Below are 125018 nucleotides of genomic sequence, written 5' to 3' on the forward strand. Positions count from 1 at the left end.
CTCAGCGCAGCCAGAGTGGAGATATCATCAAACTGAATAACAGAGGTTGCTCTGGCCCGAAGATCCCCTGAAACTCCGCCTCTCCCATCTCGGGCCCCAGCCAAACCACATCCTGGAGTATCTTCGGCGAATCATGTGCTCCTTGCTGAGTAGCGCCTAGACTCACACTGGTGGCGGCTGGCCTTGGTTCTGCTGTGACCTTTTGAGACAATGCTACGCACAGCATCTGTGGATTGCTTGCTGAATCTTCCCAAGTGGCCCCACAGGGGCACAAGCTTGGCTAAATTTCGCCTGCAGCTGAACCCCTCTCAGGACTGTGCCACACCTACTTCACAAATCCACACTGATAGGATCGGGAGACTTTGGAACTTTGCTTAGTACATAGAAACAGACACAGAAAGGCAGCCAGAATGGGAAGACAAAGAAGCAGAAACTCTATGAGACAACAGAGCAGAGATCCAGAAATAATGGAGTCAAGCACTCTAAACGACGCAAAGTTCAAAACACTGGTTGTTAAGATGCTCAGTGAACTTATGGGAAGTGTAGATGAATTCAGTGAGAACTTCAACTAAGAGATAAAAAACAAAAATGGAAATGGAAATTATAAAAGGAATCCAGTTAGAAATGAAGAACACATTATCTGACATGAGAAGTGTATTAATTGGAATAAAGAAAGTGAATAAAGAAGAGGATCAAATGACCTACAGAGAAGATGGGGGAAGCCAAGGACACTCAATCAGACTGGCAAGAAAAAAGAAGCCAAGACTCTAATAGTCATTTGAGGGGCCTATGGGGCACTATCGAAGGTACAAATATTCGTGTCATAGGGGTACCTGAAGGAAAACAAGACTTTGCAGAGCTATTTGAAGAAATAAAGGTGGAAAACTTCTCTAACCTGGTGAAGGAGAGAGACATAAAACCCCGGGAAGCTCAGAGAATCCCCAAAACCAGGAACCCAAAGAGGCCCACATCAAGACATGTCATAATTAAAATGCCAATGGTTAGATACAAAGAAAGAATCTTAAAAGCAGTAAGAGAAAAACAATTAGTTAACCACAAGGGAGTAGCATTAAGACTCGTAGCTGATTTCTCAAAAGAGACTATGCAAGACAGAAGGGCTTGACACAAAATATTCGACATGATGAAAACCCAGGATCTACAACCAAGAATACTTTATCCAGCAAAGCTATCATTTAGAGTTGAAGGACAGATTAAGAGCTTCCAAGACAAACATAACCGAGAGGAATTTATCATCACCGAGCCAGCATTACAGTAAATACTGGAGGGACTTCACTAAGAAGAAAAATCATGTATCAAGAACAGGAATAAAGAATGGTAAAACTACATTCCTATCAAAGTATCTCAAATGGAAAAGAGTTAAATGCACCAACCAAAAGATAGAGTGGCTGAATGGATAAGAAAACAAGACCTCTACATATGCTGCCTACAAGAGATTCACTTCAGATTAAAAGACACACACAGACTACAAGAAAGGGGATGGAAAGATATTCCATTGATGGACATAGAGGGTATTGCGCTGAATGAAATGAGTCGAAAGAGAAAGAGAAACGTCACGTGATTTCATGTACATGTGGACTCTAAACAATGAAATCATCAACAATAACAAGAACAAAACTGGAAATAAACCCAGAGAATATTTAAAGAGATACTAGAAAAGAAGGAGGTTAGGGTACCAAAGAAAAAAAGGCAAAAGGATTAAGAGGTACAATGTTTAGTTACACAATAGACATAGAGATGTAAGGTGTAGCCTGGAGAAGGTGGTTACTAATGTAGTAAAAAATATATTAGGGAGCAGAGGAGTAGAGATTTACTGGGGTGATCGATTGCAAGTTATGTGGATATCTGATCATTATGCAATACAGCTGAAACTGGTATATAGTTGTATGCCAGAAGAGGGAAAAGAACTCATTGAGTTGTACAATGTAAATAGAAGCAACTAATAATATATTATATTTCAATAAAGACAAAAAGGAAAAAAAAACAGAAACAAAAGCGAATCCTATGGAAACTACACAGGATTTAACAACCAAGAATACACAAGGCCATGAAAGAGAAAAATTTTAAACTCTAAGGAAGAATGTAGAAGACGATCTGAATAAATTGACAGACACCAAGCTCACTTGCTTTTGGCCCGCTGAGCCCCGGGTCCAATTTCCAACCTCCAAAATGATAGTGTAATAACTCGAGCTGTTAATCCAATAAGTTTGTGGTGATCGTTCCAGCACAACCAGGCAACTAATATGCAATTATGCTGGCCATTGAATGCCAAGAATGGAGCTTCCTCTCTGTACTTCTGATAGACAAGCAGACATTTCTTGGATATCTTGTTAACTCTTGGAAGAAGGTGTGACATGCAGGATCTACTGAGAATCCAAATTCACACTTGCCGGCATGAGGAATATCACGCTGCAGTGCTCTTTGCAAAAGATTTATTTCCTTTCCTTTGACCAACTCAATTTGTGATCAGATCCTAAGTTTCTGTTCGTGGACAGTGTGGTGGTAGTAGGCTGATAAGGGACTAATGAAAAACTACTTAGTAAATGTCATGAACAAAATCCCAAGTGAGACTGGCTGTAGCTTGGTCCCCAGTCCTTGAGCCAAGTGTACCCAGATGCAGTCACACGGCTCCCCGTGATGGTTGATTCCACCCTAACTTTCATTTGACCCCTGATTTTTTGAGGTATTCCAGAAAGTGAAAACTCAGTGTCTCTCTCTCTCCCTCTCTGTGTGTCTTTCAGGTGAAATGATAGCTGATCTGGTTTGACATTAACATGATGGTGGAAGAAGGAGTGTCACCCTCGTTTTTACCAGCTATTCATGGTTGAGAACACTTGTGTAGGAGTTGGGAAGCACAATTGAGAGATTCCAGTACCCAGGTGGAGCAAAATGACCCAAGTCCTTGATGCATTGAAGAAGGTAAGGAGAATTTCACTCTCCTGTGTCATGCCTCTCTCAAAGGGGCACAGCACTGGCATGTCTGGGATCTTGTAGAAGCAGAATCTCAGGTCCCACCTCCGATGCGCTAAGTTGAAAGCTGCAGGTTATCAAGATCCCAGGAGCTTCAAGCACACATCATGAGAATCACTGCATCAACAGACATATAGGAACCATGAATAATACATTGCTTTGTTCGGTGAGTTATTTTAAGCTAATACTAATGGTGGCACACTGCACATATCATCCAACAACTACTTTCTTCATTGGACTTTTGGTATTTAATCTAACGATTATAAAGAAATCATCGATATCTCAAAATTCCCTTGGACTCGGTCAAGAAACTTTCCATTTATGTTTTCTGATAAGAAATCGGTTATGGAATCAATCTGTTAGCGATATTGATTTAGTACCATCAGGAACAAATGGACATGGCCACACAGGTATACTGTTCTCCTATTTTAAATATGTGCCCATTTATTTCCTGGGGACATCACAGCTCCAGAGTGATTGCTCACCTCAATGAAAAGCAATTACTGTTTACGGCGTCAAGACTCAAAATTGTAGTACACATCCAGGAAAAAATAAGGTGTTTTTAAAGTCCAGATGTGTCACTGTCAATGAGAACATTCAAAACAAATTAGACTGACAAGATACTTGTGCATTAATGTGGCAGCTATACGGAATATGAAGGGTCATCACCCCAACTGGAAATGTGGTTATATCTGAATGACCTTTAGAGAAATCAGAGGTAAACATCCTCAGATATGATCATTAAAGACGTGGATTGATCTACACTTCAGAAGCCCTTGAATGAACCTAGAGCTCCAGGAACAAGAGCAATGGCTTTATCATGATTTTCATTAGCTATGGCTACTTAGGCGAAAATATGAGGTATGGTAGAGACTTACTAACTGAGGTGATCGAGAAAACCTGAAATATGTGGCCAACTGACTGGAGAAAGGCTGAGGTTGGGCACCAAGGGGTCGCCTGTGAGAGCCTGGAAAGCTGATGAATCTCCTCACATGCTGGGAAAGCTTTTGGTCAGATGGATGCCTGCTGGGGCTTGGAAGAGAGACCATGTGCTGATGCAGGCTGTGCAGCCAGGAGATGTAGTAAGAGTCAGGTGTTGGAATATTGGTTTTATATCCATGACTTTCAGCTGCTTTCTGCAAAGCTTTGAGAGGGAGGGACCTAGACAGAGCCATGAGGAAATTCTTATAGTTTGTCCAATCAGGTCACTAAGAAATAAACAAATCAAAGAGAAAGCAGCACTCGCTGGGACAGAGATTTGCTGCACGGGAGGGAGAATCCCAAAACTCGAGGAAGTTCCTGAGAAGCTAGAGGACAATGATACACTCAAGTCCGAGGAAGTCCTCTCATTCGCTTGTTCTCAGCCCCACATCTCTCACATACACAAAGACAACCACATGACTGCAAGGGTGCATTTATTGCGCAGGTAAAGGATGTCCTTACTCAGGGTAGAGGTGTCCTGAGTAGGACACACAGAGTCAAAAATTTGCAGAACACTTTCAAATCCAGGTGAGCCATGAATATTAGAAGACAGTTATGGAAATTCCTGATGATGCAGAGGACATGCCTTCACTGCCATCGTGATAGCCATCAGGTTACAGAACTTGTCATAAGATGATGGGGAGAGACGATGGAAGGGTAGGTCCTGGAGCCCAGGTGAGGAAGTATTCACTTAGCACTAAATAAGCAGACGAGAAGAGAATATAGAAAGAAGCTCATTAAGCACTTCCTGGATGGAATTGAGGACACAGGCATTTCTATGACGTAGAAAAATTGTGAAGAGATCGATATCAATGTGCATTCCAACCCTTGTTCCTTGCCAGCATAGGCGAAAGAGGGCATTGAGTCAATGGCTGTTTTGCTCTTTTGCTGTTCCCACCTTAACCTGCCCTCAACTGAGTCTATACAAACGAGAGAGGAATCAATGAAGGGCCATAGGCTTCATTCTGCCATCTTCAGCATGAGAAGTCCTGAAGTATTTTTCCTCTATGGACGAAGACTGGCAAAAGCCCTATATGGCTATCTTTTATTAAATGCTGACTTTACGTAAGCCATGGTTGCTAAGTCCTTCCCACACATTTTCTGAATGAAACTCCACAATAAATCTGACGTAGACAACAGATGAGGAGACTGAGACTATTTTCCAAGCTTGAAGATACCAAAAGGTCAGACAGCTCTATTCCCAGATCAGAAGTTGAGGATATGCAGAGATCGGAGGAAGACACTTTCGCCAAAGGATAAAGGGTGAGATGGCCTCGGGGCCTGCAAGACGGACCACCAACGGAAACGTACTGGAGCATCACACTCTCATCCTCTTATTACTCTTTTCCTATTTCAAATGTGAAGTCTTAATGATTTTTAGCATGTTAATGACTGAGCCCTTTTCACCAGAATGCCATTTATATGGTACCTCTGTGAGGTAAACATCATTCTTCCCTGTCATTGCTTAGGTCATTTGCTCTGAAGCTCCTGGAAAAAGTGGGTCCTGAATCCAGGAGGTCCAACTACGATTTCAAGTTGAACCCACATGCATCCTTCACAAAAGATTATTGTAGGCCTTAGACATGAACCCCTAATGTACCAGAAGGCAGTGATCCCTGGGCCAGCCCCTCTCCATCAGAAATGACTGACCTGGTGTCTTGGGCCACTTGGTTCTCTTGGGTCTGGAGACAGCGATCTGCAGAGGCAGAGCAGAACAAATTCAAACACCAACTCCCCCTGATTTCCCAGACAGAACCAAATGAGTTTTCAGGTGAGCAAAAGGAGACTGAATGGAGGTGTTCCATTCCCTCGGATTTTTCCTTGTAGGAACATGAAAATTTTGGAAGAGAAGATGAGAGATAGCAAAACTTACCTGTTTTGGTTAGGTCAAGTATGTTTTTCTTTGGAATTCCAAATTTTCTTGCAATTCTCTTAAACTTTTTCTTGATTTCTGGACTCGCATCTGGTGTTTGGGCTGTGGGAAAAGGGACAGTAACTGTTGTGTCTTGTGCATCAGTCACTGATGTTCCTATCAGTGGGGTGGAGTCTCCACAGGGTTGGAGAAATGGATGGCACTGATGGGTGCTTAGGCAGAAGTCTTGGTGATGGGAGTTCTCTGTGTCGAATTTGACATTTTGTGGATGAGACATTTCATCATCATCCCATCACCAAGCCAGAGACATTGCCCACGGCGAGCATCTCTCTCCAGAGGAGGAGAGACCACCCAGAATAAGAGTGAGAGAATCACTTTGTCTCCAGCCTTCCTTTTTTCTCCTCTCTCCCCACCCTCTAGGTGAGTGCCAGCATGAAAACACTTTACCAAAGAGTCCAACAACAAAGAATGGTTTCTTGGAGTCATCACTGATGAGATGAACAACAATATAGTCATCATATACCACTTCAATTAAGCGAAGCCTATCCACTCCAGGGTCTGCGGAAGAGATAGAAAACAGCTCAGAAATCCTTCATCCATGGAAACCAAGTTATACTATGTACCGTGGGCTACATGTGGGGATTTCAAACAGTCAGCTTGACTAATGCAAGGATTTCTACCACGGGAATTGAATAATAATGGTAGATGATTTCAGTCACAGTGACACCTTACCCTCTATCACCGTCCATGAGACTCAACAATCTCCATTGGCTATCTCTGCCAACTATGCGTCTTCTGTTTAAGCTCCACTGGCACTTATACCCAGCAATGTGCTCTGGCAACAGCTGCCAGAAAGCATCGCAGTGGACAGAGATGGGCTGCTGTCCTGAAAATTTACTTTTTTTTTTTTTTTGCCACTTTACTTTAGTTGCGAGAGGTACATTATCCAACAGCCATCTTGATCTGGTGTCATTCTGCATCAGGCATTAGCTGTTACACACACACAGTTCTCACAGATTGAGTGTACTGGCTATTAGATGGCCCCATTTATATTATCTAAATAAGCATTTATCAGGAATCGATCCTAAAGATATTAGGGTTTAGCAAATCCCTTGCCATTGGGAGTAGAATCGAGAAAGATTTTTTGTTTACTTACAACTTATATTATATACACCATTCTCTGATGTTTTGTTAGCAGGCAAAGAAAATGTAACACACTTTCCATTTCTCCTGTAAAACAGAAGGAACAGATGCCCGAGAGAAATTGATGGAACTGGATCCTTCAGTCTCTAGGAATCTTGATTTCACTTGGGTATCGAAATATTTTTGGTACCAATTTGAAATAGCTTCATTTTCATTATTTCACTATATTTGACACATTAAGAATGAGTCAACTACCGATATTACTATTATTCTACTATGACTTCCTACTATTACTATTACTACAGCTACTTGTGTAGATAATTAGCTGAGTGTTCAGATGTGCTACCCTCTCAGATGAGTGCTCTATAGACACTGCCTCACTAGGACTTCACATAAAAAATGAGAGAAAAATATTATCATCCTTTTTAACTCAAAGAAGAATTGGGGTGGAAAGAGATGAATTTTCGTGGTCACACAACTAGTAAGAAATAGTGTCTAGAGATTAATAGGCTTTGGTACCACAAGCCTAGGTTTCTAACCAAGCTATATTGCCAGAGTGTGAATGAATCGGATACCCCTCTCCGCCTTATCTCCTCTGCTCCCATTTTAATTTAATCCTGTCAGCAATTTTACCTCTGGATTTAGAAAAGGTTCATAATCAGTGCAAATGAGGAGCTATAATTTTGGATACAAGGCCACAATTAATGAGCACAGGTACGTGTCTTTGTGAATGTGTGTGTGTGTGTGTGTGTGTGTATTTAGAGGCCACAATCAAACTCATGCTTCTCTTATTTCTTCTCCCAACCCCCTGCACCACAAAATAGACCAAACTTACTTTACATGAAATTTTAATTCCAGAGAAGAGTTATCCATGACTTCGACGGAGTCCAAAATACCCCCAAAGACACCATTTTCTTTGATCGCTTCTTTGACATTTGACGTCAAGAGAATGGTATACCACACCCCTGATAACTTCAATGAGACAGTAAAATGATTGGGTAAGGAAAACAACATGAGAACAGCACACAACCACTTGACTCCTTCAACTCTGGTCTGTGGGCCAGGACACCTAAAGCTGATGTGAACAGCGAATTGAAACTCAGGGCGAGCGACAACACACGGAGAACTTTTTCCACTGTTCCTTCAGGGGGAATGGAGGTCCCTGTGGGTTTCCATCTTTTCATATGGTACAATTGCTCTTAGTCCAAAGTCTGGAACCACCCCCTTTGTCTACTATACCAAAAGCACTCCTGCCTTCCAGTAAAACCACCTTGCCTGAGAATCCTCCACACCACTCCCCAAAGTCCAAAGTCACTATTATCCATCGATTCTACCTTTGGAACATCGAAGTTCTTTGTCACAACTTCGCGGTATATTTTCGGATGCGCGCAGACGAGAGTGAGCCCCAGACACAGCAACAGCACCTTCATCATGGCAGCCGACAGGAACGACTGGCTCCACTCCCCAGCTCCTCTGTCTTTATATTCTTTCTGGGTCCAGTTTTTTTGTCTGTTAGACACTACGTTTCCTCCTCCCACTCCAGGTGATGGTCTGTATTCACTGGTGTCAGGCCAAGATTGTTCCTGCCCTTTTGATACTTGTCAACCTCAACTCTATCAGATCTAATTAGTGACCTTAAAGTCCTCAAAATACATACTCAAGACAAATAGTGGATGCCATAAAGGGCCACCTGCCTTTCAATCAGAAAGCCAACTCTGTGTGGCAGAAATGGAGTCGAACTGGGAAGTAGAATACGTAGGGCACCTAATTTTCACACTTTACACGGCATGGGCAATTAGGTGACTGACTCCGTGATAACTACCCTTAGAACAAAGAAACTTTCCCTACCGAAGATGTTAGTGCCTATCACAAAGCATTCAAGTAGATGAAGGTACTGTCAATAAACTAATGTCCCGAAAGTATGGTGTCTGGTATGGAGCACATTTTACTTTCTTGGACTTATTCTCTTAATTCAACCACTGCTGCCTTTTCTTGTTCTTCGATGAATGAACAAATCTTTAGTCATTATGTGTACCTAGCTATACACCAAACACACACAAAAGACATGGAGAAGTAGAAGATGTCATTCCTTCCTTCAAGTAACTTTCAAAGAAGGTAGGGAAATGCTCTCTGTACACCCAATGAAAGTTTGATTCACCAAGCATGTGGAGCACCCTAACAGAGTGGGACCAAGTCCAGACCACTGTGGGTCACAGGGCATGATGCTGGGGAGCTGGCATCAGGTAAGAGAGCTTAAGATCTCAAGCTTTCGAGTCAAGTAGACATTACCTTTATGCCTGCGCCTGCCACTTTAAAGCCAAGGGGACAGATTTTGTTTCTTGTAGCCTTTTGGTCCTCTCTATGGGATTATTGGACCTCCCTCTAGCCTGCTGTAGGGATTCATGGGAAGAGGTGTGCGTAAACCTCAGTTAACCTCTGTTCCGTGTTGGGTTGGTTGGTATGCAGAATTATGTCTGGGGAAAGTGGAACATGGGGGAGGTCTTGAATGTTAGGCGGCTGTGGAAATGTGCAGAGCATGTGGGAAGAGGATTCCTGGTGAGAAGAATGTCGTGAATTAGGCTCCTGTGTTCCCATTTTGGGCTGTTTAAAAGCTACATCTTTATTTCACCTTCTACTATTGGTCTTGTTATGCATCCCACAAAACAAAGAGCCCAGTGTCCAGAGAGGAACTGTGCATGAGAAAGTGAACCGAAGCATTGTGGCATCTATGTGTAGCCTGCATTATAAACTCATTTCAGTCCCTTGTGTGATCATTTCTAGTTAATGCTCAAGCGATATTCAGTCACAAGTATATCTAGGTCTATATTACTTTAGACATCATGGGCTGGCTGTATGTTGTCCTTTGCCTGAGACAGAGGAATTGAGCCTTATAAATAGTGGCAAAGACTGTGTACTTTATTTTCTCTGTTTGATTCTCTCGAAGAATGTATGGCAGTCTATAAGCAAACAAGTTTGCAAGATGAATCCCATTCTTCCTGGTTATGATGCTGGAGAGTCAAGTATACTGCCCTGAACTCCATCTCTATCTCATTCCACCAGCACTCGTAACTCTGCACTCATGCAGAACGCCATATTGTAACTTCCTACTTCTGAGCACTGCTTTGGTGTGCAAAAAGAGAAAACCAGAAATGAAGACATTTTCCCAGAATGTTTTTACTGTCTTTCTGTTTTCAATACCTAAACTTTATGGATATATGTGTCGCTCGATGTAAGGTTTGGGGCATGCCACCTCCATGTAGTTTTTTTACTTCCCGTCTTTATTTCAAACACATAGGAGAGGCTGCGAAACTGTTATCTTTCAGGACATTGGAGTTCTCCTCCCTGGCGTATGATGTCTGTTTTGCTCAAGGAAACTGTGGAAGAATTCTCTCCAGGTTTGGATGTTTCCTACGTTGACAGATATGACTGAGCCATTCCACTACCACTTGTAACCGAGAGAAAGGTAAACTTGTCCATTCGGGAGTACTCCACAAATGATCACAGAAACTTTATTTGTAATAGACAAGAACTAGGACCAGGCAAAATGTCCTTCAACAGAAAGGAGTAAACAGTTGGTGGTATATCTGTGCATCAGAAGGTAAGGAACTGTAAAAATGAGCAGAGTATTGGTAAACACAACATGAATGAATCTCAAAAGAATTATGCTGAGTGAAAATAGCCTGAACAACAAGAAACCCCAGAACATACTGATGACTGAGTTCACATAAATCTCTCCAAAATGCACACTCTACAGACAGGAAGTGGATCAGATGTGGCCTAGGGCTTGGGTTGCACTGTGGGAGGGAGGATTCATATGCACGGGGAGAGCTGTCGGGATGATGGCTAAACACTACCCCGACTGGGGCGATGGTTTCCCGGAAATGTCCCTGTAACAACTCATTAAATTTTATACTTTCAGATGTGCACTGAACATCAATTATACTTCAAAAAGCTATTATGAAAAAGAGGAAATAACTTTCCCGTTAGTATGTTCACTCGGAACCTCTAATTTTCATGAACATCATTTTTCATTTCAGATGTTAAGGCTCATTTGACAGAACTAATGAATTCCTCTCCCTTCACTGACACGCGGGCCTGTGTGAGGAGGCTGGGATGAGACCCGGGGCATCCTGGGAAAGATGCCTCCTTAGGTACTAAGGCACTGAGTGGTATGGGTGTAAGTGAAGACTCTGAAATAAGCCACTCACTTCCAGCCCAATGCAGCCTCCCCAGCAAACCCTGCATCTCAGGTTCAGGTTCAGACAAACCTACATGGGCCCGGAGCTCTGATGAGCTCACATTTGAGGGTGGCTTCTTCCTACAAAGCCCGCACTGGCTTTGCTGCTTCTGCCAACACAGGCTCATCACGTCCTAATCCTAAATTCAGAAACTACTACAGGTCTCCAGAGACCAGAGTTTCCTGGGATTTTCCAATGCCCAAGTTCTAAAAGCATCTGTACAGGCCTCCCCTGAGAGGCTAACTGTTTCCTCAAACCACCCCTTTTCCCACAACTTCCTTGGTCTGCCTTATCCTCCATTCTCCGGGCAAACCAGGCTTATCTGGCCTGTACTGTACCTGGGGAATCCAGCCTGATCCCAGGCCTTCTGTAAGAATCCTCCCAAAGTGGCCTGTGGCCTCCTGGTGCCCAAGTTAACCCAGGCCTGAGGACTCCCAACTCTTTCTGAGCTGTGCTCTGGGGCAGCTCCGGCTGCGATGTGTGTAGCAGCCATCGCGGGATGACAGGTTTCATACAGATTTTCAGTTAGCTCTGTTCCAGATTCTTGGCACTGGACAGCGTGAGGTGCCAGACCTCCTGCAGAGAAGATATGCCTGAGCCTGGGCCTTTCGACCGGCCGCCTGTGAGGGGAACTAAGCCACACTCTGGAGCTCCTCTGAGTACTGGGGTGAGTCTTCGACACACCCTCTATGCCCTCTTCAGAGTGTTGTTTGGGGCAGTCCCCCACACCTCTTCCCGGTGACGCCAGTTCTGAGGATTCTCCTGCAGAGATACGTGGCAAATCCAACTCATTCCATCCTTACATGAAAGATTTTCAACTTTGACTGTACTTTTGAATCATCTGGGGAACTTTTACAAATACTGGCACAGAGGACACGTACCACTTTCCCCTGCTCTTTTGTCAGTGATGGAAGCAAGTCTCAAGGCTTTCCTGAGCAGGGCAGGGACATCCTCTGATGAAGCGACAGACACGCAGGGCCTGCCTGAGGCTCAGCACTGTTTCGAGTGTGGGATATTGCCCGGAAGAGAATTAGCTCCTTGACGTCATTGCACTTACCTTGTAGGAAATGGCAGTAAACATGGAGATATGAGAGGCCAATCAAAAAGGCGAGGAAAGAATACTACCTTATACTTGCATAGTCTTTTGTGTAAAGTGACACACAGGGACCAGAACATCACATAGGGTAAGCCATGCAGTATTGAGGGACAAGTATTTCACACAAAGGGGGCCAGAAGGACAAGGGTCCAGTGATGTGAGTGCTCATGGTGTGTTTGAGGAAAACTGTGTGCATAACAGTTCACTTTTAACAGAAACATGGGAAACGTAAAGCGGATGAGGAATCCTGGAAGCTGCTAATCACTGTCTACGCTGCTGACCAGGTCCTCTTTCCCGGCCATGCACTTGTGATCAAACCGGCACTCCAGTTCTCTGTGTCCTTATACCAAGGGAGCAGCCAGGAATTGTCCATTGTTCTTAGAAGCAAGCAGAGCCATGTAAATTTTTTGTAGGCAACAGAACAATGTTTCAGAAATGCTATCTTTTAAAAATAGCAGGTGGCATCTTGATGGGCTTGCTTCCAGGAGCAGACACTTTCAACTAAAGTCTTTCCTGAGACGAGAGACTCAAAGGGAAAGTTCTCTAAGTCGGGAAGAGAAATGTAGAGTCTTCATTGTTCTCTGGATGGCGCAAATAACCTCAAGGTGTCCTGGTCTGACATTTATTATGGAAGTTTATTTTGCACTTATCTACATTTCTTCATTCAGGTTGAAGTCATTCATGAGATCGAAAGACGGACAGTTGAAGGACAACTTAAAATGTTTCTTTAACCCACAATCAGATAATATAATGCCCATTTTACTGGAGACAATTTGAAGGGTTCAATTAGTCAAACTCCTATATTTGGGGGACAGTGAAGCACCAATTACTATAGTAAATGGCAATTAGGGTAAGGTCATCGTAGAGAAAAGGGGGCCGGTAACCTTTTCCTCTAAAGGGCTGGAGAGGACATATTTAAGGTCTTGCGGGCCAAGAAGTAAAATCAAAGATACTACATAGGTCCTAATAAAATAGAGAAAACACATTACCACATTTTGTGATGATATGCAAAATAGAACATTGAGTTATGAAATTTTTTTTAAAAACACAATCTATTAGTAAGTGGATTGGAATATATATATATATATTTAGCATTTCATTAGTTTCAAATCTAAAGCACTGCAATTCTTTTGAGAATAAAATTTTGGGAATTTTGTTAACTGGGGTTGAAAATTAGTGTTCTTAATATCGCACTGATGCAAATATTCTTAGCTCAAGGCAAATACAAAAATATGCACTTGGCTGGATTTATATTTTGGGCCGAAGTTTGCCAACCTCTGATAAAATTGTGTTTCAATCTTTAAAGGATTCCTGGAGGTTCTGGCTAAAGTTGTCAGAAGAGGAGATAAAGAAAGAGAAGCATCAGTATTGGAAGAGATACATCGATATGATTATTTGTTGATAGTATGACCATATGCTTATGAAATCAACAGAATCCACAAAGAATTAGAAGTAATGTCATTTTATCTAATAAAAAATTTCAACAAGGTAGCTAGAGAGATCAACTTAAAAAATAGTTAACTTTTCTCTATACCTGCAGAATTCATGATAATCACTAATGATAAAAACAAAAATAAAAAGTGAAGCCTATGAATAGTGTATAGGAAATAACAACCAAGAATACAGAAGAACACTACCAAAATGAGAATTCAAAACTCTAGGAAAACACATAGTTGATGATCTGAATAAACTGACAGACTCTGAACTTGCTTGCTTTTGCCTAGTGAGCCCCATGTCAGAATTGCAACTTACGATTGCAGTGGAATAAATTCGACCTGTTAAGCCAGTAAGTTTGTAGTGATTATTCCAGGACAAGCAGGAAACTAATACAGAACCCATTGGTCCTGTCCCAGTGAATGCCAAGAATGGAGCTTCTGATAAAATTTCTTGGATATAGCGTTAAATCTTGGAAGGAAGTGTGACACGCAGGATCTACCGATGAATCATAATTCACACTTGCCACCATAAGGAATATCATGCCGCAGTGCTCTTTGCATCAGATTAATTTCCATTCCTTTGACCAACTCAATTTGTGATCAGACCCTAAGACTCTGTTCGTGGACAATGAGGTGATAGTAGGATGAAAAGGAACTAATGAAGAAAGCTCAGAAATTAAATATCATGGGAAGAAATTCCCAATGAGCCTAGCTCTGAGCCCCAATGAGCCTTCCTGTGGCTCCAAGTCCCTGAGCAAAGTTTACCACACAGCTGTAAGAGAGCTCCCCATGATGGTTGATTCCATCTTAACTTTCATTTGATCCCTGATACTTTTAGACATTCCAGAAAACTAACACTCAATATTTTTCTCTCTATCTATCTTTTTTGGTGAAATAATAACTGATCTGCTCTGATGTCAGCACAATAGTGGAAGGAGAGTCAGCCCTCATTTCCCCACAGAAACACCCATTTTTACAACTACTAATGGATAAGAATAACTTTATGGGAGATCAATAGTACAACGGAGTGGTTCCAGCACCCAGGTAGAGAAAAAGAATCCAAGACATTGATGCATTGAAGAAAGTACGAAGAATTTTACTCTCGAGCGTCACTCTCTCTCAAAGGGGCACAGCACTGGTATCTCTGGGATCTTGCCGGAAGCAGAATCTCAGGTCCCACCCCCGATGTGCTCAGTCAGAGCCTGCAGGTCATCAAGATCCCCAGGCGATTTAAACACACATCATGAGAAGTACTGCATCGACAGACATATGGGAACCATGAATTATATACTACATTTTTCGGTGTGTGTTTTTTTTAAATTAATATGAATGATGTCACACCGCACATATCATCCAACATCTACGTTCTTCAGTCACCAATTGGTATTTATGATTGAACCATAATAATTAGATAATACATATCTAGTAAATTCCCTTTAACTCAGTCAAGAAAATTTACATTTATGTTTGCCGATAATTAAATCTGTTATGATATCAATATGTTAGTGACATTGATTTAGTACAATCAGGTACACATGGACATGGCTAGACCATCGTGAAGCTCTCTAATTTGAAAAATGCAGCCAGCTCATTCCTGGACACATCACAGCCATGGGGTCACAGTCCTTCCCAATGAAAAGCAATTACTTTTCATGGCTTAAAGACTCAATGGCTCATGTCCAGGAAACAATAAAGAGTTTTTAAAGTCCAGCTCTGTCTATGTCAATGAGGACATTTAAAGCAAGTTAGACTAGCAGGATACTTTTGCACTAATGGGGCTGCTATGTGGAATATGAAGGGTCATTCGCCCAACCTGAAATGAGATTATATTCTGACCGTCCTTAGCGAAATCAGAGGTAAACATCCCCAGATTTGATCTTTAAAAGACGTGAATCGATCCACACTTCAGAGGCCCTTTAACGAACTCAGATCTTCATGAACAAGAGCAATGTCTGGCTTTATCATGATTTTCATTAGCCAAGGCTAGTTAAGACAATTTGCGAATGACAGGAACTCACTAGCCGAGGTGATCGAGAGAACCTGAAATATGTGGCCATTTCCCTGGAGGAAGTCTGAAGATGGGCATCGAGGATTTAGCTATCACAGCCTGGGAACTGGTAAGTCTCCTCACATGCTGGCAAAACACTGGATTAGATGGATGCCTGCTGGGCCTTGTAAAAGAGACCATGTGCCGACACAGGCTCTACAGCTAGGATAAGAATAGAAAGATTCAGGGTCGGAATACTGGAAATGTGTCCATGACTTCTTGCTGCTTTCAGCAAAGCTTACGAGAGGGATGAACTCAGATGAGAGCCAGCCAAACAATTCTTATAGTTTGTCTTATCCCGTCACTAAGAAATAGCTAAATCAATGGGCAAGGAGCACTTACAATAACAGAGAATTACTGCACGGCAGGGAGAATCCTGAAAGTCAAGGAAGTTTCTGAGAAACTAGAGGAGGACGACAAGTGCAGGGCCATGGAAGTCCCCTCATTCTTTTGCTGTCAGTCCCCCATCGCTCACATACACAAGGACAACCACGTGACTGCAAGGGTAATCCTTTATTGATTTGGTATTGGAAGTTCTTATTCATGGTAGAGTTCTCCTGGGTTTGGCACAGAGAGTCTGAAATTTGAAGAAAATCTTTGATTCCGGGTTAGTGGTTGAGTCTTTCTAGACAATTACAGAAGATACAGAGATAATGCCTCCATTGAGATCATGATAGCAATGAAGTCATAGAACTTGTCAGAAGTTGATGGGGAGACCATGGAAGGGAAAATCCTGGACCCCAGGTGAGGAAGTTTTCACTCAGCACTAAATGAGCAGATGAAACTCATTTAGTGCTGGGAAAATTCATTCACAGAAGCTCATGAAACACTTCCTGGATTGCATTGAGGACAAAGAGAATTTCTATTCCATAGAAAAATGCTGAAGAGATCGATAACATGTATTCCAACCTCCGTTCCGTGCCAGAACAGGGGGAAGAAGGGCATTGAGTCAATGACTGTTTTGTTCTTTTGCTGTTTCCACCTTAATCTTCCCTTAACTGGGTCTATGCAAAAGAGAGAGAAATTGATGAATGGTCGTAGACTTCTTTCTGCCATCCACAACATGAGAAGTTTTGAAGAATTTTCGATAAATCGAGGAAAACTGGCCAAAGCCATAGCTACCTTTTATTAAATACTTACCTTATGTAAGCTACAGTTGCTAGAACCTTCCAACACATTGTTTGAATGAAGCCCCACGACAAATGTGAGGGAGAAAACTGAGTCTATTTTTTTAATTTGGAAGACACCAAAAGGTCAGACAGCTCTAATCCCAGATCAAAAGTTCAGGATGTGCAGAGATCAAAGACATTTTTACCAAAAATTGGAGGGTGAGATGGCCTTCTGGGCTTGGCAGATTAATCACAAACAGAGATGTATTTGAGTTTCATACACACATTTACTCTTTTCCCATTTCAAATATTAAGTCTTAATAATTTTTGGCACATTAACCGTCACTGAGCCTTTTTTTTCACTAAGATTACATCCTTACAGTAACTGTAAAGTCGACATCATTCTTTTCCTTTTAATTACTTCGTTCATTTGCACTAAAGATCGTGGAAGGAGTGGGTCCTCAAACCAGAAGGTCAAACTCTACATTTCAAAATGCCCTCACAAATTTTTACCAAATTATTTATAATATTTAAAAAATAGATGTAAATACCTAATGTATTACAAAGCAGTGATCCCTGAGCCATCCTGTCTCCATGAGACATCACCAACCTGGAGTCCTGGGCCACTTGGCTGCCTCTGGCCTGGAGACAGTGATCTGCAGAGGCAGAGAACAGAGCACATTCAAACACCAACCCTTGCTGATTTCCCAGAGAGAAATCAAATGTTTTTTGGTGTTGGGACAAAGGGGACTGATTGGAGGCATTACCTTCTCTTGGATTTCTCACATCAACAACATGAACATTTAGAAAGACAAATCCAGAGATAGCTCAACTTACCAGCTTTGGTAAGGTTGAGTATGTTTTTGGGGGGGAATTCCATTTTTTTTTTCTAAAATTTCTCAAAGTGTTTCTTGAGTTCTAGAAGTACATCTGGTTTTCGAGCTGTAGGAAGAGTGACGGTAACTGTTGTATCTTGTGATCAGACACTGGCAGCAGGGTGGGGTCTTCAGATGGGTGGAGAAGTGGATGGCACTGATGGGTGCTCAGGCAGAAGTCTTGGGGATGGGTATGATTGTCTTGAATTTGACATCTTGAGAATAAGAGATTTCATCATCATCCCGTCACTGAGCCTGAGGGGTTGCCCATGGTGAGCATCTCTCTCCAGGAGAGACCAATCAGAATAAGACTGGGAGGATCGCATTGTCTCAGCCTTCTTTCTCCTCCTTCCCCAGCTTCCCCACTCTCTAGGTGACGGTCAGCGTTGAAATACCCTACCATAAAGTTCGATCACTTGGATTTCTTATTCATTGTTGATATTCACATTATGAAGAATAACGTAGTCTTTATAAACTGCTTTAGCTACGTGAAATTTATTGACTCCATGATCTGTGAAGGAGACAGAATGCATCTCCGAACTTCTTTGCTCCATGGGAAGGAAATGAAACTGTTCACCTATTCTCTCACGAAATATAATCAAGCACATCTCCTGGAAGAGATAAAGAATGTTATTTAAGACCTTCCATTTGCATATCCGTAGACTTCATCTGGTGACTTTGAGAGAGAAATGACAACTAGTGGTACATTGATTACCAGGTGTAGAAAAATTCAGCCCAGCAGCAACTTATCCTGTATCATTCTCCCTGAAACTTACCTACCTTCCTTAGCCATCTCTATCAACTATGTGTCTCTGTCCTGTCTTTCAGCTTCACTGGCGTTATATATCCAGCAATCTATTTGAGCAATGTACTGTGGGATTGGCAACCAGACATCATCGGAATGTAGGCAGAGAATGAGCAGCCATCCTCAAATTTAACTTTCTTTTTTTTGGCAAATTTTCTTTTGTTGCAGGTGATACATATGACCAAGTTGCCATCATTATCTGATGGTTTTATGTGCCAGGCATTGGCTTTTACACACAAGGAATTCCTGAATTGAGTGTATTGGCTATTAGAGGGCCCCATTTATATTACCTAAATAAACGTTGATCAGGAATTGACCAAGATCCTAAAGATATAAATAAATTATTTGTGGTTAGGAGTAGAAGTCTGAAAGACTTTTGTAATGTATACTTACAGACAGTACTATATTCACCATCCTTTTCTGTTTTGTCACAAATCAAAGAACATTCAATACACTCTCCATTTGCTCTGTAAAACAGAATAAGCTGATGCCCAAGAGATATTGATGAGTCTGATTCTTCACACTCTAACTGTCACTTGAGTGTCAGATTCCACTTCACTGCTGAACATTTTTGGCAGAAATTTGAAAGAACTTTTATTCACTCATTTCATTTAATTTGACACTTCAAGAATGATTCAGCTACTGATACCACTATTACTCTACCACTATGTCCCACAATCACTATTACAACTGCTAATTGTCTAGATAATTAGCCGAGTGTTCACATATGCCTACCTCTCACATAGCGGCTTTACAGACATTGCCTCACTGGCCCTCCCAACCATCATGAGAGAGACTTATCATCATCCTCATTTACCCAGGGAAAAATTAAGGTACAAAGAGATGAATTTTCTTGGTCACACAGTTAGGAAGAGATATATTCAAGAGATAGATAGGCTGTGGATCCCCAATCCTATGCTCTTAATTTATGCTGTATTGCTACATTACTTATGATTCTGAAAACTCTCACCCCCTTGCCTCCTCTACTCCCATTTCATTTTATTCCTGTCAGCAACTCTTACCTCTGAATCTTGAAAAGCCTCAGGACCATCAAGTCCTGGATCAGTGCTAGATGAGTGACTCTGATTTTGGATACAGACCCACAATAATTGTGCAGAAGTGCATATGCATGTCTGTGTGTGTGTGTGTGTACGCATGTGTGTGTGTGTGTGCGCGCGTGTGTAGGTCTAGACCATACTCTGGCTTCTGTTATTTTTTTTCCTGTAAGGGCACACTTACTTTACAAGAAATGTAGCTGACAGAGAAGAGTTGTTCAAGAGTTTGATGTATTCCACCGAAAGCCTCATTTTACCATTTTCTTCTATACTTTCCTTCTTACCTGAGGCAATGTGAATGGAATACCACTCACAAATCTATAAATGATTGAGTAAGAAAAGTAGAAGAAACATCACATGAATAGTTTTCTCCTTCAAGTCTGGTTTATGGGCCAGAACACCTACCGATGATGTGAACATGGAATTGAAACTCAGGTTGAGTGATAACACATAGAAAACTCATTCCACAATGGATTTACATATTTTCACATGGTACAACTGCTCTTAGTCCAAAGTCTGGAACCATACCCTTAGTGTATTCTACCAAAATAACTCTTGCCTTCAGTAAACCACCTTGCCCAAGAATCTGCCAAATCACCCCTCAAAGTTTGAGGTCACTATATTCCACAAATCTACCATTGACATATCAGTGTTCCTTGTCAAATATCATGGTTTCCTTCCACATGGGCACAGACTAGAGTCAGCTCCAGACACAGCAACAGCAGCTTCATCATGGCAGCAGACGGGAGTGACTCAGCTATAGTCACTGAAGTAAGACTTTCCCTGATGGTGGCTCCAATCCCCAGTTCCTCTGTCTTTATATTGATTCTGGGTTCAGATTTTTCATCTGGGGAGTGGTACGTTTCTTCCTCTTACTCCATGAGGTGGTCTGTAATCACTGGTGTCAGGCCAAGATTATTCCTGTCCTTTTGATACTTGCCAATCTCAACTCCATCAGATTTAATTAATGACCTTAAAGTCATCAAAACACATGCTCAAGAAAAATAGTGGATGCCATAAAGGGCCGCCTGCCTTTCAATCAGAAAGCCAATTATGTGTGGCAGAAATGGAGTCGAACTGGGAAGTAGAATACGTAGGGCACCTACATGTCACCCCTTACATGGCGTGGGCAATTAGGTGAGTGACTCCGTGATAACTACCCTTAGAACAAAGAAACTGTCTCTACCGAAGATGTTAGCACCTATCGCAAAGCATTCAAGTAGATGAAGATACGGTCAATAAATTACTGTCCTGAAAGTATGGTGTCTGGTATGGAGCACATTTTACTTTTTTGGACTTATTCACTGAATTTGATCATTGCTGCCTTTTCTTATTCCTCAATGAATGAACAAACCTTTAGTCATTATGCGTATCTCGCTATATACCAAAGACCCCTCAGACTGATGTATGGCCCATGACGGGCTGGTGCATTCACAGAATTATCCCTCCCAAAGTGTCCACTCGTCACTAGGGAGGCTCTTTAGACATTGCCTCACTAGACCTGAGGATCCAGGCTCTTTCTGAGCAGAGCTCTGGGGCAGCAGCAGCGGCTGCGATGTGCGCGGTGACCACCAGGCGGCGAGAGGATTCCCACGTACTTTCCATTAGCTCCTTTCCGGGTTCCTGGCAATGGCCACACGGAGGTTCCAGACCTGCAGGGGAGATAAGCCTAAACGTGGGCCTTTCGACTGGCCGCCTGTGAGGGGACCTAATCCACTCTCTGGAGCTCTCTGAACACTGCGGCGAGTCTTTGACCAGCCCCTTCCCTCTCTGCAGAGCATTGTAAGGGGCAGTGCCCGCATTCCTCCAACCCCCAGCACCACCCTCCCCAAACCCCACTCCCCACCCTCGTCGCTCCAGTTGTCAGAATTCTCCTGTAGAGATACAGGAGTGGCAAATCCAACTCATTCCATCCTTATGTGAAAGTTTTTCCACTTTGACTGCACTTTTGAATCATCTGGGGTGTTTTACAAATCCTGGAGCAGAGGACACGTGGAACTGCCCTCCGCTCTCTGTCGGTGATGGAAGCAAGTCTCAAAGCTATCCTGTGCAGGTCAAGGACACCCTCTGATGAAGCAACCGACATGCGCGACCTGCGACAGGCTCAGCACTGTTTCGGGTGCGGGATATTGCCGGGAAGAGAATCAGCTCCTTGACGTCATTGCACTTACCATAATTTATAGGCAGTAAACAAAGAAATATGACAGGCCACTCAAGAAAGGTGGCGATATAATACTACTTTATACTTGCAGTGTTAAGGAGTCCTCTGTGTAAAGTGACACATAAGGATCAGAACCTCAAATGGGGACGGGAAATGCAGATCTGACAGCAAGTATTTCACACAAAAGGAGCAGGAAGGGCAAGGATCCAGAGTTGCGAGTGTTCATGGGGTATTTGAAGAAAATTGTGTCATAACAATTGAGATTTAACAACACCACGGGAAACCTAAGGCACATGTGGAAACCTGGCAACTGCTAATCACTGTCTGTGCCGCTGACCAGATCCTCTTTCCCACCAGGCTCTTGTGAACAAGCTCCAGTTCTCTGTGTCCCTATAACAAGGGGGCAGGCAGTAATTGTCCATTGTGCTAAGAAGCAAGCAGAGCCATCGTAAAATTTTTGTAGGCAACAGAACAAGGTTTCAGAAATGCTATGTTTTAAGAATAACAGCTGGTACCTTGAGGGGCCTCCTTCCAGGAGCAAACAATCTCAAGTGCAGTCTGTCCTGGGACCAGCGACTCAAATGGCAAAGTCCTCAGAGCCAGGAACAGAGATGTGCAGTCTTCCTTGTTGCTCTGGAAACACAAATAACCTCAGGGGGTGTCCTGATTTTGCATTTACTCTGGAAGTTTATTTGACATTTGTCTACATGTGCTCCAATGAGGTTCAAGTCATTCACGACCTAAAGCGGAGCAGCAACAGGACCAGTAAAATATCTCCTTCCTCCCACAATCGTGTTATCCAGTGACCTTTTTACTGAAGGCACTCGGAGGGTCTCCATGTCACAGACTTGTTTATTTGGAGGACAGTGCAGCACCAATTACTATAGTAAATGGCAGTCAGGGGAAAGGTCATGGTATGAAAAAGGGGCTGGTAACATTTTTTTCTAAAGGGTCATGTAGGAAACATTTATGATCTTGCTGGCCAAGAGGTAAAATCTAAGATACTACATAGGTCCTAATCTAATAGAGAAAAAATATTTACATTTTTTCATGAAATTCAAGGTAGAATACAGAGTTTAATGTTTTTATTTGGAAACATAGTCTACTACTGAGTGTGAATGGAATTCTTATGGGAAATGCAATTTTTGGAATTTTCCTTAACAGGCGCGAAAAATGAGTTTTCCTAAGATCACATTGGTTGCAAATGTCCTTAGCTCGGGGCACATGGAAAAATATGCACTTGGCTGGATTTAGAGATAATAAGCCATACTTTGCCAACCTCTGATAGAAAATTGAGTTTAAAGAATTCCTGGAGGTTCTGGCTGAATTTACAAGGAGGGGAGACAAAAAAAAGAGAGAGAGAGAAGTGTAAGTCCTGGAAGACATCACCAACAACGTTATTTGCAGATAATGTGATCATATACCTTAAACCTACAGAATCCACAAAGTATGGCAAGTAATGTCACGATAACTGATAAAAAGTTTTATCGAGGTAGCTAGAGAGCTCGCCTTACAAAGTCAATAACGTTTCTCCATACCAGCAGAAACTCACAATAATCACTATGGTTAAAAAAACAAAACAGGTGGAAAGGAAATGACATAGATGGTAGACGATCTGTCCATCCCTCTGGAGCCTAAATCAAAGTTGTGACAGAAACAAGGAGCAAACACGAAGGTAAATCTCCTGAGATCTAGATGAACAAGCCATTCAGCTGGGAGAAATCTAAGAAATCACCCGGCAATGACAGAAGGTAGGACGGGGTGAGGACGCGAGTCTCCCAGTCTCCGGCAGCTGAGTGGGACAGAAGCTGCGGCAGCAACTGCAGACTCCTCTTAAAGGGACCATGTCCCCGAGCAGACTTGCATGGTGACGGACCTGCTCGCTCTGAGCACCAGTGCCGGTTTGGCTGAGCAAGGACTTACAGGGGGACACTGAGCTGTGGGAGTGAAGGCCGAGGTGAGACTCGCTCTGTACAGAACTGCTCCCCGCATTCATTGTTCCCTGTTGAGCTCTCTCCGCTCTCAGTGCTCAGTCTCAGCACAGCCAGAGCAGAGATGTTATCAAACTGAATAACAGAGTTGCTCTGGCCTGAAGATCCCTGAAACTCCGCCTCCCCCATCTCGGGCCCACCGAAACCACATCCAGGTGTAACTTCGGCGAATCAGGTGCTCCTTGCTGAGTACCGCTAGATTCTCACTGGTGGCAGCTGGCCTCGGTTCTACTGTGGACTTTTGAGACAATGCTACGCACAGCATCTGTGGATTGCTTGCTGAATCTTCCCAAGTGGCCCCTGAGAGGCACAAGCTTGGGCTAAATTTGACCTGCAGCTGAACCCCACTCAGGACTGTGCCACTGGACACCTACTAAACAAATCCACTCTCATAAGATCGGGAGACTTCGGAACTTTGCTTAGTACATAGAAACAGACACAGCAAGGCAGCCAGAATGGGAAGACAAAGAAGCAGAAACTCTATGAGACAACAGAGCAGAGATCCAGAAATAATGGAGTCAAGCACTCTAAACGACGCAAAGTTCAAAACGCTGATTGTTAAGATGCTCAGTGAACTTACGGGAAGTGTAGATGAATTCAGTGAGAACTTCAACTAAGAGATAAAAAACAAAAATGGAAATGGAAATTATAAAAGGGATCCAGTTAGAAATGACAAACACATTATCTGACATGAGAAGTGTATTAATTGGAATAAAGAAAGTGAATTAAAGAAGAGGATCAAATGACCTACAGAGAGGATGGGGGAAGCCAAGGACACTCAATCAGACGGGCAAGAAAAAAGAAGGCAAGACTCTAATAGTCATTTAAGGGGCCTATGGGACACTATTAAAGGTACAAATATTCGTGTCACAAGGGTACCTGAAAGAAAACAAGACTTGCAGAGCTATTTGAAGAAATAAAGGTGGAAAACTTCTCTAACCAGGTGAAGGAGAGAGACATAAAACCCCGGGAAGCTCAGAGAATCCCCCAAACCAGGAACCCAAAGAGGCCCACATCAAGACATGTCATAATTAAAATGCCAAAGGTTAAATACAAAAAGAGAATCTTAAAAGCAGTAAGAGAAAAACAATTAGATACCCACAAGGGAGCACCCATAAGACTCGTAGCTGATTTCTCAAAAGAGACTATGCAGGACAGAAAGGCTCGACACAAAATATTCAACGTGATGAAAACCCAGGATCTACAACCAAGAATACTTTATCCAGCAAAGCTATCATTTAGAGTTGAAGGACAGATAAAGAGCTTCCAATCAACAAAGTATCTCAAATGGAAAAGAATTAAATACTCCAGCCAAAAGATAGAACGGCTGAATGGATAAGAAAACAACACCTCTACATATGCTGCCTACAAGAGACTCACTTCAGATTAAAAGACACACACAGACTACAAGAAAGGGGATGGAAAGATATTCCATTGATGGACATGGAGGGTATTGCACTGAATGAAATGAGTCGAAAGAGAAAGAGAAATGTCACCTGATTTCATGTACATGTGGACTCTAAAGAACAAAATCATCAACAATAACAACAACAAAACTGGAAGAAACCCATAGATACAGAGAGTATTTAAAGGGATATTAGAAAAGAAGTGGCTTAGGGTACCAAAAAAAAGGCAAAAGGATTAAGAGGTACAATGGTTCGTTGCACAATCGACATGGAGATGTAGGGAGCAGCATGGAGAAGATGGTTAATAATGTTGTAATAAATACATAAGGGAGCAGAAGGGTAGAGATTTACTGGGGTGATCGCTTTGCGAGTTTTGTGGATATCTTATCGTTATGCAATACAGCTGAAACTGGTATATAGCTGCATGCAAGAAGAGTGAAAAGAACTCATTGAATTCTGCAAGGTAAATAGAAGGAACTAATAGTATATTATATTTCAATAAAGACGAAAAAGAAAAAAAAAACAGAAACAAATGGGAATCCTATGGAAACTACACAGATTTAACAACCAAGAATATAGAAGAAGACCTTTTTACTGAAGGCACTTCGAGGTTTTCCATGTGCCAAACTTTTAAATTTGGGGATAGTGCAACACCAACTACTATAGTAATCTGCAATCAGAGGAAAGGTCATGGTATAGAAAAGAGGGCCGGTAACCATTTCCTCTAAAGGGCCAGAGAGGAAATATTTAAGGTCTTGGAGGCCAGGAGGTAAAATTAAAGATACTACATAGGTCCTAAGCTCATAGAAAAAACATATTTACATGTTTTGATGAAATTCCACATACGATATTGAGTTTAACATTTTCTGCTTGAAAATATTAAATTTTTATAGGAATTATAATTTTTCATTTATTATTTAACCGGGTTATAAATTAATTTTCCTAATATCACATTGATTGCAAATGTTCTTAGCTCAGGGCGAATAGGAAAACACGTAGATTGTTGGATTTTGCATAATGAACCATAGTTTGCCAACCTCTGATGGAAAACTAGGTTTCAGTGATTAAAGAATTCCTGAAGTTCCAGCTGAATTTATAGGAGAGGAGACAAAAAAGAAAAAAGAAAAAAAGAAAGAAATACAGGGAAGTATCAGTGTTGGAAGAGATATGTTGACACTATGATTTGTAGATAGCATGCCAATGAAAACAACAGAATCCACAAAGTATTGCAAGCAATGTTACTAAAACTGATAAAAAAAAATTTCATTGAGTTAGTGAGAGAGATAAACTTACAAAAATCAATAACATTTTCTATACCAGCACAAACTCATGATAATCACAGTTGGTTTTTTTGTTTTGTTTTGTTTTGTTTTAAAAAAAAGAAGTCCTGTGATAAATATACAGGAATTTAAAACCCGAAATCAAAAGAAAACTACTCAGGAGAGAATTTTAAAACTCTAATAAAGATATAGGAGATGATCTGATAAATTGACAGACACCAAGCTCACTTGCCTTTGGCTCAATGAGCTCCGGGTCAGACTTCCAAACTTCAAAACTAGTAGAATAAATTCATGCCGTTCAGCCAGTAAGTTTGTGGTGATTGTTTCAGCGTAAACAGGAAAGTAATACAGAACCCATCTGTCCTGTCCACGTGAATGCCAAGAATGGAGCTTCCTCACTCTATTTCTGATACACAAGCAGACTTTTCTTGGATATCTTGTTCACTCTTGGAAGGAAGTGTGACACACAGGATCTACTGAGGAATCCTAATTCACAGTTGACGGCATGAGGAATATTATGCTGCGGCGCTCTTTGCAACAGATTTATTTCCCGTCCTTTGACCACCTCGATTTGTGATCAGACCCTAAGACTCTGTCTGTGGACGGTGTGGTGAGAGTAGGGTGATAAGGAACGAATGAAGGACAAGTCAGAAATTAAATGTCATGGGGAAAATTTCCAATGAGACTTGCGTTGAGCTTGGCCTTCAGTCCCTGAGCAAAGAGAACCAAGTAGCGGTATCCCGTCAGCTGGGTAATCGCTGTCCGTGCTGCTGACCAGGTCCTCTTTCCCGGTCAGGCTCTCGTGAAAAGCTGGCACTCCAGTTCTCTGTGTCCCTATACCAAGGGGGCAGCCAGGAATTGTCCATTGTCCTTAGAAGCAAGCAGTCATGTAAATTTTTTGTAGGCAACAGAACAATGTTTCAGAAATGCTATCTTTTAAGAATAACAGGTGGCATCTTGATGGGCTTGCTTCCAGGAGCAGACGCTTTCAACTAAAGTCTTTCCTGAGACGAGAGACTCAAACGGCAAAGTTCTCTAAGCCGGGAAGAGAAATGTGTAGTCTTCATTGTTCTCTGGAAACCCCAAATAACCTCAATGTGTCCTGGTCTGACATTTATTACAGAAGTTTATTTTGCGCATTTCTTTCTTCAGGTTCAAGTCATTCATGAGATCGAAAGACAGACAGTTAAAGGACAACTTAAAATGTTTCTTTAAACCCACAAGGAGATAATATAATGCCCATTTTACTGAAGACACTTTGAAGGGTTCAATTAGACAAACTCCTATATTTGGGGGACAGTGAAGCACCAATTACTATAGTAAATGGCAGTCAGGGTAAGGTCATGGTATAGAAAAGGGGGCTGGTAGCCTTTTCCTCTAAAGAGCCAGAGAGAAAATACTTAAGGTCTTGCGCACCAAGACATAAAATCAAAGACACCAAATAGGTCCTAATAAAATAGAGAAAACACATTACCAGATTTTGTGATGAGATGCAAAATGGAACATTGAATTAGGAAACTTTTTTTAGAAACACAACCTATTAGTAAATATATATATTATAAATATAATATATATATATTATATATATTTAGCATTTTATTAGTTTCAAATATAAAGTACTGCAATTCTTTTGAGAATAAAATTTTGGAGTTTTGCGGAAAATTAGTGTTCTTAATATCACACTGATGCAAATGTTCTTAGCTCAAGGCAAATAGAAAAATGTGCACTTGACTGGATTTACATTATGGGACAAAGTTTGCCAACCTCCGTTAAGATTGAGTTTCAGTGTTTAAATGATTCCTGGAGGTTCTGGCTAAAGTTATAAGGGGAGGAGATAAAAATTGAGAAGCATCAGTATTGCAAGAGATATGTTGACATTATGATTTGTAGATAGTGTAACCATATGCCTATGAAACCAACAGAATCCACAAAGTATTAGAAGTAATGTCATTTTACCTAATAAAAAATTCAACAAGGTAGCTAGAGAGATCAACTTAAAAGACAATTAACATTTGTCCATACCGGCAGAAATACATGATAATCACTAATGATAAAAACAAAAACAAAAACAAAAGCAAAACCTATGAATAGTGTACAGGAATTAACAACCAAGAATACAGAAGAACACTACCAAGAAAAGAATTTAAAACTCTAGGAAAACACATAGAAGAGGATCTGAATAAACTGACAGCCTCCAAGCTTGCTTGCTTTGGCCCAGTGAACCCCAGGTCAGAATTGCAACTTCCAACTGCAGTAGAATAAATTCATGTGGCTAAGCCAGTAAGTTTGTGGTGATTATTCCAGCACAAATAGGAAAATAATACAGAACCCATTTGTCCTGTCCCAGTGAATGCCAGGACTGGAGCTTCTGATAACTAAGCAGAAATGTCTTGGATATAGCATTGAATCTTGGAAGGAAGTGTGACACGCAGGATCTACTGATGAATCATAATTCACTCTTGCCACCATGAGGAATATCATGCCACAGTGCTCTTTGCAACAGATTGATTTCCATTCCTTTGACCAACTCAATTTGTGATCAGACCCTAAGACTCTGTTCGTGGACAATGAGGTGATAGTAGGATGAAAAGGAACTAATGAAGAAAGCTCAGAAATTAAATATCATGGGAAGAAATTCCCAATGAGCCTAGCTCTGAGCCCCAATGAGCCTTGCTGTGGCTCCAAGTCCCTGAGCAAAGTTTACCGCACAGCTGTAAGAGAGCTCCCCATGATGGTTGATTCCATCTTAACTTTCATTTGATCCCTGATACTTTTAGACAACCAGAAAACTAAAACTCAATATTTTTCTCTCTATCTGTCTTTTTTGGTGAAATGATAACTGATCTGGTTTGATGTCAGCACAATAGTGAAAGAAGGAGAGTCAGCCCTCATTTCCCCACAGAAACACCTACTTTTACAACTACTCATGGATGAGAATAACTTTATGGGAGATCAGAAATACAATCGAGAGTTTCCAGCACCCAGGTACAGAAAAAGAATCCCAGACATTGATGCGTTGAAGGAGGTAAGAATTCCACTCTCGCATGTCACCCCTCTCTCAAAGGAGCACAGCACTGGCATCTCTGGGATCTTGTCAGAAGCAGAATCTCAAGTCCCACCCCTGATGGGCTCAGTCAGAGCCTGCAGGTCATCGAGATCCCCAGGCAATTCAGACACTCATTATGAGAAGTACTCTATCAATAGACATATAGGAACCATGAATAATAGACTACATTTTTTGGTGTGTCTTGTAAAGTTAATATGAATGGTGTCGCATTGCACATATCATCCAACATCTACTTTCTCCAGTCACCAATTGGTATTTAAGATTGTACCATAATAACTAGATAACATATATCTAGTAAATTCCTTTTAACTGTGTCAAGAAAATTTGCATTTATGTTTGCTGATAATTAAATCTGTTATGAAATCAATATGTTAGTGACATTGATTTAGTACAATCATGTACACATGACCATGGCTAGACAATCGTGAAGCTCTCTAATTTTAAAAATTCACCCTTCTCATTCCTGCAGACATCACAGCCATGGGGTCACAGTTCTTCCCAATGAAAAGCAATTAGTTTTTAAGCTTAAAGACTCAATGGGTCATGTCCAGCAAACAATAAGTGTTTTTAAAGTCCAGCTCTGTCTATGTCAATGAGGACATTTAAAGCAAGTTAGACTAGCAGGATACTTTTGCACTAATGGGGCTGCTATGTGGAATATGAAGGGTCATTCGCCCAACCTGAAATGAGATTATATTCTGACCATCCTTAGCGAAATCAGAGGTAAACATCCCCAGATTTGATCTTTAAAAGACGTGAATCGATCCACACTTCAGACGCCCTTTAACGAACTCAGATCTTCACGAACAAGAGCAATGTGTGGCTTTATCATGATTTTCATTAGCCAGGGCTAGTTAAGACAATTTGGGAATGGTAGGGACTCACTAGCCGAGGTGATCCAGAGAACCTAAAATATGTGGCCATTTCTCTGGAGGAAATGTGGGGATGGGCATCAAGGATTTAGCTGTCACAGACTGGAAACTGGTCAGTCTCCTCACGTGCTGGGAAAACACTGGGTCAGATGGATGCCTGCTGGGCCTTGTAAAAGAGACCATGTCCAGACACAGGCTGTACAGCTAGGATAAGAATAGAAAGATTCAGGGTCGGAATACTGGTAATGTGTCCATGACTTCTTGCTGCTTTCAGCAAAGTTTATGAGAGGGATGGACTCAGATGAGAGCCAGCTAAACAATTCTCATAGTTTGTCTTATCCCATCACTAAGAAATAGCTAAATCAATGGGCAAGGAGCACTTACAATAACAGAGAATTACTGCACGGCAGGGAGAATCCTGAAAGTCAAGGAAGTTTCTGAGAAACTAGAGGAGGACGACAAGTGCAGGGCCATGGAAATCCCCTCATTCTTTTGCTGTCAGTCCCCCATCTCTCACATACACAAGGACAACCACATGACTGCAAGGTAATCATTTATTGATTTGGTATTGGAAGCTCTTATTCATGGTAGAGTTCTCCTGGGATTGGCACAGAGAGTCTGAAATTTGGAGAAAATCTTTGATTCCGGGTAGTGGTTGAGTCTTTCTAGACAATTAGAGAAGATGCAGAGATAATGCCTTCATTGCGATCATGATAGCAATCAAGTCACAGACTTGTCACAACTTGATGAGGAGGCCAGGGAAGGGAAGATCCAGGAGCTCAAGTGAGGAAGTTTTCACTCAGCACTAAATAATCAGATGAGAAAGAGAACACAGAAGCTCATGAAACTTTCTGGATTGCATTGAGGACAAAGAGAATTTCTATTCCACAGAAAAATGCCGAAGAGATCGATAACATGCATTCCAATCTACGTTCCGTGCCAGAATAGGGGGAAGGAGGGCATTGAGTCAATGACTGTTTTGTTCTTTTGCTGAACCCACCTTGACCTTCCACCAACTGGGTGTATGCAAAAGAGAGAGGAATCGGTGAAGGGTCTTAGGCTTCTTTCTACCATCCTCAGCATGAGAAGTTTGAAGAATTTTTGATAAGTTGATGAAAACTGGCCAAAGCCATAGTTACCTTTTATTAAATGCTTACCTTATGCAAGGCACAGTTGCTAGCACCTTCCCACGCATTGTTTGAATAAAGCCCCATGACAAATGTGAGGGAGAAAATAGATGAGAAAACTGAGTCTATTTTTTAAGTTGAAAGACACCGAAAGGTCAGACAGTTCTAATCCCAGATCTCAAGTTAAGAATGTACAGAAATGAAAGAAAGACATTTTTACCACAAATTGGAGGACGAGATGGCCTTCTGGGCTTGACAGATTAACCACACACAGAAATGTATTTGAGTTTCATACACACATTTATTCTTTTCCCATTTCAAATATTAAGTCTTAATAATTTGGAGCACATTAACAATTACTGAGCCCCTTTCACTAGGATTACATCCTTACAGTAACTGTAAGGTCGACATCATTCCTTTCCTTTTAATTATTTCGTTCATTTGCTCTGAAGATCGTGGAAAGGGTGTGTCCTCAATACCAGAAGGTCAAACTCTACATTTCAAAACGCCCCCACAAGCTTTTTACCAAATTATTTATAATATTTGAAAAATAGATATAAACATCTAATGTATTAGACGGCAGTGATCCCTGGGCTACCCTCTCTTCATGAGACATCACTAACCTGGAGTCCTGGGCCACTTGGCTCCATCGGGCCTGGAGACAGCGATCTGCAGAGGCAGAACAGAGCACCAACATTCAAACACCAACCCCTGCTGATTTCCCAGACAGTAACCACATGATTTTTGATGTTGGGACAAAGGGGACTGATGAGAGGCATTACCTCTTCTTGTATTTCTCACATCAACAACATGAACATTTAGAAAGAGAAATCCAGAGATAGCTAAACTTACCAGTTTTGGTCAAGTCGAGTATGTTTTCTTTGGGGATTCCATATTTTCTGCAAAATTTCTCAAAGTGTTTCTTGAGTTCTGGACGTACATCTGGTTTTCGGGCTATAGGAAGAATGACAATAACTGTTGTATCTTGTGCATTAGACACTGGCAGTAGGGTGGGGTCTTCAGAGGGATGGGGAAATAGATGGCAGTGATGGGTGCTCCAGCAGAAATCTTGGGATTGGGTATGATTGTCTCGAATTTGACATTTTGGTAATGAGAGATTTCATCATCATTCCATCACCGAGCCTGAAGGGTCACCCATGGTGAACATCGCTCTCCAGAGAAGAGACCAATCAGGATCAGACTGAGAGGATCACTTTGTCTCAGCCTTCCTTCCCCTCCTCCCCCCGCCTCCCCACCCTGTAGGTGACGGTCAGCGTTGAAATATCCTACCATAGAGTTCGATCACTTGGATTTCTTTTTCATTGCTGTTATTCACATTATAAAAAATAACATAGTCACTATAAACTGCTTCAGCTATGTGAAATTTAATGACTCCATTATCTGTGGAGGAGACAGAACACAGCTGAGAACTTCTTTAGTCCATGGGAAGCAAATGAAACTTTTTACCTATTCTCTCTCACGAAATATAATCAAGTGCATCTCCTGGAAGAGATAAAGAATGTTATTTAAGACCTTCCATTTGCATACCCATAGACTTCATCTGGTGACTTTGAAAGAGAGAAATGACAACTAGTGGTACATTGATTACCAGGTGTAGAAAAATTCAGCCCAGCAACAACTTATCCTGTATCATTCTCCCTGAAACTTACCTACCTTCCTTAGCCATCTCTATCAACTATGTGTCTCTGTCCTGTCTTTCAGCTTCACTGGCGTTATATATCCAGCAATCTATTTCAGCCATGTACTGTGGGATTGGCAACCAGACATCATCAGAATGTAGGCAGAGAATGAGCAGCTATCCTGAAATTAACTTCTTTTATTTTTTTCCTTTGGCAAATTTTCTTTTGTTGCAGGTGGTACATATGACCAAATTGCAAATTTTATCTGAAGGTATTATGTGCCAGGCATCGGCTTTTATACACAAGGAATTCCCAAATTGAGTGTATTGGCTTTTATATGGTCCCATTTATATTACCTAAATAAATATTGATCAGGAATTGACCAAGATCCTATAGATATTAATAAATTACTTGTTGTTGGGAGTAGAAGTCTGAAAGACTTTTGTAATGTATACTTACAGACAGTACTATATTCACCATCCTTTTCTGTTTTGTCACAAATCAAAGAACCTTCAATACACTCTCCATTGGCTCTGTAAAACAGAATAAGCTGATGCCCAAGAGATATTGATGAATCTGGTTTCTAACACTCTACCTATCACTTGAGTGTCAGATTCCACTACAATGCTGAAGATTTTTGGCAGGAATTTGAAAGAACTTTTATTTACTTATTTCACTTAATTTGATGCTTTAAGAATGAATCAGCTACTGATATCACTATTACTCTACCACTATGTCCCACAATCACTATTACAACCGCTACTTGTCTACATAATTAGCTGAGTGCACACATGTGCCTACCTCTCAGATAGCGGCTTTACAGACATTGCCTCACTGGCCCTCCCAACCATCATGAGAGAGAATTGTTACCATCCTCGTTTACCAAGGGGAAAATTAGGGTAGAAGGAGATGAATTTTCTTGGTCATACAGTTAGTAAGAGATATATTCAAGAGATAGATAGGCTGTGGATTCCCAATCCTACACTCTTAATTTGTGCTGTATTGCCACATTACTTATGATTCTGAAAACTCTCACCCCCTTGCCTCCTCTACTCCCATCTTATTTTATTCCTGTCAGCAACTCTTACCTCTGAATCTGGAAAAGACTCAGAATCATCAAATCGAGGATCAGTGCTAGGTGAATAACTCTGATTTTGGATACAGACCCACAAAGTATATCACATGTGCACGTGCATGTGTGTCTCCTTGTGTGTGTGTGTGTGTGTGTGTGTGTGTGTCTGTGTGTCTGTGTGTCTGTGTGTCTGTTGTGTGTGTAGGTCCAAGACTATACTCTGGTATCTGTTATTTTTTTTCCCTGTAAAGGGTACACTTACTTTACAAAAAATGTAAATGACAGAGAAGAGTTGTCCAAGAGTTTCATGTGTTCCACGAAAAGCCTCATTTTACCATTTTCTTCTATACTTTCCTTATCATCTGAGGCGATGAGAATGGAATACCACTCGCCTGATATCTGCAATAAATCAATAAATGATTGTGTAAAAAAAGTAGAAGGACCACCACATGAATATTTGTCTCCTTCAACTCTGGTCCATGGGCCAGGAAACCTACAGATGATGTGAACATGGAATTTAAATTCAGGTCGAGTGACTACATATGGAAAACTCTTTCCATTATTCCTTCAGGGAGAATGGAAGTCCCTGTGGGTTTCCATCTTTTCACATGGTACAATTGCTCTTAGTCCAAAGTCTGGAACCACCCTCTGTGTTTACTCTACCAAAATGACTCCTGCCTTCAGTAAAACCACCTTTCCCGAGACTCCTCCAAAATACCTCTCAAAGTTCAAAGTCACTGTGTTCCACTACTGTACCTTTGACATATCAGTGTTGCTTGTCATGACATCATGGTTTCCTTCCTCATGGGCAAAGACGAGAGTGAGCCCCAGACACAGCAACAGCAGCTTCATCATGGCAGGGGACGGGACTGACTCAGCTACAGTCACAGGAATAAGACTTTCCCTGATGGTGGCTCCACTCCCCAGTTCCTCCTTCTTTATACTGATTCTGGGTTCAGTATTTTTTTGTCTGGGGAGCGGTACGTTTCCTCTTCCTACTCCGTGAGATGGTCTGTAATCACTGGTGTCAGGCCAAGATTGTTCCTGCCCTTTTCATACTTGCCAATCTCAACTCCATCAGATTTAAGTAAGGACCTTTAAGTCATCAAAACACACACTCAAGAAAAATAGTGGATGTCATAAAGTGCTGCCTGGCTTTCAATCAGAAAGCCCATTCTGTGTGGCAGAAATGGAGTCGAACTGCAAAGTAGAATACGTATGGCACCTACATTTCACCCCTTACATGGCATGGGTAATTAGGTGACTGATGCCGTGATAAGTACTCTTAGAGCAAAGAAACTGTCTCTACCGAAGATGTCAGCCCCTATCACAAAGCATTCAAGTAGATGAAGGTGCGGACAATAAATTAATGTCCCGAAAGTGTGATGTCTGGTATGGAGTACATTTTACTTTCTTGGACCTATTAGCTGAATTCCACCACTGCTGCCTTTTCTTGTTCCTCGATGAATGAACAAATCTTTAGTCATTATGCGTACCTTGTTATACACTAAAGACACACAAGAGACAAGGAGAAGTAGAAGATGTCATTTCTTTCTTCAAACATCTTTCAAAGAAGGTAGGGAAATGCTCTCTGTACACCCAATAAAAGCTTGATTCACCAAGCATGTGGAGCAAGCAACCTAACTGAATGGGACCAAGTTCAGACCACTGTGGGTCACAGGGTGTGATGTTGGGGAGGTGGTATCAGGTAAGAGTGCTTTAGATCCCAGGCTTTGGATTCACGTAGACCTTACCTTCATGCCTGTCTCTGTCATTTTGAAGCCATGGGGACAGATTTCATTACTTGCAGCCTTATTGTCCTTTATATGGGATAAATATACCTGCCCAGAGACCGCTATAGGGATTCAATGGGATGAAGTGCGTAGAACCCTCAGACTGATGTATGGCCCGTGATGGGCTGCTGGATTCACAGAATTAACCCTGGAGAAGGTGGGACTTGGGAGAGGCCTTGAATGTTAGGGAGAGTTTGCAGATGTGCAGAGCATGTGGGAAGAGGATTCTGTGAGAAGAATGTTGTGAATTGGGCTGCTGGGCTCCCAGTTTGGGCTGTTTAAACGTTGCGGCTTATTTCACCTTTGTACTAATGATTCCGTTCTGCATCCCGTAAAACAGAGAGAGGCCAGCATCATGAGAGGAACGGGGCACAAGGCAGTGAACGTGACTTTGTGCCATCTATGTGTGGTCTGCATTACAAGCGCATTCTGGCCCCTTGTGTGATCATTCCTAGTTCATGCTTAACTGATATTTAGTCACAAATATTTCTAGGTCTATATTACTTCAGCCATCACGGCTGGATGCAGGTTGTCCTTCCTCATAGATAGAGGAACTGAGCTGGATAAATAGTAGCAAAGGCTGTGTACTTTATCCTCTCTAATTGAGTCTTTATAAAAATATATGGCAGTCTATGTGGAATCAAGTTTGCAAGGCAAACCCTATTTTTACTGGTTATGATGATGTACAGTCAGCTACACTGCTGTACACTCCATCTCTATCCCATCACAATGGCACTCCTAACTCTGCACCCATGCAGAATGCCAGATTGTAACTTTCTGGTTCTGAGCACTCCTTTGGTGTGCAAAAAGAGAAAACCAGAAATGAAGACATTTCCACAAAATGTTTTCACTATCTTTGAGTTTTTAATACTCAAATCTTCATGGATATTTGTGTCGTTCGATGTAAGTTTTCGGGCAGTTCCACCCCCAAGTAATCTTCCTTAGTTCCCTTCTTTATTTCAAATGCACAAGAGAGACTGCAAATCTGTTATTGTCCAGGACATTTGAGATCTCCTCTCTGGCATATGATGTCAGTTTAGCTCACGGAAATTCTGGAAAAAATTCTTTCTAGGATTGGATGTTTCCTATGTTGACAGATATGACTGAGCCATTCCTCTACCACGTGCAACCGAGAGAAAGGTAAACGTGTCCATTCGGGAGTACTCCAGGAATGATCACAGAAACTTTATTTGTAATAGACGAGAACTAGGACCAGGCAAAATGTCTATCAACAGAAGGAGTAAACAGTCGGTGGTATATCTGCACAAAAGAAGATAAGGAACTGTAAAAAGGAACACTATATGAATGAATCTCAAAAGAATTATGCTGAGTGAAAATAGCCTGAACGACAACAATACACAGAACATACTGATGACTGAGTTCATATAAATCTCTCCAGAATGCACACTCTTCACACAGAAGGTGGATCAGATGTGGCCTAGGGCTTGGATGGCACTGTGGGAGGGAGGATTCAGAGGCACGGGGAGAGATGTCAAGGATGATGGCTAAACACTACCCTGACTGGGGTGAAAGTTTCCTGGGAATGTCCCTGTAACAACTCATTAAATTTTATACTCTCAGATGTGCACTGATTGTCAATTATACCTCAAAAAGCTATTACGAAAAAGAGGAAATAACTTTCCAGTTAGCATGTTCACTTGGAACCTCTGATCTTCATGAACATGATTTTCCATTTCACATGTTAAGGCTCATTTGCAGGACAGAAATAATGACTTTCCCGCCCTTCACTGACACACGGGCCTGTGCGAGGAGGCTGGGATGAGACCCGAGGCTCTTCTGGGAAAGCTGCCTCCTCGGGTACTAAGGCGCCGAGTGGGTTGGGTGTTAGTGAAGACTCTGAAATAAGCCACTCACTTCTAGCCTTATGCAGCCTCCCCAGCAGACCCTGCTTCTGAGGTTCAGGTTCAGAAACGCCTTCAGGGGCCCTGAGCTCTGATGAGCAAGGCCTTGTGGTTCCCCGAAACATTTGAGAGTGGCTTCCTCTAACAAAGCCCACAGTAGCTGTGGGTTCTGCCAACACTGGCCCCTGCAGGCCCTAATCCTAAACTCAGAAACTCCTGCAAGTCTCCAGAGACCAGAGATTCCTTGGGGATTCCCAATGCCCAGATTCTAAGAGCACTCCCCTTAGGGAGGCCCGTTGTATCCTCAGAACTCCCGGTATCCCGAAACCAACTTGGCCTACCTTTACCTCTCTTCTCTGTGCCAACCTGGCTTCTCTGCCTGCAGTGAACCTGGAGAAGGAAGCCTGAGCCCCAGGCCTTCTGGAAGAAGCCTCCAAAAGTGTCCAGTGGACACTAGGGAGGCTCTAAGGACATTGCCTCACTAGGCCTCAGGACTCTAGGCTCTTTCTGAGCAGAGCTCTGGGGTGGCAGCAGCTGAGATGTGCGTGGTGACCAGGTGGTGACAGGGTACTCACAGACTTTTGGATAGCTGCATTCCAGATTCTTGGCAATGGCCACCCAGAGGTGCCAGATCTCCTGCAGGGGAGACAAGCCTGAGCCTGGGCCTTTACTGGCCACCTGTGAGGGGACCTAATCCACTCTCTGGAGCTCTCTGAACACTGGGCCGAGTCCTCGACAACTCCCTTCCCCCTCTGCAGAGCATTGTATGAAGCTGTGGCCCACTTTCCCTCCACCCTCAGCACCACCTTACCCCACCTCCAATCCCCACTCTCGTCGCTCCAGTTCTCAGGATTCGCCTGTAGAGATACATGGCAAATCCAAATCATTCCATCCTTATGTAGAAGTTTTTCAACTTTGACTGCACTTTTGAATCATCTGGGGAACATTTACAAAGCCTAGAGCAGAGGACACGTGGAACAGCCCTCCACTGTCATGTCAGTGATGAAAGCAAGTCTCAAGGCTTTCCTGTGCAGCTTAAAAACACCCTCTGATGAAGCTACCAACATGCAGGACATGCACAGGCTCAGCACTGTTCCGGGTGCGGGATTTTGCAGGGAGAGAATCAGCACCTTGAGGTCATTGCACTTACCTTCTAGGAAATGGATACAGGCAGTCAACAAAGAAATATGAGAGGCCACTCAAGAAAGGTGGTGAAAAAAATACTGCTTTATACCTGTGGTTTTAAGGAGTCCCCTGTGTAAAGTGACACATGAGGATCAGAAACTCGTGTAGGGGTAGGTAATGCAGATCTGAGGGCAAGTTTTTCACACAAAGTGAGGAAGAAGGACAAGGATCTAGACTTGCGAGTGCGCATGGGGGATTTGAGTAAAAGTGTGGCATAACAATTGAGATTTAACAGAAACACAGGAAGCCTAAGACATATGTGGAATCCTGGCAGGTGCTAATCGCTGTCTGTGCTGCTGACCAAGTCCTCTTCTTGGCCGGGCTCTTGTGAAAAAGCTGGCACTCCAGTTCTCTGTGTCCCTATACCAAGGAGGCAGCCAGTAATTGTCCATTGTGCTAAGAAGCAAGCAGAACTTAAGTAAAATTTTTATAGGCAACAGAACAAAGTTTCAGAAATGCTAAATTTTAACGATAATAGCTGGTACCTTGATGGGCCTGCTTCCAGGAGGAAACATTTTCAAGTGAAGTCTGTCCTGTGAACAGCAACTCAAATGACAAAGTCCTCAGAGCCAGCAAGAGAGATGTGCAGTCTTCCTTGTTGCTCTCAAAACATAAATAACCTCGGGGGTGTCCTGATTTCGCGTTTACTCTGGAAGCTTATTTGACATTTCTCTACATGTGCTCCAATCAGGTTCAAGTCCTTCATGACCTACAGTGGAGCAGCAACAGGACCAGTTAAAAATATCTCCTTAATCCCACAATCATGTAATCCAGTGACCTTTTTACTGAAGGCACTCCGACGGTCTTCAGGTCGCTAACTTGTTTATTTGGAGGATGGTGCAGCACCAATTACTACAGTAAATGACAGTCAAGCAAAAGCTCATGGTATAAAAAAGGGGGCTGGTAACGTTTTCCTCTAAAGGGCCATGTAGGAAATATTTATGGTCTTGCTGGCCAAGAGGTAAAATCTATGATACTACATAGGTCCTAATCTAATAGAGAAAGCATATTTACATTTTTTCATGAAATTCAAGGTAGAATATAGAGTTTAGTGTTTTTATTTGGAATCATTGTCTACTAGTGAGTGCGAATGGAATTCTTATGGGAAATACAATGTTTGGAATTTTCCTTAACTGGTGGTGAAATTGTGTTCTTTTTAAGATCACATTGGTTGCAAATGTTCTTAGCTCAGGGTATATGGAAAAATATGCACTTGGCTGGATTTAGAGATAATAAGCCATACTTTGCCAACCTCTGATAGAAAATTGAGTTTAAAGAATTCCTGGAGGTTCTGGCTGAATTTACAAATAGGGGAGACAAAAAAGAGAGAGAGAGATAGAGCGAGAGAAGTGTAAGTCCTGGAAGAGATCACCAACAACGTTATTCGCAGGTAATATGATCATATACTTTAAAACCTACGGAATCACAGAGTATTACAAGTCATGTCACGATAACTGAGAAAATATTTCATCGAGGTGTCTAGAGAGCTCAACTTACAAAAGTCAATTACGTTTTTCCATACCAGCAGAAACTCACCATAAGAACTACGGTTAAGAAAACAAAACAGGTGGAAAGAAAATGACGTAGACGGTAGACGCTCTGTTCATCCCTCTGGAGCCTAAATCAAAATTGTGACAGAAACAAGGAGCAAACACCAAGGTAAAATCGCCTGGGATCTAGATGAACAACTGGGAGAAATCTAAGAAATCACCTGGCAACAACAGAGGTAGGAAGGGGCGAAGACGTGAGTCTGCCCAGTCCCCAGCAGCTGAGTGGGACCCAAGCTGCGGTAGCAACTGCAGACTCCTCTTAAAGGGGCCATGTCCCGAGCAGACTTTCTTGGTGATGGACCTGCTCGCTCTGAGCACCAGTGCCGTTTTGGCTGTGCAGGGACTTGCAGGGGGACACTGAGTTGTGGGAGTGAAGGCCGAGGCGAGACTCGCTCTGTTCAGAACTGCCTCCTGTATTCGTTGTTCCCTGTGAGCCCTCCCCGCTCTCAGTGCTCAGTCTCAGCGCAGCCAGAGCAGACATGTCATCAAACTGAATAACAGAGGTCGCTCCCCCCGAAGATCCCCTGAAACTCCGCCTCTCCCATCTCGGGCCCCACCCAAGCCTCATCCAGGTGTATCTTCAGCAAATCAGGTGCTCCTTGCTGAGTAGCGCCTATACTCACACTGGTGGCAGCTGGCCTCGGTTCTGCTGTGACCTTTTGAGACAATGCTACGCGCAGCATCTGTGGATTGCTTGCTGAATCTTCCCAAGTGGCCCCACAGGGGCACAAACTTGGCTAAATTTCGCCTGCAGCTGAACCCCTCTCAGAACTGTGCCACTGGACACCTACTTCACAAATCCACACTGATAGGATCGGGAGACTTCGGAACTTTGCTTATTACATAGAAACCGACACAGAAAGGCAGCCACAATGGGAAGACAAAGAAGCAGAAACTCTATGAGACAACAGAGCAGAGATCATGAAATAATGGAGTCAAGCACTTTAAACGAGGCAAAGTTCAAAACACTGGTTGTTAAGATACTCAGTGAACTTCTGGGAGATGTAGATGATTTCAGTGAGAATTTCAATAAAGAGATAAAAAACAAAAATGGAAATGGAAAATATAGAAGGAAACCAGGTAGAAATGAAGAACACATTATCAGACATGAGAAGTGTATTAATTGGAATAAAGAAAGTGAATAAAGAAGAGGATCAAATGACCTACAGAGAGGATGGGGAAACCAAGAACACTCAATCAGACGGGCAAGAAAAAAGAAGGCAAGACTCTAATAGTAATTTAAGGAGCCTATGGGACACTACTAAAGGTACAAATATTCGTGTCATAGGGGTACCTGAAGGAAAACAAGATTTGCAGAGCTATTTGAAGAAATAAAGGTGGAAAACTTCCCTGATCTGGTGAAGGAGAGAGACATAAAACCCCGGGAAGCTCAGAGAATCCCCAAAACCAGGAACCCAAAGAGGCCCACATCAAGACATGTCATAATTAAAATGCCAATGGTTAGATACAAAGAGAGAATCTTAAAAGCAGCAAGAGAAAAACAATTAGTTAACCACAAGGGAGTAGCATTAAGACTCGTAGCTGATTTCTCAAAAGAGACTATGCAAGGCAGAAGGGTTGGCACAAAATATTCGACGTGATGAAAACCCAGGATCTACAACCAAGAATACTTTATCCAGCAAAGCTATCATTTAGAGTTGAAGGACAGATAAAGAGCTTCCGAGACAAAAATAACCGAGAGGAATTTATCATCACCGAGCCAGCATTACAGTAAATACTGGAGGGACTTCACTAAGAAGAAAAAACATGTATCAAGAACAGGAATAAAGAATGGTACAACTACATTCCTATCAACAAAGTACCTCAAATGGAAAAGAATTAAATACTCCAGCCAAAAGATAGAGCAGCTGAATGGATAAGAAAACAAGACCCCTACATATGCTGCCTACAAGAGACTCACTTCAGATTAAAAGACACACACAGACTACAAGAAAGGGGATGGAAAGATATTCCATTGATGGACATAGAGGGTATTGCGCTGAATGAAATGAGTCGAAAGAGAAAGAGAAATGTTACCTGATTTCATGTACATGTGGACTCATCAACAATAACAACAACAAAACTGGAAAGATACCCGTAGATAGAGAGTATTTAAAGGGATACTAGAAAGGAAGTGGCTTAGGGTACCACAAAAAAGGCAAAAGGATTAAGAGGTACAATGGTTCGTTGCACAATAGACATGGAGATGTAGGGGGTAGCATGGAGAAGATGGTTAATAAAGTTGTAATAAATACATAAGCGAGCAGAAGGGTAGAGATTTACCCTTCTGCTCGCTTGGTGATCGCTGGGTAAATCTCTACCCTTCTGCTCGCTTGGTGATCGCTTTGCGAGTTATGTGGATATCTGATTTCTATGCAATACAGCTGAAATTGGTATATAGTTGTATGCCAGAAGAATGAACTCATTGAATTGTACAATGTAAATAGAAGCAATTAATAGTATATTAAATTTCAATAAAGACGAAAAAAGAAAAAAAAAACAGAAACAAAAGCGAATCCTATGAAAACTACACAGGATTTAACAACCAAGAACACACAAGAAGACCACAAAAGAGAGTTTCTTAAGACTCGAAGGCAGAACGGAGAAGACGATGTGAATAAATTGACAGTCACCAAGCTCACTTGCTTTTGACCCGGTGAGCCCCGGGTCTGATTTCCAACCTCCAAAATGATAGTGTAATAACTCGAGCTGTTAAGCCATTAAGTTGTGGGTATCGTTCCAGCACAACCAGGAAACTAATACGCAACTATCCTGGCCAAGTGAATGCCAAGAATGGAGCTTCCTCTTTGTACTTCTGATAGACAAGCAGACATTTCTTGGATATCTTGTTAACTCTTGGAAGAAAGTGTGACATGCAGGATCTACTGAGAATCCGAATTCACACTTGCCGGCATGAGGAATATCATGCTGCAGCGCTCTTTGCAACAGATTTATTTCCCTTCCTTTGACCAACTCAATTTGTGATCAGATCCTAAGTTTCTGTTCGTGGACAGTGTGGTGGTAGTAGGCTGATAAGGGACTAATGAAAAACTACTTAGCATAAATGTCATGGGCAAAAATACCCAGTGAGAATGGCTGTAGCTTGGACCCCAGTCCTTGAGCCAAGTGTACACAGATGCAGTCACACGGCTCCCCGTGATGATCGATTCCACCCTAACTTTCATTGGACCCCTGATTTTTTGAGGTATTCCAGAAATTGAAAACCTTTCTCTTCTTCTGTCCTCGGGTGAAATGATAGCTGATCTGGTTTGACATCTTCACGATGGTGGAAGAGGGAGTGTCACCCCTCATTTTTACCAACTATTCGTGGATGAGAATACTTGCGTAGGAGTCGGGAAGCACAATTGAGAGGTTCCAGTACCCAGGTGGAGCAAAATGACTCAAGGCCTTGATGCTTTGAAGAAGGTAAGGAGAATTACTCTCCTGTGTCACGCCTCTCTCAAAGGGGCACAGCACTGGCATGTCTCAGATCTTGTCGGAAGCAGAATCTCAGGTCCCACCCCCGATGTGCTAAGTCGAAAGCTGCAGGTTATCAAGATCTCAGGAGATTCAAGCACACATCATGAGAAGCACTACATCAAAAGACATATAGGAATCATGAATAATACGTTGCATTGTTCGGTGAGTTATTTTAAGTTAATATTAATGGCGGCACACTGCACATATCATCCAACAACTACTTTTTTAATTGGACTATTGGTATTTAATCTAACGATAATAAAGAGATCATCAAGCCCTCGTAATTCCCTTTGACTCAGTCAAGAAACTTTCCATTTATGTTTTCTGATAATGAAATCAGTTATGGAATCAATCTGTTAATGACATTGACTTAGTACCATCAGGAACAAATGGACATGGCCACACATGTATACTGTTCTCTTATTTTAAACATGCGTCCATTTATTTCCTGGGGACATCATGCCCCAGGATGACTGTTCACCCCAATGAAAAGCAATTACTGTTTACAGCGTTAAGGCTCAAAATTGTAGTACACATCCAGGAAAAATAAAGAGTTTTTAAAGTCCAGATGTGTCAATGTCAATGAGAACATTCAAAACACATTAGACTGGCAAGATACTTGTGCATTAATGGGGCGGCTATACAGAATATGAATGGTCATTCACTCCAACCTGGAATGTGGTTATATCCGAAAAACCTTTAGAGAAATCAGAGGTAAACATCCCCATATATGATCATTAAAGACGTGGATTAATCTATACTTCAGAGGCCCTTGAATGAACCTAGAGCTCCAGGAAAAAGAGCAATGTCTGGCTTTATCATGATTTTCATTAGCCAAGGCGCCTTAGGCAAAAATATGGGGTATGGTAGAGACTTACTAGCTGAGGTGATCGAGAAAACCTAAAATATGTGGCCAATTGACTGGAGGAAGGCTGGTGTTGGGCACCAAGGGGTCTCCTGTGAAAGCCTGAAAAGCTGATGAGTCTCCTCACATGACGGGAAAACTTTTGGTCAGATGGATGCCTGCTGGGCCTTGAAAGAGAGACCATGTGCTGATGCAGGCTGTGCAGTCAAGAGAAGTAGGAAGAGTCAGGTGTTGGAATATTGGTTAAATGCTGTTGTATTGTGCTTAAAGCTGGCCTTGCACAATACAAAGATGAAAAGTAAGGTTTATGCTAATAATTTAAATTTTCTTTTAATTAGAATTACATTAAATAAAAAGGAAAAAAACACTAAGACCACAGAAGAAGAGGGAAAAAACTTATCTTTTCATACCTTTCAATGCACTTTTTTTCCTTAATTTTGAACAAGGATTCCCACATTTTCATTTTGTGCTGGGTCCCACAAACTATGTATAGCCAGCCCTGCTTCTGAAGTCCAGTTCCCTTGCTATTTTTCTTTAGTGTATTTTGCTTCCTTCTCCCTCCCTTTTCCACTTTGATTAGGTTAACTAGCGGTCATCTAAATATTTTTTCAGTTTTTCAAAAAATGAAGATTTGTTCTACCGCCTTTCTATACATCGGTGATATCTTCTTTCATCTTTATTATTTTCTTCTTTAACTAATTTTTAGTGGCTTTTTGAGTTGGGAATTTAATTAATTTCTTATTTTCTCCCTCTCTAATTGACATAGCCTAGAGTCTAAATTCTGACTTCCTCATCTACCACCAGAGATCTCCCTGGCCCTGGGTCCCACGCTAAAAGAGAGGTCAAAACTCCTCTAGTCACCGAATCGACAGTTGCAGAAATGCAAGGCCCTGGAGAGTTGCAGTTGACGCTTACAGCCGCTAGGCGGAGACAAAGCACACGGGAAAGAGGCTGTTGTCTCGGTGCCAGTGGGCGCTGAGTCTAATTACTTAGACTCCCACAGCAAGATCTGCCACCTACTTGCTTTTTCAGTCCCTTTCTTCCCTTAGGGCACACATCAAGTCCTGGCAGCAGGTCAAATAGGCTAGACAAGAAACTTTTGCAGGCAATTGGTACAGCCACTATGGATAACAGTATGGAGGTTCCTCAAATAAAACTAAGAATTGATCTACCATATGATCCAGCAATAATATCTCTACTGGATATTTACCCCAAAGACATGAAAATCCATATCCGAAAAGATATTTGCACGCCAGTGTTCATAGCAGCATTATTCACGGTGGCCAGGACATGGAAGCAACCGAAGTGTCCTACGATAGATGATTGGCTAAAGAAGCTGTGGTACATATATACAATGGCATATTACTCAGCCATAAGAAGAGATGAAATACTGCCATTTGCAACAACATGGATGAACCTCGAGAGAATCATGCTAAGCGAAATAAGTCAGACAGAAAAAGTTGAAAATCACATGATATCACTTATATGTGGGATATAAACCTAAAAACAACAAATGAGCAGGACAGACTCATGGACATGGACAATGGACTAGTGGTTACCAGAAGGTAGGGGGTGGGGGGAGGCAGGGAGGTAGACAGGTAAAAGGGGTCAAATATACGGGGGGTGGGGGAGGGTGAAGTGGGTAAAGGGGATCAAATATGTGGTGACAGAAAGAAATGTAACTATGGGAGGTGAACACACAGTGTAAATATATATATATATATATATGCCTTACTGTTAAAAAAAAAAGAGAGAGAGAGAAAAGAAAAAGAAAAAGAAACTTCTGCAGGCACTGCAAAGAAAATGGAGACTATGCCCAACCAAGGGGAGAGGAAAAAGCAAACATGATCCCATCAGAGCAGGAGCGCCGGATGGCAATGCAGAGGGATCAGGTCCTGCACTCAGCTTTAGAGATTGGTGGTGGCAGGGTGTGTGTGTGTGTGTGTGTGTGTGTGTCCGTTTGCAAAGAGAGTCAGTTGCCTCTAAGGCCAAGCACGTAGTGGTGGGATTGCAGGAAGGCGAGATTGGCTTGTCCGCCTAATGCACTGAGAGGAAGGTACCCAGGGCCAGCACAGGTGCCACCACAGCCAGGGATGGGCAGCTAGAGCCTGGCTCAAACGGGAAATTGCAAGAAAATTAGAAAATATTCAGGTCAGTTAAATGATAATGAAGATATGTCAAAATTTGTGGAATGTAGCTAATGCAGTGTTTAGAAAAAATATTTGGTTTTAAAAACTTTTTATGAAATAAGAAAAGCCTAAAATCAATGACCAGACATTACACTTTGTAAGTCTTGTAGAAGAGCAAAGTAAACTCAAAATGATTAGAGGAGGCAGGTGCTGCCAACACGGCCTCCACCGCTTTCCCTTCTTTGGCCCCTTTGTGCTCCCGTCCCCCTCCCCCCGCCCTGCCCTGGATATCAGAGTGCTAGCCCTGGTACATTCTCTTTTCAGGAAGGGGACACTGTAGTGCCAGAGCCTCTGGCAGTGGGTGGTCGCGTGGCTGCTTGTGGGTGGGAGGGGATTGTGCCTGGGCACCGCTGGGAGAGATCCCTTAAAGCCCCAGTCTCACAGGGCAGTGGTTTCCACCAATAGGAAGCTTTCCAATGTGAACGTTTTCATTTTGGAAAAAGAGTAAGATTGTGGAAGCCCCTGGAAGTGACCCCTGAACCTTCCTAACCTGGCCCTGCTTCTCCCATTAAAAAAATAATGAAAGAAGACAATTTAGGCGATACAAACAAACTTTAACACTTCATTAGGCAGACAGTCTCAGAGACAGTCCCATTTTGCCATACCTACTGCAAAATGGGGCAGAAGGCAAGAAGCTTTTATAAGAGAAAGAACAAGGAAAAGACAAATAGAAACCATCTGATGGCTGGGGCCACAGAGTTTACTCTCCAGTATCTCCTGTGGCTGCTCATCTATTGACATGAGGGACTAAAGACCAAGCCGTAGTCATAGCCTCATGTTCCATGGCCCTCCTGTCCCAGGAAATAGGACATCTCAACCAACACAGCCTAAGTTCGTGGGAAAAGAAGGACAAGTGGGATTCTGGGGGTGATGGTGAGAGGAGCTCATTCTATATTACCCTTGGTTTCTGAAAACATGTAGAATAACTATTAGGGATTGTGAGATAATAGAAAATGTACATTGGTCTCCGCCCCCAGTTCCTGGCACAGAGCTCCTGAAACTCTTGTAACTTCCTAAGTGATAAGAGCACTAGGAGCATCTTTTGTTCTAATGAAGTGATGCTGGGTGGGCTCCTGGATGGCTCCTGCATGGCACCTGGCCACCAGAAAGATCAAGCCATGATTAGATTAGAATATTCAGCCCCACACCAATTTTCTAGCGAGGAGAGAGGGCCTAAAAATGGTGTTAATAATGGATCATGCCTACGTGAGGAAGCCTTCATAAAATCCTCATAATATGGGTTTGGAGAGCTTCTGGGACGGTGAACACATCTACTGTAGGAGGGTGACACACCCTGACTCCACAGGGACAGAAGCTCCTGTGCTTGGGACCCTCCCATGGGTATCTCTTTATCTGTATGCTCATCTATATCCTTTTTCGTATCCTTTAATCAACTGGTAAATGTTGAGTAGTAGAACCTGAGGGGCTGTGGGAACCTTACACATCTGGTGACCAGAACTGAAGTGTTCTGTGTGAGTGTGGTAGTAGTGTGAGAGTGAAAAAGACACAGGAGGTGGAAAACTAAATTTTCCCCTACTCGAGAGGGAAAGAACTGAGTTTTTCTAACTCAAAAATGGAGAACAATTTGGGGGGCATAGCTTACATGCATGTACCAAAACTTGGACAACAGCACCCTAACTCTGAAGGGTGCCATTCCTTAGCTGAGTCTTAAGGAGGCCTTTCCAAAATTCTATTAGAATGGCAGCTTCTAAGCGATATGGCATATGATAAGACCAGTGGATTTCATAATCGTACACCTATTGTCACACATCCTTCACCATAAAATGGGTACAATGATCTGAAGCAATGATTTGTCGGATCTCACACCCATAAATTAGGCATTCAGTAAGCTCTCAATTACTGATGCAGCTAGAGTCACTGCAGATGATGAATGTAAACCCACATCCAGGTTAGTTGTCAATCACAGGGAGGACAAATCACTGCCTCTTCTGGGGTGGAAAGTGCCCATTATAAAATCAACTTGCAGCAAGCAGCCAGCGACCCCTTTACCATACAGAGGCTTAGTCTCTACTGCTGAGGTTTCAGGTGTTTGACAGCAGTGTTAGTTAGATCAGCTTTATCGAGACCTGCTGTTAGGCCCTTCATTCTGCACCATGTGACACGTCCATCCCTGAGATTACGGTTTCTCAAGTCATGAGCCCAAAGCACAAGCACTGTGGTAGAGAAACACAGAGCCTGCCTGACATTTCCTAGTTGAGTCATCTTGTACACACCCGGTTGTTGAGTGCCTCTTTACAGAGGATTCTTTCCAAGACACAGATTTGCAGTCTTTGCACAATCTCACATGTCTCTTGCCCACACTTCCTTTTCCACCACACACCAATCTTAGTCCTTTTGGGCCTCTGGCCAACCAGCCAATCTACTCGCCACTGCTCAGGGATCCTTGTTGAGTCTCAGTCCACCTCTCACCTCCTATAAAGTGGATGGCCAAAGTAGTGTTACAATTTACTGCTATGACTCAAAAATACTTTTCTTTCCAGCTAAAAACATACCCAAGGATGAAGATTAAGAACAGATAAACATAATTGTTTGTTTAATTATCTGAAGAAGGCCATTTTTTAGCATTAACATGTCTACGGATGTTCGTTTTCTCTTTGGGGATTCTTCCCTCAAGAGCAATACAATCTTTGGCAACAGTTGGGGAAATAAAAGCAAAGTTCTTAAGAACTTTAATCACTCCTACTACTCCTTCTATCATAATCTCATTTTAAAAATCCTCACATTGGCCAAAATACACTAGTTCTAATTGCATACTTCACCCTGACAGAGGAAGCCAGAGGGCTTTATGGTGTTTTCATTAACACCAGAGAGGGATTTCCATTCATTTGGTAATGCAGAGATAAAGTTTGGGATGGGTGAGGAGTATACCGTTCCCTACGTAAATCTGGAGAAAAGCTATTATGAACACAGGTTCATTTTCAGGCAATAAGTTTTAGGAAAGAGCATATGGAAATTTATTATATTCAAACCATACCTCCTTGTGTTTCCATCTACTTCCAGGAATTCCTGTTTGAGGATCGTTGGCCTAGCCTAACTTTATATTCCATGTTCTAACCTACAGACAGAGCCAGGATTTTTGACCTCAAGAGTTCCCTCACCTCTTATCCTAACACTCAGAATGACTTCATCTGTTCGCATTCTGCCTCAATTATGATTCAGATTTGTCCTTGTTTTCATGTACTGTTGTTGGTTGAATTGTACTCCTCCCTGCCCAAAGTATGTCCATGTCCAAACTCCTGGAACTTGTGAATGTTACTTTATTTGGAAAAAAGAATCTTTGCAATTATAAGTAAGGGTCTTAAGATGATATCACTGCTGACCATCCAGGCGGGCCCTAAATCCAATGACAAGTGTCCTTATGAGAGACAGAAGAGAAGAAAGACACATAAGGCTATATGAAGACAGGGGCAGAGATTAGAGTAATGCAGCAGAAGTTGAAAGAGACAAGGAAGGATTGTCCCCGAGAGCCTCCAAAGGGAATGTGGCCCTGCCGACATTGATGTCAGACTTCTTGGCCTCCAGAATTGTGAGAGGGTACATTTCTGTTGTTTGAAGCCAGTCTGTAGTAACTTGTTACAGTGGCCCTAGGAAATGAACATACATGCCTGTGTCTGCCTACTTGTAGACTCTACAATAAGGCATAGGCCCCTGTATATAGTGTCATTACAAAATTCATACAAGCTTTGTCATCATAAGCCCTACAAGTTTATCTTTCTCTACTTTTGTATTATGAAACATTGTGCATAATTACCTTTAAGATGTATATTGTTCTGTAATTCTGGTTCTGCCCTTAAAAGTTGGGTGACCATGTTAGATAATCTTAGCACCTTAGTTCCTTATACTATTTCATTTAGCGACCAATAAATGTTAGTAAATCTAAAAGTTGTAATTTTTTAAAAAGATTAAAATGGTTACAATCTTGTTATTTTGTCTTAGGTTTATTCCTTTTCAATTTTTTCCCCCCTTAATGTTTGCTTTTCCCATTTTTTTTTTGTAATAATTTGAAGTGAGATATGCCATTATAATTCTATCAGTGGTTATAATAAAACTTTCCAAAGTCTTCTTAAATTTTGTTTATCCAATAGTGGCTCTAGAAGGATCAGAAGAAAACTCGAGTTGTGTGCTCGGCTCTTATTTCCTGGAAAACTACCACCAAATGGCATTCGCTTACTCCCTTTTGGAATTTAATTTGTATATGTCATGAGGTAATTATTTTTCCAAATAAATAGCCAATTATCCCAATGTCACTGACTAGCCCATTCTCTGATTTGGGATGATATTGTTATTGTATACTAAATTCTCATGTTACATATTTCTATGTTTTCAATTCAATAGCTCTGGTTGTTTCATTCATGGTGTACTATTTTATTTCCTAAGACTACCATTTGAATTACTTGGAGGGCAAGCCCCGTTTGTTGTTTCTAATTTTTAACATTCTTTTAGTTATTACAATATGCTTATTTTTAGTGTGCTAAATTTCATTTTAAAATTCCATTAAGTGACAAGGATGCCAAGGTGAGAAAGAACAGTCTTTTCTACAATGGTGCTAGAAAAACTGAATATCCATACGCAAAAGAATGACAATGGACCCCTCTCTGCCATATACCAAAAAGTTAACTCAAAATGGATCATTGACCTAAAAGTAAGAGCTAAAATTATAAAACTCATACAAGAAAAATATGTAAATCTTCATGAACATAGGTTACACCAAAGAACAAAGGAAAACAAACTGGGCTAATCAAAATTAAAAATGTTTTGTGCTTCAAAGAACATCATCAAAAAGTGAAAAAACAACCCATAGACTGGGAGAAAATATTTGTAAATTATACTATATCTAATATTCAGAATATATAAAAAACTCTTACAACTCAACAAAAATTCCAATAACCTAATTTAAAATTGGCAAAATATCTGAACAGACATTTCTCCAAAGAAAATACACACATATGTTTATACATATTTATGTATATTTATGTATGTATACATGTCTCACAGGAAAAACAAGTACTGATGAGGATATGGGAAAATAAGAACCCTCATATGTTACTGGTGGGCTTATAAAATGATGCAGCTGCTTTAGAAAACAGTCTAGCATGCCTTGAAAAAGTTAAACACAGAGTTAACATATTGACTCAATATTTTCACTCCTAGGTATATACCTAAGAGAACTGAAAACATGTCCATACAAATATTTATAGCAGCATGAATGTTTATAGCAGCATTATTCACAATAACCAAAAAGTAGAAAAATGAAAATGCCCATCAACTGATGAATGGATAACAAAATGTACCACATCTATACATGGAATTTTATTTAGCCACAAAAAGAAATATATACATTTGTAATAAATTATCTCTGAAAATAAATTTTTTCAAATACGTGTAAAAAAAACTTCAGTTTGGGGGATGAATAGTTCCACTGTAAGTTTTTCTCTCAATGATAACACATTCTTCAGATTAATTACAGTGTTTTCAGATTAAGAACAGTCTTCCTTCTCAGCAGAAATATTATAATATTGAGTGAATGAGTATTCTGCCTAAAATTTTTCTTGCATGACAATCCTAAGGTTTCTTGACACTGTGAGTGCTCCAGTTAAAGTGATGACCTTTGGCTACAGGGTTCCCCGCATTCATTACTCTGATAGGATTTCACTTCTGAAATGAATTCTCTGATGTCGGATTAAAGACGTACTATGACAAAAAACATCACCACACTGATTACATTGATAAGGTTTCTCCCCGGTATGTGTTCACTTATGTTTCATAAGGGTGATCTTCAATTGAAGGATTTCCCACATTCATTACACTGGTAGAGTTTCTCTCCTGTGTGAGTTCTCTGATGTCAAATTAGTGATGTTCTATAGCAAAACAGTTTTTGACATTCATTACATCGATAGGGTTTCTCCCCAGAATGAATTTTTAGATGTTCAGTAAGGAGTGTACTTCGGCTGAAAGTTTTTCCACATTCCTTACAAACGTACAGTTTCTCTCCAGTATGAGTTCTCTGGTTTTGAGTAAGATGGGCACTCTTGTTGAAGGCCTTTCCACATTCATTACACTCATAAGGTTTCTCTCAAGTATGAATCCTCTGATGTTGGATGAAGGCTGGGGTATGGCTAACGGCTTTCCCACATTCATTACATTAATAGGGTTTTTCTCCTGTGTGAGTTCTCTGATGTCAAATTAGTGATGTGCTGTGGCAAAAAAAAAAAAAAAAAAAAAAAAAACTTTCTGAAACTCCTTACACTTGTAGGATTTCTGCCCAGAATGAATTCCCCGATGTTCAATGAGATGTGTGCTACAGCTGAAGGTTTTTCCACATTCAATACATACATATGGTTTCTTTCCAGTATGAATTCTGTGATGTTGAGTAAGGGCTGATATATGGCTGAAAGCCTTCCCACATTCATTACAAGGATACGGTTTTTCTCCACTATGAATTTTCTCATGCTTTCTAAGGGAAGAACTATGACTAAAGGCCTTTTCACATTCATTACACTCATAAGGTTTCTCTCAAGCATGGACTCTTCGATGTTGAATAAGGTTAGTGCTCTGACTAAAAGCATTTCCACATTCATTACATTCATAAGGTTTCTCTAAAGTATGCATTCTTTGATGTTGAATAAGATTAGTGTTCCGGTTAAATGCTTTATCACAAAGTATACATTCACGTTTCTCTCTCATACAAATTTTCTTAGATTCCATTACTACTGAACTATGGCTTTACATTTAAATAGTTTCTAGAATAAGTAAGGTTTTAGGTATAAATGCCTCCTTTCTTATTAATTATAAGAAAAGATAAACCATTTTTCATTTAAAATTGCCTTTTAAAAAAATCAGTTGAAGCAGACTTATACTTTAAGCTCCTACCATTTGTATTACAATTATTAGGTCTTTTTCATCTAGAAACTCTCAGTTGTTTAAACAGGTCTGAGCTCAGATTCACTTTTTCTCCACAATTATTATGTTCAGGATCTTCCTCTTGAATTGAGTTTCCTTGTAATTTTGTTTTACTGGTGTTTCTCAAATTGATTATTAAATTCCAGTTCTTCTAATACGAAGCCTTGGAAACCATCACTTGAAAATTTTCTAACATCATGCCATGACACTATTTGTTTTTCAGAAGCTTTCTGCTTTGAAGTTGATACTCTGATTTTGGATATAGTATCTGGAATTAAGTGGAAGACAGTTATCTCTTTCCTCTGGAATATAATGAAAGAAAACAAAATTTGTTCATCAATTACAGAACAAAATATAATAAAAATAAACCAGTGATAATATAAAATGAAAGATTATACAGTGTAGGTCTTGACTAATATGTAAGTTTAAAGAATGAAAGGATTAATATTGATAGGCATGGAAAAAAGCAACAGCAGCACTCAGATAAAATGCATACTATAATGAAAGGTAAAGATGGAGAAAAATACATAACATGACAAAAAGTCAATAACACTAATTCAAATGTATATCTTTGGAAAGCAGAGGTAAAAAAAATAGAAACAAAAAGTGAAATGAGATTGGATAATAAAAACTCTGACAATTAAAGAGACATTCAATGTCACGTAGTAGGCAGTAGAAAATTGAAGTTTTCTGTCATAGTAGTAACATGATAAATAAGTGATATTTTAGATTAAGAGGCTTGTTAATTTCACCTAAAATGGATAATGAGAGAATAAGATTACAAAAATCAGCAAGAAAGTATAATATAAATAAGGGCCTGAGTTGGGAAAATACCAGTAAGAATTTAGTAGAGGAGTAAATCTAAAACATAAAAAGGAAGAAACAAAAAAATATGGACATCGAATATAGAAAATTTTTACAAAATGAGATTCATAAAGATACAATGGTTTCTAACCAGTACCATAGACTGATAATCAAGAGAAAAGAAAATACAAGGACAGACAAAAATATAAGGATGGAAAATTTCAATAGTAATTTGGAAACAAATAAAAAGAATCAAAAAAGCATTTAGAAGAAAATATCTGCAAGTAAGATCTCAATTGGATGGGTATAATTAGGCTAACAGAAAGAGCAATAAAAATACCGAAATTGAAGCATAGAGGTTAAAAAAAAGAATGATACTTTTTAAAAAGATTAGAAAATATCACAGCTAAGAAGAGCCTAAGGAGACATGAGGACTAAATGTAACATAGTATTTTGATAGAATCTTGGTCCAGGAAAAAAAAAAACCATTAGGAAAAAATCAAGTTAACTTGAATAAAGTACAGACTTTAGTTATTTGGCCTTTGTCCTGGTTTCTGACACAGAGATCCTAAAACCCTTGGATTTTACTACTAACTAAAGTCTGTACTTTAGTTACAGACTTTTTTTTTCATATAAGTTTATCTCCTTTAAAAAAGCATTAGAACATAAGAAACTTCTATGACTTACTTGAAAAGTCTAACCATACATATAAGTGGAGTCTCAAAACAAGAGGAGAGAATAGTAATGATGCAATATTTGAAGAAATTAGACTGGAATTTTCCCAACTGATGACATAAATTCAGAAAGCCCAAAACCATAAGAAAACTAAATACAAAGAAAAGCATAACCAGGAGAGGACAGTCAAACTTATGAAAATCAGAGACAAAGGGAACAATCTTAAATGCAGTCTATGAAACAGGCATAGTAACTTCAAAATATCAACTCTCTACTGACTTTTCAACAATTGAAGAGAATCAACTGAAAACCTACATTTTTGGATGAAAAGACTCAATATTTTAAAGATGTCAGTTCTCTCCTGCTGAGTTGAATGCCAAAAAATATGTTGAAGTCCTTCCTATCCCCGGTACTCAGAATATGATCTTATTTGGAAATAGGGTTATTATTTGCTGCATATAATCTACATAATTAGTTAAGATGAAGTAACACTAGAGTAGGGTGAGATCCTAATCCAATGACTTCTGTCCTTATAAGATGGTCATGTGACAACACAGAGACACACAGGGTGAACACAATGTGACAATGAAGGAGAGTTTAAAGTTATACAGCTGTAAACCAAGGAACACCAAAGACTGAAGTCAAACTGCCAAAAGCTAGGAAGGATTCCCCTACAGGTCTCAGAAGCAGCATGGCTTTGCCGACCCCTGGATTTCAGTCTCTAGAACTGTGTGACAATAAATCGCTGTTGTTTTAAGTCACCTAGTTTGTGGCACTTTGTTATAGCAGCCCTAAGAGACTAATATATCTCCTCCCATTTAATCTCTATAACATATATTTTTGAAAAATAAAAAAGATGAAAATGAGGGATTTATCCATACTAGATATCAATACATATTATACAGCTATGTTAATTAAAAGAGGGTAGTACTCATACAAGGATAGACAGAAAGAATAATAAAACAGAATAAAAAGTCTAAAAATAGGTCCTTTCTTTTATAGGGATTTAATATATGATAAAGGGGGCATTCAAACATTTGGGGAAGGATAGAAATTCAATAAATAATTGGAGACAACTGGCTTAGAACATATTTGGGTACATTTATACATATGTTACTGCATAGTTGTATACATGTAACGTACATAAAAATTATGAGCAATTTAAGAGATTTGCAAACTTCAAGTGGTAACTTTATAAATTAAACCCAGTGTAAGGTACAAATGCCTTGAAAAGTTTTGCTCATCGAAGACAATGTAGTCAGATGTCAATAGTCAAGTTCTCCTTCTTAATGCCATCTTACCTAACCAAGTAAAGACCCGGAAAAGCAGGGCTGTAAAAGAAAAGGGGCTTTGAGAAATCAGGATTGTCTTTCTGGGAACCCTCTCTGATATCCCTCCCTAAAACTAAGGTCTGAATGAGTCTAGGAATAGAGTCCTCTGCAGCGTATAATGGGAAAGGCCACTGACATTGCTATCTGGAGTTCTGACCCTTTCTCTTCAGTCGCTGCAGTGTTCAAGGACACAGCTGCAATCTGGCAATCCAGACACAGAGTTAACTCCAAAGTTCGTTCCCTCCCATGATGGGTGACATCGAGTACACCAACACCCTCACCCCCTTCTTTATTAATAAAAATTATAAATAACACGTGTAAAGCATTTTACATTTTTCAAAGCGCATTCACAAATGCCACGTCAGAGAACAAAGATCAAATGCTCTTAGTAGCCCATGGAAAGTTGGCAACCAATTCTACAGCTCTTTGCAGAAGAGACTTCCGAAAACTCCAAACAAAACAAAACGAAAGCTACCTCGAGGAGGTGCATTCCGGAAGAAAAAGAACTGGGTATCAGGAGACCTAAATTCTAGGGCCACTAATTTCCTAGATCAGTTTTTTCTGCTATTTCCTGCCTAGGTCTAGAGTGGCCGCCTCTCCTCTACTGATCCTATCACAGCAAAAGACCCCAAAGCCCCAAGTTTTGTCTTTATACTCTCCCACTCGCCAATCCAGAAATGAGAGCCCAAACCCTAACACTTAAGGCTGGGATGCACGGCCAAGACTCTGCAACCCCCTAGCCCGGGGACGGTCTCAGGCTTGCAAAGCCGGGATATGGAGCTCAAGTCACCACCCCACACTCCGCTCCAAGGCCAAACAAACCCCAGCCCGCGTCTCCTAATCCCCGCCTTTCTTCCTCCGTCCCTCCCCCGCCGCCGCAGCCAAGCCAAGCCAATGCGCTCTCAGGCCCCTCCTCCCTGCCTCCGCCCCGTCCGCCCACTCGGGAGTTGGGGCAGTCCTGAGCGAAGCTCCCTCCCCAACTCCCACCTTAAAGCAAGCTCCATGGAGGCCCTCCAACCCAGGAAGTGCGGCTGCGCACGCAATCGCCTGAAACTACATTTCCCAGCATGCTCTGCAAAGGCAGGGCGGCTGCAAGCCTGGTCCTCTATCCACTGCTAAGTAGCCACCCTTTCCGTCATACTGCGAGTCACAAACTTAGTTTCTCTTTTGCTATTTAAATGAAGAAAGAAGGGGAAAAAATAGGTTTTTACCTCGCTATGGACAAATACGAATCCAAAGGGATACAAAATTTTCGTTAAACTCTTTACCTTACACAAAAGTAAAGCCTATTCATGATATCAACATATCAATAGATGATTTATAGATAACCTTTTATTCAACAGATAAGCAAAAGAGGACGAAAAAAATCCAAGTTAGATGGAATTCCATAACAGATAATCACTTGACATCGTGGTGTATACATAGCATTCTAAAAATTAATCTGATATTTCCATTTTTTTGTCATGCGCGCGCGCGTGTATGATGTGTGTGTGTGTGTGTGTGTGTGTGTGTGTAGTGAGGGAGGGGAGAGAGGCAGAGAAAGGGAGCGAGAAGGGGGGTGGAGAGAGAGGGAGAGAGTCATACTTTAGGGTACAATTTTTTTTCTAGCGTTTTTTATGCCTTTCTGTTAGGAATTTAGGTTATGTTCACTTCAGTGCTACCAAAAATAGTGCTTTGATGAATCCTTGTAGATAAATTTGTGCCCTCCTCCACATCTATTCTTGAGAATAAAGTCTAACGAATGAATTTAATTAAAAGGGAATGTACATACTTAACTTTTATCTATATAAAGAATATATATAGATTGCAGAGAAGAAAGCAAAAAGAATGAAATTGAAACCAAATAAAAGCCTTCTCTACGATACCCCCTATATTTTAATAGACTATTTCTATGCACAAATATGCAAATTTTATAACTACATATGCTTTAGTATGTACTATATATACTTTAAATAGAGTAATGCAATGTATTGAAAATCTTATTTTGTAAATATTCCCTCACTTCTTTAAATATTTTTCTTATTATTTTAATGGTAGCAGTTTTCTATCAAACCAATTCTAAAGTATTTGAATATTAGCATATTGTTTCTAGTTTTTGCTATTATAAACAAATATTAAATAAATATGATTATAGCTAGATCTTTATCCATACCCTTATTTGGTAGGATAAAAACAGAGGATCAATGCATTTTTAGATATTGTCAAACTATCTTTCTAAAGTCTGTAATGATTTATCCTCTCACCAGCAGTGCATGTATTTTAGTCCATTTGGGCTCTTATAACAGAACACATACCATAGATTAGGTGGCTAATAGACAACATTATGGATGTTGGGACGTCCAAGACCAAGGTGCTAGCAGATTTGCTTGTCTAGTAAGGACCCACTTTCTAGTTTATAGACTGCCCTCTGGGTAGAAGGGGAAAGGGAGCTCTCCAAGGTCTCTTTTACAAGGATACCATTCCTATTTAAGAAGACTCTGTCCTTATTACCGAATCACTTCCAAAAGGCCCCATCTCCAAATACCATCACGCTGAGGATTAGGTTTCAACATATGAATTTTGAGAGCACACATTCAGTCTCTGGCAGTAAGAAAGGACATACTGTTGCTAATCTTTGGTATTTCATCGTCCCCTTCTTGCACACTTTAGGTATTCTTACACCTTCACAACAACTTCTCTGTATTAAAGTTCCTCTATTGAACTCTGCAGCATAGGTCCTGTTTTCCTGAGACCTGACTTATACACCAATTTGAAAAATTATTTTTGCCTATTTGATGTTTTCATCTTATTTGTTTACTAGTAAAGTGAGATATCATTCATGTTTATTTGGTCAATTTCTTGTTTTATCATTAAAATTTGTTTTTTTAGATAGGTTACTATTATATTTTATTTCTCAAAACTTTCGCTATATTATGAATATTAATATATTTTCTGTATGCATTGTAAATATTTCCCCTCAAGTATGTCTTGTTTTTTCTAACTCTGAATACGGTATTCTATTTACTCAAATCTATCACTCACTTTTATGGATTTGGATTTGAAATAAATATATAATTTTTGGACTCTCCAGTTTGTACTACTGAGCTATTCCTGTGCCAATACCATAACACTTTATTATAGCTTTCCAAATAAGCTTATCAGGTAGGAAAATTCCTGTGAATGTTCTTTACCATGAAATTTTGGTGGTTTTTTTTTTGTTGTTGTTGTTGTTTTGCATTTTCATTTTCAGATGATGTTGAAAATAAATGTGACTCCATTTTTTAAAAAATCTCCTGGGGGTGAGGGTAGGGATGGAGGTAAGAATTCTACAACCATCCATGACAGAATAAAAGAGACCAGACTTACCTTCTTACCTTAAATAACTAGAAAACTGGGCAAAACATAGAAAACATTGGATTTCAGACAGTGATTAACAGCTAGCTCGGAACTGTGATCCTTAGGAGAAAAAATGAGGCGAGCTCTGTGATTGCCCAGTTTGCAGCCTGGAGGATGTCTTCAGGATAAATCCTCAGGGAGGAATATCTAAAAGAGAGCCCAAGAGTTCACTGAGTTGAGGAGAAAGAGATCAGACATCAGGAAGGCTAAGGAGTTTAGGATATTCAAACCAGAGAATTTGAAAGGAGAGACAAGTAAAGCAATATATAAAAGTGATTACATACCATTAATAAGTAGAGTTTGCCTCAAGAAGGTAAGATTGAATTAACATTTAAAAATGAGGAAATAAAACTGACCATATTAACAGAACAAAAAGGAAAAATCATATGCTCATCTCTATTGATGCAGAAAAAGCATTTGACAGATTTAGTACCTATTCATGATTTTTTAAAAAAAATCTCTCAGAAACTAAGAATAAAAGAGACTTTTTCAAATCAATAAGGGGCATCTACAAAAAACTTACTGCTGACGTTATCTTTTATGGTAAAAAATGAATACTTTCTTCCTAAGACCGAGAAAAAAGTAATGAGGTCAACTCTTCTCACTTCCATTTAACATTGTGTTATGGGTACTATCCAGTGTAATATGTGATAGAGAAGAAAAAAGGTTTTAGAGGCAAACTAATTAGAAAAGAGTAAATAAAACTAGCTTTCATTTGTACATTAAAAAAAATACATATACAACATTCTAAGGAATCTACAAAAACGAAACAAAATGAACAAATTCAGTAAGTGAATTTAGCAAGTTTACAAAACAGAGTAATAGAGTAAATAATTGTATTTTATATATTAACAATGAAATTTTTAAATTGAAATGAAAATAAAATACTATTTACAATAGTACCCTAAATATATAAAATTCTTGAAGAAAATTTAACAAAATATGCATAAGACCTGTACACATTGAATACCATGAAACACTGCTGAGAGAAATAGATATACAAGGCTTGTGCAAAGAAAAATTCAAATGCTATGATGTTAATTTTCTCCAAACTGATTCTAAAATGATGTGGAAATGCAAAAGATCTAAAATAGATACAGTAATTCTGAAAAAAATAATAGTTGATTTCAAAACTTGATAGAAAACGACAGAAAAAAATACAATATAAGCATAGATGTAAATATTAGTGGAAAAAAATATCATATATATATTTGATTTCTGACAGAGGTGTCAAGGTTCAATAGGGAAAGATAATCTTCCTGACAAATGGTGCAGAATAATTGTATATCCATACATAAAAAATATATACCTCAACTTTAATTCACAAGTATATTAAAATTAATTTGAATAGGGTTCTTACATATAAATGTAAGAGCTAAAACTACAAAGTATCTAAAACCGAAAAAGATCTTTGTGACTTTCATTATGGCAAAGATTTCTTTGAAAGAACAAAAAGCATAATCCCATAAAAGGATAAATTGATAGTTGTACCTATCAAAATTAAAAACTTCTCTCCTCTAAAGAGACTGTTTAGAAAATAAAAATACAAACCCCAGTCTAGGAGAAAACATTTGCAAAATATATCTGATAGAGAACTTATATCCAGAATACACAAGGAACTGTTACCAGTCCATAATAATAAAAAGAAATTAATAATATGATTTTTTTTAATGAGCACAAGATTTGTAAATTTCACCAAAGTAAATAATCTGCTGATAAGCACATGTAAAGATCCTCAGCATCATTACCTATTAGGGAAATGGAAATAAAATCACAATGAGATACCACTACACACTTCTTAGAATGGCTTTAAAAAATTTGTTTTTGAGGGATATTTTACAATACCTGAAGCTGTCTATTATGCGATTTTTGTTAAATTAACATTTGTTAAGTAGAGTCCCAGGATGTGGGATGGCGAACCAAGGTTCAACAAAAATGGCAGAGGAAAGTGATATAGAGAAGTTTATTACTCACATGTCCAAGAGGAGGTACATGGCATTCAAGGGGCCACATGGGGAAGTCAAGGAAGAGTACAGGCTGTGAGCAACAAGACCTGAAGTATATGCCTCTTATGATCTGAGAGTGGAGTGCTTTGAGTTCTTGGGCTAAGGCTGGTCAATTCAAACCAAAAAAAGTGGGGTTTTGGTAAGCACCAGAGGTCTATTCTAAGGAGCTACAAGGGGAAGGAGCAGGGAGGCAGGAAAGACTGTTTATCACAACTGGCACTGGGGGAGTCCAGAGCAGGATCTTACACTTACTTGTGCCTCTCTGTGGGCTATTATCTTGGGCATACACTCAAGGAAGGGACGAGTGTCGGTTCAAGGTTCCTGCAGGCCACTTTGCCACATAAAATGGATGCCAAGCAGCAATATTACAAAGTAATTTAGCTAAGCTCTCAACACTGTCACAAACCAGAGGAGATTAAAGAGATATCATGACCAAGTGCTATGTGATATTCTGGTTTGGATTCTGGAACAGAAAAAGGATAGTGAAATTCAAATAAAGCCTGGAATATGGTTAATATTAATCTATATATGTTGCTGTTTTCAGTTGTCACAAATGTATTATGATAATGTAAGATGTGAACATTAGAAAAAACTGGGTGAGGGCACATAGGAACTTTCTTTACCATCTTTGCAACTTTTTAATTCTAAAATTAGTCCCAACACCAAGAAAAATAATTAAAAAATCAATTGAATCCCTCTACTGGTATTTACCTCAAAGACTTGAAAACTCATATCCGAAAAGATATTTGCACACCAATGTTTATAACAGCATTATTCACAGTGGCCAGGACATGGAAGCAACCGAAGTGTCCTACGATAGATGACTGGCTGGTACATATATACAATGGAATATTACTTAGCCATAAGAAGAGATTAAATACTGTCATCTGCGACAACATGGATTGATCTCGAGATAATCATGCTAAGTGAAATAAGCCAGACAGAAAAAGTTGAAAACCATATGATATCACTTACATGTGGGATATAAACCTAAAACAACAAATGAACAGGACAAAGGAACAGAGACTCATGGACATGGACAATGGATTAGTGGTTACCAGAGGTGGCAGGCAGGGGTGGGAATAGGGGAGGTAGATAGGGGAAGAAAAAAAAGAAAAAAATATATAAATCATTTATTCAATTAAAAATAAATAAATAAATGAGAATCTAAAAATAAATAAATAAATAAATAAACTGACTATGTATGTATGGGTGTTTTTCTGGATATTCTTCTTTCTATTCCATTGATATTGGTCTATGCTTAGGCCAATATCACACTGTCTCTACAATTACACTTAAACCAATATTTATACTCAGCTGAAATGTGATAGTGTAAGTCCTCCAACTTTGTTCATTTTCCAAATTATTTTGGCTCTTCTAAGCCTTTGCACTTCCATATAAATATAGAATTGGCTGATTAATTTCTTTAAAAAAAAAAAAAGCCTGTTGGGCTTCTACTCAGAAGTGAGAAAATCAATGTGGGAACAAATGACATTATAACATTATTGGGTTTTACAATCCATGAAAATAATCAATCTCTCCATTTATTTTGTTTTAAAATTTCTCTTAGCAATATTTCACAGTTTTCAGTACTTATCTTTGATTTATTCCTAAGTATTTTAATAGTTTATCATGTTATTGTAAATGGATTCTGAAATTTTACTTTTCAATGTTTGGTTGTCAATACACAGAAACACAATCTTTTTTTGTATTATTGGCCTTTGATTCTGGGAACTTGCAAAATTCATTTTTATGTTTTAGTTAATATTTGTCGATTCTTTAGGATTTTATATGTATAAAATCATGTTGAATATAAAGAAACTTTTACTTCTTTCTTTCCAGTTTCTATGCGTTTCATTTTTTTCTATCTCTTACTACACAGGCCAGGACTTCTATTACAACCTTGAATAAAAATGAGAACAGATATTTTTGTTTTGTTTCTGATCTTATGTAGAAAGCAGAGTTGACCAAAACAGTTGACTAGGTATTCCATTAGCAAAAAGGATTTATTCTGGAAAAAACAAAAGAATTGCAATTGGTATACGCAGACTTGGCGAGCCATGTGCACAGAAGTGCAGCAAAACAAAGCAGGAAGTTCTTTTACAGAGGGAAAGAGGAAGTTAAAGGGAGAAGCTATTATAACCATGGAGCTCTGTTAGAATAGCTTGGGTATTGGCAGAATTTGTAAAATAAATAAATAAATAAAAATAAATTTAAAAAGTTGTGATAAAATGACAGATCAACAAAACAAAGACTTCTTTTTTCAAACAAAAAATATCAGTATAATCTCTATTGTATAGGATGGTCACAACAAAATTCACAGGGCAGCAAAACAGATATACCTGAACCAATGTCAAAAACCACAGTATATCCAACAGCATCTATATGTAAGAAATTGGAATCTAATAACCTCTTTAAAATGCACTTTTCATGTGAATTTATTCAGCATAATGTAGGAACAGGACATAAAATACCATATGATGTTCAATCAAATTCAATTCAATTCTATTTGGAGATGAAATTACATGGCACCGAGCTATCCATGTCCCCACTAGGAGAGAAGTGTGGATGCTAAGAGGTTGTTCTGAATCCCAATCTTCTACTTACTAGCCATGTGGTCTCAGCTGGGTCAGGGAACATCTCTTGGTTCTACTTGCTTCATCTATAAGATGGTGATAATGACGGTGATTAAATGAAGTACATATCAAATGCTAAGTAGAACGTTCTGTGTAGTGGAAACATCCAATAAAGGAAGCCTTAAAGAAAATTCAATTCTGATCACAAGGATAAAAAGATTCTAAGCTATGTATAATAGTGCTTATGTAAATACTATACTGAGCTAAAAACTAACAGGAGTATAAACAGGAATTCCTTGTGTAGAACTATTTTTGTCATGAGTTGAGTATGCCAACACTGTCTACAGCCACTTTGCTGTCCACTTACAGTATTGTGTTATTTAGTGTCTTTCTTATCTCTGCATACTTTACATCAAACAATATTTTTTAAGTCTATTACTGACTTTTGGAGTCTTTAAAAATATCCTGGCTTTATCTCTCTTCATTCTATACAAATCAAGAAAGAGTGATGGAAGAGTTATATGTAATATAACTTTATACTCTTGTTAAATAACAATATATATTGCTTTTGCAGTTACAATTTATCTATTTACACTTTATGTTTTAAGATGTGAGGAAAATAGTGTCATTTAGTGTGGAAAAGTAAGATAGGTGTAAATATTCATATTCACTTCCAACTAACAAATTGGGTTTGAATGCCATTCCCATGTCGCTTGCAGAAAGATTACATATGGTTGTCCCATTGTTGTCCTGATTAATCAATTTACCTACAGATTTTTTAAAAACTGTCCTTCACAGTGAACAAGTCAGTCATGTGCAATTTAGGTTTTTCTAGCACACTTTAAACACTTTTATTGTTATGTCTGAACCAAGATGTCCGATATAGTAGTTTTTTTGGAAACATGATTCTTCAAACTTGCTTGTTAGTATGAATTTTCTAGTGCTTAATAGTCCTGGAAGTATTATTGAAGGTTTCTCATGTTTAGTAAATTCATATAATTTCTAGCCTATGTAAATTCTATGATGTGCAATAAAATTTTGATCACTGAATTAAAGTTTTATCATTCAATTAAAATGGTTTCTATTCAACATGAATTCTCTGATGAAAAATGAGAGTAGATTTCTTGCTGAAAGCTTTTCTACATTCACTGCATTCATAAGGTTTTTCTCCAGTGTGTATTCTATGATGTACAGTGAGGTGTGACTTCTTGCTAAAGGCTTTTCCACACTCAGTGCACTCATATGGCTTCATCCCAGTATGGATTCTCTGATGCACAATGAGTTGTGATTTTTGGATAAAGGCTTTTCTGCATTCGCTGCATTCATAGGGTTTCTCCCCAGTATGAATTCTCTGATGTTCGATAAACTGTGAACTCCGTATGAAGGCTTTCCCACATTCATTGCACTGATACCTTTTGTCCCCAGTGTGAGTTCTCTGATGTACAATGAGGTCTGACTTCTGAATGAAGGCTTTTTTACATTCATAACATTCAAAGGGTTTCTCCCCAGTATGAATTCTGTGATGTACTCTTAGTTCTGACTTCCTGTTGAAGGCTTTTCCACACTCATTACATCCATGGGGTTTCTCCCCTGTATGAATTCTCTGATGTACAATGAGCTGTGATCGCCATATGAAAGCTTTACCACATTCAGTACATTCATATGGTTTCTCCCCAGTATGAGCTCTTTGATGTACAGTAAGTGTTGACTTTTTGATAAAAGCTTTCTCACATTCATTGCATTCAAAAGGTTTCTCCCCTGTGTGAATCCTCTGATGAATAATGAGGTTTGACTTCTGGATGAATGCTTTCCCACATTCACTACATTCATAGGGTTTCTCTCCTGTATGAGTTCTCCGATGTACAGTGAGTTGTGACTTCTGAATAAAGGCTTTTCCACATTCATTGCATTTGAATGGTTTCTCCCCAGTATGAATTCTCTGATGTACAATGAGCCCTGACTTTCCACTGAAGGCTTTTCCACACTGAATACATTTATATGATTTCTCACTGGTTAGATTTTTTGGTTGTGCAAAGAAGTGTGACTTCTGCATGAAGGCTCTGATATGTTCATTAGACGTTGAGTTCATGTGAAATATTTTCCCCAGTGTATTACATTCATGGTCTATTCCCTTTGTCACTGACACACTGTTAATGCGTGAAACTTGATTCAAAAACTTGTCTTGGTTTTCTCGGTGATTTATCTTACCTCCAAGTTTCCAGTCTTCAAAACTTGAGTATACTATCACATTATGAAATATCATTTCTTCAGGAATGCTCTTCTGTGGAGTTAATTCTTTCATTTTAGGTCTAATTTCAAAGTCTAAAAGAAAGCCCAAGTATAAATGATGTTACTTTGCTCTTGAGCTTTGATGAATATAAAACAAAACACAAATATAGTTCTTCATTTTAATGGAAATAGAGAGAAATCTGATAAGTATGGTCAGATCTGAAATTTAAGATTATGATCTTAAAACCCAGAGATAGAAGAAGAAATAGACATAAGAAAAGCAAGCAGGGGAGAAATGGGAAAAGAAGAGTTGATGAACTCACTATCATGGTCCCATATGATTCCCTACACTCTGTCCCACCCCAACTCCACCATGAGGCTCTGTGAAGAACAAAGGTAGACCAAAAAATAATTTCAGGAAAGATAGAGGAAAGATGCTAGTGAAAAGAACTGAGAGTAGGTGACCAGCAGGAAGATTAAATCCACACTAAATATAAATATACTGTAAGTAACCAGGCAGATTAGAGCACAACTGCAAGAAAGAGATTTCAAAGTACATGCAACTTAAAAAGGTCAGATGACATAAAAAGGCATGGTACGGTGCAGGCTCTATTTAAAAGGAGACAATTTTGAGTGAGAAGAACAAGACACTTCTGAGGTAGACAAAAAGCAAAAAAAGAAGAAGACATACTCTCTGGTATTAGGTGGTAGTAATGGGGAAAAGAAGAAAAAAAGGGGGAAATTTAGGGTCCTGGAAATAAAAAGAACCACAAAACCAGAAAACTTAAAACTCTCCCCAATCACAAAAAGCAAGGGAAGTAGAAAGGAAGGCCAGACGCTGCTAAAGTACCTGGACTTTGCTATATTAACAGAAAAGAACTCCATAAAGTTAGAATCTTATAAGTATATCATAATATGATAAAAGTGAACAGAAAAAAAGTCAAGTTCATAGGGAAGGGTTATAGAAAATTAGGAAATAAATTTGTATAGAAATCAACAGAGGATATCGTCCCCTGGAAACAAAAACAAAAACAAAAAAAACTAGCCATGAAGCAGAAAAAATTTTGTCTGAACTCCAAACAGAATTAAATACACTCAAACAAGCATTTGAGGACATGGAAAATGACAATAAAACGTAACTTTAAAAAATTAAATGGAAAAAAGGGGGAGATGAAAACGAATTGATTAAACGCAGGGGGAAAAGGTAGAAGATTAAATTACAAGATGAAAGTAGGGAGGATATACTCAAATGAAAATTTAATAAGCAGCATTGAAGAAAGGCAAGAAAAACAATCAAGACAATAACCAACTAAAAATGGTCACAGAAAAGAAAGACAGGCAAATGAAAATATTTCCATTATTAGAGTCCTGAAGATTTTTAAAAAGATTATAATTCTAAGACATTTCACACTAAAAGGGAGAGGAAAATAGAAGGCATTAAGAAAAAATAAGAATATTATTCAGTAACTAACTTTGAAAGAGAGTATATCAAAGAATGCCTGGATGCATAAAGAGTATAAGACTATTTGGGGGGAGTGGGTGCTGAGTATGTTAGCCAAAAGGATGCTAAGAAATGTCCTAAATGATGGAGACATAGATAAGATCCAGAGTACAGGTAAGAGGGTTACCTCTCTCTCTAAATTCAAGCAAAGAAAAAGTATAATGTAGGTGTTTGATATTTTGCAGTGTTATTTAGTTATCCAACAATCCCACTGCAATCAACTGTCTTCAGCCATTTCTTAATATCTATGCCTTAAAAATGATTGCCTAAAAAATATTTCAAATATAGACATCTTACTAATCAATACGAATCTTATTTCCCTGCCATCCATTTGCCAGGTTCTCACTTACCTGGATAAGCCCAATTTGAGATTTCTCCTTCCTCCGTCCATGGTTCTCTTTGCTTTAACAAGATTTTATCTGACTTCAGAGATGGATACCCTGTTTACAGTAAATGATAGAGGATTTGGGCATTACTGGACAATCCACCATCCTATAATTCAAGCCCACTACATTACATACAATAATGGCCAAAAGTAAAATGGCTGATATTACCAAAGCTTGATATAAAAGTAAAATGGCTGATATTACCAAAGCTTGATATAAATATAAATATAAATTGCTATAACCTCTTTGGAAAACTGTCTGGTAGCAGCTACTAAAGCTAAATATATATATGCCCTGTGACCCAGAAATTCCACTCCTATGTATATACCCAGTAGAAATGAAATCTTTATTTCCACCAGAAGATATGTATAAGAATGTTCATAACAGCTGTATTCATAATTGCCCAAATCTAAAACAACCCAAATGACCATAAACAGTAGCATGGATAAACTAATGAATTACTGTACAGTCATTAAATGGAATATAATGCAATAATGAGAATCAAACTACTGTCACATACAAAAACACAGATATTGTGTTAAATAAAAGACATCGGACAACAAAAACTTACATACTGTATCATCACACTTACATGAAGTTTAAGAACAGACAAAATTTATGATGATAGAAGCCACAAGTTATTATCTCTAAAGGAGATAAATGGCAAGAGTTTCAAGGGAGACTGCTGGGGTGATGGAAATGTTTTATAGCTTGATCTGGGCAGTGGTTAAGTAAGTGTATACATATGAAAAATACATTAAGCTGTATACTTAAGATGTGAACACTTTACTTAAGATGTGAACACTTTATATGTATTACATCTCAATATATAAAAATTAAGAACTTGGGCCCAGCCCATTGTCTTTAATCTCCAAAGAATGAGCAAGATGCAGGACCCATTTTCTTTGCATTCAAGTTCACTGAAGAGGTAGAAACACAGTATTTGGTACTCAAAACTGATATTCTTTTGAACATAGCTCAAAACGAAACACATCAAGCATTTAGAGACTGAACAGCTTTTAGTAAACAAGAAAGGAAAGGCAGTCACTTGGATACTATGGTGGGTTAATAAATGTCCATAAATTCTTTGAAACTCTTCCCTTCAAGAAGTAGAGCTTAATTCTACTCCCCTTGAGCATGGGCTGGATTTAGTAACTCACTTCTAATAAACACAATAAGGTAAAAGTGATAGTGTGTGATTTTGGAGACTTGGTCAGAAAAGGCACTGGGACGTCTCCTTGTTCTCTCTCAATCACTCTATCTGGGAGAAGTTTCCCATGTGTGGAGAACAAACCCACATCACATGATGAGGAACTGAGATCTCCTGCCACTGAACAGCAAGGAACTGAAGGTTCCTGTCAACAGCCATGTGAATAAGTCATCTTGAAGGTGAGTCCTACACTTCCAGTCAAGCTTTCAGATGGCTGCAGCCCCTGCCAACATCTGAGTACAACCACATGGGAGACCACAAGCCAGAACCACCCAGCTAAAGTATGGCAAATTCTTGACCTACAGAAATTACTAATAAGAAATGTTTGTTTTAAGCCACTAATTTTGGAGTAATTGTTATATGGCAATAGGTAACTAATAGCAGTACTTTCTGAGGGAAAGTCCTTACCCACTGACACAAGGTTGCTATAGTTCTCTAGCATCACATCCCTGTACAGGTTTCTTTGAGCAGAGTCCAGCTGCTGCCACTCCTCCCAAGTAAAGTCCACAGTCACATCCTTGAATGACACAAACTCCTGTAACAGGACATTCTTGTTCAATCTACAGTGAAAAGCACTGGGTGTTATATAAAAAATGTATGAGAAATGATTGCTGTTTTCATCATACAGAGTTCATCATAATAAATTAAAGATGTTAGTATGAGACCAATTTGGGGAGAAGAAAAAATCCTAGTATAAAAACGGTGCTATCAAAAACCATTCATTCTCTTTCCATCAATAAGCATTTATTAAACACCTATGTACTATGTACTATTTAGTACTCAGAATACAAATATGAATAAAACACAACACAGGAAGTTTAGATACTAGTAGATGGAGGCAAACAAGTAAATATATAAATGCTATAAAGTGTTAGTCAAATGGGTTATGATAAAAATAGGAAAGAGAATTCCATTTTGGGACATTGAGTTGGGCTTTACAGAAGATGTAAAGTTATGCAAAATGGATAACAGAAAATGTAAAAATAAGATTAAAAAAAGTAAAGGTACAATTTTTTTTGAAATGTAAAAACTGAATAGTGTATTCTCTGGTAAGATGTGGAAGGAGAAAGATCATTCCAAATGGAGGAGGGAGTAAGAAAAAAGGCATGGGGATGTGAAAAAGAATGGCAAATTCAAAGAACCATGAGTACTTCAGGATAATACTCTCAAACATCATTTAGTCATACACCACATTCATGATTTCTACCATATCTGCATGTCACCTGAACTATTATTGACTTAATAGTTTTAACTCAACGTTTGAACTTAAATAAGTGTATTCTGAAAGGAAACCACTAAAGAGAAATGAAGATAACAACAACAAAAATCTGCAAAGCAGGTATATTCTGGTGAAATTCCAGGTATAGGATTTGCTTTAAAATACTCCAGAGAACAAATAAAGGAAGAGAGATAGAAAAGATGTGAGATATGTAAAATATTGATAATTATTGAAATTAGATGAGGACATACAAGGGTTTATTATATTGTTTTCTGTATCTTTGAATTTTTACATTAAAAAATTTTTGAAAATTAAATATAAAAACTGTCTTTAAAGTTTAAATTAAAATAAAAACCAATAAAATATAAGCAATATTTAATCTAATCAATTTAATTCTTTAAATGTGTACCTAGAAATAATGAGAATGGGATACTGAGCTCATTGTTGCTTACATTTCAAACTCTTATTAGGTTCTACCTCAATAAGAGAATTCCATTTGTAAATTTGATGTTAATCAAATCCAACCAAGATATATCTGAAAGACAGTGTATGAGAGAAGTAGAGAAACCAACTAACAGTCTTTGGTTTTTGATTTAAGGAACTGGCATGCTACTAAAGTTAAGAACATGAGAGTAGGTTTGGGTGGAGAGGAGAGGTGGAATTAAGAATTCTATTTGTCCAACAATAACAGACAAATGACGTTATTAAAAAATGGACAAATGACTTCTTTCTCCAAAGAAGATATGCAAATGAACAACAGCACATGAAAACATGCTCAACCTCATTAATCATTAGAGAAATACAAATCAAAACCACAATGAGATACTACTTTATACCTAATAGGATGGTTATAATCAACAAAATGGGAAATACAAGTGTCAGCAAGGATGTGTTGAAATTGGAACCCTCACACATTGCTGGTAGGAATTTAAAATGGTGTAGCTGCTGTGCAAAACACTTTGCAAGTTCCTCCAAAAGTTAAACAAATTACCGTGCTACCCAGGAATTCCACTCCTAGGTATATATCCAAAGATTTGAAAACAGGTATTCATATACTTGTATGCCAATGTTCACCAAAAGGTAGAGACAACCCAAGTGTCCATCAGCAATGAATGGATAAACAAAAAGTGATATATCTACATAATGGACTATTATTTAGCCATAAAAAAGAATGAAGTCCTGATACATGCTACAGCATAAACAGACCTTGAAAATATCTAAGTGAAATAAGTTAGATACAAAAGGAAAAATATTGTAGGATTCTATTTATATGCAATATTTAAATAGGCAAATTCATAGAGTCATAAATTAGTTTTGAGGTTACCAAAGGCTGTGGGTGGGAATAAAGAATGGGGAGTTATTGCTGGATGGGTACAGAGTTTCTATTTGGGGTGATAAAAAAGTTTGGAAATACATAGTGGTGATGTATGCACAAACTACGAATATACCACCACTGAAATGTACATTTAAAAATGGCAAATTTTATCTTATATATATTTTACCACACACACAAATTCTAGTTGTCCAAATTAAGTTCGCGATATCTATTATAATAAATATTCATTGGCAATAAGTAGGCAATTGGACTTGAATGGGATGATGACTGCCCAGAACAAAAAAAAACAAGAGTGGGGAGAGTGGAATAATGAACAGTGAAAAAAATGGAGGGTCAATGGATCAGAGGTCTGCATAGAACTGAAAAATTACTGGAATCAAGGTACTAAAGTAAATGAGCTAGAAACAGAAAAAATGGCCAGAGTGAACTGCTTGGAGGTTGTACAGTTATAGGTGATTATAAATCTAGAATATGACTATGGGAGTTGGTGGCAAAGATGGGGTAGACAAAAATGATCTCTGGAAATGAGGAGGTATACTGGTACCAATGGTACTGTGTTATCGTGATTTATGATTAAAAAATTATATATATATATTTGGTCTTTGTCCTAGTTCCTGGTTCCTGGCAGAGAGCTCCTAACACCCTTGTAATTTCCTCTGATTAAAAAAAACAAAGGTGTCTTTTGTTATGTTAATGAGGGGCTCTTAGAAAGCCCCTAAGAAGGGCGGGGGGGTGGGGGGGGCGGGGCCCCGGGCAGGAAAATTAACCCTAAATAGAGAGTTAGAACTTTCATTCCCACTCCCTTATTTTCAGGGACATGAGTGGAGCTAGAGGGTGAATCGATCACCAACAGCCAATAACTTGATCATGCTTATGTAATGAAGCCTCCATAAAGACCCAAGAGGAGGGAGTTTGGAGAGCTTACAGATTGAACCAGAATTATACCACGTGCTATGTGCCAGGCCCCAAACTCCAGGGATACAGAAACTCCTTTGTTCCAGATCTCACCCTATGTATCTCTCACCTAGCTACTGAATTGTATCTTTTAATATCCTTTGTAATATACTGATAATCTAGCAAGTAAACTGATTTTCTGAGTCTTGTGGGGCCCTCCAGCAAATTAATCAAACCAAAGGAGGGGGCCTCCAGCCAGTCAGTCAGAAGCACAGGTAACAACCTGGACTGGTAATTGGTATCTGAAATGTGTGGGCGGGGTAGGGAGCAATCTTGTAGGACTGAGCTCTTAAGCTACAGGATCTGACACTGTCTCCAGGTATGTAGTATCAAAATGGAGTTGAATTGTAGAACAGCCAGCTGGTGTTGAAGGATTGCTTGGTGGTATGAAGTTAAAAAACCCACACATTGGAACTGAGTGTAGAATTATAAGTACATAACCCAGTAGTCCCCAAACTTTTAAAACCCAAGACTGTGATATTATAATATAATAAGAAATATATATTTTGGTCTTCACCCCAGCTCCTGGCCAGAGTTCTTAAAACTTTTGTAATTTTCTAAGCAATAAATGTGCTAGGAGTATCTTTTGTTCAACTATTTAGTCTTTGATTCTGGTTCCTGACAGAGTTCCTATAATCTTTGGAATTTCCTGGGTTTTAGGAGTGTCTTTTGTTCTAATGAGGCAACTCTTTTTTTAGGCAAGGCAACCCTTGGTTGACCTCACAGATTGCAAGGACCTTGTCAGTTTACAATTTCTTATTTTTTTTATTTTTTACACCTACAGCACCTGGGCTTCCCAGGGGATCTCCCATCCAAGTAGTAACCAGGCCCAACCCTGCTTAGCTTCATGAGGCAACTCTTGGTGAGATATTTTTCAGTTTAAAAAAAAAAAGCATGTATGCAACAACATATACCTTTAAAAGAAAAAAAAAACAATTTTATTTAAATACAAGTGGATGTTCTCATCTTTTCAACCCGTGTCCCAGTGGATCATCTTGTACATCTAAGAAATGTGTGCTCCCCTCTGTGAAGACTACTATACTGAAGCTATATGCTACATCATGGGTATAACCAATAGATTATAGATAAAAATTACACAACATATACTTTCAAATAAAAACATTTAAAATTGTATGACAATCACAACCACTAAGATGCTGGCTAGCAGTATTTAGCTGAGTGATAAACCAACAGAAACGAGCAAATTCACTTGATCTCCATTATCCACCAAGAATGCTCACTTGATATAAACTTTGAGGCTCTCAAACTATTGCATTTTTAAAAATATATGTATATAAATAGTCTTCCTCTTCCCTTTATAGAAAAGAACTCTAGTCCTTTATGATCAGGGGTGGGAGTAGAAACAATAATCAGCTAAGATTAAAACCCTATTGTAGTGAAAAATTCAGAATTGGATTCTTTTAAACTGACTCGAATAGAGTGAAAAACAAAATGGGGTATCAACAGCTCCCTTACCTGAGACTTAGTCATTTTCTGTTCCTCTTCGGAAGGGGCAGATATCTGTAAAGACAGAGCTTGGATTGGATGAGTAGGGAGGGGGTAAAAAGAAGATAGCATTGAGAGTCTGGGCCTGCCCTATGATTCTAAGAATCATGACCCTAGAAATTCCTATGATCAATTACATAAAAGACTACTTTGGAGACAGCTCCTGTCAAAGTTGCTTTTCAGAGAGACCACAAAGGATTACACCATGATAACATCAATTATCTTACAGTTCTGAAAAGATCAGGACAGGATATGTTTTTCTTTGAGGATGAAATGTTTATATTCCATTATATGTTTAAATATCTTCGCCCTTCAGCATCTATTTGTGATTAAAAAAAAAAAAAACTCTTAACAAAAAAGGTGTAGAAGAAATGTACCTCAACATAATACAGGCCATATATGACAAACCCACAGCTAAAATCATACTCAGTGGTGAAAAACTGAAGCTCTAACCACTTTTATTCTACACATAGTATTGGAAGTCTTAGCCACAGCAATTAGGCAAGTAAACGAAATAAAAGGCATACAGATTGAAAAAGAAGAAATAAAACTGTCACTATACGCAGATGACATACTATATATAGAAAATCCTAAAGACTCCACCAAAAAAACTCTTAGAATAAATGAATTCAATAAAGTCATAGAATACAAAATATACAGAAATTAGTTGCATTTCTATTCACTAATAACGAGCTATCAGAAAGAGAAATTAAGAAAACAATCCCAATTATAATCACATCAAAAAAATAAAATACCTAGCAATAAACTTAACCAAGGAGTGAAAGACCTGCACTCTAAAAACTATAAGACACTGATGAAAAAAAGTGAAGCTGACACAAATAAGTGAAAAGATATACCAAGCTCAGGGATTGGAAGAATTACTACTGTTAAAATGTCTGTACTACCCAAAGCAATTTATAGATTCGATGCAATTCCTATCAAAATACCAATGGCATTTTTCACAGAACTAAAGGAAAGAATACTAAAATTCGTATGGCATCACAAAAGACCCCAGAGCCAAAGCAATCTTGAGAAAGAAGGACAAGGCTGGAGGTATTGCACTCCCTGATTTCAGACTATACTGCAAAGCTATAGTAATCACAACAGTATGGTACTGGCATGAAAACAGACTCATAGATCAATGGAATAGAATAGAGAACCCAGAAATAAGCCCATGCATATAAGGTCAATTAATCTATAACAAAGGAGGCAATAACATACAATGGGGTATAGACAGTCTCTACAATAAACAGTGTTAGGAAAACTGGACAGATACATTCAAAAGAATGATTGTACTATATGCAAAAATATACTCGAAATGGACTAAAGACTTGAATGTAAGACCTGAAACCATATACGAACCAAAAGAAAACTTAGGCAGTAAGCTTTGACATCAAGTCTTAGCAATATTTATTTTGGACCAGTCTCCACAAGCAAGGGCAACAAAAACAAAAATAAACCAATGGAATTACATCAAACCAAAAAGCTTTTGCACAGTGAAGGAAACCATCCACAAAATAAAAAGGCAACCTCCTGAATGGGAGAAGATATTTGCAAATAATACATCCAATAAGGGGTTAATATCCAAAATATATGAAGAACTTATTCAACTTAATATCAAAAAACAAACTACCCAATTAAAAAATGGGCAGAGGAATTGAACGTTTTTCCAAAGAAGATATACAGATTGCCAAGAGGCACATGAAAAGATGCTCAACATCACTACCCATCAGGGAAATGCAAATCAAAACCACAATGAGATGTCACCTCACACCTGTTAGAATGGCTGTTATCAGAAAGAAAAAAAAATAAATAAGTGCTGGCAAGAATGTGGAGAAAAGGGAACCCTCACATACTGTTGTTAAGAATGTAAAATGGTGCACCCACTACGAAAAACAGTAAGGAAATTCCTTAAAAAATTAAAAATAGAACTACCATATGATCCAGCGATTCCGCTTCTGGGTATTTATCCATAGATAACTAAAACACTATTTCAAAGAGATATAGGCACCCCTGTGTTCACTGCAACATTATTTACAATAGCCAAGACATGGAAACAACCTAAGTGTCTATCGATAGGTGAATGGATAAAGACGATATGATATATATGTACAAAGAAATATTATTCGGCTATTAAAAAGGATGACATCTTGCCATTTGAGACAACATGATGGACCTAGAGAGTATTCTGCTAAGTGAAATAAGTGAAACAGAGAAAAACAAATGCCATATGATTTCACTTACATGTGGAATCTAAAAAACAAAATAAAAACAGAAACAGACTCATAGAAACAGGAAACAAACTGGTGGTTACCAGAGAGGGGAGGGGTTGGAGAGGGGGTAAGTGAAACAGGTGAAGGGTATTAAGAGGTACGAACGTCCAGTTATAAAATAAATAAGTCATGGGAATGTAGGAAGAAATATAGTCAATAATATGCAATAACTTTGTATGGTGATGGATGGTAACTGGACTTATTGTGGGGATAACTTTTATTAGATTTTTTTTTTAAATAAGCATGGATATACACAAAGATATATCTGCAAGGTTATTCATCACAATGCTCCTTTGTCACCTAAAATGTAGAAACCACCTAAATGTTCAACAATAGGGACTGGTTAAATCAATTATCAAAAGGATAGGACACTGCACACTCATTTAAAATATCTTAGAAAGTATTTACGGGCTTGGAAACATTTTCTTGTAACGTGGTAGGATTACAAGTGACTTTTATTGAGTTGCATTTAGCATTTTCAGTTTCCAATTTTTCTAGAACAAACTTACTTTTTAAATAAAAAATGATTGTTATTTTTAGCAGCTATTGTCCTTCTGACCGCTTAGCCTAAGCTCCTGTCAAGGAAGTTCTAAAGGGAACAATTCACAAGGCAATTTGGCTAAAACAAAACAAACAAGGGTTCAAAAAGCTGTAACAGCCAGTCTCAGTACCTTAGACTTATCGAATCAGTTGAAATACATAGGCTCAGTTCAAATGCCACCTTCTCCATCTAGGAAGCTTTTCCAGATGCCTGGATAGTATCAGCCACTCTTTCCTTTGACTTTCCCAGAAAGTCAACACTGATTCAGGGTTTTCCAGATACAGGTTTAAGGCAAGGGATAGTGCAGCCTGAACTAAGAACATGATAGTGGGAATGCAGAGGACAAACTGGAGAGATGTCAGGGAGGCAAAATTACCAGGATTAATTGGATATAGGGAGAAAACCAGATGTTTCCAGGATTTTTACTATGGCCATCTGGATGAAGTGATGGCATTCATAGTGATGTAGTATATAGGAGAACAAGTAGATAAAGTATGGAGGAGGAATATGATAAACTCTATTTGCTCATGTTAAGATTGAGGTGTCTGTGAGTAAACCTCACTGAGATGTGTAGAAGATAGGTGACTACTGTGACTCTGGAGACTGTTAGAAATGTCCCAGCTGGTGCTATAGATGGTCGTCGTGAGTTTAAAGGTTGAAGTTGACATAATGAGAGTGACTGAAATTGTCCAAAGACAGTGAAGAGACTGAAGGACAGGGAGAAGGTAAAGGAGCTTTGAGGAAGGGTTTTTGAGAGACTTAGGCGTGAAGTACTAGCTACAATATAGTAGTAGAGAATATACAGTCTGAAGTCTGTTCACCAGACAGATCCAAGGGTCGAAGCAGAACTCCTGAGGGAAGGATGTTCTTGCCCCCTACCCTCACATCCTTATAGGCATAAATCTACACACACACACACACACACCCCAGCACACAATGATAAGTGTGAAGTTTGAATGCAAACTGTTAAATAATTCAGGGCTGGAGCCCCAATTATTGATTACGAGCCACCTGGTCCCCAAGCTATCACACAGGCTCCTAACAGTTGTCCATTACAGCCACTACTCACTGACCCAAAAAAAACCCTAATAACGGATCCCCACCTTCTGGGCCCCAAACCACTAATTTCTATGTGACCTCAACCCGTAACCCTGAGAGACGCAAAATCACTCACACAGACATGCCAGTCACTAGCCCCCCAAATCCTCAATAAATCGCTGACTCAAAGTCCACTACCAGCAGCACCACTAAATCTCGAGCTCCACAGGGCGGCAATCGCTATCTTGAGCAGGTCCCCTTAATTACTAACGACAGGACCGGAAATTACAGACCGCTACAAACGCTTAATAGCTGTTCATACATGGCACCCTTGCTCCCAATACCGCAGCCAGTGACTGAAACCTCCTTTTCTGAAACCGGACTCCTCAACTTCCCGCCTCGTCTCCAGGTCCCTCAGCTGAGCGTTACAACCCGCCCCCACCACCTCTAGGGCTGCCGGACTTCCCAAGTTACAGCGGAAGTTGGCGCAGCCCCTGACTCGCCTGTATCGCGATATTTTCCGGGTTGTTAGTCGGCCCGGACCGAGGGTTAATATGGCCGCGCCCATTGAGCGGAATGGGTGGCGCCATATTTCGAACACGTGTTAGCGCCGTACATCAAAAATTCTAAAGAACAAAGTTGAGTACTGGAATACAGGAGCTATAGAAAAAGTGTAGGGGAACAATGCGGGAGCAACGACATAAACTGGAAAATAATTCCAGGTATCTGAGGATGGAGTCAGGGAACCAATTCAGCTAAGATGTGTAGAAAGTGGATACACAGTGGAAGTGGGCGGGGGGGGAGGGGTCGGAAAGCCGGGGAAGCCCCTTCTGTAATCAAGCAGGCGAGGAGAAAGTCTCAGAGAGCTTAGTCATTTTACCTATCTATCACATTGCTTCACTTTCCCAATCTGAAGTATGCTAATATTAATAGTAATTGTTTATTGAGCACTTACTTTATGTTTATTGAGGTAGGTTATTTATGTTTTGAGATGGAGAAGTCAGGTTGGAGTAGTATTCTCCCTAGGAGATAGTCCTGGAAGAGGGCTAAGTCAGAATGCCTTTAATTTGGTGAACTCTAGCTAATGATTCTGGAAAAAAATTAGAACATCCTCTCCGAGGAATGCTTTCCCTAACTGGGATGGGAAGACTGTGCCCCTGCTAAAGACAGATAGCAGCAGAGGGGAATTGTTTGGGGATAAACTCTGAGGGATAATTCAGACCCCTAGATTCTCCTCTCAACAGGGTCTTGAACTTGCTCTGTGGCCTTAAGCCAGCCACTTTCCTTCAGTTCTCTCATTTGTAAAATAGAGGAAGGTTATGAAATACTCATTTGGGTATTTCAGTGTTTGCTGACATAAAAAAGTTCAGCATCAATGTCAGTGAAAAGCACGTTAGAATCCATACAGTATTTTTTTCATAATATATACCATCTAGAGCTATAATTGTTAAATTAATTAAACAAGGAGGCCATTACACTGAGGTGGTTCCAATGCCTTAGCAATTTGTAAGCAAACCAAAATCTAAGCCTGTAAATGCCTCAAGGTTAAGGAATAAAAACCTAAGGACAACCAATCACAAAGTCAGTGAGGCTTTCCCAAATAAGGCAACTGTTTAAACTACAGCTGATCAAATAATTTCCTTGCTTTGTTTCTGGGTATTCTCTATAAAAGTCTTGTCCCTAGCTCTGTCAGTGGAGGACTTCTAACTACTTCCCATTTGGTGCTGCCCAATTCAATTTTTGCTCACATAAACTCAATACTTTTAATATGCCTCAGTTTATCTTTTAACATTACTAGAGTATCTAGCCCTAACTAATGCCTAAAGACACTGAGAATTCATTCTCAGGGTTCATCAACTCTTTAAAACCAAATACAGTGGACTTCATGCTTCTGGAATATCCTCCCCAACAATATGCCAGGAAAATTACTATTCATGTTTCAAAGCTGGACTACAGCATCCTCTTCTCTCTACTTGTTTTTCCAGAATTTCCTGGCATCTATTCTTTTTTATGAGCACCTCTGCATATGCCTTCTTCCCTTACAGCCATTGTTGCTTGGACTGGAATTTCCAGTATTTCTGTCATTCTCCCCTTTGGTCTGACAGATACTCAGGACAAGACTGTCAGAATCAGCTTAGTTTCCCTGCCTTTTTGTTATATATATATTTATGTCTACTGACTCTTCCTCCATAATGTAAAGCTCATTCATTCCTCCAGTCATATACATTTATCATTGCCATGCTTGGTAATGCAAGAGAAAAGCTCAGAGTCTAATAGTGATAATGCAGTGTAATCAGTGATCTGACCGGGTATGATTGGTGCTGAGTGGGCATAGTAAGAGGAAGCTAACCCTATCAGGGACTGGGTGCTAGTGGTGGGGTTGTGGCAAGGGCCTCTGAGGAAGGCTTAGGACATGATTTTAAAACTGAGTCTTGGAAGAGGAGCAGAAGTTTATCATGAAAACAAGGTAAAGAAGGGAAGTCTCTAAAGAATAGTAGGTATAAACCACTTCTCACATACCTTAACACAGACTGATCCCACCTCCATATCTTTGTTCCTTCTGCTGGGAATGCCTATACTACTGTTTTTGGGAAAACTTCCTTGCCAAAGATTAAGGGAGTCTCCTTTGCCTCGTGAAGCCCTAAATTAATAGTTCTTTTACACGTATAATGTAATTCAGGGGTCTATAATCTACAGCCCTTGGGAAAATTTGGCCTGCTATCTGTTTTGATAAACTTTTATTGGCACACGGCCATGCTCATTCATTTACATATTGTCTGGTTGCTCTCAGTGCTATAATGACAGATTGAATAGTTGTGACAGAAACCATAAGGCCTGCAAAGTCTACAATATTTACTATCTATCACTCTACATTAAAAGTTTGCTAACTCCTGACTGAAGGAGAAACAATTATTATCATCTTTTTTTTTTTTTTTTTTACAGAAGACGTATCTGAGGAACACAAAGGTCATACAGCTTGTTAGTGGTGCAGCCAAGATGTAAATTCCCAAAGTCTGTCTCAGAGCTTATGCTCCTAAGCACTACACTACACTACACTTTAATGAATGTCTTTTGAATGCCAATTAATTTCTTTTGGTAAAGAGGCAAAAATATAATTTGTCATTCAACCCAGGAAACTTTTGATAGTAAAAGAGTTGATATTAATAACTATAAGTGAACAACAGGCATTAAACATGTCCTGGGCGATCTGAGATGTATGGTCACCCTAGAGATAAGAACAGAGATACACAAAATAGAGTAAAATAGATAGCATTTAAAAAGATGCTTTTGTAAGCCAGATAAGCATACTCTCTTGCTTTAGAGTCACACAATATACATTAAGATAAGAATACTTTCTGGTGAATACTTTAAACAACGAAAATAATTCTTACTGACCAAATACTCCAGCTTAATCATTTTAGGGGTGATGTTCTGTTCAATATTCCATTCTACTCTCAGCTGGCTTATAAAGTGAGAGGAGGCATGAGCCAGGCAATCCATAGAAATGCCATTATGCACATGAGAAAAAAAGTATGTGTAGAATCTTAGGTGCTACAGATGTGCGATATGCCACATACTTCAATGTAAATTTATAATCTAAATATTGCTTTCTGTCAATCAAATACAATCAAGATATGTCTAAAAGTTGCCCCCTTTATCTCTATTAATACTCTTTATCAAGAAATCTGTTTTATCTGTTATTAATATAGCCATTCCAGCCCTTGTATGCTTACTATTTGTATGGTATATAATTTTCAATCCATTTACTTTTAACTTATCCATGTATTATTAAAGTCTGGGTCTTATACAGAGCATATACTTGGGTCTTGCTTTTTTATTAAATCTCATTAAATCTTAGAGTGTTTAGTTCATTAAGTTTTAATGTAATTATTGCTATGGTTGGATTTAGGTCCACCATCTTACTTGTATTCTTCATCTCCTTTGATTTTGTTCCTCAGTATCTCTCTGCTTCTATTAAGAATTTAAAAATACTTTTTAGAGGTTCATTTAAATGGATCTGTTGTGTTTTGGGCCATATCTCTTTGCTTTACTCATTAGTGGTTTCCCTAGGGATTTCTCTATACACCTTTGACTTTCAGTCTACTTGAAATTGATTTGTACCATATCACATAAAACTTAGAAACCTTTCTACCATCTAGGTCCACTCCCTTTCTTTGTGCTAGAGTTGTTATGTGTATTGCACCATAAGACAATGTTATAAGTTTTGTTTTAAACAATCCTAAGTATTTTAAAGAAATTAAGAGGTTAAAAAAGTCTTTTATATTTACCTGTGTATTTACCATTGCTGATGTTTTTTGATGCTTCCTGAAAAACTGAGTTTCCATCTGATATCATTTTCCTTCAACCTCAAGAATTTTATGGTCTTCTGGGAATAAATTATCTTAATTCTTTTATATGATATCATTATTTCACCTTCGTTCTTGAAGGATATTTTTGTGGGATATAGAATTCGAGGATGAAAGTTTTTGTTTTCTTCCAAAGCAATATAAGGATACTCATCAACTGTCTTCTGGCCTCCACAGTTTTTGATGATAAGTTGCCAATCATTTGAATTTTTAAAATCACATTAATGTGGCATTTTTCCCCTTGACTTTCAAGATTTTATTTTTACCTTTAGGTTCTAGCAGCCTGTCTAGGATGCAATTCATCATGGTTTTCTATACATTTATCCTGCTTGGAGTTTGCTGAGATTCTCAAATCAGTACATTTATATCATTTACCAAATTTAGGGGAAGTTTTGGCCATTATATATTCAAATATTTTGTGTGTCCAAATCTTTCCTCATTTTGGGACTTCAACTACACCTAAGCAAGACATTTTATTGTTGTCTCACAGGTCACTGAGGTTCTGTTAATGTCTTCTTGATCATTTTTTTTCTCAATTGTTTAGATAATTTCTACTGATCTATTTCAAATTCAATAACTCCGAGTCATTTGCATTCTGCTAGTAAACTTACCTAGTGAATTTAAAATTTCAGACATTGTCTCTTTCAGTTCTAGAAATTTTCTTCTCATTTTTCTTTGTAGTTTCCATTTCTTTACTGAGTCAAAAAGACACTTTACATTCATTATAAACTTTATTTTATTAAGGATACTTATAATAATTGCATCAATATCTGCATCTGTTCATTCTGATTTCTGTTTTCTTGAAATGGGGTCATATTTTCCTAATTTTTTGAATGTCAAGTAAATTTTTCTTGTATCCTGGAAATCATGAATGATAAGTTGTGGAGATTCTTGATTCTGTTATATTTCTCTGAAGAGTGTTAATGTTTTTGTTTTATCAAGTGGTTAGCATGGTTGAACTCAAACTTCAAACTCTGTCTCTGGAGCAACAGCAAAAATGAAAGCTTTTATTTTGGTCTTTAGTTGAAGGGTTAGGAAGGAGTCTGTGCCATACATGCATGAGAGCCAGAGATTTGGGCAGAGTTTATTCATATAGTTTGGGTTGCCTTCTCTTTGAGTCTCAATTTTCTGGGATTCTCCCCTCACTTTCCAGTGGCTGTAGTTGCCCTGAACTCAGTCCTGTGGTTTTTCATCTCAAGAAGACTGCATGTTTTCTATCAAATTATTCCCCTTTGCCACGCCAACTTCAGAATGTCGTCAGACTTAAAGCCATGAAAATGTGATCTAAACTCCTACCTATCACTTTTTTTCCAAGTTTCAACTCCTTTCCATAATCTGCTTTTGTTCACTCTCTAGTTTCTTTAGGTCATTGTGTGTGTGTGTGTGTGTGTGTGTGTGTGTGTGTGTGTTGTCCAGAGTTTATAATTTTATCTGTGGGAAGGTCAGGCTCAGTAGGAATTTAACAAAATAAAATTAATTCATGAACATATAAAAATTATTTAGAAAAACATAAAACTTACTCTTAAACTCACAATCATGAAGGAACCATGGTGCACATAATGATGGTAGTATTTTACATTTTCCAACATATGTATTTGCATGTATAAACATTATATATATACACCTGAAGCTAATGTTGAATGTCATCTGTAACTGAAAAATAAAAAAATTTTAACTGATACATATTTTTAAAAAATTAAGATCTTAAAGTACATATTTTGTAAACCAATGTTTTTTATTTAATTATTATTTCAGGTTTTATAGATTGGTTTGCTCCATGCCCTTTTTCTAATGTCTGTGTCCTTTTACTTTTCCTTCTTTTACCATAAAGGTTAAATAGCTAAATATTCTACGTTTCTGAGACTCTCTTAAAACTAGTGATAGTCATGGTACTCATTTTTGGTCAATAACATGTGAGAAAAAGAGCCTGCTATAAGGAGACTTAGCAGACAAATGTTGCTTTCTTCATTATTAGATCACTCCATCAATGCCTAGAGGTGCATCAGTCTAATATATTCCTAAGAATAATATAGGATCAGCATCTCCTTAAATATAATTTGAAAGTATGACTTTTAACGTCATATTATTCAATCTTATGAGGGTATCATATTTTATTTAATCAATTAAGAATTTATGTTATATCTAACTTCTTTGTGTTCTGTGATAAATATTATAGTACACTGTGATTATGTGTTATAGAATAGATTCCTGGAAGTAGGGTTGCCAGACATTTTAAAGCTTTGATGTATACTATCAGACTTACATTTCAGTAATTGTGCAACCTTGACTACCAAAAGCAGTGCATAAAAGATCTTGTTTTCTACCTTTTTATTATTTTTAAATTTTATTATTTTGAAAATTTTATTATTTAAATTTTGATTTAATAAAACTTTTTCCTATTTTTCCCTCTTTATGTTGGAGGATCTCAATATCTTTCTCTCTCTTCCTACACACTCAGATTCTAAAAGATGTATGCCGGGCATGCTCTTTGATCACATATATTATATGACTTGCTCCCTCACTGCTGAAGTTTTTGTGTTACCATCTAAGTGAACTTGAGCTTGCTTCACCACCACCACCACTGTACTTAAAACTGCATTCCTCTACACTTCCATTCCCCTTCCCTGCTTTGTTTTTTGCCATACCACGTGCCACCATCTGTCATACTCTACATTTTAATTATTTATTTGCTTATTGCTTATCTTCCACTCTAGAATTAAGCTCTACGAGGACAAAGTTTTTTCTTCTTGTTTTTTTTGACTGCTATATTCCTAGGATTTCGAGTAGTATCCAGCATGTATTAAGTGATCAATATTGAATAATTTACTTTTACTTAAAAACTGTAATAATTTACTCTATAGATATGTGCTTCTTCATCTTCTTTAAAGAAACATCTTGGAAACATTTAAAATGGATTTAAACAATAATTTAGATCAGTGTTTCCGCATGTTCCCCAGACAAGCAGCATCAGCATCCTCTGGGAGCTAATTAAAAATGCAAATTTTTAGGCCTCAACACAGACCTACTAAACCAGAAACTCTGTGGGTAGGGCTCATTTCTAAAGTCCACATTTTAACAAGCCCTCTAGGCAATTTTGATGCATGCTAAAGTTAGTGAATCATTGATTTAGACATACCTCAATGTCAATTTCCTTTAATTATTCCCTTGCAATCATTTTAAAACATTGCCTTATTTATTGATGCTACCATTTAATTCGGTTTTTTTACTGCCCATGCTTTCAGCATTCATTTCTGCTGTTCAGGCATACCTATATTCCTGTTTGGGGTGTGGCACTATTATGAGTTCTCCAAGAAGTATGGTAAATTTAATCTAGCCATAACCTGCAACTGTTTTATTCTTTTAAAAAGTGAAGATTTTCTACAGCTCTGCACAGTGATGATTCATCCTGTGCATAGTGCCAGACTTCCACTTGGTAATAAATTACTGATGGAAATGGCTTTCACCTTGCATTTTTCCCCCAAGAATAAATAAGTTAATTGGTAATGGCTAATATCCATGGGTTGATCTTTCAACATATGAGCGTGCATGTGCGCGCGCGCGCGCGCGCGCACGCACACACACACACACACACACACACACACACACACACATTCCATTCTCAATATTTATACCTTTTAATTCTCAGAAAAGAGGAGGTCAGGAAGGCAGGCACTTGAATGGGAAATATTTGCAAAGATGGCATTTAATCACATATTTGATAGCCCATTATGCCAGACTAGTATCCAGGTAAAATATTTAGTATTGACCGTGATGAGATAAGTCTTGCTTACTGACTCATATGTTTATTCTGAGGAACAAATAAGGTAATGCAGTGAATGTACTGTGAAAAATGTAAAAGGTGACATACATGCCAAATATTACCTTATATTACAAAACCATTTTTGTCCTAATATCACTGTTTTTAGTGTAACAAGTAAATTTTAAAACAGTTCAGCTGTACTTTTTGTCTATGACTCATGAGAAAAATAATAAAACCTGGGTATGCAGTGGAAAACAACTTTCCTCTGCAAACCCATATTGACTCATAGTATCTTCTGGAATGCATGCTTAAGAATAATTCTGAGGCCAAGTCTAGATTCACTCAGAGTGCAGTGATTCAGTAACAATGTCTGCTCTTGGGCAAGAACAGAGAATTGTGCCATTTATTGCAATACATTTGAAATCCCAGATTGAGGTGTTTGTGTTTAAGTGCTTTGAATATGAGGAAAAAAGTGGAATGATTGTTCAGAAAATCTCTCTCATTCACCAGCAACAATTCATCTTCAGTCTTTTTTAAAAAATGGCAAATAGAAGAAATATAGTGCCAAGTTATAGTTGTAATTTATTACTTTAATAAAAGAACATGTTTAATAGGAAAAGTATCCATGTATTCAATATCAAGTTTAATACCATATCCTCAGAGTCATCATCATTCATGAATAGGCACAGAAACGTTTATTCTGTCAAACAACATCATGGAGTGGGCTCAGTGGAAATTTTAATTAGTGTTTATTTATGCATATTAAAAGGATTTTAATTGTGAAAGATATATACTTGATTTAAAAAGTTCAAACAGTATATAATAAAGAGATCTTGTTCCCATCCTAGACCCCATTCCTGTACTCCTGTGCCCAATAGCAACCACTATTAAAGTTCTTCTGTATTTTTTCAAACCAAGGCTATTCACATACAAATATATGTATACATACATACAAACACACACACTTTTGTACACAAATGGGAATATACTATATGCACAGTTCAGCAAAATGCTTTTTTCACTTAATAATGTATCTTGAGCATCATTTTCTACTAGCACTTGTGTATCTTCAGCTGTTTTCATTTTTTCTTAATTTTGTGTTAATATTTTTAACATAAAGAACCTTTTAATAAAGTTTTCTGCTGACACAGAAGGAAACGAAGATATTAAGAAAGAACAAGGTGTATCAAAGATGAGGCTCATACCAATGGCCACACATTTATACATGGCAATAAACAGGCAAATTCAATTCTTATATGTGGTGCTTAAGTACACAACACTCAGGAATTGTCAGCATATGTAATTTGTTTCTCTAGTATTCTGATTATTCAAGTTATTAACAATTTTAAAAATTTTATATTTCAGTCTGAACACATAGAATCATTTACAATAATTATTTTTAAAGCAATGTTTTTAAATAAAAGGTTTAGTATCAAATTTAAACTATCTACTGCTTCTATGTGAAGATTTATTTTCAAATTCTCTCATATATAATGAGGTGTGTCTTCTTGTTAAAGGCTTTCTAACATCCTTTAAATTCAGAACACTTTTAAGGTTAAATAAAACCTTCAGTTCAGTTAACATTTCCCACATTTATTTCACTCATGAGATTTATCTCCTGAATGAGTTTTCACATGTTTAGTAAGGGATGCATTCTGTTTGAAGGCTTTCCCACATTCATTACATTCATAGGGTTTCTCTCCAGTGTGGGATCTCTGGTGTATGACAAGTTGTGACTTTGCATTGAAGGCTTTTCCACACTCATTACATTCATAAGGTTTCTCCCCAGTATGAGTTCTCTGATGTACAATGAGGTGTGACTTTTGGCTAAAGGCTTTCCCACATTCATTACATTCATAAGGTTTCTCCCCGGTATGAACTCTCTGATGTTGAGTAAGGCCTTCGATTTGTTTGAAGGCCTTCCCACACTGATTACATTCAAAGGGACTTTCACCTGTATGGGTTTTCATGTGGTAAGTAAGAGATGAGCTATGTCCAAAAGCTTTTCCACATTCATTACATTTATAGGGTTTCTCCTTAGTATGAGTTCTTTGATGTATAGTGAGGTGTGATTTCTTGCTGAAAGCTTTCTCACATTCGTTGCACTCAAAGGGTTTCTCACCTGTATGAATTCTCATGTGTTTAGTAAGGGATGAGCTATACTTAAAGGCTCTTCCACATTCATTACATTCATATGGTATTTCACCTGTATGTGTTCTCACGTGTTCTGTAAGAGACGAATTATACCTAAAAGATTTACCACATTCCTTACATTCATAAGGTTTCTCTCCTGTATGAGATCTTACATGTTGAATAAGATTTGAGCTGTGTCTGAAGGTTTTCCCACATTCAGCACATTCATAGGGCTTTTCTCCAGTATGAACTCTTAGATGGTCAGTAAGGGCATGTTTATGACCATGGGCTTTGCCACACTGAATACATTCATATGGTTTTTCTCCAGTGTGAGTTCTCTGGTGTACAACGAGGTGTGACTTTTGACTAAAGGCTATCCCACATTCATTACATTCATATGGTTTCTCACCAGTATGAATTCTCTGATGGTCGATGAGTCCTTGTTTATGGCTAAGAACCTTTCCACATTGATTACATTCATATGGTTTCACTTTAGCTTGATTTGTGCCACACTTAGTAGATGAGCTATGGCAGAATGATTTCTCATGTTTTCCTTCAGTTTTAATTTTGTCCCATTTAGTATGGGATGGCTCATGACAAACTAGTTTCTCATGTTTCTTGCCAGTTTGAGATTTCTCACGCTTATTAGATGAGCTAAGGTTGGATAATTTCTGTTTCTTTCCAGTTTGAATTTGGTTTTGAGTCTCTGTATCAGATAAGCTATGGCTGAATGATTTCCTGTGTTCTTCTTCAGCTACATCAGGTTTCTTTTTTGCATAGTTTCTTATATGACCAGGTAAGTCTAAATTCTGTTTTAAACTCTTTCTCTGTGAATTAAATTTGAGACGCTTTTTTGGGGAAGAAACTTGTGTTGTACTCAGATTTGCACCCCCCAATGAACCACATTCATGGCCTTTCTTCTTAGTCAGAGTTCTTTTCTTGACTGCAACTTCCCTAAGGAGTTGGTTTTGAGATTCCTGATGATTCTCTAGCTGGTCATCATCTTGCGGGACTTCTTCTAAAATATAATTCAATGAGACATTCTTGTGAATCTTTGCACTCTCGTATTTTAGAATATAAGTTATAAAGAAATGCTCTGTTGTGGGGCTGAATCTTTATTCAAGTCTAATATCCCAAAGTGAATGAAATATCAGGCACAAATGTCCCTAACTCTTAGACTTGAGGGGTAAAGTGCTGTAGTAAAAACAGGAAAAGAAAACTGACATTAGTGATTAGAAAAAGCTTTGACTGTTTATAAATATGACCTTGCAAACTGAGATAGAAGATGAAATATATACAAGGAGCAGTAAATAGGGAATAGATGAAGTTAAAAGAGCTTGTAATTATAGTTGACACTTTCGAGGTCTCTTAACTCAACCTGCCCAGCTTTAATAACTGCCATTCCATCCATAGTATTTCGCTCCTAGAGCCTGTACTATACTAATCCAACTTTCCATGGCACAGTTGTTGACATATCTGGTTCAAGCCAAGATGTCCAATAGGAATCTTCTTCCTAAAACTTTAGACTATAATTAATCTCCATTGGATTCTCAACTTTAAAAATCATATAAGACAAGTAATATAGAGCCATATATCCCTTGTGCAAACAGAAAATGCATCAGTACAAAGAATGAAGCATACATCTTCAGAAAAGCAGAGATGTAAGATCATATATCCTCAAAGAGACCATTTGCATAATCCCAAGACCTAATGGCTTTCTAAACCTGGTTTCAATCCCTAGTAAGGCCTAGCTAAAGTATCTGTCTTCAGTAACAAGAGATATACCCAGGATCTTATAATAAATTCCTCTACTTACCTAAGCTAGCCCAAGTAAATTTTTGTTATTGCACCCCAAAGATCATAAATAGAGAAAATAAGATAAGTCCACCAAGGAGTACTAAACACCTTACAGGTGACAGAGGGACTAAGCAGAAAAGGGAGTTCCACTGCTACCATCCATGATCAATATAATAATGACATTCCTGTACTAAAAAGAATCCTACAGTTTCTGAGAATTCCTTAATGGTTTTACCATACGATAATATCCATAGTAATGAGATTGGCAAACAAATTTTACAGCATTTGGATTTACAATGTACACACACACTTGTCAATAGTTTGCTATGGGGCATACCTTTGTTCAAGTAACTCTACTGATTGCTAATTATAAATTTTAAGCTTATACCCAGCTCTAAGTGATTGATCATAGTCTTTCCTCCACACACTATACCATTGTATATTTTGAGATATCTTTGCAACCCCTACTTCCCTTTTCTGAGACCACCACCCACACGAACAGATTCAGGCAGCCATGTTTGTACTAAACAATCCAACTTCAGGTTGAAAACAATTGATTTGACAGTGGTAAACACGAGGTTTCAGCTAATCCAAGAATATCAAGAATATTCTTCTCCTAAGAACTTAGAATGGAAATTCAAAGACTTCTTTTAACTAGATATGGACACTTCACATGTTACTAAAAACTTGAGTTGGGACTACCATTTTAGGGTGGCCTTTTTCATCTATGTACATGGATCAGCTGAAAAAACTTCAAAAGACTCAAAGATGGAAGCAGATATAACAGTCTATATGACTTGAGAAAGAAAGAGCTAAAAAGCGAATAGCCATCTTGGTGGTAAAGGAACATTACCTGGATAAAGTGAAAACTGGGCTCAAACAGAAGAGAGTTATGGTATTGGAATACACACTCAGGAAATACTATTACTTTCATGGGAACTTTGAAAATATCCGTTCCCATGGAGATCAATTTTTATAAGTATAGATATCATGGTGATATAGATATGGTAAGGAAAAGTGAAGTTGCTAGCTGCCTTTTCATTTAGCAAATTTTAAGTGATGCAAGCATTCTGAGAAACATTATACACGAACTTTTATGCAGCAATATCTTCCAATGCCCAAGGATGCTGGGGAGAATAGAGGCAAATTTCCTTCAGAGAAAAAAGGGATCAAAACTCAAACCTTTCCCCTTGTGGTGTAACATTATAATGACCCCTTATAATGATGGTTGTAGCTGGTCCCAACTGACACTACAACAGAAATGTACCATGAGTGAGGGGAGGAGAATCTGAACTAGTGAACTGGTGTAATAGGGTACTATTAAGGGGAAAGTTAGGTGTGGCAGGGCATGTGATTAAATCTATAAGCTTGTCCTGAATGTGAGACAGTAACTAAAACATGAATTTTAAGCTAAAATGACTATAACTTCAGAAACTGAAGTATGGAGCTCACTGGACCCAGCAACTCACCAAAGGGAATAGAACAGTCCTTCCTTGAAGAACCTCCAAGTATTGCGTAAGAACCTGAATTGAGACGAGAGTCACTGTAGCAATGACAAAGATATATTAAATAACTCAAGATTATTTTTCAGTTGTAACAGAAAGTATCGGCAAGAAAAGTAAAGCCAGCCATAACTAGAGCTACTAATGAGTGGATCAAAAACTCCATGAAGTATCTTCATTTGTCATTTGAAAGACTGGTCTTTCCACTCTCAGGAAATTCATGGAGTCTTGAAAAATTCAGGGTCAGACAAAACCTAAAAAGATATTGTGGACATTGTGCTAATTTGGGGACTGTAGTGACATAAATAATAACTGGATATTTTAATGCTTGGTGGCAACGCCTAAGATGAATTATTTTAAAAAGGGATTCAACAAATCTACCTAAGAATTGGAACAATTTAGATATGCAGTAATAGGAATCCGATTTGAGTGACGTCGGTGACTAAGGAGAAAAACAGAAAACAGGAACCGAAGAGGGAATACTTAAGAGAGCAGAGAGCAAAGATTCACAGGAACTCCACGGTAGACAGGCCCAAAATCAGAGTAGAACCTGATCGAACTAGAGAAGGTAAAAGGACGCTCTAATTTAGAAAGAAAGATAAAGCTTTCGATTTCTGACACTCTGAGAATGAGCTGTCCTGTAAGCAAGTCAAATATGAGTGCAATACAAAAGAATTGGAGATTTATTTGGACAAGATAAATTTATCTTGGAAGTCATCAGTGTAGAATAAAAAGCTTGTATGTGCACGATGGATGATTCCTTGGGAGAAATATGAGAGAATAAAGAACAGATAGTAGAAGACAAAACTCTAGGGACACTTAAGTGAGAAGAAAGAGAACCTAGAGAAAAATGGTAAGGAAGCACTTAGATGATAAAATCAGATTCAGGTGATCTAGTTCGACCTACGGCAAGAATTTCAGGCGGACTAAAACTATTAGGCAAGCACTGAAAGGTAAGCAGTGGTCACTTGAAAGTCAGAAATTTTTAGAGAGACTTGAATTCTGTGGCATTTGACACAGGTTAAGGGAAAAAATGAAAATGTCGATGTATTGTAGACCACAAGTTTAGAGCATTTCACAGTGAAAGGAGAAAAATGTAAAGTAATTAGGGTCAGGAGCATCATGCCGGAGATTTGTGACAGATCGAAATATGTCTGAATAGATAAGAACATATCATATGTGGGGGTCTCAGAGTGTGAATGAAATACTTAGAGAAATACTAAGGCTATTAGGAAAAGGGAGGATAATTCTCAAAAAGCTCTGCTTTAAATAAGGGAAACAGGAATGGAATTCAGAGAACCGCTCCTCCTGAAAGCTGAGCAATGGAGAACGTGGATGAGGAAAGACGGCTATACGGAAGGGTCAGTTAGGCATCTGAGGGCTAGTACCAAAGAGTTAGAGTCCTGGTTTTCACCGTTTTTCCTAACACAAGGTGACTGTGTGGCAGCCCGTGGAAGCAGTACGCCTCCCAGGCCCATTATATGGCCACACGACTCTTCCCTGTGGAAGGATTATACATTCCTACCCTGCTGAATTCAGGAGTGGTCAGGCGATCTGCTCTAAGCAAGGAACCACTCAAACGTAAGCAGAAAGAAATATCGACCACTTCGCCATCAGTGATTTGAAGAGTCATCGTGTGGTTCCACTCACTCTCCTTTCCTTCTGCCATGAGACCTGAATTTGCCAAACAGGGAATGCTCTTTCCGTGTAGGTCCACGAGATAATATGAAATAAGCTGCAGCCTGAGCGAGAAACAAATCTTGCTTTTTGTAAGTCACTAAGAATTTTGAGTCATTCCGTAATGGACCATAACTTAACCCGAGCTGACTGATACAGGTGATGTAAGCAAACTCCCTTAAGTAACACTGGCTTTGTGGATATAGTGAACCTCATCTGAGAACTTCTCACACAGACAGGTTCGTAGAAGGAACAAATATCAGAACATCCAAGGTTAAAGAATGCTTGTACTTTGATCTCCTCTTCCCTCAGGAGATTCTGATATTTCTCTATTGCTACTTCCTGGTTAAGAAAGAAGGTTCTGGGGTCTTTAAGAAGAATTTAAGAATAAAATTTCAAAGTTACCATCGAAAAACTAGAACTTACTTCCATTGGCTTCTGTTTGCTTGGGTCTTGCCGTTTCATTCGGACCACCCTGTCTGGGCGTTTTCCCCTTCCCCAGCCATGGCTCTTCTCCTTTTTCCAACTTGGAGATCATGTCTCGTTTGGCAGCTTGATATCCTGCTCATGAGAAATGGTAGACATGGAATGTTGGAACAACAAACATCCCAGAAATCAAGCCCCAATATTTAGCTTCAGAGCCTTTAAAGGATAAAGAATATATGACTTCTGAAATTCCGCAATGCAGAAGCCCAAGTACCCCATCTGAGCAGACCTTCTATTCTGGAGGTAGGGGCACAGGTATCCTGCCTAGTACCCAAAAGCTCCTCGACTCAAAAATTCAATGTCACCTTTAGCAAGGGCTCCAGAGGGAAGCATCACAGTGGACATATTTTGAATTACAAAGAAACCGTCCTTACCCATTGAGGCGAGGTGGCTGTAGTTCTCCAGCATCACATCCTTGTGCAGGTTCCTCTGAGCAAGATCTAGCTGCTCCCATTCTTTCTGGGGAAAGGCCATAGTCACATCTTTGAATGTCACCGATACCTGTAATAACACAGTCCTGTTGAACCTAATGTCATCCACATTAGTGAGTGATTAGGACAAGATAATAATGACTCGTTCTTACCTTGACCACTCACTGTTGGTCATGATGTTATACAGGATACCTATTCTTTACGCAATTTTGCATTTTTTTGAGAAACAAAAACCATATGAAGAAATGTCCCTATTATGGACTGAATGTTTGTGTCCCCCCAAAATTGGTATGAGGAAACCCTACTCTTCAGTGTGATGTTTTTAAGAGATAGGGCCTTGGAGAGGTAATTAGGATTAGATGAGGGTGAAATCTTCATGAATGGGATTAGTGCCCTTCTAAGAGTCGCAAGAGACCATGCTTCCTCTCCCTGCTTTTTCAGCCAAGCGAGGATATGAGGAGTCTGTAACCTGGAAGAGGGTTCTCACCAATCCCAACCATGCTGTCACCCTGATCTTGAACTTCTAGCCTCCAGAACTATGAGAAATAAATTTCTGTTGTTTATAAGTTACTGAGTCTATGGCACTTTGTTGGGACTAAAACAGTCCCTATTGTAAATTTGTTTATTCAAGGGGATTTAAAAAAAAAATCATACGATCATCAGAGAGAAAGACAATAACCAAAAAAAAAAAAAAAAAAAAAAAAAAAAAAAGAAAAAGAAAAAAAAAAAAGAAAGAAAGAAAGAAAGTAAAAGAAAAGAAACAGAATCAATTTTTATCTTTTCTGCTATAACAAAAGACTATGGAGTAGTGTTTCTGGAGTTCTGAGGTAGGAGACTTGAGACTCTTGATTTTTATAACCAGTCAAAAAATCACTTATATTCAGAAACAAAAGTAAGGTATTTTAAGCATGTAAGGACTCAGAAAGTACATGGCCTATGTACTTTCGCAATAAAGGGAAGGAGAAGAGGGAGAGAGAAATCTGGAAGGTGGGGGTGGGGGAAGAGGAGGAGAAGAAGAAAATAAATAATTTTTAAAAGAAGGAAAATGGGATCGAAATAAAGATTGTGGAAAAACTTAATAATATGCTATGAATAATAAAACCAATGTCTAGTTACATCCAAGTAACTTAATAATGTTCTTGTGCAATTGTTATAAAAGTAACCTTAAAATCAAGAGGTATGATGTAAGAAAAATAAGCAGGAATATAACTGGTAGGGATTGGGCCCACGGGAGAAATCAAAGCAGGTTAAAGTTCTCTTATTGGAGGTGAGAGGAGAATGACACAGCTATTGGACAATTTTAATACAATTAAGTATATGTGCAAACATGTTTGTTTAACATTTAAAGATAACTCCTTACCTCCACCGACCGCCAATCAATTAGCTGCACGTGTTAGCAATCTCTAACCTCACCAACCTCCAGTCACTGACCCCTAATGCTCCCATCACTGATTGTCACTGGTCTCCCAATCACTGAGCTGGGATAGCCTGCCTGACTCACTAAGTCTATAATCCTCAAATGACTGATCCCAACAAACTTCCTCGTCACTAACAGCAACAGATCTCCCCAACCACCTGCCTTTACAGACACTCCAATCACATATTTCCACAGGTCCCTTGACTATTAATATACACGAACACATCAATTTCTATTTCCGATATGACTCCAGATCCTTTATCCTATCAACTCCCAATCGCTGACACCAACTGAACTCTCAAACGGTGGCTTCTAGAGAATCCTAATCACTGCCAGCAAACTCCACTGCACCCTCAACCTCTTTAGCCGTTTCCTTTATCTGCTTGCTTTAACTGAAATCTGGCTCCTGAGGATCCCACTCCCTTACAGTGCTCCCCAGTGGAGGTTGTCTTCTTCTTTCTCCCCACGACCTATGTATCTCAGGGCCAGATGAGAAAAATGATTACTTGCCTTTTTTTATTCACCCTTCCTAAACCTGATCTTGTTGAGAGTATCACCAGACTTTAACCCATTACCCTGCGGTTCGATGATTCGCTAGGACTCACAGGACAGCATATAGTTGCACTCGTAGCTATTATTTTGTAAGCAAAAGAATACAAAGCAAAATCCGCTTTAAAAAAAAAAAAAAGGTGCATGGGGTGAAGTGCAGAACAGACCAGGCACAAGTATCCAAGAGTCCTCTCCCAGCAGAGTCACACTACATACGTAATTCCTCCAGAAATGAGCTGTGATAACATGTGAAGTGTTGTGTACCAAGGGAAGTGTTTCCCAGAAGGAAATCAGGTGTTCGGCATAAGCCACGTCGCTCACACAGTTTAGGCACATTTCATTGCTGGGAATCATTCATCATTTCTGGGAATGATGGGAACCTCCTGAAATCTAAGTTCTCAGACGTCAGCCAAAGGGCAACTTTGCAAGCAGGCCTTTCTAAGAACTGCCATTTTAGGCCTCTTATGTCAACTTTCCTGCCCAGTCACCCTGCCTCAATCATTGAAAACTTTAGCACCAAAGTCCCTTTCACAGCTCCTGTACCATCTCTATATCAGTGCAGAAGAGCCATTCAACACCCTGGCCTCTCTCTCTCCTGACTCCAACAACCTTTTCTTCTACCCAAGCTCAGCACCTCCTCACCGCGCATCCGTTCCTTAGACAGTGCCATCACTACGCGACCTCTAAAATCTCCACTTATAATATTCTACCAACATTTGCTATCTTACAGCCTACTTTCTCTAGTACTTCCACTCCAATAATTCTCCAAACACATCGAGCCCTCCAATATATTGATCCTAACCTCTTGTTCACAATCTGCCATTGCCACATAGCCTTATTCTACTTCTATCTTATTTAGATTCCCTGTTCTAACCACAACACTCCACTGAAAACAGCTTTAACTTCCTTGCCCCTCTTCTCCACTGTACTTACCTAACTAGCCTCAGCCTTGCTCAAACCCAGCTCTCCTTTTAATCTCTAACCTCTGCAGCTAAACATTCCAAGAGAAAAATCGAGCAACTTTGCTGTGGGCTCACTTTAAATTTATAACACACGTCTCAAATGGACCTCCAGTACTCTGAGCTTCCTCTTTCTCTTTCCAAGATGATTATTCCAAACATTTTCTTCTTTCTCTTTGAAATCTCCAATATCTACCTACCCTCTGCTGATGAATTTGCCTTATACTTCAAAGAGAAAATAAATGCAGATGGATGAGAATTACCTTTCCTTTTTACCACCAATTCCACCAGCTTGTTTCCAAACCCATAGAATCTGTCTTCCCTTCTGTTAAAATGGAAGAACTGTCCCTTCTCTCACCCAAGGCCACTCTGTGCATTTATGCTCTGGATCCCATCCTCAACTGCCTCCTCAAGGACATCACCCCTGCAATTAACCTTGTTCTCTTTTGTAACTTCTATTTTCCCTTTTTCCTGGATCATTCCCATTGACATATGAAGTTGCCTTAATACCACCAATCTGAAGAAACCTGCTTAATTTCATGTCCCATCCAATGTCAATTTCTTTGTTCCTTTTACCAGCAAAACTCCTAGTGTTGTTTATACTTGCTGTCTCTACGTCATTACCTCCCATTCTTTCAACTCATCCTAACAGGATTTTACCCTCATTACTCCACTAAAAGAGCTATCGGAAATTGGGCTACATCTTGCTAAAGTCAAATTCTCTGTAATCTCACAATAGCATGTGACACAACTGATTACGCCCACTGTCCCAGAAAACTTTCTTCTCTATGCTTCTTCAACACCACATTCGCAGTTTTCCTCCTACCTCAACGGCTACTCCTCGTATTCTCATATTCTCCCTGCCGCTCTCTCTCTCCTATGTCAGTGGCTAGGAGCTCTGTCCTTGGTACTCTTTTCTTCCCTATCTGCCTTCTCCCCCTAGGTTATCTCATCTAATCTTACGGATTTAAACACCATCTTTATGCTGATGCCTTTCATATATGGATTCTCTAGCCCAGATCTCTCCTAAATTCTAGATTCATATATCTAACCAACTACCCAACATCTCTACTTGGACATGTAATGGGCATCTTGACATGGCCAAAACAGAACCACTGTCATCTACCCTGGCTCCCATTTACATACACCGGATCTGGTCTTCTCCAAACGTAACCCTTTTTCAGAAGATAGAACCACCACCTATCCAGATCCACGGGCCAAAAGTCTAAATGTAAATCTTGATTCTTCTCTTCCTCCATGTTCCGTATCAATCCATCGTTAAGTCCTATTGGCTCATCTCCGGATGTATTCCGAATCCGATTTTCCATTTCACTGCTACAATCCTTTCCAAATCGTCACCATCTCTTGAACTACTGCAATGAACTTTCCTAGCTGATCTCCCTGCACCTCTGCGCACAGAGAGGGACAATCCAGTCTGTAACCACCACAGCCACCGTCATCCCTGGCTCCCATAGACATCCCAAATTGCAGACCCCCCACAGACCTCCCCAATCTCTGACACACCACAAAGCCTCATTTCGGATCCCTATAGCCTTCCAAACTGACATTTCCGTGACTGTCACAGACCCAACTCCGCCCGCCCCATCAGGGGCACCGCAGATCCCTCAAAACACCGATTCCTTAAAACCGAAGCACTCGCTGACCGCACACACCCCTCCATCACGACTCCACAGATGCCTCAGAACGCTAACCCCGCCAAAGGCCCTCCGGCATCGACTCCGATTCCCAAACCCCCTATCTTTACAACCTACAGTAACGTTCCAATTACTGACCTCCAATGACACCATCTCCGACCACCAGACCGCCCCCGCCCCATCGTCGAGCTCACCGCCGCGCTACCCCCAGGCTCCGACACGGCCATCTCTGGTGGACGCCCGGCCTCTTCGGTGGTCCTCGCACGCCTCCGCCGGTCCGCGGCCTCTGGCTTTGTCAGAATCGGGTCTCAAGCGGAGGCCGACATGGCGGCCAACTCGAGCGCGACCACGGAGGGTCCTGCAGTTGCGATGGCGGCGCCCTTGGGCATCATGCGCGGGCGCAGCCATCTTGACCAAGGCCCCGCCGTACAGAGCAGACCCCGGGGCGACCGGCGGGCTCCCAGGCCGATGTCCAGGGGCTTCCTCCGAGCGTCCTGAGTCGTCAGATGCGAGCGGCAGAAACCTGGCTCAGTGACTCGCTGCAGAGTGCGTCACTGTGCCTGACACTCCGCCCCCGGCACACGAATCCAGAATTTGGAGTCGCTTTTCCGAATCAGTCAGTTCAGCCAGCTGCCAGGAAACCGGGAATCGCAATACCTCGCGCGGACTCCAGACGGCTAGGAGAAAGAGAGAGATTGGAAAGGGAAAGGACAAAAAGCCTGTTCGGGCAGATACCATTCTTTTATAGGGAGAGAAGACTGATCTGTGAAATATACGATGTGTTTTCATTGATAAGAACGAGGGAAAAAAATGAAGCAGCAGATTAAGTGAACAAACACATCACTCCTCAGTGAGAACCCAGGTTTGATGGAGGTGTTTCATCCAAATAATCCAATAGCAGGAGCAGCAATAATTTCTCAGTGCATTATTTCATGTGTCGACATGATTGATTTAACAATTATTTGTTGAGTTTTTACTATGTGCAGACCAGGTTGCTGTGCTTGCTATGCTAGGTAACGGGAAAGGGTGAAGACAGGCGGGTATACTTTTATTCACCCTGCTACAGTTTCCAATGGGACAGAAGGCTGGTGAAAACATGTTCTTTTTTCCAGAATCAAACATTCCCTGTTTGCACCTCCCACTCAGGTGAATAAACGACTGTTTATCCCTCTGTCAGGAGTGGTTGTATCTATTCTTCTTCCCCTCGCAATCTTTTCTCTGAATAGATTCTCAGTGCATTTTTGCTGAGTTCATAAGAACGATTCCCTAGACCACCCAATCTCAGGACACTTTCTGCCTAGTCTCCCGGACCCAGTACTGAATATATATATATATATATATATATATATATATATATATATATATATATATTATCAACAAACGAATCCAGAATATATAATATATATATATATATATATATATAGACAATAACAAAAAGAGGGTTTCTTTCTTTTCTTTTTTTTCTTTCTTTCTTCCTTCCTTCCTCCTTCCTCCCTCCCACCTCCCTCCCTCCCTCTCTCTCTCTCTCTCTCTCTCTCTTTCTTTTTTTCATTGTTTGTTTTTGTCCAACAAATCACAGGAGTATGTTTCCCATTTATTCTCAAACGATGCTTTTCCTGGTCTTCTATCATCAATTGTGCTGAGCAGAATTCCAACATAGCCCCCGTTATCTCATTCCACTGGCGACCCTGGATATCCTGTTCTACATATCATACCTCGTTGTTGGCATTCACAGATCAGTAATGTGAATTTGAGACAAACTGTAGATAATGAGCAAAGGCTTTGGAACTGAAGAATGCCTGGCCTGATCCTTATGTTAATTTGCCTGTAATCTTCGGTGTGTAGATAAACTCTCAGAGCCTGTTTTCTCCATTGTATCTTGGGAGGACATTTATTGAAGAGAGGTAATTAGAGCCAGAAGAAAAAGACTCTATGCACAATGACGGGTTTAAAAGGGAAAACTTAGCTTGGCTTGTTGATTTTACTATTACATGTCACTGAGAGAGGTAAGACACAGAAGGATTTTCGGTGTGCAATAAAAGTAGAAAAGTTTAAGAGTAAGCACGGCAAAATGAGAAAATGAGATCTAATGCCCAACACAACTGTAAAAAGACATTCCTTTGAAAGAAAAAAGCATCGGTTCAGTTTTTGGCAGTGCGGGCTGGGTGGAGATTTGCACAGTGGCATGGTAGAAATATTCTACCTGTGGACTGGAGAGGTAGTAGCAGAGAGTTTACGCATTTGTAAGCATTCTATTGATGTGTATGTGAACTTACACCGTGTGCCTTGTAGGTATGTCAATGAATCTGTCAACTTGATACAGTGCAAAAGTGTAGGGTAAAACAAGGATTACTGAAGTAAAAAAATAATAATAATAAAAAGAGATTTGAGAGGCTAACAAGTCTCTCCCAAGAGTGCCTGCCGAGGCACAGTGACAAAGGTTTGAAATATTCAGGAAATTTATCGTGACTAACATAGAAGCTAATGGACCGAGAATCAAAGATGCTTCAACAACAGCACACCCCCCAAATCACTCAGAGTGCTCACTGGAGGTAAAGGCTTGGTTCCAGGAGGGTTTCAAAGCATTCATCTTGAAGAAATCCATTCTCAAGTAAAAGTAAAAAGGATACAGCTGGATATTTGCGCACCGATGTTCACAGCAGCATTCATTATTCACGGTGGCCAGGACATGGAAGCAACCGAAGTGTCCTACGATAGATGAGTGGATGAGGAAGCTGTGGTACGTATATACAATGGAATATTACTCAGTCATAAGAGGAGATGAAATACTGCCATGTGCGATGACATGGATGGACCTCAAGATAAACATGCCAAGCGAAATAAGCCAGGCAGAAAACGTTGAAAATCACACGATATCACTTATATGTGAGATATAGACCTAAAAACAACAAACGAACAGGACAAATAAACTGAGACTCCTGGACATGGACTATAGACTAGTGGTCAGCAGAGGGTAGGGGCCGTGGGAGGTGGGGAGTGGTAGATGTGGTAAAGGGGGTCAAATATGTGGTGACAGAAAGAAATCTAACTATGGGAGGTGAGCACACAGTGTAAATATAGATATATATGCCTTACTGTTAAAGTGTACAGCTGAAACTTATTAGATTTCGTTAACCAGTGTCATCATAAAAAATAAATTAATTTTTAAAAAAGATACAGCTGCCTTCGAGGCACAGGCTGTGACGAAAATAAATAAACGAATACACACAAACACACGCACGCACCTAGGTTTCCTTAAACGGATTTTATTTTTCATATAAAACAGGGAAACATTCACTAGGGCAAACGTCCCAATCAATGACAGTCGCGGTAATCTGAGCCCCTACAAGAAAAGAAGTGTTTCCTCTATATGTTCTCCCTCCAGGCTGTCTGCTGGAAACCTGGACCTGTGGATCCCGGAGCTGGGATTCCCTAGGAGGGGACGTCTGGTCCATGCCTAACCCTGTTTCCCGGACAGGTGGTTTCTGCCGCGCTGTGGGGGGAAGCCGGTCGCCTGGGTGTGCAAGATGCTACCACGGACGCTTGCACGGGCAGTTGGAAGCGCAGAGTTCGGATTGGCTCTGGGGCGCAGGAGGGACCGAGCGAGGGCGCTGACTGGGCGCGTGTCCGCTAAGGCCACCAAGCACCTGGCATGCAGGGCTGCTGGCAGGTGAGCCCAGGCTGCGCAGCCAGCAGGGCGTCGAGTGCGGAGAGCGCCCAGTGCAGGTTCGCCCCGGCGTGCGCCAGCTGCCAGCTGAGCCAGGCGCGCTGCGAGGCCGTGGGCTCCGTGCCGCGGGCAGGCACCCGCAGGAAGGCGCCCCCCGGGGCCCGCAGGTCGTCCAAGGCCACGTCCAGCGCGTCCACTTGGTTGACGAGTCTGGACGTGAGGGCCGTCAGGGGCGCGGGGACTTCCGGCGACAGGTGTCGGCGGCGGCGCTTTGGGGAGGAGGGTCTGGCCTCCCGGCTGTCCTGGCTGCGACCCCGACTCCTGGTCCTCGCTGGCCCTCTGGGCGGGGTTGTCCTGTCCTTGACTTGCGGGGGAGGGCGGCCAACACCTGCGTTGGAGGGAAAACAGAAGGTGTTCTGGTGAGTGTGCGCTGCGGGCCAAGGTGACCAGGACCCCTTTCCAGGCCCGACTTCATCACCCCCCAACCCCCTCCCCCACTCCCCAGCACGCCTGATTCTGGTGGGCCCTAATAGGATCTGGCAGGAACCCCTGCCAAGGCCTGGATCTCTTTCTCTCAGCCCTTTACGGCTTTCAGAGCAGCTCCCCAGGGGCAGTGTCTGTCCCCAACCTCCTGTGGATGCTGGCTTGCCATTCAAGACAGGCGTCCACACACCCCGCCTCTACAAAGGCACAGCCCAGAAGCCTACCTCCTCTGTTCTGATGTCCTGCTCTGGTGGAGCCGAGCTTGTCCTTTCCTCTCCCTTGGGCTGGGGATGGTCGCCCCCTCGCCTTCTCTTCTGGGTGTCTGTTTTCCTCACTGCGACTGCAGGGCGAGCCATGGGGCCTTCTCCACCGCTTGTGCCTGGAGCCCTTGGCCACCTGGCTCTGCCTGGTGATTGCTGTGGGTGAAGAAAAGGACAGCGGTGAGTGAGTGGTCCCTGACCTCTCTCTGGGAGTGTGGGGCAGAGTGGATTAGAGGATGTTCCGAGTCAGACCCAGATCCTCAAGAGCCCCAGCCCCAAATGCCTGTCACTCCCAGATGCCCACTTCCCCATAGCTTTTCCCGCCACTATGGTGTGCCTGGCGTACCTGTTCCAGGAAACACACCGTCAGGACAAGACCCCCACAGTGGCTCAGCTGGCAGCAGCACAACCACGAGGCATCTGGCCTTGGATTTCCCTCGCCACTTTCAGAGGCATGAAGGTCAAACCTTCTAGAACCTGCGGCTTTGCCCACCCCGGCCCAATCTCCTGTGTCTTCCAAACCCTCCCAACCATTGCTTTAATCCAATCGCAATTTAAAAAAAATTTTTAAAAAAAAAGGAATTTAGGATCCTACCTCCTCTGCTGTTGGAGCCACCTGCAGTCTCCTTGACCTTCTTTCTCTGTCCCTCACAGGGATGCCAGTCTTCTTTCTCTCCGTAGGAGAGCTTTCCTTTGGAGTAAGTGCTTTCACATTCCCGGGGAGAGCGACCTCGTCTCCCTGAGTTCTCCTGGACATGGCCTCTGCCCCTCGTTGCGCCTCCCATTTTGCCTCCTGCCTGAGCCTCCTACCTGAGCCAGGCGTCTGGAGGCCTGAGGAGTGAATCGGGCAATGACCAGGGGGCCAGAGGGCCTGGCCTTTTATTAGTTTCCCAGCACCCCCTGCAGGGTCACACCGTTGCTGTGGGGGTGGGGACGGAGTTGAGACTACACCCAAGAGCCAGAAGTGGCATGATGGGACTAGGCACCTGGCGGGTATTCAGCCCACTCTCTTGGTACCTGCGACTCTTCGGCTGCTAATTTCCAGGCATTTTTTTTTCCTGCATGGCAGCAAGCAGAGGTAATCAGCTCTGTGCTAAGTGTAGATCTCAAAAAAAGTTCAGTCTTTGTCCTTTGTTTCTAGTGCCCCTTTTACCCATTTTTGTCTACAGAACAAAAGTTTGTGATTAGGCTCCCAATTAATGTGTGTTTGTTTTTGTTTTTGTTTTTTCCCAAACAGGCAGCAGCACCTATTCAGCCAGAGGACCATAGTGGAGGAGGACCTCCGTTCTCCACAACGTATCGAGCAGAAATTTATTATTCAAACCTTTCTCATCCTATTTCTCCTCACTCTTCTCCTTCAAACAAGTACTGTCATAGGCTCGTGACAATCCTGCCCGGCAGTGCAGTTGTCACTGACATTTTTCAAAAAGCTTCTTCCTGCCTCACTAATAAAGGTCATGAGAAGGATACAACTCTAGAAAGGACGAAGTGAAAAGTCCTAAGGTAGACAGACGGTAGAATCAGACGTGGGAGTCTCAAGCAGTCATCTCTCACATGACATGAAAGCCATAGCTAAGGAGCTCCATCTCAAAGTAGGATATGTAATCTCTCACAAGGAAAAATGTCACAGCTAAAGGACTGGTTTTCTTTTGATGCACAGTCTGATTTTATCGAAATCCCAGGCTTTTTCCACGTGGCGCTTTCACAAGCCAAATGGCGTGCGGGTTTGTTCTCTAAGACGGAGGGCCCTCATGATGCAAGCTGCCTGCCTGAGTGTCACCCGTCACATGCAGAGGGCTTCGTCCAGGGCACAGGTGGATCACCTCTGCCCTGCATGTCTTCATCAGAAAGAAGGCACGGTTTGAGACACACTCAGAATACTGCCCTTTCACCTCCTGGCACAAAACGACCTAAGTGTCATGAGACTCATTTCCATAATTATCTCCACCTCCCTCCCCCAACACCACCCCTGAAGCTTACTATCATTGGTGGCTCTGGAGGCCAGATACTTGCTGTCTAGGGAACCAGTGTCAAGCCCTGTAGGGCTTTGTGTGCGTATCACCCAGGTCATTGTCTTCCACCTGGGGGCTCGGTTTGCCGCTCAGGCCTGGCCCCCATATCTCCACCTCTCCATACACCCGGCCCTAAAAGCTTCCCCTTTTCTCTTAAGTTTAGATATGGCTGAGTCAGCCCCCTCCTCTTTTTTTCTCCCTTGTCTGGGGAAAGTGGTCCCTTCAGCTTCTCTCTGTGGTCTGCTTTTCGGCCATTTTGCTGTCTGCAAACAGTGCCATTGGGGCTTCTCCACCATCTGTGCCTGGAGCCCTTGGCCACCTGGCTATGCCTGGTGATCTCGATGGGTTGTGGAGAGGAGAGTAGCGAGTGGTCTCTGTGCTCTCTCTGGAATGTGAGTTAATTATACCGGGCTCCACTGATTTTCAATGTAATTGATGGCCCCACCCCCAAGGGCCAGCATTCCTACAGGTACCCGCTCTTTCCCAGTGCATCTCTGCATGAATTAGACTTTGTCTTGTGTCTGTTTACACTCTGAGATTCCTGACCCAGAGGAGGCTCAGCTGGCAGAGCACTCTACCACCAGGATGCTGTTCTGGCCTTCACCTTGGGTTTTACTCACTGCAATGGCTGAGTGCAGGTCAAACCCTCTGGAGCCTCTTGTTAATCCCATCTGCACTCCGATCTCTTCCGGGAGCCCTTCTGGTTCTCCACTATTCCCTTGTCTCTCCATTTTTCATAGAGAAGTCGATATTTCCACTTCTCTTCAAAGGACCGATTTTCCTGGGAGCCGATACCTTCATGTTCCTTCTAAGAGGGACCGAAGGCCTCCCTGGGGAGCCCCGCAGGCACCCCTCCCCCAGCATGTGTTTTCTCTTTTGTAACACAAGAGTACCTCTACTCACAAGGTTGAAAAAGTGAAGGATTAAAAGAACTTATGTTCACAGCTAAGCACAATAAAGGTCAGATTAAAAAAAAAAGAAGACGAAAGAAAGAAACTTTACCGTAGGGAATATGGTCAATAATATTGTAATAACTATATATAGCGCCAGGTGGGTACTAGACTAATCGGGCGGGATCGCTTCATAAATTATGTAAAAGTATAACCACCACGCGGCACATCTGAAACTAATGTAAAATAAAATCGAATGTCAACAATAATCAGTTAATTAAAATAACTAGTTAATTTTAAAAACTGGCTTTACTGAGTCATTGCATTACTAAGGGTATTTAAGTCAACGAAGGTACCAGAAGATTGGCGTGCAGTGGAAGTAGAAGAAAACTTTGGTAAACGGAAAATTGAGAAAATTAGATCTACGCCTCGATGTAACTCTCAAAATGAATTCCTTTGAAAGAAGAGCCTGGGGTCAGTGTTTTGGTGGTGGGGTGCAGGTACCGATTGCCAAATGACACACAAGAAATATCCTGCGTTTTGACTGGTGATTACGTGGGTGGGTACACGTGTATAAGCATTTTACGGGTGTCTTGCGTCTGTGTAAATTAAATGTATAAAGTTGATACAATTAAGAACGTAGGAAAGAAGAATCATCGAAACAGGGAAAGAAATGGATAAATAGACGATTCAAGAGATATGTGAACAATCGCAAGGACATTGACTTAATCACGTGGTAAAGGTTTAAAATACTAAAGAAATTTACTGGGACCCATGGAAGCTAATGGACCATGAATCCAAAACGTGTTTTTATTTCCAACACTAAAATAGCTATTATATACTCCCCAAGTAATTGGGTTTGCTCGTTTGATTTAAAGGCAAGTAGGTTTCTGCATTCGTCTGCTATAACTGTGATAAGAAAGCACCACAAACAAAGCCTAAACAACAGACATTTATTTTCTCATAGTTCTCGAGACTAGAATTCCTAGGTCTATTTGTTGGCAAGGCTGACTTCTTTCGCACCTTCTCCTTGGCTCTAGATGGGCATCTTCTCCCCGTGTCTTCATACGCTCTTTGCTGTGTCTGTCCAAATTTCCTCTTCTTATACGGACGCCAGTCATTTTAGAGTAAGATCCACCCTAATGACTTCATTTTAACTTCATTACCTCTTTAAAGATTCTGTCTCCAAATACAGTCCCATTCTGAAGTTACAGGGGGTGAGGACTTTAGCGTAGGAATTTCGAGGAGACGCGAGTCAGCCCGTTACAGCTTCTAAGCGTTCACTCTGAAGAAAGCTAATCTCAAGTAAAACCCAAAAAGGCACCACCGTTCTCTGCCGTGCAGGACAAGACAGAAACCAAAAACAAATTATACACATACGTGTAATATAATAAATGGCATGCATGTGAAATATAAGATAAATACGTTATTTTATGTATTTCTATATATCTTTGTAAGGAGTTTTCAACCAAAAGGAACATGAAAACATCCATTGCTGTTAAGGTCCAAATCAATTAAAGTCCCCAATAATCTGAGCCCCAGCAGGAAAGATGTGGTTTCCATTGTGTGTCTATCCCTTGAGACTGTCCCTGAAGAAAGGGACATTAGTGAGTGTCCTTGACCGGTCTCTGAAGGCTTGAGGTGAAGTCGATTAGATCAGGCTGCAAGCCAGTTCCAGGGCAACAGCGGCCCCACCCCCACGCGACAGATCTTCCTCCAGCTGGCCCAGCCTCCAAGGGCAGTCTCCAGGGCCCAGCCTCTGTGGCACCTGTTGATATACCTGAGATATCTTGCATGCTCGCACAGACATCCATCCCTTCAAGTCCAGACCGAGAGGATGGCTCAGCTGGTAGAGCCATTGACACATGTATCTGGCCTTAATCTCGGCTTCTCTCCACCATCACTGGGGTCTAGAGATCTTATTTTCTGGAGCTTCCTGCTTTTCTCATCCCCACTCCAATCTCTCGTGTTTCCACGCTGGACTGCTGTTAAAGGACTGTTTGCTTCCTTTCTTCACAAAGCAATGAAATAGTAAAAAGATAAGCTACCTTATAACAATTTTTCCTGGGAGAGAAGAGTACTATTGACATGCACTCCAGTAATTTTGTCTGTAAAAATTGCATGGATGTATTTACTTACTATTGACCTTCTTGAGAATTGATATTATTCCTGGGAAATAAGTGGAAGAAATAAAATTAAAATCCCACACAAATCCTTGTACATTAGAAACCTAACGGAAGGTATTGTTTCAGACCACAAGGATTGTTCCGGTATCTTCAGACCACTGTGAGTGTCCAACGTGGAAAAAACATGAACAATAATCAAATGAATTGTAAAAAAATAAAATTAAAAATTTAAAGCCTGAAAAAAAGATAAAAACTAAAAACCTGGAAACAACTCAAGTGTCCCATCAACTGGTGAATGTCATATATCCTAAAGAGTACAGCATCCCCCAGCGATACATAGCAGTGGGTCAATAATGCATGTGACGGCATGGGTGGCTCTAAAACAATTTGTTAAGTGGAAGAACCTAAACAGAAAGACTGCAGATCGCATGATTGGATCTACGTGAAATTTTTGGAAAACTCAAAACTAGAGAGACGGATTGGATCGGGGTTTGCGTTGATCTGGGAATCAGAGTGAGTACTGACTGCATATGAGCATGAGGGAAGTTTTCAGGATGATAACAGTGTTTTAAAACGGGCTCAGGGTGATGCTTGCACAACTATATACGTTTATTAAAAGTCACTGAGTTGTACGCTTACTATGGATGATTTTATGTCATTAAACGGTAAAACGTGTAACAACACATGAGCAAAGAAAATTGTCAGTGTTTAAATGCCAAAGTGTTGAATTTTATTCATAGAATTACAGGAAACAATTGAATCATGGAAGTAATATGACTAGATTTACATTTGTAGACCAAATATCTATGTTTCCATTCTTGACCCGTGCCGTGCCGCTTGAAAAACTAAGTACAACGTTACTGTCAGTTTCCTTAACAAGGGTCTGTGGGGACTCGGTAGGGTGGTTACACAGAATTCTTACAGTGTTTCCCTTGAAACATCTCTCTTCCTCCAAATTTGTTAAGTTACCTGCAAAACAGCTTCCTCTCAAGTCCTGTTACCCACGGAACAGACTTAGGTCCCTTTGAAAACACTGAGAGAATGTCCAGGAAAAAAAGACCGCGGGGAGAAGAGTGACTGACTGAGGAGCAGAAGTGTGGAGGGGACGTGCTGAGCAGCCCAGGACCTGAACCACCCCGTGACCGCCTCCCAACCAGCCTCGGAAGTCAAGCCTGCAGTCCCGGTCAGGTGTGTCCGTTCTTCCTTTTGCGTGGACTATACCCAAATTGAATATTTAATACGCTTTTACTTTTATTCCATTTCTTTTTTTAAAGCGGTCGTCTCGGTCCTCTCCCTTCTTTCGTATTGGGTATGGCCAAAACACAAACCTTCGACTTGGACTTTATGGTGGCAAAGGGAGAACAGGATCGTGACAGACAAGCTGAACCCAGCACTCTCTGAGAACCTTGGCCCGTGATGATCGTCTGGAGCACGTCATGGACGTAGTTGTGTCTCTGAGGACAGGGTAGTTGGATACGGCATGACCGAATTGGTCATACCTCTCCGGAAAAGTGTGAATGTGCAGAAGGCTAATATCCAAATGCCACAGACCCCGAAGCGACAGAGAGATCCCTCTGCTGCCGCCTTCACCCCTCTACCTGGGTCCGGACTCCCCACCTTGGAGAGCTCCCCCAACGGTCCTACCGCAGAAAAGCACCAGCTTCCTCTTGGGAAAGGCGACCATTGTCTCCTGTGAATTCAGGTGTCCCTCTGACTACCTCGCCCGCCGAACCCCAGGTGCAGCCTGGCCTGGACTGGCAGGAAGGGGCGGCGGAGGCAGGGTTTGAGTGAGGGATAGGGGGTGCCGTGCAGGCAGGGACGCGGGAGCCTGGCCCCCGCCAGGTCTGCCAGTCCCCGGTCCCCGGTCCCCGTCATCCTCCGGGATGCACTTTGACCCCCGTCTCCTGCACACACCAGCTCAAGCCTTCTTTTGAAGGCCGCCTTCTGGAGCAGTGACAGCAAGATCTCTACTCTGAGGGCTGTGGCAGAGCAACCACGGAAGCAGACCCTGTGTGTGGGGAGCAGGGGACCCTGTCCTTGTCACCTCGGCATCCACAGAGCCAGCGCTCTCTCTGGCTCCCACCCTCCACTGCACCGCCTCCCCCCCACTCTCCATTGCGCCCCCTCCGACATAGGGCCCTCTCTGCCCCTAATCCATTTTAACCACTGGATCCCACACTGTCGGGGGCCACCTGTCACCCACACCCTCACTTGCCTTTTCCTTTCTACCCCCAGGCCACAGCCAGCTTCCGAAACCGGCCCTCACCCGCATCCCGCTTTATCTTCGGGCCCTCTCCCCTCTCTGCCTGCCACCTCCTGGGACCCAGCTTCTCACAGCAATGTGCCCATCTCGGGGGCTCCACGGGTTAGGAGGGAGGATGGCCATGGCAGGCCCCTCTGGCTGGGAAGGACAGCAAACAGGTCAAGAATCTATCACCAGTTCAAGAGAGACAGACCCCGGGAGACCCTCAGCAGGACAGGCTCCAAGAAGGGAGGCAGGACTGGGGACCTGCCACCTCAAGAGGAAGAGCCCCTTGCCCGGTCCAGGGCATCAGCAGAGAATCCAGGGGACAAGGGCCCCCAGTGCCTGTCACGTGCTCCATTAAAGAGCACGTTCAAAACGCAAGGGGGCCTCTGTCCCAGGGGCTTCCCCACTGGAAAGCTGGCCAGGGTCCAGAGGCGAGCGGCTCAGAGCCGTGCTGCGTCTGGCCCCGGGCAGGCCCCGGGCCCACCGCAAACCAGAGGTGTTTCTAGGACAAGGCAGGTATGAAATCTGAAGAACAAGTTGGTCACCGACCAGATTCTAAACACAAAACGCGAGTGGTTTGTGGAGCTAACGCAGCGAGAAAAGGCCACCCAAGGATGTCCTCACGGCACAGGTGCGGACCAAATGCACAGCGTCCCAGTGCTCACGAGGCTGCCTCCTTCCCTCAACTGGGCAGGGCGGGAATTCCACATTCTGCCGACAAAGCAGGCTTGAGGTCAAAACACCGTGCAACCAGCAACCGGAAGGTCAAAGACGGCATCGCGAATGCCAGGGACTGCGATGTTCCAGGGTCCACCTGTGTTTCAGGCGACCATGCCCCGCGCCCGGGGGTCCCCTGCCTCCGGGAGAAGAGTCTGCGAACCCAGGACCAGGAATCAGCAGAGACGCGTGGGGACGGACGGACGCGAGGCCCGGTTCGCCACAGGGTCCAGCCAAGGGTAAGCTCAAAGCAGGGGCGGGGGGGAGCCCCTCTTCTCAGGGTTTTCATCCGCTGAGAGAGGGAAGGACGAAAAGAGCCATGGTCCAAAACCAAGCCGCGTCAGGCTGTGCGCCGTCCCACAGACTGCGAAAAATCAGAGCTGCCTCCGCGGGGCAGACAGAGGAGGTCCCCGGCCACCCAGCTTCACCCGATGGGTTCGAAGGATGCTTTTCATCACCATCCTGAATTCATCCTCCACCCCAGGCACCCAGTGTCACGTCTCTAGGAGACATGTTTGCACGCAAGTGACATACTCCGTGGACCCCCACGCCGGCAGTCCTCTGAAGAGGAGCAGCGGCCTCGCCCGTCGTCAGCAGGGATTCGTAGCAACATCTGTTTCTCTGGCGGCCACGCGCGGTGGACCGCCTGGGCTCGGTTTGGGGGTGCACATTCGGGGGATCCCGGGACGTGGGGCTCAGGGCCTGAAAGGGGCCCCTTCGGTCTCCCTGGGACCTGCATGCTGCTCACACGTCACCAGGGAGGGGGTCACAGGGCTCTTCCACACCTGCCCATTTCTAGGCCTCTTCATGCACCTGCTCATAGGTCCCACTCCCTAAAATCGTCGTGCTTAACGCATTTCTAGAAGAACAATAGGAAATACTAGGAAACATTCGGAAGCTTCCCAACATGAGAAGTAGAACTCCACCCAAAGACATAGGTAAACCAACCTCGTCCTTCTCCCTTGTCGTCTTTAACTTCACACGGCGGTGTGAAGGGGGTGCGCGTAACGACATTACGCGGGGGGAGAGGGGACACGACTGGCCGCCCCCACCAGCTTTCGGGACTGGTCACATGGTCTGACTGTCGGCGTCCCCCCTCAAACTCATATGTTGAAACCTAACGCCTCATGCGAAGGTGTTGGGAGGTGGGGTCTTTAAGCGGAGCCGTCGCCGATGGGATCGGCGCCCTGGCAAAGCCGCCCAGGCGGCTACAGTGATCCTCCATGCTATGAGGTCAGGGTGGGGTGAACAGGTGGCCGTCAGACACATAGCCTCACCCCGCTGGCACCCCGATCTTGGAATTTCATCCTCCAGCACTGTGAGAGCTAAGTTCGTGCTGTTGATAGGCCATCGGTCTGTGTTATTTTGTTATAGCAGCCTGAACAGACTAAGACGTTTCATAAGGGACAAGTGGCCTCTTATTTCTCAAAATTTGGAGCTAGGGGTTTGCGGCAGTTGGGCCCTGCACTCAGAGCGGCAGGAGAAACGGAATCCGCCCGTCAGGCACAGCGCCCATCCCTGCTGGTGGCGGGTCCTCCTGCAGCAGGTCCTCCTCCCCAGGCCTCGTCAGCTCACTCGGAAGGGACCAGAAACACCAGCGCTGCGCGGAGCCGTGGGGAGCAGGCAGGGGCGCGGCGGTCAAGCTCCGACCCACTTGGCCCACAGACATGTGTCTCTTACTCAGTGGCCTGTGTAAGGGTTCATAATATTCTTCCTCACCCAACCCCAGACAAGGCTCAGACACCCAGTGTGAAGGGGCCGAGGTGGGGAGCGACCAGGGCCAGCTGGGTGACCCCGCACCCTCGGGTGAGGCTGGAAGACGGGGAGGCAGGACGCTTTATTCCTCTCTTCCTCTCCCTGGCAACAGGGCAAAGAGAAGGCAGAGCAGAAAAGGTCTCGTTAGCCACACTGAGAGGAGGGGCACGTGGCATTTACAGCTTTAAACAAGGCGCCTCAGCGTCCCCGCCAGAAGTTCAGGCTCCTTTCCAACTACCGCAGTGGAGACCTACTTCCAAGCTAGGGACACAGTACTAGACCTCTGCACGGGGCCCACCTCCCGCCGACCTCACCCCAGAAGGGTGTGGGGAGCAGGAACGATGTCGGCGCCTCACGGACACGGTGCTGGTGAGCACGGAGTGGGAGGTGGGCATCGCGGTGCTGGGACTGGGCTGACCGGCCCACGTCCTGGAATCAGGCCAGCCGCCGTGTAGGTGTCCGCCACATCTGTGGTTTCACTTTGAACCTCACAAGGAGGCCTCCCCGCTGCGCGCGTACCTTGAGGAAGGGAAGCCCCTGCCTGCCCGGCAGACTCTTCCCCCTGGCTGGCTCCCTGGCATTCTTGCAGGTCGAAAGGGCAGGTCGAAGGGGCAGGTCGAAGGGGCTGGCCGGTCAGCCGTCACCGGCCGAATGTCTTCCTTGCAGCCACAGGGCATTGTGGCGAAATGAGGCAGAGAGTGAGGAAAAGGTTTGGGATGGCCGAGTCACCTGCTGGTGAATGACAGGGACACTGTGGAGAGCAGGCTTCCATCCAGGTGACGCAGGAGCGGATCCTCTCTGGGAGCGTCAGGACCGTCCTGCCGGGGGCGTTTTCGGGCTGGAATATCCCTCTTTGTACATGCCCTGCGTCTTCCTCATGCCGACCTTTATGACATGGTGCAGGAGGACCTTGTCCTCGGTGCGTGCAGTTGGCCTTCAGCGTGGTCAAATCCTCTTGTGATTCTGTGGGTCGACCAGGCAGTCGTCAGGGCCTCAGCTCGTGCCCACAGGTGGCCCTGCCATTCAAAACAAGGGACGCTTCCTCTTCGCTCGCCTTGTGCCACCAGACAGCCCAGGGGCCCGACCTGCCACCTTCCAAATGAAGCTCTTCCACTTCATCCTCATCTTCCATTCCACGCCATGAGGAGGCGGTGGGAGCATTGCTGAAGGAGCAGAGCCACGGGGAAGCGAGTTACCAAAAGGAGACATGGGTGGCCTGAATCTCCATGAAATGAGTTTAGAAAACAGCTCCTGGGTGGCCTGGTGTACCCTTTATTCCAAGTTGGGGGTAGCGTAGCTAGTCCCGAGTTCGTACTGGGATTATACACCCTTACTTAACCTTGTCGTTATATAAGTTACGATTACCTATTATCATTGCAATCATCCTAGCGTTAATTACATCCTTGCTTCTACATTCATTAGTTACTTCTTCCAAGTGAAACATCCTTCTACCCATTTACATAGGTAGACAGTCAGTGGGGGCTCATGGATTGCTATTTCGTTTAATATGCTTTAATTTGTTACTGTCATTTTTTATTTTGACGCTCAAACTTGCCCAGCATCCTTTGGCCACACCTCCTCATGTTGTGAGCAGTCTCTTAACTGCTGCATTAGACGCTCCCAGATTCACTGCGCACATTCCCTGGCACAGCCCTGTATATGTCACTTCTCCAGGGAGATCTGTTTCCCGCTGATAGAAACTTCTTCGAAACCACGATCTGCACACAAACTGGAGCAATCTCAGCCAGGCCAGGTCCCCAGTAGGCAAGTTAGGGCTGGGAAAGGCAGCTTTTTACTATTTCTGCTGGGGTCAAGAAGCCTGGGTACCGTTCCCTTCACGCAGCCTGAACTTCGGCAAACCAAGCTCGGCTTCTTGGCTTTTCACCAGCATGCAGGATGAGGGCGTTTCCCGCATCCACTGAGGCGCCAGTTGGTCCTGGCGCGTGTCGCACGTTCTCTGCTTGCCGTTGGTGAACAGCAAACGAAACTCTGAGCCTACGGTTTAGCGGTCGGTTCGCGCCCCCTTCTGGTCGTCGTTCGGAACCACATGAATTCTCGGGGCCCGGGTCTCTGCTGATGGCCCCTGTGTGCTGGGTCCATTCTTGACTGTTCTCTTTCTTGAGACGTCACTTTGAGCACGTTTATATTAAGTACACAGAGTAAGGAAATCCTAAAACAAAGTATATTAGTGGTTTCCTATTGCTAAGGGAGGGGATGAATGGGAGGTGACTGCTTAACGGGTGTTGGGTTTCTTTGTGAGTGATGGAAATGAACTGAAATTAGACAGCCATGATGATTGCACAGCTTGTAAATATATTCAGCTATTGAATAATACACCTTAAAACAACATTTGTGCACTTTTTGAATTACATATCAATACAACTATTAATATTTTTAAATTTAATAAATAAAGACACTTGTTTTTTTCCATGCATCCTCCATTCTACGCATGGTATGGCATAGTGGGCCCTATTTGCATTTCGACTGCCAAAATTATGGCATGTAATAATCTGACACCAACTGAAAACCAAGGGACTGAAACATGAGTATTTAGTCTACCCTATTCACTCACTAATGTGTTCACTTTTATTTATGCACTAAGTATGACTATACTCTCTCTTTTCCCTGCCAGGGATATTGCTTTTGCTGATCTGATTAAGCCTTAGAAAGGAGGAGTCTTTAAGATATCTATGGGATGAGAGAATACCTCACTTGTTTCCTTGGCATCTGGCCCATGAGTGCCATTTGGGTGACTATCAACATAATTTAATAATCACTGGACTAACAATAATACCAACATGTAGCAGATATAGGTGATTTGAGAGAAAGGTAATTGATGTAAACACACATTATAATTTTTCATGGCTACAAGGGAAGTTATAAATGATCATGTGTAATGTTTTTAAAAAAACCAATCATTTGATTACAAGCAATTTTCTTCAAAATTGGATTTATAATATTTAAAACATTAGGATGAGAGGTATGGTTGTTACTGGAGGCCTCACTCTCCACTCTCCTTTAGTCTTTTCAATTATCCTGAAGGAGAACAGGCATGGCTGGAGCTGAGCACACAGGGGACCATCAGCGGAGACCCGGGTTTCGAGAATTCATGTGGTTTCAGAAGATGACCAGAAGGGGGCGCGCGGCGAGCGTTAAACCGTAGGCCCAGGGCTTCGTTCGCTGCTCATTAACGGCCAGGAGAGGGCGTGCGACTCGCGCCAGGACCAACCGGCGCTTCAGGCGGTGCGGGAAACGCCCTCATCCTAAGTGAGAAGCCGAGCTTGGTTTGCTGCAGGCAGGTCCAGCCGCACGAAGGGCGCACCACGTAGGTCTTGCGACCCCGTAGGGGCTGCCCAAATGGTGAGTGAAAAGCTTCCTTTCCCAGCCCTGACTTCCCAGTGGGGACTTGGCCTGGCTGAGAGCTCCCCAGACAATTTGCTGAAATACTGAGCACAGAACCTCCCATTTTCTGGACTTTCCCCATCCTTTTATTGTTGACTTTCTAATAGAACATTTTAGCGAGACATTTTGACAAAACCAACAATTTATTGAGGCATTTGAGGCTCAAAACCATCACGTGCTGTTCTAATTTTTCATATTAGGAACTATTTCTGGAGAGAAATACCGACACAAATTCAGAGCAGGAAAAAACGTATATCCCCGATTGGGGCAAAATATACAAATATTGAGACCTAGTTGAATGAGTTGGGGACATGAGCTGCGCCCAGGAAACCATGTAACATGATTGCTTTTCTAATGGAAATAATGAATTCTGCACCCTTATGTCCCACCCGCCACTATTCTTCCTTATCACACAGCTGGCCACTGGCATTTTTATGTCAATATCATCTTTTTTCCAATTGATAATAATTTCATAAGCTAGATAATATTCAAAAATTTTTTTTTGTTGATGGACTACATCTGTCATACAATCAAAAAGTAAACAGAAGTATACTGCCTCTTAATTCACATTGGTATTTCATATCTAACATGATTTCCTAGTAGCATTACCTATTTATTTTGAATTTTATTACATGAATAAGTCAAAGATCCCTTTGTATCATATGCTATAGAATTAGCTTTATAGATTGTACTTCTTATATGTACAATAAATTTTAAAAACATTCCAGCATTGAGATCAAACAATTTCGGATGATTTTCTAAGAAGTAAATCATGTCTGTCACAAACATGACATCTAATATTACTCCCGGTTGTTCTGCTATTTCTGTTTCTCTGATTTTATTTTTCTGCAAAGCATCATTTTTTAAATTCCAAGGTTGGATGTCTTAAAAATCTTCTGTTTTAGAAAAGCATGATGAAATATAGACCTATAATGGCTGGTGGCCTTTTAACCTGTGATAATGCCATCAAGCCAGCCAGTGTGAACTGTCCCCATGGCAGGAGCTTCCATTCTGAAGGTAAACACTCAATAGGGAGACCTCACTGTCAAGTTCAAAGTTAAACTGGATATACAACAGGTAAAATACCCATGCTCTATCCTCTTTCTAGACCCCACACAGATCACCACATGAAGATCAAAGGACTCGACCACACAAAAAGGCCAACTGCACGCACCGAGGACAAGGTCCTCCTGCACCATGTCATAAAGGTCGGCATGAGGAAGACGCAGGGCATGTACAAAGAGGGATATTCCAGCCCGAAAACGCCCCCGGCAGGACGGTCCTGACGCTCCCAGAGAGGATCCGCTCCTGCGTCACCTGGATGGAAGCCTGCCCTCCACAGTGTCCCTGTCATTCACCAGCAGGTGACTCGGCCATCCCAAACCTTTTCCTCACTCTCTGCCTCATTTCGCCACAATGCCCTGTGGCTGCAAGGAAGACATTCGGCCGGTGACGGCTGACCGGCCAGCCCCTTCGACCTGCCCCTTCGACCTGCCCTTTCGACCTGCAAGCATGCCAGGGAGCCAGCCAGGGGGAAGAGTCTGCCGGGCAGGCAGGGGCTTCCCTTCCTCAAGGTACGCGCGCAGCGGGGAGGCCTCCTTGTGAGGTTCAAAGTGAAACCACAGATGTGGCGGACACCTACACGGCGGCTGGCCTGATTCCGGGACGTGGGCCGGTCAGCCCAGTCCCAGCACCGCGATGCCCACCGCCCCCTCCGTGCTCACCAGCACCGTGTCCGTGAGGCGCCGACATCGTTCCTGCTCCCCACACCCTTCTGGGGTGAGGTCGGCGGGAGGTGGGCCCCGTGCAGAGGTCTAGTACTGTGTCCCTAGCTTGGAAGTAGGTCTCCACTGCGGTAGTTGGAAAGGAGCCTGAACTTCTGGCGGGGACGCTGAGGCGCCTTGTTTAAAGCTGTAAATGCCACGTGCCCCTCCTCTCAGTGTGGCTAACGAGACCTTTTCTGCTCTGCCTTCTCTTTGCCCTGTTGCCAGGGAGAGGAAGAGAGGAGTAAAGCGTCCTGCCTCCCCGTCTCCCAGCCTCACCCGAGGGTGCGGGGTCGCCCAGCTGGCCCTGGTCGCTCCCCACCTCGGTCCCTTCACACTGGGTGTCTGAGCCTTCTCTGGGGTTGGGTGAGGAAGAATATTCTGAAACCTTACACAGGCCACTGAGTAAGAGACACATGTCTGTGGGCCAAGTGGGTCGGAGCTTGACCGCCGCGCCCCTGCCTGCTCCCCACGGCTCCGCGCAGCGCTGGTGTTTCTGGTCCCTTCCGAGTGAGCTGACGAGGCCTGGGGAGGAGGACCTGCTACAGGTGGACCCGCCACCAGCAGGGATGGGCGCTGTGCCTGACGGGCGGATTCCGTTTCTCCTGCCGCTCTGAGTGCAGGGCCCAACTGCCACAAACCCCTAGCTCCAAATTTTGAGAAATAAGAGGCCACTTGTCTCTTATGCAACGTCTTAGTCTGTTCAGGCTGCTATAACAAAATAACACAGACCGATGGCCTATCAACAGCACGAACTTAGCTCTCACAGTGCTGGAGGATGAAATTCCAAGATCGGGTGCCAGCGGGGTGAGGCTGTGTGTCTGACGGCCACCTGTTCACCCCACCCTGACCTCATAGCATGGAGGATCACTGTAGCCGCCTGGGCGGCTTTGCCAGGGCGCCGATCCCATCGGCGACGGCTCCGCCTAAAGACCCCACCTCCCAACACCTTCGCATGAGGCGTTAGGTTTCAACATATGAGTTTGAGGGGGGACGCCGACAGTCAGACCATGTGACCAGTCCCGAAAGCTGGTGGGGGCGGCCAGTCGTGTCCCCTCTCCCCCCGCGTAATGTCGTTACGCGCACCCCCTTCACACCGCCGTGTGAAGTTAAAGACGACAAGGGAGAAGGACGAGGTTGGTTTACCTATGTCTTTGGGTGGAGTTCTACTTCTCATGTTGGGAAGCTTCCGAATGTTTCCTAGTATTTCCTATTGTTCTTCTAGAAATGCGTTAAGCACGACGATTTTAGGGAGTGGGACCTATGAGCAGGTGCATGAAGAGGCCTAGAAATGGGCAGGTGTGGAAGAGCCCTGTGACCCCCTCCCTGGTGACGTGTGAGCAGCATGCAGGTCCCAGGGAGACCGAAGGGGCCCCTTTCAGGCCCTGAGCCCCACGTCCCGGGATCCCCCGAATGTGCACCCCCAAACCGAGCCCAGGCGGTCCACCGCGCGTGGCCGCCAGAGAAACAGATGTTGCTACGAATCCCTGCTGACGACGGGCGAGGCCGCTGCTCCTCTTCAGAGGACTGCCGGCGTGGGGGTCCACGGAGTATGTCACTTGCGTGCAAACATGTCTCCTAGAGACGTGACACTGGGTGCCTGGGGTGGAGGATGAATTCAGGATGGTGATGAAAAGCATCCTTCGAACCCATCGGGTGAAGCTGGGTGGCCGGGGACCTCCTCTGTCTGCCCCGCGGAGGCAGCTCTGATTTTTCGCAGTCTGTGGGACGGCGCACAGCCTGACGCGGCTTGGTTTTGGACCATGGCTCTTTTCGTCCTTCCCTCTCTCAGCGGATGAAAACCCTGAGAAGAGGGGCTCCCCCCCGCCCCTGCTTTGAGCTTACCCTTGGCTGGACCCTGTGGCGAACCGGGCCTCGCGTCCGTCCGTCCCCACGCGTCTCTGCTGATTCCTGGTCCTGGGTTCGCAGACTCTTCTCCCGGAGGCAGGGGGCCCCCGGGCGCGGGGCATGGTCGCCTGAAACACAGGTGGACCCTGGAACATCGCAGTCCCTGGCATTCGCGATGCCGTCTTTGACCTTCCGGTTGCTGGTTGCATGGTGTTTTGACCTCAAGCCTGCTTTGTCGGCAGAATGTGGAATTCCCGCCCTGCCCAGTTGAGGGAAGGAGGCAGCCTCGTGAGCACTGGGACGCTGTGCATTTGGTCCGCACCTGTGCCGTGAGGACATCCTTGGGTGGCCTTTTCTCGCTGCGTTAGCTCCACAAACCACTCGCGTTTTGTGTTTAGAATCTGGTCGGTGACCAACTTGTTCTTCAGATTTCATACCTGCCTTGTCCTAGAAACACCTCTGGTTTGCGGTGGGCCCGGGGCCTGCCCGGGGCCAGACGCAGCACGGCTCTGAGCCGCTCGCCTCTGGACCCTGGCCAGCTTTCCAGTGGGGAAGCCCCTGGGACAGAGGCCCCCTTGCGTTTTGAACGTGCTCTTTAATGGAGCACGTGACAGGCACTGGGGGCCCTTGTCCCCTGGATTCTCTGCTGATGCCCTGGACCGGGCAAGGGGCTCTTCCTCTTGAGGTGGCAGGTCCCCAGTCCTGCCTCCCTTCTTGGAGCCTGTCCTGCTGAGGGTCTCCCGGGGTCTGTCTCTCTTGAACTGGTGATAGATTCTTGACCTGTTTGCTGTCCTTCCCAGCCAGAGGGGCCTGCCATGGCCATCCTCCCTTCTAACCCGTGGAGCCCCCGAGATGGGCACATTGCTGTGAGAAGCTGGGTCCCAGGAGGTGGCAGGCAGAGAGGGGAGAGGGCCCGAAGATAAAGCGGGATGCGGGTGAGGGCCGGTTTCGGAAGCTGGCTGTGGCCTGGGGGTAGAAAGGAAAAAGCAAGTGAGGGTGTGGGTGACAGGTGGCCCCCGACAGTGTGGGATCCAGTGGTTAAAATGGATTAGGGGCAGAGAGGGCCCTATGTCGGAGGGGGCGCAATGGAGAGTGGGGGGGAGGCGGTGCAGTGGAGGGTGGGAGCCAGAGAGAGCGCTGGCTCTGTGGATGCCGAGGTGACAAGGACAGGGTCCCCTGCTCCCCACACACAGGGTCTGCTTCCGTGGTTGCTCTGCCACAGCCCTCAGAGTAGAGATCTTGCTGTCACTGCTCCAGAAGGCGGCCTTCAAAAGAAGGCTTGAGCTGGTGTGTGCAGGAGACGGGGGTCAAAGTGCATCCCGGAGGATGACGGGGACCGAGGACCGCCAGACCTGGCGGGGGCCAGGCTCCCGCGTCCCTGCCTGCACGGCACCCCCTATCCCTCACTCAAACCCTGCCTCCACCGCCCCTTCCTGCCAGTCCAGGCCAGGCTGCACCTGGGGTTCGGCGGGCGAGGTAGTCAGAGGGACACCTGAATTCACAGGAGACAATGGTCGCCTTTCCCAAGAGGAAGCTGGTGCTTTTCTGCGGTAGGACCGTTGGGGGAGCTCTCCAAGGTGGGGAGTCCGGACCCAGGTAGAGGGGTGAAGGCGGCAGCAGAGGGATCTCTCTGTCGCTTCGGGGTCTGTGGCATTTGGATATTAGCCTTCTGCACATTCACACTTTTCCGGAGAGGTATGACCAATTTAGTCATGCCGCATCCAACTACCCTGTCCTCAGAGACACAAATACGTCCATGACGTGCTGCAGACGATCATCACGGGCCAAGGTTCTCAGAGAGTGCTGGGTTCAGCTTGTCTGTCACGATCCTGTTCTCCCTTTGCCACCATAAAGTCCAAGTCGAAGGTTTGTATTTGGCCATACCCAATACGAAAGAAGGGAGAGGACCGAGACGACTGCTTTAAAAAAAGAAAAGAAATGGAATAAAAGTAAAAGCGTATTAAATATTCAATTTGGGTATAGTCCACGCAAAAGGAAGAACGGACACACCTGACCGGGACTGCAGGCTTGACTTCCGAGGCTGGTTGGGAGGCGGTCACGGGGTGGTTCAGATCCTGGGCTGCTCAGCACGTCCCCTCCACACTTCTTCTGCTCCTCAGTCAGTCACTCTTCTCCCCGCGGTCTTTTTTTCCTGGACATTCAGTGTTTTCAAAGGGACCTAAGTCTGTTCCATGGGTAACAGGACTTGAGAGGAAGCTGTTTTGCAGGTGACTTACAAATTTGGAGGAAGAGAGATGTTTCAAGGGAAACACTGTAAGAATTCTGTGTAACCATCCTACCCAGTCCCCACAGACCCTTGTTAAGGAAACCGACAGTAACGTTGTACTTAGTTTTTCAAGCGGCACAGCACGGGTCAAGAATGGAAACATAGATATTTGGTCTACAAATGTAAATCTAGTCATATTACTTCCATGATTCAATTGTTTCCTGTAATTCTATGAATAAAATTCAACACTTTGGCATTTAAACACTGACAATTTTCTTTGCTCATGTGTTGTTACACGTTTTACCGTTTAATGACATAAAATCATCCATAGTAAGCGTACAACTCAGTGACTTTTAATAAACGTATATAGTTGTGCAAGCATCACCCTGAGCCCGTTTTAAAACACTGTTATCATCCTGAAAACTTCCCTCATGCTCATATGCAGTCAGTACTCACTCTGATTCCCAGATCAACGCAAACCCCGATCCAATCCGTCTCTCTAGTTTTGAGTTTTCCAAAAATTTCACGTAGATCCAATCATGCGATCTGCAGTCTTTCTGTTTAGGTTCTTCCACTTAACAAATTGTTTTAGAGCCACCCATGCCGTCACATGCATTATTGACCCACTGCTATGTATCGCTGGGGGATGCTGTACTCTTTAGGATATATGACATTCACCAGTTGATGGGACACTTGAGTTGTTTCCAGGTTTTTAGTTTTTATCTTTTTTTCAGGCTTTAAATTTTTAATTTTATTTTTTTACAATTCATTTGTTTATTGTTCATGTTTTTTCCACGTTGGACACTCACAGTGGTCAGAAGATACCGGAACAATCCTTGTGGTCTGAAACAATGCCTTCCGTTAGGTTTCTAATGTACAAGGATTTGTGTGGGATTTTAATTTTATTTCTTCCACTTATTTCCCAGGAACAATATCAATTCTCAAGATGGTCAATAGTAAGTAAATACATCCATGCAATTTTTACAGGCAAAATTACTGGAGTGCATGTCAATAGTACTCTTCTCTCCCAGGAAAAATTGTCATAAGGTAGTTTATCTTTTTACTATTTCATTGCTTTGTGAAGAAAGGAAGCAAACAGTCCTTTAACAGCAGTCCAGCATGGAAACACGAGAGATTGGAGTGGGGATGAGAAAAGCAGGAAGCTCCAGAAAATAAGATCTCTAGACCCCAGTAATGGTGGAGAGAAGCCGAGATTAAGGCCAGATACATGTGTCAATGGCTCTACCAGCTGAGCCATCCTCTCGGTCTGGACTTGAAGGGATGTCTGTGCGAGCATGCAAGATATCTCAGGCACATCAACAGGTGCCACAGAGGCTGGGCCCTGGAGACTGCCCTTGGAGGCTGGGCCAGCTGGAGGAAGATCTGTCGCGTGGGGGTGGGGCCGCTGTTGCCCTGGAACTGGCTTGCAGCCTGATCTAATCGACTTCACCTCAAGCCTTCAGAGACCGGTCAAGGACACTAATGTCCCTTTCTTCAGGGACAGTCTCAAGGGATAGACACACAATGGAAACCACATCTTTCCTGCTGGGGCTCAGATTATTGGGGACTTTAATTGATTCGGACCTTTTCAGCAATGGATGTTTTCATGTTCCTTTTGGTTGAAAACTCCTTACAAAGATATATAGAAATACATAAAATAACGTATTTATCTTATATTTCACATGCATGCCATTTATTATATTACACGTATGTGTATAATTTGTTTTTGGTTTCTGTCTTGTCCTGCACGGCAGAGAACGGTGGTGCCTTTTTGGGTTTTACTTGAGATTAGCTTTCTTCAGAGTGAACGCTTAGAAGCT

The 125018-nt window shown here is 41.5% G+C and overlaps 2 protein-coding genes across 10 annotated transcripts; both read right to left on the bottom strand.

Annotated features, from left to right (window-relative positions):
• Positions 1 to 60401: 60401 nt before the first annotated feature.
• LOC120605833 (zinc finger protein 84-like) lies at positions 60402 to 79512 on the bottom strand. Of its 9 annotated transcripts, none has more exons than XM_039866916.1 (5): positions 75186 to 75569; positions 70609 to 70735; positions 68955 to 69044; positions 67083 to 67196; positions 60402 to 60439 (listed from the first exon to the last, which is right to left on the bottom strand). In XM_039866916.1, the coding sequence occupies exons 1-5, from the start codon at positions 75285 to 75287 to the stop codon at positions 60426 to 60428; spliced, it is 447 nt and encodes a 148-aa protein (XP_039722850.1). In that variant the 5' UTR covers positions 75288 to 75569; the 3' UTR covers positions 60402 to 60425. The 9 variants fall into 9 exon arrangements, with proteins under 9 accessions (XP_039722850.1, XP_039722851.1, XP_039722846.1 ...); XM_039866917.1 differs by lacking the exon at positions 60402 to 60439 and adding an exon at positions 64286 to 64309; XM_039866912.1 differs by lacking the exon at positions 60402 to 60439 and adding an exon at positions 79390 to 79512 and having other exon boundaries at positions 64318 to 67196; positions 75186 to 75244.
• An 8239-nt stretch (positions 79513 to 87751) lies between these two features.
• ZFP37 (ZFP37 zinc finger protein) lies at positions 87752 to 100317 on the bottom strand. Its single transcript, XM_039866907.1, has 5 exons — positions 99995 to 100317; positions 95164 to 95290; positions 94730 to 94864; positions 92594 to 92647; positions 87752 to 90345 (listed from the first exon to the last, which is right to left on the bottom strand). The coding sequence occupies exons 1-5, from the start codon at positions 100025 to 100027 to the stop codon at positions 88793 to 88795; spliced, it is 1902 nt and encodes a 633-aa protein (XP_039722841.1). The 5' UTR covers positions 100028 to 100317; the 3' UTR covers positions 87752 to 88792.
• Positions 100318 to 125018: the final 24701 nt, after the last annotated feature.

Source organism: Pteropus medius, unplaced genomic scaffold, assembly GCF_902729225.1.
Source record: "Pteropus medius unplaced genomic scaffold, Ma_sr-lr_union100, whole genome shotgun sequence".
Lineage (NCBI taxonomy): Eukaryota > Metazoa > Chordata > Mammalia > Chiroptera > Pteropodidae > Pteropus > Pteropus medius.

Bases quoted from the DNA above. Each gene is read 5' to 3' on its own strand.
- ZFP37 (XM_039866907.1), bottom strand. From the start codon at position 100,027: ATGGCCGTGTCGGAGCCTGGGGGTAGCGCGGCG. The intron at 94,865-95,163 runs GTAAGGACGGTT...TCTCATGAGCAG, and splicing joins CAGCCACCTCGCCTCAATGG to GATATCAAGCTGCCAAACGA. The intron at 90,346-92,593 runs GTGAGTTGCTGG...ATTATATTTTAG, and splicing joins GGACTGTTCTATTCCCTTTG to AAGAAGTCCCGCAAGATGAT.
- LOC120605833 (XM_039866908.1), bottom strand. From the start codon at position 75,287: ATGCTATCTTCTTTTTACCCCCTCCCTACTCATCCAATCCAAGCTCTG. The intron at 70,736-75,185 runs GTAAGGGAGCTG...GTCCTGTTACAG, and splicing joins AGAAAATGACTAAGTCTCAG to GAGTTTGTGTCATTCAAGGA. The intron at 67,197-68,954 runs GTAAGTGAGAAC...GCTTTCTTTTAG, and splicing joins CTCAAATTGGGCTTATCCAG to ACTTTGAAATTAGACCTAAA.